This window comes from Megascapheus bottae, chromosome 30 (assembly GCF_031878675.1).
Source record: "Megascapheus bottae isolate mThoBot1 chromosome 30, mThoBot2.hap1, whole genome shotgun sequence".
Classification (NCBI taxonomy): Eukaryota; Metazoa; Chordata; class Mammalia; order Rodentia; family Geomyidae; genus Megascapheus; species Megascapheus bottae.
The window spans coordinates 3,097,596-3,201,804 of NC_143538.1; the positions used below are offsets into that span (position 1 = coordinate 3,097,596).

General features: G+C 42.9%; 3 protein-coding genes across 4 annotated transcripts in view; 1 reads left to right on the forward strand and 2 right to left on the reverse strand.

The window, feature by feature from the left end:
• Window positions 1-18,950: 18,950 nt before the first annotated feature.
• On the reverse strand, window positions 18,951-77,392 carry Arih1 (ariadne RBR E3 ubiquitin protein ligase 1). Its single transcript, XM_090321655.1, has 14 exons — window positions 76,483-77,392; window positions 60,115-60,182; window positions 51,158-51,302; window positions 42,347-42,439; window positions 41,891-41,946; window positions 35,473-35,539; window positions 34,659-34,765; window positions 32,442-32,484; window positions 31,750-31,821; window positions 30,078-30,208; window positions 26,344-26,401; window positions 21,900-22,160; window positions 20,709-20,821; window positions 18,951-19,797 (listed from the first exon to the last, which is right to left on the reverse strand). The coding sequence occupies exons 1-14, from the start codon at window positions 76,855-76,857 to the stop codon at window positions 19,713-19,715; spliced, it is 1,674 nt and encodes a 557-aa protein (XP_090177781.1). The 5' UTR covers window positions 76,858-77,392; the 3' UTR covers window positions 18,951-19,712.
• A 10,795-nt stretch (window positions 77,393-88,187) lies between these two features.
• Window positions 88,188-94,200, reverse strand: Tmem202 (transmembrane protein 202). Of its 2 annotated transcripts, none has more exons than XM_090321354.1 (5): window positions 94,094-94,200; window positions 93,478-93,733; window positions 92,126-92,278; window positions 90,132-90,263; window positions 88,188-88,514 (listed from the first exon to the last, which is right to left on the reverse strand). In XM_090321354.1, exons 1-5 carry the CDS (start codon window positions 94,169-94,171, stop codon window positions 88,327-88,329), a joined length of 807 nt encoding a protein of 268 aa, XP_090177480.1. In that variant the 5' UTR covers window positions 94,172-94,200; the 3' UTR covers window positions 88,188-88,326. The 2 variants fall into 2 exon arrangements, with proteins under 2 accessions (XP_090177480.1, XP_090177479.1); XM_090321353.1 differs by having other exon boundaries at window positions 88,441-88,514; window positions 90,132-90,222.
• A 4,546-nt stretch (window positions 94,201-98,746) lies between these two features.
• Window positions 98,747-104,209, forward strand: part of Hexa (hexosaminidase subunit alpha) — a 20,771-nt gene continuing 15,308 nt past the window's right edge. Inside the window, exon 1 of the mRNA XM_090321722.1 lies at window positions 98,747-99,042. Coding sequence (XP_090177848.1) covers window positions 98,790-99,042 — 253 coding nt within the window. The 5' untranslated portion in view covers window positions 98,747-98,789. The remainder of the gene's footprint in view (window positions 99,043-104,209) is intronic.

Below are 104,209 nucleotides of genomic sequence, written 5' to 3' on the forward strand. Positions count from 1 at the left end.
AGTTCAAGCCCCAAGACTAGCAAAACAACTACCACCACAACAAAAAACTGCAGATTAAAAAGAAACTAAAAAAAGAGAGCCCCTAGCTTGGGTAGGGTCATAGCCTTGAGCTGAAGAACTCAGAGTGCCCAGGCCAAGTTCAAGCCCCATGACCCACCAAAAAAAAAGGAAGAAAAAGAGAGCGCAAGTGTCCCTGTATGATCCAGCTGTTCACTAGTGCAATTTTTTCTTTTGTCTGTTGGTCACTGGGCTTGAACTCAGAGCCTGGGCCCTTTCCCTGAGCTCTTTTACCAAGATAGCAGTCTACGAGCCACATCGCCACTTCCAGTTTTTGAGTCGTTAATTGGAGGTAAGAGTCTCACAAGGATTGTTTTTGCCTGGACCGGCTTTGACTGCAATCCTCAGATCTCAGCCTCCTGAGTAGCTGAGGATGTCTGAGTACAGACATGAGCCACTGGCCCCCTACCACTAGTGTATTCTGATTAGAGAAAATGAAACCAGTTTACTTCTACTGTCACAGTATTCACAACAACCAAACTAGCAATCACTGGAAGTGTCCAACAATAAACAATAGATGGAGAAGGAAATTGTGATGTGTAGCCCAGTGCCAATGGCTCACACCTGTAATCCTCGCTACCCCAAAGACTGAGTGAGATGAGAGGATTGAGGCTAGCTGAGCAGAAGAGATTGGGCTAGCTGTGAGACTCTTACCTCTAATCAGCATAAAAAAAAAAAAAGCAGGACTGGAGTTGTAAGTTGAGTAGCTGCACCAGGTGAGAGTGAAATGACCTATGTTCAAGCTCCAGTACCAGCATAAAAAGACAAAAAAAAGGGGGGGGGGAAGGCAGGGAATAGAGGAGATAGAGAAAGGTACCTCTTTAGCAGTACCAAAGCAGGAGAAATAAATTCTAATGTCCAACAGGACAGTGGGGTGATTAAAGCTCACAATAATATGTATTTTTTCCATACACTCTAAAGTCCCCAACAACAAATGAAAACATTGATGGAATGCTATTTCTGAGGCGTAACTCACCGCACCTGCCCTATTGAGGCATCACGCTACACCCCCATAATGTATACAATTATGTCCATCCAAAAAGTTAACGGCAGGGCACTCGTGGTTGGTGCTTGTAATCCTAGGTAGGAGGCTGCGAGCTGGGAATCCAAGTTCAAGGCTAGCCTGCGCAGACCAACCTGGTTACCCACCAAAAAGCCACAAGTGGAGCTGCGGTTCCACGGAGAACAGATCACAGCAGACGTGGGCGCAAAGCCAAGCGGGCGGCCGCGGGTTCTCGCCCCCGCGCACACGTGTGCACACACGGGTTACCCCAGTGCGGGGGGACCATGGTTTTGATCCAGCAGCATCCACCCCCCCACCCCACACACACACGCCAAAAGGAAACTGGCAACCTTTAAAAACGTGACCAGGGAGCTCACCGGGGCTACAAGCTAAGCTAACCGGACGACCCTCGCCCAAATGAAAGCCCCACCCCGAGGCCGCGACCTCGCCCCCGGTGACCGCGGGTTTCCGGGCTGGGGCCACAAGCGAGCGCGGGCGCTTCCGTCCCGAGGAAGACGTCTCACCAGCCAGCACGCCCCGAGGGGGCCCCGCTGCCTGGAGCCCGGGGCCGGCCTCCCCGGCGGCCCGCGGCCCGTCCGCCTCCCCCGGCCCCGGCAGGCCGCGGCCCCTTCGCCGCGCCCCCTTCGCCGCGCCGTCCGCCCGGTCAGGATTAGGCCTGCCCGGGCTGGGCCCCGACACAGAACCCCGCGCTCACCGCCTCGAGTCTCTCTTCAGCCATGTTGGCTCCGCCCACCCCTGCGCGCCGGAAGCCGATGGTTTCCCCGACAACCAGGCCGACGGAAGTCCTGGGGTCTATAACCGGAAGGGGCGGGGCTTGAGCCGACCGGGCCGTAGGTTTCCGAGCGGAAGAGCTGACTGGGCTGCGGACCAGAAGGTTGCGGCCACTAGAGGGACACGGCCGTGTGTCCACGGTTCTACCGGCTCTGAGGAGGCTGTGAGGGGGCGCGGACCAGCCCTGCAGTTATCCGTGACCTCCTAACGCCTCTCGCCTAGGGCGCCCTTCCGTCCGTCGGGCGCAATTGGGCCAAAGTTCAGGGAAGGTCGGGGCTGTGAAGGACCGAGCGCCACCACCGAAGTCGTCCCCAGGCGAGGTCGGACGCCCCAGGCACGGCCCCGCACTGGACCCGGGGTCGAAGGGCTAGGCTCGCCGAGGCCAAGCTGCCCCCGGCTGAGGACATGCCCTTGGCCTTGTCGGAGGGCTCGGGCACGGTCCCGGGGCCCCGCCGAGGACACGCCGCCGAGGACGCGCCTGGGCCCGGGGCCCCGCCGAGGACACACACCGCCGAGGACGCGCCTGGGCCCGGGGCCCCGCCGAGGACACGCCCCCGGGCCAGGAGCGCCCACCCCAGGCCTGGCCAGACGCACAGCGCACGCCCCCGACCACGTCCCAGTGCCTGAGCCAGTCCTGGGGCTCGAACTCAGGGCCTGGGCACTGACTGTCCTTGTGCTTTCTCCAGGCTAGAGCTCTACCACTTGAGCCTCAGCACCACTTCCGGCTTTTTGCTACGTATGTGGTACCGAGGAATCGAACCCGGGTCTTTATGCATGCTAGGCAAGCACTCTACCACTAGGCCAAACTCCCGGCCCCTGCAGTATATTTTTAATCAGAAGATTCGGTGAGAAACCTGACCTCGGAATTGGGTCTACGGTGGGCATACATTCCTGCCGGAAGCGAAACAGATCTGACATGTAGGTCAACATTGGTTCACCTTTTCCCTTAGCCTTTAGGGTTGTATACTTTCAAGTGGTTTAGGAATTATTTGCTTCGTTTTGAGTGCTTGAACTCAGCACCGGAGCACTGACCTTTAGTTTTTTTCACTCAAGGCTGACACTCTACCTCTAGCTACACCTCCACTTCTGGATTTCTGTGATTAATTGGAGATCATAGTCTCATGGTCTTTCCTGTGTGGGCTGCTTCAGACTGCCATCCTCAGATCTCAACTTCCTGAGTAGCTAGGATTACAGATGTGAACCACTGGCACCCTACACGCTTTGACGTTACTCACCTGGTAGACCTGAAAAGTGAATTAAATGCTTAGTCTTTACATTTGAAAAACATGTGTTGGCTCTGTAGTCAAACTTCAGTTCTGGCTCTGACCCCAACTTTTCTTTCAAGCTTCACTTTAAACACCTGCAACTATAAACACAATAAATATACAATATAAAACAATACCTAATATAAAAATGTCTACACAAACACAGGAACTATCTTAGAGGGTAGGGATCAGTTAGATAAGTAACCAAAGTTTATTAATAAATGTAGCACAAAACAGAAATAGCTCTAACACAAAAAAATAAGACTAAGCCAAGTATTGGTGGCTCCACGCCTATAATCCTACTCAGGAAGCTCAGATCTAAGGGCCAAGGTTCAAAGCCAGCGCAAGTAGGAAAGTCCACAAAACTCATCTCCAGTAAACTACTTTTTTGCCAATCCTGGGGCTTGAACTCAGCGCCTGAGCACTGTCCTTGAGATTTCCTCAAGGCTAGCACCTGGAACCACAGCACTACTTCCGTCTTTTCTATAAATGTGGTACTGAAGAATTGAACTGGGTCTTCACGCATGTTAGACCAAACTCCCAGCCCCCAGTAAACTACTTTTTAAAAATTGTAAGTGGAATGATGGGTCAAGTGGTAGAGCACTAGACTTGAAAAAGCCCAAGGACAGTGCTCAGGCCCTAAGCTCAAGCTACAGGAATGGGAAAAAAAATTCTCATGTGAGGAAACATATCTTCATACATGTGGAGATGTGAATTGGGAACACCTGCATTAAGTTTAAGACCAGCTCATCAATAACTACCAAATTATAAATGCACAGAACCAAACCAGGTGCCATTGGTTCACTATTCAGTCTGGGATCTAAGGTTTGTGGTTTGAAGCCAGCCAGGAAAATGGAAGTCCATGAGACCTTTATCTGCAGTTAACCAGCAAAAAGCTTGAAATAGAGCTGTGGTTCAAGTGGTAGAGCACCAGCTCTGAATGTAAAACCAAGCAAGAATGCAAGACTACGAGTTCCAGCCCCAGTACTGGCACACACATACACAAAAAGTACATAACCTTTTAAAACTCAATTCTTTACATTGTCAACAATTTATTCTGTAGGTAACGATGTAGGAAATGACATTAAATACAAAAATATTCAAAGTAGGATTGTTTGTTATAAACTGAAGCCAGAAAATAACCTAAATACCAATAACAGAAGGTATGTTAAGTCCATTCTCTGTGAAAAAAAAATGGAGTAACTATTTAGATACTGATTAAAGAAAATATACAGAAAAATGCATATAGTATGTTACTAAAAACAAGGTATATTGAATAATTGGTTATATACTCAAGTTATTTCTGGAAGGAAATTCAAAATACTAAGAGTAGCAGGGCAAAAGAACAGAAGCAGACTATACACCTTTTGTACAATTGTAATTGTTTGTGTATGTGTGTGAGCGTGCGCCTCTTGCTTTCCATTGGCTTTTCAGCTCAAGGCTGGCACTCTTAACAACTGAACCACACCTCCACTTCTGGCTCTTTGTTGGTTCACTGCAGAAAGAATCTTAGAGCTGGGAGAGGTAGCTCATGCCTATAATCCTAGCTACTCAGGAAGCTGAGATCTGAGGATCAAGGTTCAAAGCCAGCCTGGGCACAAAAGGACCTAAGACTTTAAAATATCATATACATAATATTTTTATTGTAATTAAGAGGGGTTACAGTTATATTGGCCAGATAGGTACATTACTTCCCTCACATTGATACCCCTTCTCATGTTTTTGTCCCCATTTTCCCTCCTCCCACCCCCTCCCCTTGTTTTCTTCCCTTTCCTTGTATATACCTTTATTTGTTTATAAGGGGACCTGAGACTATTATCTCCAGTTAACCTCTAGAAAATGGGAAGTGGGCTTGGCTCAAGGGCAGGGCAGTTAGCCTTGAGCTGAAGAGCTTGGGGACAGTGCCCAGGCCAGTTCAAATCTCACGACCCACCAAAAAAAAAAAAATCTTAGAGAATCACCTGCCCTGTCTTGCCTTTGAACCCTAATTCTCAAATCTCAGTCTCTTGAGTAGCTAGGATTACAAGCATGAGCCACTGTTGCCCAGATTAAAGACATTTTTAATTCATTGGAAAGCCAAGGAGGCTAACTTATTAAAGTCAAGAATATGCCAAGTCCTTCATAGGAGATGAGAACTATGTCAGGGCGGGGGGGGGGGGGGGGCGAGGCAGGAGTTTGGCCTAATGGTAGAGTGTTTGCCTAGCATGAATGAAGATCTGGATTCAACTCCCAGTACCATATATGTAGAAAAAAAAGCCAGAAGTGGTGTTGTGGTTCAAGTGGTAGAGCTTTGAGAAAACCCAAGGACAGTGCTTAGGCCCTGAGCCCAAGTCCAGGGCTGTGAGGAGAAGAGAGAGAGGAGAGAAGAGGGGAGAGGGAGAGAGGGAGAGAGAGGGGGGGAGAGGGCGAGAGAGAGCATGCCATGGTTAGCTCATACTTCAAGTTGAACTATGGTAGGAGAAATTTATTAATCAAGAGAAACTTATGGAAATTTAAAAGTCTAACATCTCTCTGGAGGGAGGCATGACATTAATATCTATCTGGAGGATAAATATCTATCTGGAGGATGAATATTAATACAAAGAGGAAGCCTACCACCCCATCCACTTAACCACTACTATAGAAAATAGGGAAGCAAAAGTGCTGAGATACTCCACTGACCTCGAGGCAAGGGAAGCTTTTTCCAAGTTCAAAATACCTTTTACAAGTGAGAGGGCAAGGCAGGAGAGCCAAGAAGCCCGTCCGAGGTACTCTTGATATTTAAGGACTGGGCCAATCAGCAGGAGAGTGCTCATTCCCCCAGGCATTGTAGCCATTCCTCAAAAAAAAAAAAAAATTACTAAATGTCTGGAGAGCTGAGAGAACCATACTGGCCCCTGGTGATGAAATGAAATCTGGCAACCAGGTTGTAAAGCCAAAAGAGATGTACATTTCCAAAACCTACTGGCATGGTTATTGGGCAGTCAGACCTCTGTAATCTTACCAGAGCTGCAAACCAAGGCTCTTGTGAACATGAAAGTTCCCATTCTACTTAAACATATATGAGCCTAACAGTGAACTTAACCAATCTAAAGTTACAACTCAGCCCAGCTGCAGGTCACATCTGCATCAGATGATTTAAGCCACTGCTCAAGTTGCTGAAAACATAAAAATGAGCATATTCATTTTGGATGTAAGCAATATTTACTTCAGTCTGGTTTATAGTATACAAAATATTCATCGTACAATCAAATACAGTCATTTGTGGTTTAACATGGTATGTTCTGAGAAATGCATTAAGCCATTTCATTACTCTGCAAATACTTAAGTGTACTTACACAAATCTTGGCTACAAATCTGTAAAAAGCAGGATTACTATACAGAGTACTATATAGATTACTGCAGGTGACTATAACACGCAGGAATATATATATGTGGATCTAAACATATCTAGACATAGAAATTATACAGTAAAATTACAAGATGATAGGAATTTTTCAGTTCCATTTTACTCATATGGGACCATTGTATATGTGGTCTGTTTGTTGACTGAAATATCATACACAGCACACAACTATACACAGACAAGTGCCAAAGCAAGAAAATTAGATAAAAGTAAAAGAAAGGAAGATCCACATGCTGTTTGATCAATTAGTATTGTTAAACCAATTCAAATGAAAAGACTCAAAAAGTATTGGTGGACAAAATGAAATCAAAAGATAGAGCTTCTGAAATAAACACAATGTTAAAAAAAATCTAATTGGAACTGGAAAACATGTTTGAAGAACTGGAAGATTTGGACAGAAAATGGTGACTATACAGACCTAAAGCAAGACTAAAAATAAAAGTTACAGTATCAGAAATGGAAAAATTCATTGCATGATTTTTAACAAGTTAGCATTAGAAAGATTCAGGGAAGTCAAAATTATCAGTTCAGTAACTCAAAAGTGTGTTTAGGGAGGAGGGTAGAGTCACCTGAGATCTTTAAGATAGTATAAAATCATCTACATGGAATTGGATTTTTAGAGAAAAGAGAATGTAGAAACTATTGTTTGAATAGATAATAGCTAAGAATTGTCTTATGCTTCTGTAAGACAGCACAGATTTAAAAAGTTCAGTCATCTCCATAGAAAAACATACCCAGACACCACATGATCAACCTGCTATAAAACTACAGAGATAGGGCAAGATACAGTCAAGAGGGAAAGTACACCATGGACAGGAAACAAAAACTGAAATAAAAACTTCTTGTAAGGAACAAATGAGACCTGAGTACAAGCAACTTCCTTAAAGTACTGAAATACCTTCAGAACAAAAAGCTGGAGGAAACGGGTATTTAGAAAAACTGCTACAGGGCCCGGGAGTGTGGCGTAGTGGTAGAGTGCTTGCCTAGCATGAATGAAGCCCTGTTTTGATTCCCCAGCATCACATACACAGAAAAAGCTGCAAGTGGTGCTGTGGCTCAGGTGGTAAGAGTGCTAAGCCTTGAGCAAAAGCAGCTCAGGGACAGTGCCCAGACCCGATTTCAAACACCAGGCCTGGCAGGGAAAAAAAAAAGAGAGAGAATAACTAAGGTCATTTTAATTTATTAATCTATTAATTTTAAGACTTCACAGAAATCCAGGTGCTGAAGGTTCCACTGGTAACCCTCAACTAGTCAGGAGTCTGAGTAGTTTAATTCAGAGTAGCCCCAGCAGGAAAGAACCCATGGGACTTCTCACCACCGATAGCCAACGCTGGAATTGTGGCTGACAGAGCTCCAGCCTTGAAGCTAAGAGACTGGCCCCAGGCCCCAAGCTGAAGCTCAGTACCAGAACAAAAAAACAACAAAACAAAAGATGCCAGGCACATGTGGCTCATACCTGTCATCCTACCTATTCAAGAGGCTGAGATCTGAGGATCATGGTTTGAAGCCAGCCCAGGCAGAAAAAGTCTGTGAGATTCTTAATCTCCAATAGATTACTCAGGGCCAAGAGTTTGGCCCAGTGGTAGAGTGCTTGCCTTGCATGCAGGAAGGCTCAGGTTGGATTCCTCAGTACCACATACATCGGAAAAAGCCAGAAGTGGCACTGTGGTTTAAGTAGTACAGCGCTAGCCTTGAGAAAGCCCAAGGACAGTGCTTGGGCCCTGAGTTCAAGTCCTGGGACTGGCAAAAAAAAATCCAATAAATTACTCAGAAAAAGCCAGAAGTGGTACTGTAACTCAAGTGATGGCGTACCAACCCTAGGCACAAAGCAGCTTAGGGAAAGTGCCTGGGACCTGAATTCAAGTCCCATGACTTGCACAATATATATATACATATATACATATATGTATATATACATATATATTACACACACACACACACACACACACAAATGTCTTGAAAACCAGAGTGTGTGGTACTAAAGTGAAGACAGGCCAATAGATTAGCAGAATAGGGTACAAAGTTTAGAAATAGCAACATATATATATATGATCAACAAATCTCCAAAAAGTCAAGTAGAGCTTATGGACATTGGAAATTTTTACAAAAATGCTGCTGGAACTGAATACCAATGTTGAAAGAAACCTCATTCTGTTAAAAAAAAAAATGGGCCTGGTGCTAGGCACTCAAGCCTGCAAATCCTACCTACTGGAAGGCTGAGATTGGGGTGACAGGATCAAGACCAGCTGGTTGAGATCAGCCAAGGCAGAAAAGCCCTTGCAACTTGATCTATATGGAAGCAGCTGGTGGCAACAGCTCACACCTATTAATCCAAGACAGGAAACATAAGCAGACTACAGTTGAGACCCACATTTGGGCAATCAGTGAGTGTCTGATCTTAAAGAACCAGTGCAGCCAGGGGCAGATGGCTCATACCTGTAATTCTAGTTAAGAGGGTGAGATATGAGGATTGCCCTTTGAAGCCAGAGCAGGCAGAAAAGTCCACGAGACTCATCTCCAATATACTAAGAAAAAGGCGCTGTGGCTCAAATGATAGAGTGCTAGCCTTGAGCAAAAAGAAGTTATGGGACAGTGCCCAGGCCCAGAGTTCAAATCCAGGGACCCACAGAAAGACAAAAAGAAAAAGCCACACACAAAAATAGCCAGTGCAGGCTGGGAGTTTGGCCTTGTGGTAGAGTACTTGCCTAGCATACATGAAGACCTGGGTTTGATTCCTTGGTACCACATGCATAGAAAAAGCTGGAAGTGGTGCTGTGGCTCAAGTGGTAGAGCTCTATTCTTGAAAAAAAAAAAAACAAGGATAGTGCTCAGGCCCTGAGTTAAGCCCAAGGACTGGCAAAAAATAGCCAGTGCAGCCCAGCACCCATGGCTTACACATGTAATCCTAACTACTCAGGAGGCTGAGATTTGAGGATCATGGTTAGAAGCCAGTCTTGGAAAGAAAGTCTGTGAGACTCTTATCTCCAAAAAAATCTACTCAGAAAAAAGCAGAAGTGGAGCTGTAACTAAAGTGGTAGAACACCAGCCTTGAACACAAAGAGGCTCAAGAACGGCATCCAGGTCCTGATTTCAGCCAAAAACAAAACAAAACAAAACACTGCTAGAGAACGACTCAATAGTACAAAGCCTGTTAATTTTAGATGAACCAGAGACCCAAACTTCTAGAAGAAAATTTGCTAACTATGTCTCAGGTAAACAAAACTAAAAAAAAAAATGGAATTTGCCAGGCATGTGGCTCACACCTATAATCCTAGCTACTCAGGAGGCTGAGATCTGAGGATCAAAGTTCAAAGCCAGCCTGGGCACTATAAAGTCTGTGAGACTAGAAAACTGGAAGTAGTGCTGTGGTTCTAGGTTGCCTTGAGCTGAAGAGCTCAGGGGTAATGCCCAGGCCCAGAGTTCAAGTCCCAGGACGGACCAAAAAGAAAAAGAAAAAAATGGAATTTATCATAATGAAAGTTATGATACAGTGGTACATGCACGCCTGTAGTCTCACACACTAGGCAGGAGGACAATCTGCATACAAATATTTGAGCTGATGCAAAATAGGAGGAACCTATCTCAAAATAAATTAGATGAAAAGTAAATAAGGCTAATGTGTATGAGATCCAAGGGTCATTTTGAAGCACTGCAAAATGACAAACTTTCTACACATTGTAAGTTCCCAAAAAGGGGTGTGTGTGGCAGAATATACCTTTAATCCCAATGCTAGGGAAGCTGAGATGGTAGGCTATAAGGAGACTGTGCCTTTTATGTAAATGGATGCATATGAAAAGTGTTCAATATCCCTAATCAAGTAAAATATACATTGAGACTAGTTAACTCACATACATACATATATGTACACACACACACACACACACACACACACACATTTCTTACAGAGCAAGGTTCAGTAGTGCATGTGTGTGATCCCTGTACACTGGAAGGATGAGAATCTTGAGCTTGGGGACTGCCTGGGATAAGATCTTGAGACTTGTATCTCTAAAACTACATAAAGCAAACCACGGGCAACAGCAAATGTTGACATAATATGTGAGACTCTTATCTCCAATAAACCACCAAAAAGCAGCTGGAGCTGTGGCTCAAATGGTAGAGCAGAAGCCTTGAGCACAAAAGCTCAAGGCCAGTGTCCAGGCACTGAGTTTAAGTCCCAGGTCCAACACACACACACACACACACACACACACACACACACACACACACACACACTTCATGATAATATCCTCTATCTTCTTTGGGGTTAGTTATTATACAGGTGTACATAATTGCTGAAATGACCAACTAAACACTTATGTGTGCCACTCACATTTAAAACAAGATGCATATAGATTTGCTATTCCAGGAGCGTCCCACTCTATTGATTGGCTTCCTTAAATGATTTTGGACTCCAATTTGTTCAGACATTGGCTCTTGATTATGCAATTTACCTTAGAGGAGACACAATCAAAGAAATAGTAGCATTTGGAGTCTGTTAAGCCTATATTTTCTAGAACCAGAATAGTCTTGCTTCAATTAGTGTGTGAACATTTGATCACTGTAAGGCACTAACTTGTACTCATCTGAATTTTCCAAGTACCATGGGGTTCTTTCAAAGCACAATACTTTGCTTACTGTATTAGGAGCTAGTAAAAACAGGGTAAAGAAAATTTCTTCAAGGCATGGAGAACACCACTTCATGACACATATTCTCTAGCACTTACTGCCATGACCTTCAGAACCAGAATGTGTGTGTGTGTGGGGGGGTACCTTTACGAGAATTGGAATTCAAGACCTTACATTTGTTCCACTTGCTAGGCTGTGGTTCTACCACTCAAGCAGCAACACCTCCAGATAACAAAATGCTAGCCACCTTGGAGATCTGAGTTTTATGGACTGTGCTCCAAGCCAGCCTCTTGTGTAGCTAGAATCACAGGAGTGAACCACAGGTGTGGACACAAAATTATTTTGGGTGGCGATGCTATAATCTCAGCATTGGGATTCTGGGGCAGAAGGTTGGTGGGTAAGGTTTAAGGCCAGACCCTGTCTTTCAAAAAACAAAAACAAAGCAAGCCGGGGCAATGGCTCACACCTGTAACCCTAGCTACTTAGAAGACTGGAGAATGAAATCTAAGGATGATGGTTCAAAGCCAGCCTGGATAGGAAAGTCCCTGAGATTCTTATTTCCAATTAACCACCAAAAGGCCAATAGTGGAGAGAGGTGGTTCAAGTAGTAGAGCATTAGCCTTAAACAAAAAAGCTCAGGGACAGTGTCCAGGTCCTGAGTTCAAGCCCCAGAAGTGGCAAAAAAAAAAAAAGTGTGTGTATGTGGGAGGAATGGGGGGAGATGCGGGAGTTTGGCAGAGTGGTAGAATGCTCACTTAATCTAACATGCACAAAGACCCAGGTTCGATTCTTCAGTATCACATACATAGAAAAGGCCGGAAGTGGTGCTGTGGCTCAAGTGGTAGAGTTCTAGCCTTGAGAAAGCCTAAGAACAGTGCTCAAGCCCTGAGTTCAAGCCCCAGGACTGGCAAAAACAAACAAACAGACAACAAAAAAAGCACACAACCTTCCTCCCCCAATTTCTTGTTCAGGTCTTCTCTCTCCAAAGCAGTCTTACATTCAGATCCTTCCTCTCAAAAAATTATTTTGTACTGGTCCTGGCTAGATATAAATGAACCACAAGTCAGTCCAGATATGTGGTAGAAACTTATTAATAAGCATACAGCTTTGCTCATACCAGGAAGACCAATCAAATTATAAATGACCCAAGAGCAAAAGTACAAGAATTTGAACAACTTTAGAATAGCCTACTAAAATGTCCAGCTGCCCAAATAAGCCCACAAAGGCAGCCCACAAATGCTGGTTATCACTTTGTGCTTCATGCTAAGAAAATGGTGGCCTTCTGGGTACACACAGCAATGGATTTCCATGCAAAAGAAAGCTGGGGAGCTCTAGCAGTATATTGTATAGGATCTCTCAAGAATTTATAATAAAATTTTGTTGTGTTCACTGCTCAGGAATCCCAATTTGACCAGTTGTTACACAGAGCTAGCTTATTCTATAAACTCAGATTTCAATATGTGAAGAGCCATGACAAGTGCAGCCATGTGATCTCTGGAACCACATGAGAACAAACATGACCCACTGTGGGGGAAAATCTACAATTTACTGAAAACAGATTTTGGCTTTTAACCATTCTCTATACAGAACTGTCTTTATTTTCTTACACTTACCCTCTGAATTTTCACTCTGAAAAAAATGTCAATACTCAGGCAACAGGCAGTCTATGAGCTTTAAGAAGTAATTTTATGCCTGTAATCCTAGCTACTAAGGAGGCTGAGATCTGAAGTTAACTCTGTGACTCCTATCTCCAATCAACCAGCAAAAGGAAAAAGCTGTGGCTAGCCTTGAGGAGAAACACCAAAACCAAACAAACAAAAAGGAACAGGGTCTAGGCGCCAAGGTCAACACATACGCATGTGCACGCACACACACAAACTGTATAGATGTAGTGAAAATGAGTTTACAAGAGCCAAACAAGACATCAAATGTATCTCTGGAAATGTCACTTAATATAATGCCATTGTCATTAGATCAGAGTAAGAATGGGCATTCAATAAAGGATACTGGAATACAGAGCCCTGTATGGCTTAGTATGGCACAGTGGTTCCCAAATGTGAGGGAGAAAAGGTGTACTTAAAGAGTATTTCTTAGTAGTCTAAGGTTAGCAACAAACGCAGTGTGTTTTGAAGAGAAAGAAGTCAAAATTAAGATCTGGTTATTGAGCTTCCAGAGCAATGGAAGGCTGGAAGCACCCTGAGAAGTCAATGGATTTTAGGACATCCTAAGAAGTAACCACTGCATGCATGGAGTGTTAAGCAACCCAATGTGGTTTCTCCTCTAATTAGCTGCCTGGGTAGAATCACTATACAAGGGCATCAGAGAAGCACTTTCTGTATTTCTCACTCCTTTAACCTTGTTAAAAGAGCATCAGGCAAGCCAACAGACCCTTTATTCTCTTCTGCTTCCAGTGCCTGGCACTAAGGGAATCCAGGTTTAAATCTAAGTCATTCCACTGCTCCCTAGAATGACCAGAGTAATTATCTTCTTAGATTCTCCATTATACATAAAATGGTACCAGAAGTCACCTTTTAAGATCATGAGCTTACATGAAATGTGTATGAAGGATTTAGCAAACACTAACTGGCCAGAATCGTGTATACATTAGTAAGGGTAATTCCTTACATTTACTTTTTTTTTTGGGGGGGGGGAGGGCAGTTCTGGGGCTTGAACTCAGGACCTGGGTACTGTTCTTTCGCTTTCCCAAGGCTAGAACTCTTACCACTTGAGCCCCAGCACCACTTCTGGCTTTTTCTATGTATGTGGTACCAAGGAATTGAACCCTGGGCTTCGTGCATGCTAGGCAAGCACTCTACTACTATGCCATACTCCAAGCCCCTAACATTTACTTATAAAAACTCCTAACCCTCCCCCTCTTATCAAAGACAACTTCTGTGATGTACATACAGTTAACCAGGACCTCCAACAGCTAAACCCCGAGCCTTTGTACTTACAATCCCTGCCTCATGATCTAACTGGTTTGGATTACTTGTGTCTGGGACAGTTAATGCGTAACCCTCAGACCAACTGGGAAAGCAAAGATGGTTGCAAGAATGGCACTGATGAACTGATGGCAGATACCAATGAGAGAATGCTGAATGACTTCCTGGTACCCAAGTTCACTCTCATCCCATCTTTGGGAGTCTGGCCTGGTGTCTCTGTGTCTCACCTAAGTTAGCACTGGTAGGTTTATAGTTCAATAGCTGGGCTCTATCACCCCATCAGTATTTGAATGTTGGGTTTTTGTTTTGTTTTTCATCCTCACAAGTCCTATGAATGGTGAACAAAAAAACATAGCACACAGGTGAGACAAGTATGACCTGCTGCATTCGATGAGTAACTTGCTCTCACAGAAGCAGTCTGAGACAATTCCAACTTGTGATTATGTGTCTAGAGTAATACTACCTACATCTAGGCTCCCCTGAACATCAGCTCCTCACAAGAATCTCAAGCTTTTCGACTCTTAAATGCTACTGCTTAAGGATGGGCAGCTGCCTTAAAAAAAAAAAAAAAACCCACAAGGGAACTGGGCACCAGTGGCTCACACCTGTAATCACTAGCTACTCAGGGGACTGAGATCTGAGGATGTGGTTCAAAAGCCAGTTCTGGCAGAAAAGGTCATGGGACTCTTGTCTCCAATTAACCACTGAAGAAATGGAAGTGGGGCTGTGGATCAAAGTGGTAGAGTACTAGCCTTGAGCAAAAGAGCTTAGGAACAGTAACCAGGCCCTGAGTTCAAGACCCATGACAGACGAAAATAAAAAAAAATTTTCCATCAGGAAAAAAACTGCCTGTTTACCCCTATAGTAGGTACTACTGAGCATTTCAGAGCTGGCTATTTCACCCTAAACAACTGAGAATGGAAGCAAATCTCTCATATAACATACAACCTACCTACCCACAATAAAATATAAAAGAAAAAAATCTCCCCCACAAATCTTCCTGTTCCCAAAAGAGCTATGATTTTTTTTTTTTTTTTACCATGTCGCTCATTGTGTATTACCTTCTTAAAGCTCCAGAGGTCATCCAGTTCCAAGATAAATGCTGAGGACAAATGTGATCTCTTGATCTGTGCATTTTCAGTTATCAAATCCTATAGCAAATCTGTACACTGGAAACATTAAGATCAACCATTGCAAACTAGTCAACTGGACACTTTATCATCAACTATCATATGATCACCTTTAAGTGAAGAGATCTCTTTGTCCAGAGGGGAAATGCTACTCTATTTATGGTTGGTTTCTAACAATCAGTCAAAACAAGGATCCTACCACTTTCGGTTGCAAATTCTGCAACTAATTAAAATATATAGTATCAGGTATAGGATACAGTGTCAGGCACACTATATAATATCAGGAGTTAAAGGGAGCACTCAGCCAGGGGCCTGGGTGGTTCATGCCTGTAATCCTACTCAGAATGAGATCTGAGGATTGCACTCAAAGCCAACCAGGGCACTAAAGAACATGAGACTCTTACCTCCATTTAACCACTGGGAAGTGGGGCTGTGGCTCAAGGGGTAGGGCAGTTACCTTGAGCTGAAGAGCTCAGGGACAGCCCCCAAGATCAAGCCCCATGACCCACAAAAAAAGAAAAACCACAGAGCATTGATACAGGCTTTATGCAACCTAAGAAATACCATTCTGAGTTGTGAAAGCCAGGTCATTCTGAGACTAGAATCAGAAAACTATACAAAGAGGTAGTCCAATTTTTCAGTCCCTCATAGAAGAATATAAAATGGTGGGCAAGTTACTTGACCTCTTTGAACCTCCTCATCTCTTTAAAAACAAGGTGTAAATTGCTGTTTCATAATGTATAAAATAAGCTCAAGTGCTTTGCAGATGAAAGTGAAAAATTCTCTTAGAGGTCCAAAAATCTTCTCCAACTTGAAACTCTTCCTCTATCATGATGAGACAAGTCAACTTGCAAGAGTAAACTATATGGAAGTAATCTGTTTTGAGTAAGAGTAACTTTCAATTAAAAGAAAAAAATGAGGTTGATATTCAAAGGCCTGCTAAGTATCCAATACACATCAACAGTTAAAATACAGCCAATTAAATTCAAAGTTCAAGACATAGAAATTGTTGGAGATGGTCTCATTCACAGTTCCCTGCAAAGAAAATGAACCAAGCCCCCATGTTTCCCGTTAAGCAGGAACAGTGAATAAGGTACCAAAATACAGACTGTTAGCCATCTAAAAGCTGTTTTTCAAACTATAAAAATAAATGTAACTAATGGAATAACAAAATAAAAGTTTATTTTATTAGAATTAGGAATGTTCTTTCCCTGTGGGCAACCTGAACAGTCCAGTTACAATGAAAATCTAACAACAGTCATTTCCACAGCACAGGTGCTCTATGCACAACATTACAGGGCTAGGAGCATTTCATCAATTCACCAATCATCTGATTGTCTCACCAACCCACCCCATCCCGTCCCCCAAGTGCTCTGTACCAGAATGTGTAACTAAGGGATGTGATAAGTCCTTTTCTATCTTTGTACTAAATTTCAGTTCTGAAATCATAGGTGAACCACGTTACACTGCAGATTCAACCATTTCAAATCAAGTCAGTCTTTTGAATCTGTTATGTATATGTGTATATGTGTATGCATACACATGTATTTAATTTATTTAAACACACATAAAACACATATATCTGGGTCACAGAAAATTACACAGAATTGAGTCTGATGACATTATATGCTACGCCATTTTATCATTGCTGTATGTGTCCTGAGCTTTGGATCAAAGTTTTATTGTAAATAACTGAAAATGCATCTGCTCTTCAATTAATGGATCAAATGAAAAAGCCAATGTGACTGACCTCAATGGCAAGGAGACCCCAGTGTTTCCTGTGAACAGAGCCCTCAGATAGGCATATATAGGTGAAACAGGAAAGTTGCCATACAATATGGCTTGCCTATCCCAGATGGGAACACTGAAGCTATAAACAACAAAAGAAATTAACTCCCGGAACTCTTGTCAAATATGGAGAAAATCGGTAAAAGCTTAACCTTAGAAAAGCAGAAAAGTTGATCCACAAACTAGGGAGTGCATCTAGCAGTGCAATTCCCTTGGGTCACTGGCCAACATGGGAACTAGAACCCATCCCTGGAAAGCACGGTCCCTCTTGGGTGGCACTGATACATCAAGTGCACACAGCTGGACACTTGTTGCAATGCAAGGGAAGTTTGGAAGGGGGGCTGAGGATCCTCAAACCTAGATACTGCAAAGCTAACCGGTGCATGTTGAAACACCACATACACAAAGCATTTCAAGGGAACCACAAACATATGTATATAACAGCTCTGGCTGCTTTTCAAAGTTACCAGGGAAAGAAACTTAGTCACACTATCTTTAACAACAACAACAACAAAAAAAAACTCTTCAGTTTTCATAGATGTCATTTAGATTGGTGCAGCTATTTAAAGTCAAATGGAAATTGGGGAAAGAAAAGGAGAGGAAAATGTGGAAGAAGCAGACACTGACTTCAGGTCCACACTGATGTGGAAAAGGGAAAGAATGGGACAGAGTTGACCCTAAAGCAACAAGTGGTTCAGGAAGCAGCATAAACATACTCAGCAAACATTCACTGGTTTTGTTTTTGGGGGGACTTTTTTTTGTTTGGTTGGGTTTTTTGTTTTGTTTTGTTTTGTTTTGTGTGTGTGTGTGTGTGTGTGTGTGGTTTTTTTTGTTGTTGTTGTTGTTTTTGTTTTTTCTGGGAAAAGAACATTGCAAGTACATCTCATGTAACAACCTTTTCTAAAAGGAAAAGTAGGGTTTATTCAGCAAAGCCTAACTTAGGCAAAAGGCCAGAGGAAAGTGAACCTACTTCCCAATGGAGTAATAAGATGTACAAATGCAAGAGCAGACAAGGCTGCCTCACAAATGGTAAACACTCCCCAGGCACAAGACAGTGAAGGAAGACAAAGAGGTCCTCGGCCCAAACTGGCATCTAATAGTTACACCTCTTGATCTAGTTGCCTAGTTCACTCTGCGCTCTTGTAGGAAACCTGACCTGTTGAAAAATATCATAGCCAGAATGGCCTAAACTGGTAGAGAGTTACTAAAACCACCACCATCCTTTAACATAGCTTTTAGTAGAAATTTCATAAAAACGGACTTCACAGCTAAAATGTATTGTAGTTTTTCTATTTGCTAACAGTAGAAAAGAGGCAAAGTCAGAAACGCACTGGGCAGGAATTTCAGGTCTGGGGGGTGTTTGCCTTCACACACTGGGCCCACTGCAACACACAAGCAATTTCAGGATCCGCCACTTTAAATTCACAATCTGAGACTAAGTGAATGGCTATTTATTTATATTTAAAGCAAAAACGTTCTATTCAACACCCTAACATAAAAGGAGAGATGAGATGAGCCATAACTAAAATCTTAAAGGCTCAAAGCAGCAATGAAGGGAAAACAAAAGATATTAGGAACGAGTTCCTCTGGTCATGGGGAATGCCAGGAGCCGACAGCTGTGTTCATGATCTGAACAACAGGACTGGATGGAGTCAGGGAAGAGGTGCTAAGTCAGAGACAAATCACCCAGGATCTGGAGCACAAACCAGACCATGGCATCACCATGGCACCTAGTCAGAACTTCATCTCTCTCTTCCTGCCCAAGAGCTGGAAATTCAAGGCATCAGACCATGTCCAGGCCAAGACATACCAAAATCAGGAAGGGCGAGTGACCTCAGGAAGGGCAAACTGAAGCACTCCAGTCAGGTGTTGCAGAGGTGTTAATAAGCAAGCACGTCTTCATCCCAACCCCAACCCTGGGGAGATAAAGCCAACTGAAAGAAAATGCACAGCAAATAGACATAATCTTGAAGACTTTTAAAGAATAAATATTTTTTGTAATTAAACATTATGCAAACACGTGCCACGCTTGCTTTGTCCATGCATATGCGCTATATACAATTTTGAAAAATACTGTGTTGTCCTCTTGTTTTAAAAGTCATATACAAAGATTTTTTTGGTGTGTGTGTGTGTGTGTGTGTGTGTGTGTGTGTGTATGGGTGTGTGTGTGTTGTTATTTAATCCTCTTGCTGCTTGCCCCTCTCCCTCCCAAAGAAGTTTCCTTACAAGGAGCTAATTATCACTCACTCCTGATCTTCGGGTACTGTAAGAGTCACCCTGTGTGAGGGTGTATCTGAATGTACAGGAGATGGAGGGGAAGAGGTCCTTGACCAAAGTACAAGTGGTTTGGACGTGAAGAACAGTGTCAAGGAACTATTTGAAACTTTTAACTGTGCTACACTGAGGAAAAAGAAAAAGGAAAAGAAAAAAGGAGTCAGCTTTGCAAATGAAGCTACATTACAAGTTAAAGTTGGAGGGCTTTTAGTGTGTCTGTCACACTTTTGTTGGCGGCCTAGAATACTGTTGTACAATGGTTTATCTACCTTTTTTATTACAATATAATTTAAACTTTCCGTTAACAAAACAGAATTCTGGCACTGCACAGACCAGCGGTGTCAGAACAGGCTTAGTGCCTCCTTGTTTGTGTTTTTGTGTGTTTTGTTTTAATTGCATGAGCACTCTAGATGGTAAATTTTTCAGAGTTCATTTTATGCAGGGCCATTCTCAGTCCTCAATGTACTCCCACAGATCTTTTTCGTAGCCTTCATGCACATGCTGTAGTAAAACCCTTCGTCGACTCTCACAGTATCTGTAATCAAAGAAAAAAGAACTTGTTAGCCTCTGATTAAGAGTAAAAAGAAACAGAAGCATTTACTTAACTTTTAAAATTAGCTGATGGAAACTTGGAACCAACAGTGCCTTAAATAGGTACATTTTCAGAATGAGAGGTACAGACTATCACACTACTTTAAATGTTCCAAAAAGACCCCTGCCCGCTGCCTGCAGTGCTGAGGATCAAGTTATGACCTCAACCCTAAATATACATTTGAAACTATGAGTCCCAGTCCTGAAATTTAATTGTAGATAATCTGTGAGCCTCAGGAAGGCAGTTTCATGCCATATATTCATATTTGTAAAAATCTTTTGTCAACACTAAAAGCATAATATAGTAGCTACAATTGGCAAGAGGTAAAACTACTAGTTAGGCCTAAATATCTATACCTTCCAAATTCCCAGTTTCCTGCTAATATGCAAAATTTTGTTTAGAAAAAACTGGGGGATTTTATGTTATAAAACAAAGCATCTTTGGCTAAAGAGGTTTTCGTATCTTTAAAATCTTTAAAACAGAGTAAATCTCAACTGAATTCTTTTTTTAAAAGGAACATAAACTCTTTAAAACAGTAAGTTTGTATATCTCACTTAACAATACTCCTAACCCAGAGTTCCTATTCTCTTCCCCTAGTCTAACTCTAAACCTTTCCTCTGCCTTCTCCCAACAGGGAAGCAACTAGCTAGTTACAACTAAACTAAGCAGAATCAGCCAGTCCAGTAATGGCTGAATTCCTCTTCTAAAACTGCTGTCTCCAAGATTCTCCCCCATCATGAGAGACATGGTGGCTCACTGTACGATATTAAGTCCAGTTTTGCCATACTGACCTTCAGAATTAAAACGTTCTACACTATTGAAAGAAATCCTGCCACCAACCATGGAAATCTCACCTGTATTTATCTTGTACTTTCTGCTTTATATCCTGCAGAGAATCTTGGGAAATATCTCGCTCGAGGTAGCCGGAAAGCACCTCTGTGGCATTCTCTAGATCTGCTTGGTTATTCTGCAAGAAAAGGAATATATAATTCTGGCTTCAAGAAAAAAAAAATCAAAGGACATATAATCTTTCAGATGGTTATCAAGCTCAGCAGTAATACCTCAAAGTTTATCAGTGGTCTAACTATACCTAAAAGATCTTTATGGCCTTCACCTGTAAGAACTGGCTCTCACCAATAAAGAATATTTAAAACACTGCAAAACATTCATCTATTATGACTTAAAAAATACTGAAGGCAAAAATGAAACATACTCTTATTCATACCTGGCTGCAGGTACTTCCTGATTGCATGAATACACCTACTGCAGAGTGCACTAAAGACAAACTGACGGACATAGTATCCTTTATGGTAGCCAGGTCTGTATATTATCTTCTGTTGTCAGACCAGTTCCTTTTGCTACTCAGCTCTACTGTCTACTTCTCTACGGATGTCAGTATTTCAATGCTTCCTTTTGTTGTTGTTATTGATCATGGTACTTGAACTCTGGGTCTGGGCACTCCTGAGCTCTTCAGCTCAAGGCTATCCCTTGAGCCAAAGCCCCACTTCCGGTTTTCTGGTGGTTAACTGGAGTTAATAATCTCACGGCTTTTTAGTGCCTGGGCTAGCTCTGAACCATGATCCTCAGATCTCAGCCTCCTGAGTAGCTAGGATTACAAATGTGAGCCACTGGCACCCGGCTTCAATGAACATTTAATGTATTTTAATGAACTTTAAATAAACGTTTAAATGTATTTTACTAGAAAATCATTTGCAGTACCAAAAGCCTCTTTATAATCATCACTACTTTACCAAAGGTAGCCACCATATTAACTTCTAATACCATGGCTTAGTTTTGTCAAATAAAAGATTTTATTAAGAAATGACAAAATGCCCAATGAGGTGTAAGCAATGGATCCCTCAGATCCAGGGATCGTTTCAGAGCCTGGAGAAACACATCCATGTGAATGAAGTAGGAAACATAATTTTCCTATCTTAAGAAGACATGTTTGCAATTATCTAAACAGGTAAGGATTGTTTAAAACTCTATAAATCTCATGTACAGAAGACCAAAGTTGCTTTTTCCCCATGAAGGAACTATCCTACCTCAAAGATAATGGACTGGTTATTCTTTTTGAGGTAGAAAGCGAAGACATAAGTGTACATGAGTGTGGCACGACACTGGCAGAGGACATCGACGGCTTTCTTCAGGAACTGCACCTCAATCCAGGACATATTGTGTTGCTGCATCTCCTCCATTTTCTGCTTCACCTGAGCATACAGCTTGTGCTCAAAGCGTAGACTCTGCATGTGGTTCATGTAGCGATTACAGTAGAACAGGTACCTCTGTAGAGCAGCCCGGGACCTCTGAACCCAGTCAGAAAAATAAAGGTCACATAACTATAACATGTCCCATGTACAAAAGCTAATATCAAGTTAAGCCACAATGACACAGTGCCACCCATCTCTTAGAATTTCCTTTTATTAAAAAGAGGAACAGTAACAGATGTGGACGAGGAATGGAGAAGAGTAATTGGTGTACTTTACTGGTAGGAATAAAATCATTACAGAAAATGGGTGGAAGCCCTTCAAAATAAAATAAAACAAGGAAGTGGTGCTGTGGCTCCAGGGGTTGGGCAGTAGCCTTCAGCTGAAAAGCTCAGGGACAGCACCCAGGCTCAGAGTTCAAACCCCACAACCTACAAAAACAAAAATAAAAAACACAACAACAGATCTATTAATCTGGCAATTACACTAACCAAAAACAAATGAAATCATTATTTTGAATGATTTATTCATTGAGCACTGTTCACAATTCAAGATATAGAGCATCCTAAGACTCTATCAGTGAAAGATAAATGTAGAAAATGTGACATATATATTGCAATGCAATACTATTCAGCTTTAAAAGGGGGCAGGGGGATAAAGATGGAGCCAGAAAATTCTAAGTGTACAGTTCTAGTCAGATAAGAGGAACTAAGTTTTGAAATTAAACAACAATAATGTACTACAAATTAAGAGAATACATTTCAAATGTCTCATTATATTAAAAAAAAGATAGGTTAGGGCTGGGAGTTTGGCCTAGTGGTAAAGTGCCTGCCTACCATGCACGAAGACCCCTGTTCAAATTCTTCATATCACATACATAGAAAAAGCCAGAAATGGTGCTCTGGCTCAAGTGGTGGTGCTCCAGCCTGGGGAAAGCCCAAGGCCAGTACCCAAGCCCTGAATTCAGTCTCTAGGACTGGCGGGGGGGGGGGGAGGGGGGAGGGAGTTGATATACTAGCCCAGCGGCTCATATCTGTAATCCCAGTATCTAAGAGTCTGAGATCTGATGACCATGATTCAAAGCCAGCCCAGGCAGCAAAGTTCTACAAGCATCTTATCTCCAATTAACTATCAAAAGCTGGAGACGTACAGCTGTGGCTCAAGTGGTAAAGCACTAGCCTTGAACAAAAAAGCTAAGGAACATGTGCCTGGTCCCTAAGTTCAAGCACATGCATATGCACACACGCACTGCCCGCAGGTACACACACTGACATACATACTAATGAAGCAGCACAGAAATGAAGATAGTATTAAGAATAAACAGACATCCACAGCTACCTTTGTTGTATAACACTGCTCTGAATGTTCACTTTTTCAATTCATAACGTAACATTCAGTTCCTCACTGCTCAGCAGTCACAACTGGTAACAAAGAATAAGCAAGAAGCAGGGACAGACAGACTGTCCAAGTAAAGCCAGACAGAAAAGTTTGAGTCCATTTCAACGAAAGGAAGTGGAGTATGGTGGTGCATATGTCATATTGGGGTCCAGGCAAGTAAATGCCCAGGAAGGAAAATAAGCAGTGAAAAGAAGGGCTGGAGGAGTGGCTCACCAATAGAGTATACATGCCTGCCATAAGGTTCTGAGTTAAGACATCAGTACCATCTGGAGTCTGCCTGGACTGCAATTCTGCCATGCTTTCCTGAGTCAGAATAGGCATGTACGACCTCAGTCAGCCAAGGGTTGAGATGGAATTTCATTTTCGGGGGGAGGGACCCCAAGTTTGAACTCAAGAGTCTTACTAAGGCTGGGGGTTCTATCACTTAAACCAGGCCTCCAGTTCTGGATTTTTTGGTAATTGGCCATGTCTCACAAATTTGTTTGTCTGGTTGGCTTTGAACTATGATCCTCAGATCTCCTTTCACTCTTCTCAGTAGCTAGGATTATAGGCATCAGTCCCTCCCAGGTGCCTGACTCGATTTGGTGGTTATATTTTGAATCTAGTAAACAATTCTGCCAGAGCTGGCCTTGAACTGTATCTCCTGATATACACCTGCCAAACAGCTTGGAATTCTGGCTAGTAATCGGTTTATCCAAGCACTTTTTTGTACTGTTTATCTGAGGAGGGTGGAAGTGACTCACTTCCTTTCTAGATGCATGCCTAGACTATAATCCACCTATTCACAACTCCTAGGGAGCTAGAAAGACAAGTGGGCATGACTGAGTCCAGTTATCACTTGATGAGTCTGTAAGTTCCAGCTGGCTTCAATCTACAAATCTCAGCTTTCTAAATAGGATTATAGGTGTGACTCATGAGCACCCAGCTCAGAAATATTAACAAAGGCCTCCTTATGGAAAGCCTGACTCAGTCTGGACATAAACCTTCCATGCAGAATTTACTGTTGACTTTGATGTCTTCCTTCCTGTCTCAGTTTCACACATACTGGGATTATAGGCATGTCTTACCATATCTAGCCTATAAACCAATTTTTAAAAAATGTTAAAAATCAAAACAACAGGCCAGACATGATAGCTCAAATACTATAATTCAAGTTTTATCAAGGTGGGAAGTAGAGGTTCCATGGTTCTGGGACTGCCAAAAGAAATTCTCACCATACTATCAACCAGTTGCTGGGAACAGTGGTGAATACCTCTTTATCCTGGTTAGAGAGGTAGCAGATAGCTGGATGCAGCAGGAGGCACATGCCAGTGAATCACAACCTAGGCCAGTCTGGCCATAGAGCAAAACTTGATCGTGAAAATAACCAAGGTAAAAAAGGAGATGGAGATGTGGTTTAACTGGTAACGTGCCTGCCTAGGCAAATGGGAGTCTTTGAGTTCAATCCAGGAGTATATCCCCTCCAAAACCAACAACAGCTACAAAAAAAGGAAAAAATAGGAACAAACAGATGCAAGCCATGTTTTGGATTGGAGTCCAGCTGGGAATATCATTTGAAAAGAGTACTTGTTTCTCAAGGAAATTCTATAATATAGAAAATGAAGAACAGGGAGTTTGGCCTAGTGATAAGAGTGCTTGCCTAGCATGCACAAAGACCAGGTTCGATTCCTTGGTACCACATACATAGAAAAAGCCAAAAGTAGTGATGTAGTTCAAGTGGTAGAGCGCTTATCCTCCTTGAGAAAGCCCAAGGACAATGCTCAGGCCCTGAGTTCAAGCCCCAGGACTGGTAAAAGGGAGAGAGAGGAAGAGAAGGAGGGAGGGAGGGAAGGAGGGGGGGGAGAGAAAAAAACGAAAATGGAGAACTATTAAATCCCAGAGTTCTATAGTTTCCACAGAATTAATGAAGAAACTGAAAGTGTTAACTGAGTCTGAACCCATTTATAACAGAAAGTGATTTTTCCTTATTCCAGAACAGGAAAGAGTCCAGCTCCTCATACAACCTGATTAAAATCAGTTCACCTATAATCAAGAGAACTTTATTATAAAAAAAAAAAAACAAAATACTGAAAGTGACATATTGCCCAGACACAGCAGTAGGGGGGCATCCATGTACCAGTTGCTATTTTCTGCTCTTTTCTGAGTGATGGGAAATGGGGATAATGTTGATACCATGACACAACTGAATTCTGAAATGATTAATGTGAAGTAAATTTTTAAAAGCAAACAAATGAGTAAGAATTCTCTTATGATAGGCCATAGTAGCACAGCCTATAATGTGAACATTCATGAGGTAGAGGCAAAAAGATCAAGAGTTTAAGGCCAGCCTGAGCCATTAAGACACTGGCTCCAGCTGGGATCGTGGCCTGGTGATAAGAGTGTTCACTTAGCATGCACGAAGCCCCAGGTTGAATTTCTCAGTACCACATACTCAGCAAAAAGCCAGAAGTGGTGCAGTGGCTCAAGTGGCAGAGCACTAGCCTTGAGTAAAAAGTGTCCAAGGACAGTGCCCAGACCCTGAGTTCAAGCCCCAGGACTGGCAAACAAAACAAAACAAAAATAAACAGAATCATGGAGCTGGGAGTTTCGGACTAGTGGTAGAGTGCCTGCCTAGCATGCACAAAGACCCGGGTTTAATTCCTCAGTACCACATACACAAAAAAGGCTGGATATGATGCTGTGGCTCAAGTGGTAGAGCTCTAGCCTTGAGAAAGCCCAAAGACAGTGCTCACACCCTTGAGTTCAAGCCTTGGGACTAATTTAAAAAAAACAACACTAGAGCAAACTAAGTACAGTAATCTGGATAAGGAAAATGAATAAGATCCCCTCTTGAAATATAAAGGTACCCAGAATTCAACAATTACTCTACAATAAGTGTACTCACCTCCTGTGCATCTCTTGCTGCCTTTGCATCATCCTCATTATAACGGTTACAGTTGTACCTTACAGAAAAGAGATTCCATAAAACCATAAGTCAATGAAAACACAGTGAATCACATTTACTCTGAATTTGGACATTCACTTTGCCTACACTCAATAGAACACACTGTTCCCTGACCCCCCCCCCACAAAACAAAACAAAACAAAAAACACTGTTCATTCTAGAACTACCATTCAATGTCTTTAAACTACTCACTTTTTTGAGGAAAAGACATAATTTTATGTCATAGGCCATGTTATTATTCAGGCCAATTATTCCCAATTTTCCAGTTTACTCACCTTACATCTTGGTTTTCTATGCCAAAGAGAACTGTGGGCTAAGAATCTAGTCTATACTAGTTGCTGTGATGTGCTTTACATGCTATTAGTTTGCTGTCACTGAACGCTAAATGATACAAAACAGGAGGAAAAAGGGAACATGACTAACAAGCTCACACGAGGAGAAGAGTAAAGCCAGCCATTTCTTCGGTCCTCATTGCTACATTTCTATACACTACGGGTGATCATTCATTACTGAGTGCTTATTGACTGCTAAGCACTTCCAAAGGAATTTTTGTATGGCCACATAGTCTCCTCAAATATTTTCTTTCTTTTTTTTTTTTTTTTGGGGGGGGGGGGGGGGAACCAGCCTTGAATTCAGGGCCTGAGCACTGTCCTTGGGCTTTCTCAAGGCTAGAGCTCTACCACTTGAGCTTCAGCACCACTTCTGGCTTTTTTCCCCCTATGTATGTGGTACTGAGGAATTAAACCTGGGTCTTCGTGCATGCTAGGCAAGCACTCTACCACTAGGCCAAATTCCTGCCCCTCCTCATTTTTATTATTATGCTCATTTCACAAATAGGAGTTGTTTCAAAGCCCATGCTCTTAAAAAATAAGCACTTTGCCCATATGCTTGTAGTAGGTCTTCAAAATCTTTCCACAATGAGCTTTTAATTTTAGATCTAAAGAAATAATTTGGAATTTAAACTGTTAAACTGGAGTTGCTGTTACAACTTGCCAACAGGTGATCTACTACAGCAAGTGACAACTCCTACTCCTTTCAGGTTATCCAATATGGTTCTTCCCTTTGATTTTATCATAAAATATATGTACTATCCTTATGTTAATCTAAGCAAATCATCAATAAAAAAGACCAAGATAATATCTATATTAAAAGAACATCTTTTAACAAGCTCTTAATGTATCCCCTAAAGAAAGATGTATCCCTAAATCCACATGTTCCACAAGGAACAGTCAATCAATTCATCCCAAATACCCTGCTTATATTGAATGCCTAGCCCACAAATTGCCCCATCTCATTTAAAGTCTTGAGTTGTAATTTTATACAGACTCTTCTTCCTTCTCTCTACACATTAGGTTCTCATCTCATTTTTTGTCTGCAAGCTGGGATGCTTTGTTAAGCTTGTTTACAAAAGCATAAAGTGAACTTACTACTTTCTGCAGACAGTACAATTCTCCAGGTTGCCTTCTGAAAATATAGGCCAAAATTGGTATAGTTCTTTTCGTTTGTTTTTTTTGGGGGGGTCATGGGGCTTAAACTCTGAGCCTGGGTATTGTCGCTGAGCTCTTCAGCCCAAGGCTACTGCCCTATCCTAGAGCCAAGCCCCACTTTCGTTTTCTAGAGGTTAATTGGAGATAAGAGTCTCAGGTCCTTTTGTGCCTGGGCTGGCTTTGAACTTTGATCCTCAAATCTCAGCCTCATGAGTAGCTAGGATTATAGGCATGAGCCACTGCACCCACTTGGTATAGTTTTTTTAATGCTTACTTAAAGTTTTAATCTCAAAATTAACTTCAGAGAAGTCATCCCTACACTGTGCTAATTTGAATAGTGAAAGTACCATGAAACAGAAATGACACATTAAGTTCACAACTTCTTCATGCCATCAAATCTTGAATCTACCACCTCATTCCTCCTCTATTCACTCGCTACCAAACACCAGTGTTAAGAGACTGTAAAGCATAGAATACAGAAACTTCTCATCTAAATAACAAGTCTAACCATGCCACACTCATTGAAAATACATTTAAAAAAATCAACTGCTCCTTTTCCTGTCTTCCTATTCACCACATTTGCCAGGGGCTACACAGTTAAATGCCAATAGAAATAGGTAACACAAATTAGTAAAGTGGGCCATATTATAACACTCAGAAACAAACTTTTATCAGAAAAAAGCTTAAATGGGGCCAGGAGTTTGCCCTAGTGGCAGAGTGCTTGCTAGTATGCACGAAGGCCCGGGTACGATTCCTCAGTACCACATACATAGAAAAAAAGCTGGAAATGGTGCTATGGCTCAAGTGGTAGAGCTCTAGTCTTGAGAAAGCCTAAGGAGAGCACTCAGGCCCAGAGTTGAAGCTGCAGGACTGGCAAAAAAGAAAGAAAATGCTTGAATGGCTGGGAATGTGGCTTAGTGGTAGAGTTCTTGCCCAGCATGCATGAAATCCTGGATTTGGTTCCTCAGTGCCACATAAACAGAATGAACAGAAAAAGCCAGTGGCTCAGTGGCAGAGCACTAAGCTTGAGAAAAAGAAGTTTAGGGACAGTATTCATGCCTTGAGTTCAAGCCTCATGACTGGTTAAAAAAAAAAAAAAAAAAAAAAAAAAAAAAGCTAGTTCCCATTGTTCTTATCTATGATCTAAGTTGAATTTTCTCACATAAAATATATACATGCAACCAAAGTATACATGTTAATTTATCTCTAATTAACTATCAGAAAACTGTTCTAAGTGATAGAGCACTAACACTGAGCAAAAAGAGCTCAGAGATAGCACCCAGGCTTAAAAAAAATAAAAAATTATCTGCAGAGAAAAGTACCTGTGTTGAACACATATAGACATTTTCTTTGTCATCATACAGTATAATTAACTAGTGATGCATTAAGCTACATTAGAGTAATCTGAAAATGACTTAGAATAAAGCACATAGGAGGCTATATATAAATTCATGCCACTATATATGATAGACATAAGTCTCCTTGAATTCTGGCATCTGTGCTAATAGACCACTGCATATGCAACTAAACATTAACCTTCAGGGCTGAAGTACCTTACTCCCATGGAAAGTAAAGGCCCAGGTGAAGAAGAGGTTTGCAACAGAGTTCTAAGTAGTTGTTAGCAAATAGTATACAGCGCTCTTTCTATAAAAAGCTAAAACTATGTAATTTTGTTCAGTAATTTACCAATTTTTAAAAGTTTGGGAGAAATTATTTTTTTATTGTAATTAATAAAAAGGTTACATGATATTTGCCAGATAGAAGGTGCATTAGGGAGAAATTATTGAATGGTGTCCAGGGTAAGGAAAATAATATACCCCCAGGCTGAATTACACCAGCAACTTTAACAACTCTCACCTAGAGACATGGTAAACAATGTAAATGAACATGCCGGCACTTTCACAGCACGATATCTGTTCATGTACTCCTTTCGCTCTAAATCTTATCCACTACCTTTTCCGCAAATGGAATCTCAGGTGTTCTTAAAAATTCATGTCAATTGTTACCACCTCTATTAAATATATCTAACAAACCCACAATCTCTTGTATGCTTTTTTATGACACTGATCACAAACTAATTCATTATTCAGTTCTAAGTCAAAGGCTAATCCCATTGAAGTAGATCATTCATGTGGTACACATCAAACATCATACCATGTGTACATGTTCTTTCATCCCCCAACCTACCAGGCAGATCCATGTGGTTCCCAAGGGCCAAGACACACCCAGCAAAACTCTGCTTTACAGTTCTGGTTACGACAGACCATGTGGTTACAACCGCCATCCTTCTCAATTGTGACATGGCATTTGGGACATTCCTATGAAAAGAGACTATAAAGTTGGTGTCAATGCAACATGAGGTTGTAATACTATTACTGAGGAGAAGCCAGTTATATTGAGCATTATGGCTGGTGATTGAAAGAGAACACAAGATATGTGTTTACATTTCACAGGGCAGGATTCACTGTGAAAGCTGATACTTTCTAGGATGGACAGATCTATTCATGGGTAAGTATGTAAGAGGTTTATACTCAAACAGTGTACTGACCAAATTGTAAGTACAATGGAAATCTCTAGGCAATACTGGTCTAAGTACTAAGTATACTCTAAAGCACCATCATCACATGTGAAAATGACACAAGTGGCCGGGAGTTTGGCCTAATGGTAGAGTGCTTGCCTAGCATGCACAAAGACCTGGGTTCAATTCCTCGGTACCACATACATAGAAAAAAGCCAGAAGTGGTGCTGAGGCTCAAGTGGTAGAGCTCTAGCCTTGAGAAAGTCCAAGGACAGTGCTCAGGCCCTGAGCCCAAGCCCAGGACTGGCAAAAAAAAAAAATAAATAAATAAAATAAAATAAAATTAAAAAAAAAGAAAATGACACTCAAAAAAAAAAAAAACCACCCTAAGGGACACTACCCAGACACTGAGTTCAAGCCTCACAACCCAACTAAAACAAAACAACACTTAATTGCAAAGATATCTTTTTTTTTCTGCCAGTCCTGGGCTTGAGCTCAGGGCCTGAGCACTGTCCTTGGACTTTCTCAAGGTTAGAGCTCTACCACTTGAGCCATAGCACCACTTCCAGCGTTTTTGTATGTATGTGGTACCAAGGAATCGAATCCAGGTCTTCGCGAATGCTAGGCAAGCACTTTAACCACTAGGCCAAACTCCCGGCATGCAAAGATATCTTATTCAAATCCTGCCCCTAGAAAATGACCACTGAAAAGTAACTCTGGAATTAAGATAGATATGTATCAGAAACAACCCTATCAGAAACAACTCCAGTGGTTTAAAAAAAAAAACCTTACTAAGCCTTTTTCTATAGAAAACTAATGTTTTCAAAAGAAAAGAAAACTAAAGTGGAATGTTATGCATCCTATTCAGTACTCAATATTACAAAACAGGAAGGGGGGGACCTTAATGGAGAAAAAGGTGTCATAAGATCTACACATATGTGAACTTAGTGTTTTTTTTTTTTTTTTTGCCAGTCCTAGTGCTTGAACTCAGGGCCTGAACGCTGTCCTTGGGCTTCAGACAAGGCTAGTGCTCTACCATTTGAGCCACAGCACCACGTCTGGCTTTTTTCCCCCTATGTATATAGTACCGAGGAATTGAACCCAGGGCTTTGTGCATCCTAGGCAAACACTCTACCACTAGGCCAATCTCCAAGCCCAGAATTTAGTGCTTTTGATAATAGAATGCATCTAACCTTCTAAGTTTCGGGTTGGCATGTAACTAAGGGCAAAGTGCTTGCCCAGCAGGTGCAATGCTCCAGACTCTATTACCAGTACTACAAAATAACAATAACAAAAACATTCTAAGTTTCACTGCTTTCATTACTGAGGATGAACACCAACCTTGGTGTTGGCTGCAATCCAATTGGAGGTTTCGCTGTCATCATCACACTTCTTAATCCATTTCTTTAACCACTGTTTGAAAAAACAATTTGAATTTAACAAAAGACTAAAGAGTAAATTACTTCAGCATGTTAATATCAACTTCTAAATGTAAAACCCAAAGAACAAGATTTACCACTAAGCTTACTTCTTTCTAAATTTTGCAAGGTCCATATAAAACCAAGCAGAGGAGGATCTTCTCTGACTAGGCTGAGGAGGGAGCCCATAGTGTACTCCAACTTAACAAATCCTATCAAGAGAGTTGCCTTAGCCAGGCTGTCCCAATAATCATCAGGAGATTATTACAATTCATCCTGAACATCTGCCATCATCTCTAGGAAAAAGGACAAGCCAGCAGTGGTTCATGCCTGTAATCCTAGGGCGGTAGCCTTGAGCTGAAGAGCTCAGGGACAGTGTCCACACCCAGAATTCAAGCCCCATGACACCCCTCCCCCAACACAAAAAAGACAAAATGGTGCTGGGATTCAAGTGGTAGAGCAGTTGCGTTGAGAAAGCCCAAGGACAGTGCTCAGGCCCTGAGTCCAAGCCATGTGACTGGCAAAAAAAAAAAAAAAAGTTGTTGCCTACTATTTTTCAATCAAGTCTTAAAAATTTATCTTCATATTATTCAAAAATGAAAATGGCAAACTCACCTTACATTTAACAGGATCATGCCAATTTTCACCACAGTTAAAGCTGTCAAGTGACATAAAGAAACAGTTAAAACAACATTCTCCCTTACGTAACATGTCAAATAAAAAAGTACAACTGGCTGGGACTTGGCCTAGTGGTAGTGTGCTTGCCTAGCAGGGTTCAATTCCTCTGTACCACATACACAGAAAAGGCCAGAAGTATCTGGGGGTACTGGCTCCTGCCTGTAAATCCTAACTACTCAGGAGGCTGAGATCTGAGGATCAAGGTTCAAAGACAGCCCAGGCAGAAAAGGACCTGAGACTCTTATCTCCAATTAACCTCTAGAAAATGGGAAGTGGAGCTTGGCTCAAGGGTAGGGTGGTAACCTTGAGCTGAAGAGCTCAGGGACAATGCCCAGGCCCAGGGGTAGGGTTGTAGCCTTGAGCTAAAGAGCTCAGGGATAGCACTCAGACCCAGAGTTTAAGCCACATGACACATACAAAAAAAGGAAAAAAAAAAAAAAGAAAAAGAAAAAGTCAGGAATGGTGCTGTGGCTAAAGTGGCAGAGCTCTAGCCTTGAGAAAGCCCAAGGATAAGCCCAAGTGTTCAAGACCTGAGTTCTAGCCCCAGCACTGGCCAACTTAGTAAGTTAATTACATAATTTAGCACTAGTAACACAGTAAACAATGAGAGGCAAATAGGCTATCATAATTTAAATGATTAACCTTAGTCCTACAGAAATCAGTGGTTCTGGCCAAGGTTTTTTTGTTTTTGTTGTTGGGGGGAGGGGAGTGTCTGGGTGCAAACCCTGAGCTCTTCAACTCCAGGTTAGTGCTCTACCACTGAATCACACCACTTCCAGTGTTCTGGTAGTTAATTGATGCTGCTGTTCTGGTAGTTAATTAGTGTTGGTGCTAAGAGTCTTGTAGACTTTCATGCCCTGGCTGGCTTTGAACCATAATCCTCAAATCTCAGCCTCCTGAGTAGCTAGGATTACAGGCATGAGCCACCAGCACCCGGCCCATGGTTATTTAAAAAAAAAAAACTATTCTCTGGGCCGAGAGTTTGGCCTAGTGGTAGAGTGCTTGCCTAGCATGCACAGAGGCCCAGGTTCAATTCCTTGGTACTATATACATAGAAAAAAGCCGGAAGTAGTGCTAAAGCTCAAGTGGTAGAGCTCTAGCCTTGAGAAAGTCCAAGGACAGTGCTCAGACCCTGAGCTCAAGCCCAGGACTGGCAAAAAAAAAAAAAAAAAAAAAAAAAAAAAAAACTATTCTCTAAATACATATTTAAACATAATAAATTTTGATACCTTTATGGCATTAAAAAAAAAAAAAAAAAGGATGGGGGCCCTGGGTCCAATTCCTTGGTACCACATACACAGAAAAGGCCAGAAATGGTGCTGTGACTCAAGGGTATAATGCCAACCTTGAGTGCAAGCCTTGAGGAATGCCCAAGGACAGATACACACACACACACACACATGTCCTGTTTTCTAGTGGTTATGGTTAATTGGAGAGAAGAGTCTCAGGTTCTTTAGTGCCTGGGCTGGCTTTGAACCATGATCCTCAGATCTCAACTTCCTGAGTAGCTAGGATTACAGGCATGAGCCACCTGGCCCCAATTTATTCATATTCTCCCTCTCCCCCTCCAATTTTCCCTCTCTCTTTGTTGCCAGTCCTGGGGTTTGAACGCACGGCCTGAGCACTGTCCTTGGGCTTTGTGAAGGCCTGAGCTCTACCACTTGAGCCACAGTGCCACTTCCAGCTTTTTTTTATGTATGTGGTACCAAGGAAGCGAACCCAAGTCTTCATGCATGCTAGGCAAGCACTCTACCAGTAGGCCAAACTCCCTGACCTCAATTCTTGATTAAAAGAAATACACATAGGGGCCAGGAATTTGGCCTAGTGGTTAAAGTGCTTGCCTAGCATGCACGAAGATCCAGGTTCGATTCCTTGGTACCACATATATAGAAAAAGCCGGAAATGGTGCTGAGGCTCAAGTGGTAGAGTTCTAGCCTTGAGAAAGTCCAAGGACAGTGCTCAGGCCCTGAGCTCAAGCCCAGGACTGGCAAAAAAAAAAAAAAAAAAAAAAAAAAAAAAGAAAAGAAATACACATAATTTTAAATCAGACCGCTCATCTCCCATTTTGAACTCTATCATCCCCAATTTTACTACCAAGGTGAGCCAACAAGCACAATTAAAGCACTACTCCTAATTAGTAAATCACATCCTTACCAAAACTGGCGTCCACACTTGCAGCGAACAGGTTTAGCATCAGGATACTGGACCTTAACAACATGGTGGCAGTCTGGAGCAGGACACCACTTCAACAGTCGATTGCACTGAAACAGAGGTTAGAAAATGTAAAACATGACAGAAAATTACAAAAGTAGACTCATATAACATTTTTTGACATAATGCTTTTTTATTCCTAATTTTATGAAACATATAACCTACCTCTTGTATTGGCCATAAAATCCCACTGAGATAAACTGAATATTACCCATATGTGATTGTTAACCAATAATTTATGGTTCTATTTCAGACAATTTCTTTAGGTTGACTTCTAATGAGACAAGGTATTAGGTGCTACAATCTGAAATGAGCAAAATGACATATATACCATACTACAGAAAGAGCAAATCCAGATCTACTGCACAGGCAAGATTCACTTTAGTTCCTGAAATGTAACTTTGTTTTCCAACAGTCTGTATATTGACTACATCACTATTAATTTAGGCTTTTTAATTTTTTTTTTTGGCAGGGGGCCAGTCCCAGGGTTTGAACTCATAGCCTAGGCACTGTCATTGAGCTTTTTGCTCAAGGTTATCATTCTACCAGTTCAGCCATAGCCCAACTTCCAGCTTCCCCACTCCCCTTCCACCCAACTTCCAGCTTTTTGACAGTTTACTGGAGAAACGAGTCCCACCTTACTGCCTAGGTTGTCTTTGAACTGCAATCCTTGGATCTCAGCCTTCTGAGTAGCCAGGATTACAGATACAAGCCACTGGCTCCCAGCTTAAACACAAAGAAAGGTTAAATTACTTACCTCTACAAAGCTATTTGTTATTAAATGTTGATACTTTAATTTAACTTTTGAATCTGTGATCAGGCGCCTGAAACCAAGAATAAAGTTTATTAGAAGTTTAAAGCTGAGAGTATTTTTCAGACTTCTGAAATGTGACTTGAAAAACTCTTGATGGTACGATTATGAATAAAACTTCTGTAACTTGAAAATAGTAAAATATGACATATGTTTAGTTTTTTAACAAAGCTGTCTGCTAATCAGAGCCATAGTTTCCAAGTCACTCTATAGTTTTATCCTTTTAGACATTTTCTGGAGATAGCATTAACAGAATGATTTATCCTAATTTCACAGGGTCTAGATGACCCTTATGAAGAACATTTGCTTAGAAAAATATCCAGGGTTTGATATTTAGCCCTCAAAAAAAAGAAAGAAAAAGGAACAAAAAACCATCACCAGTTGACTTAGAGGTTTGATACTATACCGACATAAATTCCATTTATTTCTCTTTGGGCCCATAGAACTAACTTATTCTAAATTTGTACATATTAATGTTATAAATTTTCTAATTATAGATGTATTCGTTTGTAATTTTCTGATTAATCTGGTGGAAAAATATGCCATCAGTGGCAGAAAAAATTAAGCATAAAATTAATGTCATTATATAGCTGAGGGAAATTGGAAGGTCAGAAATAAAAAAGATGAAAGATAGTGTATATAGATATAGATACAGTTATCTATATATTTTAGCCATGTATGGTAGCACACAGAAGAGACAGAGGTAGGAGGATAACAAGTTTGATGCCAGTCCAAGCGAAGATAACAAGACTTATCCCCAAAACAAAAGAAAAACCAAAGGGGCTGAGGTACAATTAGCATTGTAGACCATTTTAGAAATCTGGGAATAGAGTGCCTGCCTAGGAAAAATGAGACATGGGTTCAATCATCAACATTGTGGGGTTAAAAAATAATTTAAGAGGGGGAGCCGGGAGTCTGGCCTAGTAGTAGAGTGCTTGCCTAGCATGTATGAAGACCCGGCTTCGATTCCTTGGTACCATGTAAGTAGAAAAAAGCTGGAAGTGGTGCTGTGGCTCAAGTAGTAGAGCTCTAGCCTTGAAAAATGTCCAAGGACAGTGCGCAGGCCCTGAGTTCAAGCCCCACGACTTCCCCCCCCCCCAAAGAGAGGGGCCAGGAGCATGGCCTAGAGGTACAGTGCTTGCCTAGCATGCATGAAGACCAGGGTTCGATTTCTCAGTATAATATACATAGAAATATGCAGACGTGGTGCCGTGAGACTCTAATATCCAATTAACCACAAGAAAAATAGAAGTGGCTCCAAAGTGGTAGAGTGCTATAGCCTTGAGTGAAAGAGCTCAGGGATAGCACCCAGAGTTCAAGCCCCATGGGGGAGGGGGGGTTAAGATAGTTAAAAATTGCCAGATCCATGAATACTTTCCAAATACACTGTTTCCAAGGCTAGAACCATGTATCCTGAATCAACATTATACCAGAAAGCTCAATCACAGATTAAGAAGGAAATATAGAAGAGTGAAAAGGGGATAAAAGTAAATGGTACATGAAATGGCATTAGGAACCTTATTGCACTTATTTAACCAAGTATGATAGTTCCTACTTATAGAATTTAGATTTCACCACGAAATGATCTTTTCCTGACAGAGGACTATTTTTTCCTATAGATTTATAAGAAATCTAGGAAATTAAATGGTAGATACATTTTGTCCATTTCCCTTCTAGTTCCCTCTCAAAGACAGCCTTATGTGGACAAGGTATGCACCTGTAATTCTACTACTTGGGAAGCTGAAGCAGGAATACTGCTGAACTCAAGGTCAGTTTGTGACATGCAGCCAAGATCTTGTCTCCAAAAACCAAAGTACCATACCCAGAAACCAGTTACATAAGACAGGTATGAAAATAAGCTTATCTGTTGTATGTATATGCGTGTGTGTATGGGTGTGCATGTGTGTGCGTACATGCTCAGGGCACTGTCCCTGAGCTTTTGTGCTCAAGGTTAGCGCTCTGCCACTTGAGTCACAGCTCCACTTGCAGCTTTGATAGTTAATCAGAGGTTAGTGTTTCGTAGGCTTTTCTGCCAGGGCTAGCTCCCAACCTTGATCATCACCAAACATCCTTCTGAGTAGCTAGGATCATGGGCATGTACCAGTAGCTACCAGCTTCATTTCTACCCTTACTAGAAGTAAAATCATTAGTGACTTCTCTTGTTGAAATTCTCTTATCACTGTTTATTTAATACGATTCTCTCAAAGTATCACCTGAGTGCTTTCATGGTTCCTCTTTCAAATTTCAGTCTCTAAGAGTACAAATTTTTTTTTTTGGGGGGGGGGAAATGGGAGGAGAAGAGGAGGCCAGTGATGGGACTTGAACCTCAGAGCCTGGGCAATTTCCTGACCTTTTTGCGATCAAGACCAGAATTTTATTGCTTTGAGCAACAGCTCTACTTCCAGTTTTCTGATGGTTGATTGGAAGTGGGCATCTTAGGGACTTTCTTGCCCAGCCTGGTTTCAAAACTGTGATCCTCAGATATCAGACTTCCTGAGTAGTTAGGATTACAGACATGAGCCACTAGTACCCAGTATTCTTTCTTTTTTTGCCAGTCCCAGTCTTGAGCTCAGGGCCTGAGCACTGTCCTTGGGGCTTTCTCAAGGCTAGAACTTTACCACTTGAGCCATAGCACCACTCTCTTTTCTTTCCTTTTTTTTTGGCTAGTCCTGGGGCTTGAATTCAAGGCATGAGCTCTGTCCTTGAACACTTTTTGCACAAGGCTAACACTCTACCACTTGAGCCATATACCACTTCTGGCTTTTTCTGAGTATGTGGTACCCAGGAATCGAACCCAGAGCTTTAAGCATGCTAGATAAGCACTCTCCCACTTGGCTACGCTTCCAGGCCCTGATCTTTTGTTGTAGGTGGTGATGGTCATGGGGCTTGAATTATGGCCCTAGGAGCAGTCCCTGAGCTCTTCAGCTCAAAGGGTACTGCCCTTATACCCTTGAGCAACAGTGTCACTTCCTGTTTTCTGGTGATTAATTGGAGATAAAGAGTCTTATGGACTTTTTAAGTGTCCAGTCTGGCTTTGAACTGCAATCCTCAGATCTCAGCCTCCTGAGTACCTAAAGATTATAGACTTGAGCCACCACATCCGGCCCGTGGCTATTTTCTTCCCCTATGTATGTGGTACCAAGGAATCAAACCCAGGTCTTCATGCATGCTAGGCAAGCACTCCATCAGTAGGCCAAACTCCCAGCCCTCAGCCCTCTTTCTTTTGTTTCTTTTCTTTTTCGTAGCTCATAGGGCTTGAACTCAGCTTTAGCGCTGTCCCTGAGTTCTTTAGCTCAAACCTACCACCCTACCCCTGGGCCTGGGTATTGTACCTGAGCTCTTCAGGGCAAAGCTACTGCTCTACCCTTGAGCCAAGCTCCACTTCCTTCCTTAGAGGTTAACTGGAGTTAAGAGTCTCAGGTCCTTTTGTGCCCCAGTTGGCTTAAAACCTTGATCCTCAGATCTCAGCCTCCAGAGTAGCTAGGATGGATTACAGGCGTGAGCTATAGTGCTTGGCCTTTCTTTTCTTATACTACATTCTTTACCTATTATTTCAGAGCTTGTACTTACCTAATTACTAAACTCCAAACATAAAAGGCGCTGGTTTCTACCAAACTGATCAAATTTAAAATCACAGATTCATACTAGATTTCTTTCCTAGCCAACAACCAATCCGTCAGTTGTTTCTGCTGGCTACCACTGAAATCACAACTCCTACACTACTATCATTAACCAGCACTTTTAAGCAAGTCGCTCAAGTACTTTACACGCTAAGGCATATTCTATTACAAAGTTATATTTTGAAAACTCAAATCTTATTATAATAGTCTTAACAATCATCCATGATAAAACTCATTACAAACTGTGAAATTATTTTTGCTTTCTAATAAGCTCCTACTACTCTATGCTCTACACATAGCAGACTAAATTAACAGAAAAGTACATGATCTATTTTTAAAATAATAACATTATTTTAACAAATATTATCTACCACTCCTCTCAATCCTAGCTTTATTTCTTTTCTTTTTTTTTGTTTTGCCAGTTCTGAGAACTCAGGAACTGGGCACTGTCCTTGGGGCTTTCTTAAAGCTAGAAATTTACCACTTGAGCCACAGCACCACTTCCAGCTTTTTCTGTGTATGTGATACTGAGGAATCAAACCTGGGTCTTCACGCATGCTGGGCAATTACTCTACCACCAAATTCCCAGCCCCTAAATTCTTAATAAGGGTGAATAACTTAAGGGAAAATAATGTATCTAATATAGTATCTTATTATATACCTTTTACTTAAGGTATTGCTTTATACTGTTATTTGGTATTGCTAATCTCTTGGGAGAACCTGTATTTTAACATTTCTGTTCCCCTGTGCATATGTGCTAGGAATGGGCTAGCAAACGTCTGTGGAATGAAAGGATGCAGTGATCTATAATGATAATGTACATGAAACTGATGTGTTCATCGGTTAAAAAAAACAACCTGATGTAAAAGCATAGAAACATGAGACAATGGAAGAATTGTGGTACTCCTAATGGAAATAAGGTTTACTGAAAGACAAATCCAGGAAAAACAGAGAGCTACCAACAACATTAGACATGTAGCAAATAAGCCAAACCAGACTAAAACTAAGAAGGCAGAATTGGTGAGCTTTATAAAGTGAGCTGACAAGTCAATTTGTAGCATTATTAAGAAACTGACTCATTAAAGCATATGGCTATACTTTCATTGCATTTCACTACAGATACAAGACTAATTACAAGAATTGTGAATTAAGGCTGGGATGTAGCTCAGTGGCAAAGCGCTTGCCTAGGAAGTGCAACGTCCTGGGTTCAATACCCAGTGCCAAAAAAAGAAAAGACAAAAAAAAAAACAGTTAAAAAATTTAAAATAAAAAATTTTTTTAAAAAATTGTGAATTACTCAAGCCCTCAATCTATCATTCTAGAAGATGTCAATTAGGTAACTTAAAGTTATGAAAATAAGCACCAGTCCAGAAATTAAACAAGCTGTGATTTCATCCCAGGCTTAGAAACTTACAAACTATACTACCCCCAGTGTCTTATCTTCTTTCTCTCTGAAAGGGAATGTTTCTTAAGATAAGCAGTTAGATGGCCAGGAGTTTGGCCTAGTGGTAGAGTGCTTGCCTAGCATGCACAAAGACCTGGGCTCAATTCCTCAGTACCACAAACACAGAAAAAAGCCAGAAGTGGTGCTGTGGCTCAAGTGGTAGAGCTCTAGACTTGAGAAAGTCCAGGCCCTGAGCTCAAGCCCAGGACTGGCAAAACAAAAAAATTTAATTTATTTTAAAAAAGATAAGCAGTTAGTAGATAGCCTCCAATAGCTACAATACCACTTTTCCCTGTGTAATCCCAGCCAACAATTGCACAAAGCATGGCTGCCTGAGCCCAGCAGTTTCTGCTTATTGTCTATAGGAAATATGTGCTCAATTCCTCTCATGGCTGCCAGAGACTCAAGAGTTGTATCTGAGTCTCTTTTCTAAATTACTTCATGCTCTGAGGTATATCTACTTTTTTTTTGGCCAGTCCTGGGCTTGAGCACAGGGCCTGAGCACTATCCTTGGACTTTCTCAAGGCTAGAGCTCTACCACTTGAGCCTCAGAACCACTTTTGGATTTTTTCTATGTATGTGGTACTGAGGAATTGAACCCGGGTCTTCGTGCAAGCACTCTACCACTAGGCCAAACTCCCAGCCCCAGTATATCTACTTTTATTCCTCTGCTTAATCCTGTACAAATACTCACCCAACCATCTTTCCTTTATTTTTCCATTTTAATTTCTTTTGTGGTAAGTGTATCAAACCCAGGGCCTCACTCATACCAGGCAAGCAGTCCACTACTGAGCTATGTACACCCCCAATCCTTCATGTATTTCCCCTATACCCTTCCCCTCCCCCATCCCCTGTGGTATCAGAGACACTACTACTTGAACTACTTGTCCAGTTCCTATTGCTTTTATCTTGTTTTTGAGATAGGGTCAGGATAACTTTGCCCAGGCTGACCTTAAACTTATGACCCTCCTGCCTTCTCCCTCCCAAGTAGCGGGGATTACAGGCATGCATTTACAACACCTGGTTTTCCTTGACTCAATGTTCATGTTTCCCAGAGGACATAAATGACACACTAACATACCCTATATTCCAAGTCCATAATTTAGCAAAATCCAGCTATCAAATTCACCAGAACAGTGATTGAGCACTTAATAACGTTACACTGTGCTTTTGTAGTAGGAAAGAATGCAGATTACAAACTCTTCAGATTTTTTAACTCACATTTTTTGAGATACTGAGCGATAGGCAATTTAACCAACTAGCCAATATTGAACATGCAGAATCTATCAAAAATACTTACATAACTGTGTTGTCATCCACTAAGATATCACAACCATGAGCAGGACACGATATAGTCTGAAAAAAATTGAAATTTAAACTGTGTCTTCATTCAACAATTACATACTGAATGCTTCCCACTACTAGGCACATCACTAGATTCTGGGATATTTTAACATTAGTATCATCATAATTCTTTACTTGCCACTATGGAAACATATTTCTGTGTGCACATGCAGCTATCCCATAAAGTGAAACCAGCAAAGTATCTGACAAAAATCGCTCACCATATTTAGCCAATACTTGCTAAGAAAACTTCACCTAGATTTTACTTTAACTGGAATGTCAAATTATCAAACAAAAATAAGCCTGCTATCCCTTATGAACTAATCCAGGAACTTTCACCCGTTGATATTTATGTCAGAGTCTAAGCAAGAAGGGTCTCAACAAGAACTGAAAATCAAATCGTCATCTTTACCTGTCCCATGCCTTCCTCCATTATTTTGGTAGTTAAATATTCACTCCAGCACTGCATACAAAACTTATGTCCACATTCAAGGCCAGTGAAATACTGCAACAACAACAACAAAAAACAAAAACCCATGACTTTAACAAGGACATTATATATTTAAAAAAAAAATTCACTGTACATAGTGACTCAAGGCTCTGGTATGGTCCCATATCTCATAGTGGTTAAATTGTCCAACTGGACATGAACAGATAAGCTAAAAAGTGTTGTAGCTGGGCATGGTGGCTCATGCTTATAATCCTAGCTAGTCAGGAGGCTGAGATCTGAGGATTGTGGTTCAAAGCCAGTCCCAGGTACTAAAGTCTCCAATTAACCACCAGAAAACCAGAAGTGGTACTAGGCTCAAGGGGTAGGGCAGTAGCCTTGAGCTGAAGCACTTAGGGACAACACCCAGGCCCAAAGTTCAAGCCCCACGACCAACCAAAAAAAAAAAAAAAAAAAAATAGAAAAGTGGTGTAATCTAGACATGTAAATACATTAACACAAAAAAATGAATAAGCAAAATACATATAGTAGATGTTTACCAATTTTAGAAAAAGCAGGCAACAGTTTATACTAAATGCAAGAATAAAATATAACCACGTCATTGAGCATAAAAGACACTCAATATCATTGGCCATCAAGGGAATGTTAATCAGAACCACAATGGAACACACAATAAAACAGCCATCTTTTTTAAAAGGCAAGTAATAAAAACATTGCTCATCCTGTGTTGATGAGAATGTAAAAATATTACAGCAACATTGGTAAACAAACAGGCAATGCCTCAAAATATTCAACAGTTACCATATAACCACTATCCTATATAAACTCAACGGGCACGGTGGCTCATGCCTGTAATGCTAGCTACAGAGAGGCTGGCATCTGAGGACCACGCTCAAAGCCAACCCAGGTACATGAGACTCATCTCCATTTAAACACTGGAAAACAGGAAGTGGTGCTGTGGCTCCAGGGGGTAGGGTAGTAGCTTTGAGCTGAAGAGCTCAGGGACAGTGTCCAGGCCCAGAGTTCAAGCCCCATGACCCACCAAAAAAGGAAAAAAGTAATGAAAATACACATCCAAAAACTTGTACATGAGTATTCTTGGTGGTATCATTAGTGGCCCCAAAATAGGAAAAAAAAAAAAAAAAAAACTAGGTAAATATTCAAACAGAATGTGAAATAATCACACAGAATGGAATTAAGTCACCCAATAAAATGAAGTTACTGCTGCATCACGCAGCATATACGAACCTTGAAATATTATGTTAAGTGAAAGAAATCCAATACAAGAGACCATATAATGTTCAATTCCATTTATTTACAAAAGCCCAGAGAGTCAAATCTCTAGAATAAGAAAATTTCAATAGGAGTGTGAAGGATTCAAAACTAAATATAAAAGGTGTAGCATTTCTTTAAGGACTACAAAAATGTTTTAAAATTTAAGGGTGAGCACACCTGTAATTATATCTAATTGGGAGATAATAAAGATTTCAATTCAATGCCAGTCTTATCTCCAATTAACTACACTGCCCTCCCCACCACCAAAAAAAAAAAAAAAAAAAAAGAAGCCAAAAATGGAGCTGCGGCTCAAATAGTAAGACATCAGTCTTGAATAAAAAAGCTATGCAAGAAAGAGTTCAAGGTCCTGTGTTCAAGGCTAGCGCTAACATTAAAAAAAAAAAATCAAGACTAAAATTGTTAGCAGGCACTGACTGAGCTTTTTTCTTTTTTAAGACTCAAATAACAGGGAAAGGGGTGGGAGAAGGGAAATGGGGACAAATGCATGGGAGTATCAATGTGTGAGAAATAATGCACCTTCTATCTGCGAATATAACTGTAATCCCTCAATACATTTAAAAAGAAAGATTCAAATAACAATTACCTAAGTTGACTTAAGAATACATGCGGGAAAACCAGGCACAGTGACTCACGCCTGTAATCCTAGCTACTCATGAGGTTGAGACCTGAGGATTGTGGTTCAAAGATAGCCCAGGGACTAAAGTCCCTGAGACTCATCTTCAGTGAACCCCCAGAAAACTACAAGTGCTGTTGTGCCTCCAGGGATAGGGTGGTAGCCTTGAGCAAGAGTTCAGGAACAGTGCTCAGGCTCAGAGTTCCACTCAGTCTACAGAGGGAGGGAGAGAAGAAGAATATAATACCACAGAGCCTGAAGGTAGCCTGGTAGTAGAGTGCCTGCCTAGCATGCATGAAGCCCTGGGTTTGATTCCTTTGTACCACAAACTCAGAGAAAGCAGAAAGTAGTGCTGTGGCTCAAGCCTTGAGCAAAAAGTCTCCAAGGACAGTGCTCAGGCCCCGAGTTCAAGCCCTAGGACTGGGTAAAAAATATACAATATCACAAATCAGTTTCAACTAATAAGTAACACAGGTTCACAAGTAGAATACTTTTTTTTTTTTTGCCAGTTTTGGGCTTAAGCTCAGGGCCTGAGCACTGTCCTTGGATTTTTCTCAAGGCTAGAGCTCTACCACTTGAGCCTCAGCACCACTTCCAGCTTTTTTCTATGTATGTGGTACCGAGGAATCAAACCCGGGTCTTAGTGCATGCTAGGCAAGCACTCTACCACTAGGCCAAAGTCCCAGCCCCTAGTAGTTCAATTTGTATTTCCTGTTTCTATTCCTGGTGGCTATGGAGCTGTACCACTAATTGAAATGCCTAATAATACATTACACCCTCCTGGTGCATATTCAAATCTTCCTCATGCCTATGTGTTTACTTACTCCCTTGCCCACTACACTCTGCCATTCTTGAATCTGTAAGGCTTAGCCTCTTACTCTATTTCAGTACTTTTAACTATTTTTCCTTCCAAAATATTCTCTTTTTATATGTTTTTGCTTGTTATTTTTTTTTGGGGGGGGGATTATTCGTTTTATTCTGTTTTGCTAGTCCTGGGTTTGAACTTAGGGCCTGGACACTGTTCCTGAACCTTTTTGTGCTCAAGGATAGCACTCTACTAGGTAATGAACCACAGTGCCACTTCCAGCTTTTTCTGAATTGAACCCAGGGCTTTATGCATGCTAGACAAGCACTCTACCCCTAAGCCACATTCCCAGCCCATGTTCTAATGTGAGTACATAAAATTTGTTTATACTTTGTTAGTTCACTTTCTGTTGTTTATTACTATTTCTTTTTTCCTCCTCATAGCTCTTACAAACAGTATTTTCTTAAAATGTTTTAAGTTATTTTTTGTCCATGCAGTACCAAGGAAGGGAACCTAGGGTCTCGTGCATATGAGTCACATTCCCAGCCCCACAGACCCACAATGAAAGACAAATACACACTAAAATATCTTATTTCCACAGCTACACATGTATAACTGATGTTTAGAAATATGTTAAGACACTGGGCCAGGAGTTTGGCCTAGTGGTAGAGTGCTTGCCTAACATGCAGAAAGACCCAGGTTTGATTCCTCAATACCACATACATAGCAAAAAGGCAGAAATGGTGCTGTCGCTCAAGTAGTAGAGCTCTAGCTTTGAGTAAACCCAAGGACAGTGCTTAGGCCCTGAACTCAAGCCCAGGACTGAAAAAAAAAAAAAGATGTTAGGACACTAATAAACAGTTCTACCCCACAAGAAATTGTCCATCTGAAAAACTAAAGCCAGTTTGCTTATTAAATTCAATAAATGATTAAAACAAGTTGACCTGGGGCACTGGTGGCTCAAGCCTGTGGTCCTAACTACTAAGGAGGCTAAGATCTAAGGACCAAGATACCAAGCCAGTCTGGCAAAAAAGTCCCTGAGACTCTTATCTCCAATTAATCACCGAAAGGCTGGAAGTGAAGCTGTGAATCCAGTGGTAGAGCTCTAGTCTTGAGCAAAAAAAAACTCCAGAATACAGTCCAGGCCCTGAGTTCAAGCTCCAGGACAAGAAAAACAACAATAAAAAAGGGGGTAGGGAGCAGGGGTAGAGTGCTAAGAGGACAAGTTGGCTCTAGATTAGAAGTTTTCAAACAATATTCTCAGATCACTAAGGTTCCACAGGGATACTGGGGACTCTATCATCTATTGAGTTCATCCTATTCTTTTTTTTTTTTTTTGGGGGGGGGGTCAGTCATGGGACTTAACTCTAGGCCTGGGCGCTGTCCCTGAACTCTTCAGCTCAAGGCTACCACCCTTATTAGTATACTAGTCTTATATATTATCTCCCTTATACTAACTACAGTTGCCATTTTCAATTTTCTGGTTATTAATTGGAGATAAGAGTCTCACAGGCTTTTTAGAGCTGGGGCTGGTTTTGAACTGCAGTCCTCAGATCTCAGCCTCCTGAGTAGCTAAGATTAGAGTTGAGCCATAGCTCCTGGCTAATTCATCCTATTCTTAGAAAATGCAATTCATGAAAGTGAGGTACCTTGGAGCGTTGCTTAGTAGTAGATTGCTGGCTTAGCATGCATGAAACCCTGGGTTCTACTCAGTACCACAGAAACAGAAAAAGCCAAAGGCAGTATATGGCTCAAGTGATAGAATGCTACCCTTCAGCAAAAGAAGCTCACTGACAGTGCTCCGGCCCTGAGTTCAAGTCCTAGGACTGGAAAAAAAAAAAGTAAGCTATTATAGCACACATTACATTCATTTTCATTTTCTAGTGGAATGCTAAGTACAGTTTTATGTTTCAAAATAAGTAACCATGATAGGCTCAAGAAACTCCTAGCTGGGCATGCTGATGGCTCATACCTATAATTTTAACTACTCAGAAGACTGAGATCATGGTTCAAAGACAGCCAAAACAGGAAAGGCCTTGAGACTTTTATCTGCAAGTAACCAACAGATAACTAGAAGTGGAGCTGTGGCTCAGAGTGGTAGAATGCTAGCCTTGAGCAACAAGAGCTCAGGTACAGTGCTCAGGCTGAGTTTAAGCCCTGGGACTGGCAAAAAGGAAGAAGAGGAGGGAGGAAGAGGAGGGAGGAGGAGGGGAGGGGGAGGAGGAGAAGGGAGGAGGGAGGGAGGTAGGAAGAAGTAGAAGCAGCAGCAGCACAGCTACTGCTGCTAAAGGATAGTGGCCAGGCTCCAAAGTTCAAGCCCATGATTACACACATACATGCACGCGCACGCATGCACATGTGCGCGCGCGCGCGCACACACACACACACATACACCCTCCTGAATTGGTTCTAATACAGGTGGTTGTACATCAATTGCTCTTCAATCCACTTCAAGTTAATGTCAAACTAAACTATTGAACATGACCAAGTGACTCTTGCCCATGCAGTCTGGATTCTTATTCTACAAAACTACATGAGGCCCTTCCAGGGCCAGGAGTGTGGCTTAGTGAGTGCTTGCCTAGCATGCAGGAAGAACAAGGTTCAATTCCTCAGTACCATATTCAAAGAAAAGGTCGAAAGCGATGCTATGGCTCAACTGCCAGCACGCTAGCCTGAGGAAAGCCCAAGGACAGTGCTCAGGCCCTAAGTTCAAGCCCCAGGACTGGCCAAAAAATAAATAATAACCTTCCAGAGATGTATTTCTTAACTTAAAATTCATGCTTCTGGGGCAGGGAGGAAAAAGCCCAAGGACAGTATTCAGGTCATGAGTTCAAGCCCCAGGACTGGCAAAAAAAAAAAAAACATGCTTCTATTCTCTTCTGGCTTCTACATACCTTTATTTTCCTATCACCTACCAGATCCTTGGAGGTTAGTTAATTACCAATTTGTGAAGGAAGACCTGCCACAACAAAAGCTAAATTAGGTGTCCATTCAGGTGTCCTTTCTGGTTTAGGTCTTCAAAATCCATGCACACCCTTGCCGCAACCCATGTATTCCAAAATTAAATTCCAGATGATGGTTAGAGAGGTTGTGGAAACTTTGGAGGTGGGGACTAGTTTAAAGAAGGTAGGTCATGGGGCTGTACCATTAAAAGGGATACAAAATCCTCCTCCCCCTCCCTCCCCAATTCATGTGCCTTACCCTCACCCCTGGCTAACATGAGTTGAGCAATCCTGCTTTACCTTGTATTCCCGGCAATGATGCAGGTCTAAAGACAAATCCAAAGCACTGAGTCCTAGCGAGCCAAAGTAAATCTTTCCAGCCAGGCACCAGAGACACACGCCAGTAATCCTAGCTACTCAGGCTGTTTTCTGAGGATTGAGGTTCAAGGTTTAAAGCCAGCCTGACATTCTTCTCTCCAATTAACCACCAGGAAATCAGAAGTGGCACTGTGGCTCAAGTGGTAGAGCAGTACAGAGACAGCACCCGGGCCCAGAGTTTAAGCCTCAAGACTGACAAGAAAGAAAGAAAGAAAGAAAGAAAGAAAGAAAGAAAGAAAGAAAGAAAGAAAGAAAAGAAAGCAAGCAAGCAAGCAAGCTGGTGCCAGTGGCTCACGCCTGTAATCCTAGATATGCAGGAGGCTGAGATCTGAGGATCATGTGGTTCAAAGCCAGCCCTGGCACTAAAGTCCCAGAGACTCTTACCTCCAATTAGCCACCAGAAAATAGGAAGTGGCATTGTGACTCAAGTGGTAGAGTGCTAGCCTTGAGCTGAAGCGTTCAGGACAGTGCCCAGGCCCAGAGTTCAAGCCCATGATGCACCACCAAAAAAAAAAAAAAAAAAAAACCCCACACATTATAAATCTATACTCCTGATTTTCAACTCTAGTTTGAAAACTTACTGAACAGTATATGAACAGTATATCAAGAGCACTTAAAAGTAACAGGGGCTATACTAGCAGACTGCTTCAGAACTGAATCAGAGTTAATGGTAAAATGAAGGAGAAACAAATACATTGAAGCAGGAGGAAAAAGAAATAAGGAACTCTGATAAAATCTAGGACAAGCCAGGTGCCACTAGTGGCTTGTGCCTCTCTAATCCTGCCTACTCAGGAAGCTGAGATCTGAGGATCTCAGTTCAGAGCCAGCTTGAGAAGTCCATGATACTTATCTCGACTTATCTCGAATCAAACACAAACACAAACACACACACACATGCGCACACGCACACGCGCGCGCTCAGAAGTAGAGCTGTGGCCCAAGTGATAGAGCACTAGCCTTGAGCATAAAAGCTCAGAAGACCGGCCAGGAGTTTACGCCTAGTGGTAGAGTGCTTGCCTAGCATGCAGGAAGACCGGGGTTCAATTCCTTGGTACAACATACACAGAAAAAAGCTGGAAGTAGGGCTGTGGCTCAAGTGGTAGCACAGTACTGGCCTTGAGAAAGCTCAAGGACAGTGCTCAGGCTCTGAGTTCAAGCCCCAGGACTGGCGCCAAAAAAAAAAAAAAAAAAAATTTAGGGCTGGGAAATCCTAGCTTAGTGATAGAATGCTTACCTAGCACACATGAAGCCCTGAGTTTGATTCCTCAGTAGCACATACTCAGTCAAAGCCAGATATGGTGCTATAGCTCATGTGGTAGAGTGATAGCCCTGATTTCAAGACCCAGGACTAACATTCCCCCCTCCAAAAAAAATTAATACATTTATACATCTCTAGGACAAATTATATAGATCTATATAGCTCATAGAAACAGCTATTAATTATAAGAACTATATATTAAGTATTAATTGGCAAAGATTCATGGTGTCAAAACCTAACTTTATGTATTTCAATTACAGTGCTCAAATTAGGGTAATCATTTGAGGAGAAAAAGGATGATACAGTTCGCAGGCTGGAAGAGATCTAAAAGAGAAATCTTAACTCATTTGAAAGAAACAGGAACACCAGGTTAAGAGTGAATGATTTACCTACCTCAAGGTACATGATGTAACTCGTAAAGAGCTACAATCAGATCTTCAGAATTCAGAAATTCAGTTCTTGACTTCTACTAAACTAATTCTAATTCATTTATCATTCTAATTTTCTAAGACTGCATTGGTTTGTCAACTGCTTTTATAATAGATTATACATGTGAATGAATTAGTTTTGACCAGTAGAGACTTTAGGCATATTCACTGAAAACCCTTTGATAGGTTAAACTATATAAATATAATACTGGTTAAAAAAAAAAGTCTGCTCATATATTAAGGCAGAGAATTAAAAAAGTAGTTAGAATTATTGAATATAGAATTTGCTATATACTAAGAATAGTTTTATTAAATATATTAAGAATATAGTATAAGACATGCTAAGTAGTAACTTGTTAAGATACCCAAGCATCCTAGAAACTGAATTACAAATAATACTCTTTTTCACTCTATGTCACAATATAATTTTCCTATAGTTACTAATAAAGTTATGCATTCCTTGGAAGATTATATAAACGTAAAACTTCCTCACTAAATTTTCCAAGGTAAACCATCTTAAAATCTGAAGACTACAGAATTTAAAGAAATATGTGTCATTGGCCTATGGTCTTCTGTCACCACTTGGATCTCATCAGTGTCTACAAGCTAAAATCTCATGAAGAATTCGATTCCCTGGTACCACATATATAGAAAAAGCCAGAAGTGGTACTGTGGCTCAAGTGGTAGAGCTTGAGAAAGCCCAAGGACAGTGCTCAGGCCCTGAGTTCAAGTCCCAGAACTAGTTAAGAAAAATAAAATAGGGACTGTAAGGGTTTTGGAATTTTTAATGAAAAATGGTTTACACAATTCTTCCCATGGTGGTAAAGCAAATTCCATAAAACCCAAGGTATGGAATGTCAACTTAACAAATCACCACGGATGGAAAAGATAAGGGGAAACAAGGTATTATTCTTTTCTTGTCCCTAATAAATTGATAGGTTATTGGTAGTATCGAACTACTCCTATACTCCCAGATTTCCTCTGTTTAAATAATGAAAGGTGATTTACCCTTTGAAAATCCAGTCAGTGCTAGCCTTAAACTACCAGATACTCACCGAGTTAGGGTAGTTCAGGTAGCAGATCTGACAAGGCATATCCTGTGCTGATGACCTTGTATTCATCTGGCGTGTTCGAGACTTTTTACTTGGATTAATTACATGACACTCAGCAAAGAGCTTCTCCAGGTTTCCATCAAAGTACCTGCATTATTTAAACAGAAAGGATGAGAGCCCAGTAATAGCAAGGCAGAGCTCTCCAAACTGATTTTCTATAAGGAAAAGCACATTACTGAATTTAAAATTACCAAACTAATACCCTTTTGTTCAAAGGACAGGAGAGAGGTATGGCTATAAATGGTAGCAAATAAGAGGGTGAGACAGTATGTGTATATGTGTGAAAGATTGTTTTTGCTGCTTCTGATTTTTGGTATTTATCTCTGTTATTGAGTAAGGTCTGGAAAATTAAGTGATTAGCATTTTACCAGTCCCATACTAAAACATCAGAGGAAAACTAAGCTATTGCTTGAGTCATTTATGAAGAGTAGTTAAATCTGTAATGTCTACAAGTAAATTCATTTTATTAGTAACTTTAGTTAAATCAGGCTGGGTTTTTTGGTGGGAAGGGTGATTTTGTGCTGGTATTGGATTCAGAGCCTGAGTATTACCCCTTCACTTTTTCTTAAGACTAGCTCATTACCAAATGAACCACAGCTACACTTCCAGTTCTTCTTTGTTTTGGAAGAAAGGAGTTAAATGGACAGAAAAAGTATAATAGACTTTCCTGCCCAAGCAGCCTGCAAACTCAATCCTTAAATCTCAGCCTCCTTGGTATATAGGATTACAGGCATGAACTACCACACCCGACAAGTTAAATCAGTTTAACTATATTAACTCTAGTCTGGCACTGGTGGCTCCCACCTGCAATCCTAGCTACTCACAAGGCTGAGATCTGAGGATCCCAGTTCAAAGGCAGCCTAGGCAGGAAATGCCATGAAGTGCTTATCTCAAATTAACCACCAGAAAACCCGAGGTGGCACTGTGGCTCAATAGAGCGCTAGCCTTGAGCAAGAGCTCAGGGACAGCGCACAAGCTGAGTTGCAGGCCCACAACTGATAAACTGACATACATACATACAGACAGACAGACGGACAAACATACAAGCTCTTAAAAAAATCACTCACAAAGCATACCTCGCCACAAAATCATTTTTAAAATGAAATAATTACATATATCACTCTATGTAAGACTTGCTTACTTCATTTTTAAAATATTTCCATTTTGTATCAAATACCCATACACATAAATATGTACTGAAATATACAGACGTTATCAAGCCTTTTAAATTTCAAACATCTTAACAGAAAGCAGTAATACTCAGCACAATATTTCCTATTGACCAGAGGAAATGTGGCCTTTTAAAACAGCCTAGTATTCTAAAGAGAACCTTCAATCTCTAAATCAGTGCAAAAGCTAAAATATCAGTGTATGATCTACCAAGTTACTCTTTGGCTACAATGTTTTTCTAGTACATGTAGGCGATTCACAACTAAAAAACAATCAGTACTTAAAAAGACTTTTTTTTTTTTTGGTGCCTGTCTTAGGACTTGAACATGGGGCCTGGGCATTGTCCCTGAGCATTTTTGCTAACGATGGTGCTCTAACAGTTGAACCACAGCTTTATTTCCAGTTTTTTTGCTGGTTAACTTGGAACTAAGACAGCAATGGACGTTAGCCTCCTGAGTAGCTAAGATTACAGGCATAAGCCACCAGGATGCAGCTGTTTTTCAGTATTTTAAATGAAGGTCTGCTGAAAGCAGTTACAATTATTCATTTTAATCGTGATGAAAAAAGATTGTAGACACCAGAATCATCTCTAAAAATTATTACTTGTATAATCCCTTGGCTACTTTAACCTAATTGTTGAATCCTGCGAACAAATAAGAAATGGATCAAATTTATAAAAAGGGAAACCACATAAAGATAAAAGTAAGATCTAAACCGAACAACACAGCAGGAGATGAGTTTCATGGACTTTCATGCCAGGGCTGCCATGAAAGATCCGCAGATCTCAGCCTCCTGAGTAGCTAGGATTACAGGCATAAGCCACCAATGCCCAGCTCCAAGGGACTCTTTATCTTCAATTAACCACCAGAAAATCGGAAGTGGCGCTATGGCTCAAAGTGGCAGGGCACTAGCCTTGAGCCGAAGAGCTCAGGGATAGCACCCAGGCCCAGAGTTCAAGCTTCATGACCGACCAAAAAGGATTCTTTTAAAGACAAGTGCCTGGTAGCTCATACCTATAATCCTAGCTACTCAAGGCATTGAGACCTAAGGACTGTGTTTCAAAGCCAGCCCTGCAAGGAAGTCCATGAGACTCTTATATTCAATTAACCACAAAAAGTGAGGTGCTGGCTAAAAAGTATCCTTTCTTTTTTCCCTCCGGCCAGTCCTAGGGCTTGAATTCAGGCCTTGAGTACTATCCTTGAGCTTTCGCAAGGCTAGCACTCTACCACTTGAGTCACTGCACCATTTCTGTCTTTTTCTGTGTATGTGGTAATCAAGGAATTGAACCAAGGGCTTTATGCATGCTAGGCATAAACTCCTGACCACTCTTTTTTTTTTTTCCATGATCCTCTAGTGCTTTTAGAAGAAAGGAGTATTTTACTTCATTTTACTGGGGTTATTAATTTTCAACTTTTCTATTTGTTCTTGGTGGCAAATAATTTAGGTATTTTCTATTTTGAACCTCTTTAGTATACACTGCATTCCTTTAGCATTTTGAAGTGTTTTCTGACCAGAGAGAATAGATGTTCAAAGCCAGTCAAGGAATAAAAGCTAATAGTATGATTCCCATGGAAAAAAGAGAAGCACAAATAGGACTGCTGTCCATGGTGGCCTGGCATAAAGTGAGACCCTATCTAAAAAAATAACGATCACAAAAAGGATATAGGGCTCAAAGAGTAAAGTGACTACTTACAAGCAGGCACTGGAAATATCCCAAGTTCAAACCCTAATACCACCAAAAAAAATAGTAAGTGCATAGAACCTGTTTTTAAAGAGCAGTTGGCGGTTAGAGCAAACCTGAGCGGAGGTACCGTGTTCCCACATACCACCATCTCCCACCAAGTGCATGATCTCCCACTACGAATAGCCACCTATGCTCAACACACATACACTGGTATGTCATTTGTACTCAGAGGCCAGTTTACATCTGTTTCACACCTGTGTATACTCCAGGCCTTGGTGAAATGGATATATTCATCACTCATGTTGTTTCATCACTCATGATGTACCATCACAGAGAGTAGTTGTAAAAACAAACAACAACAAACAAAAAAACACACTATACTTTCACTATTCTCCCTCCAGTACCCATCAGACCCCAGCAATGGCCCACTGACCCTCCCACTGTCCCCAGTTTCACTTGTGAAGAATGTCCTGCCGTTGGAATCACACACTATGCACTCATTTCAAACTGGCTTCTTTTACTTAGTAAGAGATGTATTTCAAGGTTCCTCATCACCTAATAGCTCATGTATTTTTAGCATTGAATTATACTACAGTTCTGGATCACTACAGTATCGCCTATGTAAGGATACTTTGGCTGGTTCCAAACTTTGGCCAAGTATGACTGAAGTACCTATGAACAGCAATGTACAGGAGTTCGTGTAGATATGTTTTCAGTTCATTTGGATAAACACCAAGGACTTCCAAGTCATAGGGTAGAGAAATTCATCCACCATCTTCCAAAGTAGCCACACCACTATGCATTCCCACCTACAGGGAATCATGTGTCCTCTTCTGTTCATGATGCTGTACTGTTTGCCATTCTATTAAGAGTACAATCATATCTTACTATTTTAATTTTCATTGCTCTAGTGACATTAGACATGGGGACATCTTTTCATATGCTTATTTGCCATCTGGATATTTTCTTTGATGAGGTATCTGTGTTAAAGGCTTTTGCTCTTCTTTAATTTTTTTTTTCAAAGCTCACTATGTAAAAGCCCAGGATGACATCCAACTCACTATACTTCTGCCTCAATCTCCCAAGCGCTGATTGATTAACATCAGTTGTACCGGGTTTTAACTGGTTGGCTATTGTTTTTTGAGTTTCAAGCCATCTTTTTATATTTTAATTAGAGTCCTTTAATAGAGATATTTGCAAATAGTTTCTCCCACTCTGGGTTTACCTTATCATTTTCTTTGTTCTTTTTAAATTTAATTTCAAAGATGTTCCATATTTAGCTGTGTGTGTGTATATGTGTATGTGTGCGCGCGCACGTGTGAACTCAGGGAGCAGGGACTGTCTTTGAGCTTTTGTTCTCAAGGCTAGTACTCTACCACTTGAGCCAAAACTCCACTTCCAGCCATTCTTTTTTTTTTTTTTTTTTTTGCCAGTCCTGGGCTTGAGCCTCAGCACCACTTCTGGCTTTTTTCTATGTATGTGGTACCAAGGAATCGAACCCGGGTCTCCATGCATGCTAGGCAAGCACTTTAACCACTAGGCCAAACTCCCGGCCACTTCCAGCCATTCTTATAGCTAAGTAGAGATGAGTAAGTCTCATTGACTTTCCTGCGATCCTCTGATCTCAGGCTTCTGAAAAGCTAAAATTACAGGTGCCCACACATACTTAGCTTCTGTTGTTGGTATTCTCTATTTCAAGAGTGTCTCTTCATATTTTTACCCAAGCTTCTAAGGTTGATTTTATTTTAACTCATTATGGTGATAACCCCTCCCCCCCCAGCTCTCCTCCCCACCCTGGACTTAAACTCCAGGACGTAGACACAGGAGTGCCTCTCTGCGCTCAAGGTTAGCATTCTACCTCTTGGGCCACAGCACCATTTCAGCTTTTTCTGTGTGTGTGTGGTACTAAGGAATTGAACCCAGGGCTTCATGCATGCTAGGCAAGCACTTTACCACTAGGCCATATTCCCATTCTAATAAAAACAATTAAAGAAGGGGTACCAATGTTCAAGACATAACTGACAAATGTAACTGTAACCCCTCTATTCATTACCCTGACAATAAAATACAATTAACACACTTAAAACTAATATTCCCTATATTGTCTCTTCAGCCACACCTCATATTTTATGTGTATCCTTATTGTTTAGTTCTACTGTAGAATAAGAATACCTAATGTATCAAGAGGAATAAGAGAACAAACACTAACTTACAAGAATATTATCAGGACTAGGAGTTTGGCCTAGTGGTAGAGTGCTTGCCTAGCATACATGAAGGCCCTCGTTTGATTCTTCGGCACCACATACATAGGAAACGCTGGAAATGCTATTGTGGCTCAAGTGGCAGAGCGCTAGCTCTAAGAAAACCCAAGAACAGTGTTCAAAGCCCCAGGACAAAAAAAAAAAAAAAAAAAAAAAAAGCTCAAGGACACTGCCCAGGCCCTGAGTTCAAGCTTCCTGACTACCGCCATCACCAACAACAAAAGATAAAGCCCAGAGATCATACCAAAAAAAAAAAAAAAAAAAGAGAGAAGAAAAAGAAAAAACAAAACAAAAAACAGGTAGATTTTAGCTGGCGCAGTGGCTCACACATGTAATCCTAGCTACTTAGGAGGCTGAGATCTGAGGATTGCGGTTCAAAGCCAGCCCAGGCACAAAAGGACCTCAGACTCCTATGTCCAATTAACCTCTAGGGGCTTGGCTCAAGGGTAGGGCGGTAGCCTTTACCTGAAGAGCTCAGGGACAGTGCCCAGGGCCAGTTCAAGCCCTGTACCCACACAATAATAATAATAATAATAATAATATTAAAAAGAATAACCTGGGCTGGGAGTTTGGCCAAGCATGCACAAAGAACCGGGTTCAAATCCTTAGTACCACATACACAGAAAAGCAGGAAGTGGTGCTGTGACTCCAGTGGTAGAGTGCTAGCCTTGAGGAAAGCCCAAGGAGAGTACTCAGGCCCTGAGTCCAAGACCCAGGACTGGCAAAAGAAAAAAAAAGGAAGGAAGGGAGGGAGGGAGGGAGGGAGGGTCGGTTGCCACCCTAGTTAAGAAGTATTAATTCTTTACAAACCCTGAGAAGACTATATATGGCATGTATTTAAGACCTAAGACCATAAAACGTATGCTACAACATTTATGCTACAAAACTAAAGATTCCAGGGGCCAGGAGCATGGCCTAGAGGTAGTATGCTCACCTAGCATGGATGAAGCCCCAAGTATGATTCCCCAGAACCACATACACAGAAAAAGCTGAAAGTGGTGCTGTGGTTCAAGTGGTAGAATGCTAACCTTAAGCAAAAAGTGTCCAAGGACAGTGCCCAAGCCTTGAGTTCAAGCGTCAGGACTGGCCAAAAAAAAAGATTCCACAACAATTAAGTAAAGATACTAGTAGCTTCTAGCCCTGTAAGACTATCAAGAGGATAAAATCCAGTAGCATCTAACAGAGTGCTCAGTAATGAACAGTATTACCATATTAAGTTATGACTGGGATGGAAGATGTGTTAAATGATTTAATGGTCCTGGTAGAAATGTTTTACAGAGCACTCTGATTCTACAAACCAAATGGAGGAAAAAAACTAAAATGAGAAATATTTTCTATTTACTTGTTAAAATACTTCCGTTGTCAATTCCAACATCTACATATAAACTTTTTTTTTTTTACTATTGTAACTAAAATTGCAAATGGAATAAAGCTGGCAAGAGAAAATACAAATTTTTATCCTATCACCATAACAAGCATCCTGATTTTCTAATCCAAATGATGAAAAAATTAAGGGCATTCTTATTAGTCACTCTTCAGTTTCAGTAAAACTTTCTCTTTTAAATCTAGAAAGATTTGCTGGGCATGGTAGCTCATACCTGAAATCATAACTACTAAGGAGGCTGAATCTGAGGATCAAGATTCAAAGCCAGCTGCAGCACTAAAGAACCTGAGACTCTTATCTCCAATTAATCACTAAAAAATGGGAAGTAGGGCTGTGGCTCAAGGGGTAGAACAGTAGCCTTGAGCTGAAGAGCTCAGGGACAGCAACCAGGCCCAGAGTTCAAGCCCCAAGATCCACCAAAATAAATTAATTAATTAAATCTAGAATGATTTTCAGAGACAAAATATCTGAAATGTCCAACATAATAATCTCTGCCAACAAACCAAAGGACTGGCAGGTTTGACAGCAAAGAAATTCTAAGTAACTTTGAACTTTTGTTGAAATATGGGCTTAAAGAGTTAAGAATTGGGGGGCCAGGAGTTTGGCCTAGTGTTAGAGTGCTTGCCTAGAATCCAGGAAGAATGAGATTAGATTTCTCAGTACTACATACATAGAAAACATCTGAAGTGGTGCTATGGTTCAAGTGGTAGGGCTTTAGCCTTGAGAAAATCCAAGGACAGTGTTCAAGCCCAGAACTGGCAAAATAAAAAAGAATTATGGGGGCCGGGAGTTTGGCCTAGTGGTTAAAGTGCTTGCTAGCATGCATGAAGACCCGGGTTCGATTCCTCGGTACCACATACATAGAAAAAAGCCGGAAGTGGTGCTGAGGCTCAAGTGGTAGAGCTCTAGCCTTGAGAAAGTCCAAGGACAGTGCTCAGGCCCTGAGCTAAAGCCCAGGACTGGCAAAAAAAAAAAAAAAAAAAGAATTATGAATTGGAACTTGAACAGTGTCATATGCTTGCCAACCAGCTGCTCTACAATTGTGCCATGCTGCCATCCTTGAACAAGAAAACGTTTTTTTAATTACAAAATGAGGAAGCTCTTATTTGTGCCTCCAAAATGTATCTAGTGATTTTTTTCATACCTTTTATTTTATATATATATATATATATATATATATATATATATATATATATATATGGGGGGGTCAGTCAAGGGGCTTGAACTCTTGGCCTGGACGCTGTCCCTGAGCTCTTTAGCCCAAGGCTACCACCCTACCTACCCCTTGAGCCACAGGGCCACCTCCAGTAAAACTGAAGACTGGCATATATGCTAGACCATCTCTTTGTGAGTGGTCTAGTGAAAAAGCTTATTACAAAGGTGACAGGCAAACTGGAAGAAAAGCCTGAGGAAGCTGAGTTCCCATGGCTCATGTGGGTAATCCTAGCTACTCAGGAGGCTGAGATTTAAACATTGGGGTTCAAAGCCATCCTGGGCAGGTAAGTCTCCAATTAACCACCAGAAAACTGGAAGTGGAGCTGTGGCTCAAAGTGGTAGAGCAACTAGCCTTGAGCAGAAAAGCTCATGGACAGTGAGTAGCCACAGTGAGTAGTCCAGTCCCTAAGTTCAAGTTCCATGACAGACCAAAAACAAAACAAAACAAAACTATGAGGAGGCATGAACGAATTGAAAGGTAAGACAAGTTTTGTCTTGGATAGCTATACTTTTTTGCTATTTTTTAATTAATTAATTCATTTGGTGGATCATGGGCTTGAACTCAGGCCTGGACACTGTCCCTGAGCTCTTCACTCAAGGCTACCGCCCTTCCCCTGGGCCTGGGTATTGTCCCTGAGCTCTTAAGCTCCAGGTTACTGCTCTACCCCTGAGCCACAGCCCCACTTCCCATTTTCTAGTGGTTAACTGAAGATAGGAGTCTCATGGTCCTTAGCGTCCCGGCTGGCTTTGAGCCTTGGATCCTCAGATCTCAGCCTTCTGAGTAGCTAGGATTACAGGCATGAGCCACTGCGCCTGGCTTATTTTTATTTTTACTATTCTTGTTTTGCTCAGTACTTTCTTTGGCAGAACTAAGGGCCTATTGCATCCTAGGCAAGCACTCAGCTCTATACCACTAATCCCCATTTCCAGTTCTTGATGATATATGTAGAAATCCTACATATATCATCTACCTCATTCTACCTCTAAAATAAGACAAAGCCTGAATTCTCTAATACAAACTTTATTATAAAATTCTTAGATGAGGATTACAAGAAAGTAAGTTACTACTTCATATTAGTTTGTTCAAATAGTAATATATAATCAATCATTTACTTGTTTCTTATAAATTCAGTTCAAAAGATTTCCTGTTACTTCTAGATACAAAGCTGACAATACAGTTCCTTACCTTTCCATTAGCTTCTCTTTATCCCAATTGAAGTGGCTAAGGAGTATTCTTGTGATAGTTGCTGGATTCTAAAGGAGGGGGAAAAAAGTCATTTTTAGGTACTTGTATTTCACTAACCTTTCCCCCCCATGAGACAATGTCTAGTTGTTAAACCCAGGCTGGTATCAAATGCACTTCTCTTAGAATTGCAGGTGTGTGCCACTCAGTTTTTTACTGTCTTTTAAGGAATCTAAAGCAGGGCAGCAATGGCTCACACCTGTAATCCTAACTATTCAGAAGGCTGAGATCTGAGGCTCAAAGTTCAAAGCCAGCCCAGGCAGTAAAGTCCATGAGACTCTCATCTCTCCAATTAATCACCAAAAAAAAAGCTGGAAGTGAAGCTGTGGTTCAACTGTAATAGAGGGCTAGCCTTGAACACAAAAGCTCAGTGACAGTGCCCAAGCCCCTCAAGGACTAGCACACACACACAAAACAAATTCTACATTGAATTTTCCACAACAACAGACTACACCCAAATGTCCTTTGCTATTGTGCGTATGTGTACATGATGTAGAAAAGCATGCAGAGACGAGGGGAGATTTATGCTGAGGACCGAACCCAGAGCCTTGCATGTGCTAGGCATGTGATACTGTACTACTGAGTCCACACAGAGCTCTTTATCCCAGGACATGTTTTATCCCTTAAAGTTTTAATTTTAAGATCAAGACTATTTTAAAACAGCACGTCTGTTATTAGTATGACATACTACACAAGATTTTTACAGACTTCAAAATCAGCCAACAAGAAATTAAACAATGCCTGGCACAGTGGCTCATGCCTGCAATCCTAGCTACTCCGGAGGCTGAGATCTGAGGATCACAGTTCAAAGCCAAGTTTAGGCACTAAAGTCCATGAGAATCTTATCTCCAGTTAACCACCAGAAAATCGAAGTGGGGCTGTAGCTCAAGGGGTACAGCACTAACCTTGAGCAAAAAGAGCTCAGGGACAGTTCCCAGGCCCAGAATTCAAGCCCGATGCCAAAAAAAAAAAAAAAAGATTTATAGTTAGCAGGGCCATTCAGGCAGTGATGGCTCAAGCCTACAATCCTAGCTACTCAGAAGGCTGATATCTGAGGATGGTTCACAGTCAGGCCAGGCAGGAAAGTCTGCTTAGCCACAAGAAAACAAAGTTGTGCTGTGGCTAAAGCGGTACAGCACTGATCTTGAACAAAAAGAGCTCAGAGACAGTGCCCAGGCCCTAAGTTCAAGCCCCATGACTAACAACAACAACAACAAAAATTTAACAGGCTGCCATATCAATGCACTAATCAATACTATTTTTAAGATCTTACTGTATGAGTAGTTTAAACAAATTGAAAGCATTTTAAAATCATAGAATACTTTTGATATATTATCTAAAATGAGAAAAGATCCATGCCATGTAATAATATGCATGCAGCCTATGTACTCTTAGGGCATTCTTTCTTATGAGGGTGGTGATCATTTATAGAAGGAAAAGCTAAAAACACTATAATAGGGTGGGGGAGGGGGGAAGGGAAATGGGGACCATGACATGTGAAAGGGTATCAATGTGTGGGAATTAAGGCACCATTTATCTGGCAAATATCATGTAACCCTTCTATTAATTACAATAAAAAATATATTTTAAAAAAACACTATAATAAAACCAAGTTTTTGCTCATCAGTCAGTGCTGTCCAAAATATCTCCATTTGGGTATAAAGTCACTATGTTATCTATTTCCAGCGCCAGCTTTATCCAAAATTAGAGAACTAAATACAATCAAACTATAAAACTTACAGGAGAATGTGTTGTGGCCTTAAGTTGGTTTAATAGCTCACATAAATATAAATCAACGGCTCAGCTGAGGTTCCAACACTAAAAGATCCTAACTACAACAATAGCTACTGGGTTCAAAGTGAGCAGTTGTGGACAACCTAAAGCACAGAGCTGCTGTCACCTATAGGGTGTTACTCAGTCTTACAATTCCCATCGCAACAGAACAAAATATCCTCAGCTGGATGGTGACATGTGTTCAGATCCACTGGTTGCCAGAGACTAAGAAGAGAAAGGGAGGTTGCTAAGAACCACACAAGAGGCAAATGGGGCTAGAGATCAGGAACCACTTTGGTTATCTGATTGTGGTAATAACTATTTCAGGCATTTATCAACTTAAAATTGTATCCAAAATAACAGACTCTACTATATGTAACATGAAATATAAATTTTAAATTTTAAGTTATAAAAATATCCTGGGCTGGGAACTGGTGACTCATGCCTGTAATCCTACTATTAAAGAGGCTGACATCTGAGGATCACAGTTCCACACCCACCCAGGCAGGAAAGCCTGTGAAACTCTTATCTCCAATGAATCACTAGAAAATGAGAAGAGGCACCATGGCTCAAAGTGATAGAGTGCTACCCTTGTGTGAAAGAACTCAGGGACGGCACCCAGGCCCTGAGGTTCAAGCCCCACAACCCACAAAATAAAAGCATCCTGGAGCAACAATAGAATTACTTTAAAAAGAACAATGAGGGCCAGGAATGTAGCCCAGTGGTAGAGTGCTCCCTTAGCATGCATGAAGCCCTGGGTTCCATTCCTCAGTACATAGAAAAAGCTGGAAGTGGCGCTGTGGCTCAAGTGGCAGAGCACCAGCCTTGACAAAAAATGTCCAAGGACAGTACCCAGGCCCTGAGTTCAAGCCCTAGGACTGGCAACAACAACAAAAAGAACAATAACTACTACTACTGAAGAAGAGGAAGAGGAGGGGGAACGAACAAGGTGCAGGCTCATTGTAATACTAGCTACTCAGGAGGGCTGAGATCTGAGGATACTTACTCAGAACCAGCTGGTCCTGAGACTCTTATTTCCAATTAAACATCAAGAAAGGCAGAAGTAGATCTGTGGCTCATGTGGTAGAACACTAGTCTGAGAGCAAATAACCTCAGAGATAGCACCTGAGTTCAAGCCCTAAGACCAACACAAACAAAAAGAGAATGTTTTCTGTAATCCTAGCTACTCAGGAGGCTGAGATCTGAGGATCACTGTTCACAGCCAGCCTGGGCACTAAAGAACATGAGACTCTTTTCCCCAATTAATCACTAGAAAATGGGAAGTGGAGCTATGGGTCAAAGGGTAAGATGGTAGCCTTGGGCTGTAGAGCTCAAGGACAGCACCCAGAGTTCAAGCCCCATAACCCACGGAGGGGGGGGGGAGAGAGGAGAGGAGGAGAGGAGGAGAGGAGGAGAAGGGGAGAAGGGGAGAAGGGGAGAGAGGTGGAGAGAGCGGGGGGGGGGGGGAGGGAGAGAGGGAGAGGGAGAGGGAGAGGGAGAGGGAGAGGGAGAGGGAGAGGGAGAGGGAGAGGGAGAGAGAGAGAGAGAGAGAGAGAGAGAGAGAGAGAGAGAGAGAGAGGGGGGGGGGGAGAAAGAGTTGTGTGTGTTAGTTTTATATCTATCAAATCTCACACTCCAGGGGTCGACAGTTTGGCCTAGTGGTAGAGGGCTTGCCTAGCATGCACGAAGACCTGTGTTGGAGTTCTTGGTACCACATACAAACAAAAAAGCAAGAAATGGGGCCGGGAGTTTAGCCTAGTGGTAGAGTGCTTGCTTAGCATGCATGAAGACCCGGGTTCAATTTCTTGGTACCACATACTTAGAAAAAGCCAGAAGTGGTGCTGAGGCTCAAGTGGTAGAGCTCTAGCCTTGAGAAAGTCCAAGGACAGTCCTCAGGCCCTGAGCTTAAGCCCAGGACTGGCAAAAAAAAAAAAAAAAAAAAAAAAAAGCAAGAAATGGTGCTGCAGCTCAAATGTAAAACTCCAGCCTTGAAAAAGCCCAAGGACACTGCTCAGGCCCTGAGTTCAAGTCCCAGGACTGGCAAAAAAAAAAAAATCTCACACTCAAATATGAACCAAAATTAGGAGCAGGCATGATAGAAGCAGAAGTATTAGGATCTGAGGCTGATCCAGTCAAAGCTGAAGACCCTACTTGATAAAACCAAAAAGATTGGCAGCTTGGACCAAATAGTACAGTGTTTGCCTATAAAGCACAGTGCTCTGACTTCAAATCCAACACTACAAAAACAATATAAAACAAACAAACCACAACAACAGCTTAAGATTTCCAGTTTTGCACTGCTTGCTTTTGCAGCATCAGGGACAGACTCATGAATGATGGGGATGCATGCTACTACTAAGCTAAACTCCCTAGCTTAAGTTCTTAAAACTTACCTGCAATTTAGACTTTGCAATTCAATATAGCAATGCTTTCCTATTCTATCTTTTTTTTTTTAAGCTGCAGCAGTAGGAACAAAAAACATACTGTAATTGCTATCAGGTAAACATTACAAATATTTAAATAGAAACCCTAGGGCTCAAGTTATACCTTCTGGGAAAGTGCTTGCCTAGCATGCACAAGACCTTGGGTTTGTTTCCCCAGGACAGTAAGGAACAAACCCATAATTGAACAATTAAAAAGAAAAATATCAGGCTGGGCACGGTGGCTCACGCCTGTAATTTTAGCTAATCAAGAGGCTAAGATCTCAGGATCCTGGTTCAAAGCCAATGAGGGAACTAATGTCTGTGAGACTTACCTCCAATTTACCACCAGAAAATCAGAAGTGGTGCTATGGCTCAATGGGTAGGAAAGTAGCCTTGAGCTGAAAAGCTCAGGGACAACAGCACCCAAGCCTAGAAAAAAGCCCATGACCACCACCCCCCAAAAAAGGAGAAAGAAATAAAGAAAAATATCTTTATATTGGCTGTTAGCTAAAAGGCTTACTTTCAGGAAAATGTTCCAGCATCAGTAATATATTAACATGTGAGTACACACACATGGATAGATCTGTCCTTCCTACTTCTTCTCACTGGGTTTATGGTATAGGATATTTGTTGCCATAACTTCCTAAAATCCAATAGAGCACAAATCAAGCTAATGTTATTAATAACCATTATTTATGTAATCATCTTCTATTAGCATTTCAGAGATAATGGTAAATGCCATTTTACTTAGTAAGCATCCATCTCTTAAACAATAGGACTGGAGGTATAAGCTAGGTGGTAGTTTTACTACTTATACTAACTATATAGATTTGATCCCCAAAAAAATGAAAAATAAAATTGTATCCCTTACAAATATTTCAAATCTGTCATGTCAGAACAGGCTTTCCCATAATAAACAGTATACTTCAATTAATGAAGTACTTGCTTCCAGTAGTGCACGTGCACACGAGTATGTATGTTTAGTAATCCTGTAATGACTTGTCTTTGGAATGATTCTGTCCTACCTTTGCTGCTGCAGCCCGCCTGTCCTTTGCATCACTGAATTCATACTTCTGGAAGTACCCAATATGCACTGTAACAGACAGATGGACAGATCAATGGGCCACAGCGGCAAAGGCCAGAGAGACAGACTTGATAAAAATTAAAATCAAGATATATAAAGGGGAGGGGATAAAACTGAAGAAAACATATCTATGTTCTATAGTAAAATACTTGAACTTGATTATCTGCAGCACTTCTATGACCATACCCAAATAAAACTACTCTTTTTTTTTGGGGGGGGGGGGTGGGTGGGTGGGTGGTCCTGGGTCATGAACTCAGGGCCTGAGCACTGTCCTTAGGTTTTCCTCAAGGCTAGTGCTCTACCACTTGAACCAGAGCACCACTTCTGGCTTTTTCTATGTATGTGGTACCAAAGAAACCCAGAGCTTTGTGCATGCTGGGCAAGCATTTTACCACTAGCCCAAACTCCCAGCCCCAAAAATACTAAAATATAATAGTAGCACAAAAATGTAATAGTACCACTACAACAGGCAAAATAATTTCATTAGTGTTTACAATACCACTGATGGGTAACAGACACTGTGGGCACTTTTATAACCCTGCCATGCAGGGCTCCCCACCTCCCTAACTAGATGCTGCTCTTCCATGCACAATTAATTTTAGACATTCTTCCACCCTGAAAGAAAACCCTGTACTTAATTAGGCTCCCAATCTGACAATAAATGATCTATTTTCTCTCTCTAAGGATTATTGATCTATTCTGTGCATTTGTAAGTCATGTAAGGTAGAGGTAGTTGGACTGGTTAACTATACCATTTAGTTGCAATTATCTGGAAGAACAAGCAAGTGGGAACTTGTCACAAACAACAAGCAGGTCTGTTTTAAATGTTTCACTAAGTGAATAGAGTTAGCTAAACACTGCTTACAGCTTCAGCTACACTACTATGGTGTTTACTTTTACAAATGAAGCAAACATCAGTAAAACAAAATATAAAGCCTCAAGATGATAAAAGCAAAACTAATATGGGGGGAGGCACTACATGACACCAAAAGCTAAAACATAAAGATATTAGACACTAATATAACTCCTACTATGACAACTGCCTTCCTTCATTCCATACTCAGTTCCAGCCTAATTTCAGTTTCTTTTCTTCAAATCACTCTAAAAGACCACACAAAGCTCTCCCAGATTCTTAATCTCAGGGCTCTTTTTTATTCCCTGAATTGCCAGCCCAGTGGTGTTTGTAAACACTAACTCTACATTAATCTCCAAGTGTAAAGTTGTGGGGGCCAGGAGTTTGGCCTAGTGGTAGAGTGCTTAGCTAGCATGCAGGAAGACTTGGGTTCCATTCCACAGTACCACATACATAGAAAAAAAGCCAGAAGTGGCGCTGTGACTCAAGTGGTAGAGCACTAGCCTTGAGAATGCCCAAGAACAGTGCTCAAGCCCAAGCCCAGGACTGGCAAAAGAAAAGTATAGAGTTGAGGGCTAGGAATATGGCTTGCCTAGCAAGGAATGTGCTCTTGCCTAGCATGCATGAAGTCCTGGGTTCCATTCTTCAGTACCATATACCCAGAAAAGACCAGTGGCATTGTGGCTACGAGCTAGCCACGAGTTTCTTCTCAAGGACAGTGCCTAAGTACTGAGTGCAATCCCCAGGACTGGCAAAAAAAAAAAAAAAAAAAAAAAAGTTATTTCACATATCAGGAGAGGATAAGTACATCTCAATAGCAATAACCTAAAAGTCATCAAAAACTGATCACATGATCAGCCACTACACCACTCTACTTCCAATCACCAGTATTTAGTTCACTAGTATTCATTTAACAAACCAGACTAGATGCTAATAGCTTCTACTTTCATACATTTTATTTCTCTTCCTCCTTCTCAGGCTGTCTAGTAAACTACTTATTTTCTAAAACCTAGCTTCCAACTCTAATTTTCTTTAATCTTTTAAATTTTCTTTCTTTTTTTTTTTTTCATTTTTGAGATCTTAGTATGTAGCTCACTCAGACTGGTTTGAAACTCATTACTCTCCCTTGCCTCTACTTCCTAAATAAAGGCTGAGATTACAGGAATGCATTACCACAGCCATCTATTTCCTCAATTTTGAGACAATAATGCATATGCATAGTATTACACATGTAGAAAAAAGCCAGAAGTGGTACTGTGGCTCAAATGGTAGAGCTCTAGCCTTTAAAAAGCCCAAGGGCAGTGTTCAAGCCCGGAATTCAAGACCCAAAACAAAAACAGCCACATCGACAAGGGCATAAACAGACAAATCTTCCTTAGATTATGTCTGGCATTTATTTTTTTGAAAAGGGTGGACATGTGGTGCTTGTAGTGTTCTTCCTAGCTTATATAACTAATGCCTGAGCAGACACACATAGGGCCTCAATCTAAAATACCAGTAGACTATTCTTTCTAATCAACAATCCGTAGGAAACAAAAAGGAAACTTTATTCTGAATTCTGCATCACACACACACACACACACACAGACATTAATTGGACACAAGAAATGCACTGGTAAGCTATTGGTGGTAGTCATCAGGATGTTAAATAAATCTTCAAAAGTACAGAAATGTTTATCATGAGGAAGGATACAACCTCAAAGATAGGTAATATTTTATGGAAGAACTCTAAATTAGAGCTGTTCCAGTAGGAACCACTTAATAGGAAAGTGGTATACCGGTTGGCATTCTTTCATCTGATTATATGTAAACCAAAGATTGCAGCATGAACCCAATATTGGACAAACTTACTATCATCCTTAAATCTTCAGTAATTTCTGTAAAGCTATACTTTACTCCTTCCTAACATTGACTAGAATATTTGTGAGATGGAAAGTGCTATTTATGACAATATACAAATTATGGTATATTATATGTATATTTTATGTGTATTATGTTGTGTATCATGTAATATGTCTTTCTTTTGAGGGGGGGAGTCCTGGGGCTTGAACTCAGGGCATGGGCACTGTCCTTTGACTTTTTCAAGGCTAGTGCTCTACCAATTGAGCCACACCACCACTTCTGGCTTTTTTCTATGTATGTGGTACCGAGGAATCAAACCCAGGTCTTCATGCATGCAAGGCAAGCACTCTACCATAGGCCAAACTCCCAGCCCTGAAGCTGGTATCTTTTACTCTCAGTGTGTATGGTGAAGAAGACAGCAGGGACGAGTGTTGGTGGCTCATACCTATAACCCTAGCTCCTCAGGAGGCTGAGATCTGAAGACTGTGGTTCAAAGCCAGACTGGGCTATTAAAGTCCGTGAGACTTTCATCTCCAATTAACCACCTGAAAACCCAAAGTGGCGCTGTTGCTCAAAGTGTAGAGCACTAGCCTTGAGCTGAAGAGCTTGGAGACAATACCCAGGCCAGAGTTCAAGCTCCATGACCAATCAAAAGACTAGTATAGTAAGGTGTCACTAAACTGGATGAGTGGAAGGTGCCATCCACATCTAGCACACACCCTTTACTTCTACACTGCAAACACAACTGTTACCACAACTGAAAAAGAAAAAAATGTCTTAGTATCATCAAATAGTTTTGCTCTTGTGGACCATCCTTTGAAAATCATGCAGTTAATAAAATACATTATTCAAGAATATCTCTATGTCAGTTCATATCAAGTACTGACGAACTACATGCAAAAATATAGTTTTCATTTAAATAGACTTCCTTAAGAAACTTCAAGTTTGTCCTCTCAGTTTTTTGTTTGTTTTTTGTTTTTGTCAGTCCTGGGGCTTGAACTCAGGGCCTGGGAATTGTCCTTGTGCTTTCTTAAGGTTAGTGCTCTATCACTTGAGCAACAGTGCCACTTCCAGCTTTTTGTGGTACCAAGGAATTAAACCCAAGACTTCTACCACTACTAAATATTCTGAATCTGTGCTGGACATTGGTGGCTCACCTTTGTAAGCCTACCTATTCAGAAGGCTGAGATTCAGAGTGTCAAGGTACACAACCAGCCTGAACAGTTTCCAGTCTATAGACTCCATCTTCAAAATAACCAAAAAGTTGGACTGGTGGCACTGCTCAAGTGGTAGAGCCCTAAACAACCAAGTTCAAGGCCTGAATTCAAACCCCCTACTTCTGGGAACTGCACATGAATTATCTCGAAATTTAAGTAGAAGGCCACTATCTCCAGGTAATTCCACTATGGAGCTATGGGTTTTGTTGGATTTTGTTTTTGTTTTTTGTGTGTATGTGTGCCAGTCCTGGGGCTTGAACTCAGGGCCTGGGTATTGCACCTGAGCTTTCTTGCTCAAGGCTAGTGCTTTACCACCTGTGCTACATTTTTAAGCAGTTAATTGGCGATGAGTCTGATGGACTTTCCTCCCTGGGCTGCCTTTAAAAAACTGCAATCCTCAGATCTCAGTCTCTTAAGTCGCTATGATTACATGCATGAGCTACCTACCAGTGCCCAGTTGGGAGTTAAAGCTGAGAATGTGATTTAGTGGTAGAATGCTTGCCTAGCATACATGAAGACCTGGATTTGAATCCTCAGTACCACAAAAACAGTGGCTCAAGTGGCAGAGTGCTAGCCTTCAGCAAAAAGAAGCCCAGGGACAGTTAGCAGGCACTGAGTTCAAGCCCAGGACAGGAAGGAAAGAAGGAAGGAGAGGGAGGGAAGAAAGGAAGGGAAGGAAGGGGAGGGGATGGAGGGGAAGAAGGGTAAACGAATGAAGAAAATAATGTGTACAAAGCAGAAAAAAAAAAAAAGAAGACTTCCAGACAAACTTGTGCCACAAAGAAAGTTCCAAGCCAGCATGGGCAACATGGCAAGACAATCTGAAAAACAAAATTCAAAACTGACAACTGGAGAATCTCAAATTCCTGCCAACTCTTATGAAACTGCTGTGCTATTATTTTAATCATAGTATTTATAAGGTAATTAGGAATAGTTATCATTTACAGGTACGACATTTATGGTTAACCTAAAATAATCCAAACTACTATGCTTCTCTTTAATGTGTAAATTGACTGGAAAACACACAATAGTTGTAATTTACCTCTTGAAAGAAGGATGGGTAGTAGAGTGGATAGATGAACTAAATACTCTAAAATGGCCTCCAATGATCTCTATTCTATCCCTTTACATTTTCCTATAATCTTTTCCTGAGGGTGGATTCAGTTACTTACAATAAATCTATCAATTGACAGTACTTTTAAGATTAAGTTATTAAACAACTGGCCATGGTTTCTCTCTTGGAAACAGGTACTGTGCTATAAGCCACCATTTAATGAAGAGGTCCACAAGAAAAGCCTCTGGTTAACAACCACCCACTGAAAAAATCCTAGGCCAGCAACAATCACATGAGTAAACTTGGAAGGGGATCCTCTCCCAGGCAAGCCTTGAGAATTTCAACACCTTTGAACAGTCTGGTAAATGACCTGGTTTTACTTCACCCAGAATGATGAATTATATAAATTATAATAAAACCAAGCACCAGTGAGTGGCTCACGTCTATAATCTTAGCTACTCAGGAGGCGGAGATCTGAGCCCACAGATCAAAAGCAAAGAAAGGCATCTATTCAATTACTTCTCTGCCTGCCTTTCTCCATACTATCAGATCTCCCAGGTTCTACTTTAGATGCTATCCTTACACAGCCACCCTTATTTTTGCTTTTAGTAATTTACAATGGTTTCCCATCCCTTTTTTCTATCCATCCTAAATCTACTCATCTTCCAGGCCATCTCATCTTTATCTATGAATGCTGGTTACTATTTACTTGACACAATTAAACTTACCAAATAGCTTTTTTTTTTTTTGGTGGGTCATGGGGCTTGAACTCTGGTGAGCACTGTTCCTGAACTCTTCAGCGCAAGGCTGCTGCCCTACCACTTCTGGGTTTTTTTGGTGGTTAACTGGAGATAATAGTCTCACAAACTTTAGTACCCAGGCTGGCTTTGAACCTCGATCCTCAGATCTCAGCCTCCTGAATAGCTAGGATTACAGACACAAGCCACCATTCCCTGCTCAAATAGCTTTCTTTAAAGTGTTTTAGGTCAAAGATTATAAACTGATGGAGAATAAGTCTTCAACATTGAATGCCTTACTAAATAAGCATGTGCATTTACAGTATTCAAAACATTCAAGTTTAATAATAAAGTCTTGTATTCAAAAATAAAGATCTGAGGGGTGAAGAAAGAGTAGAAGAAAAACCAAATGCCCTCATCCTGAATGTCAGAGAATAAGAGTGTACTTTGCATATTTGGATTAACTGAGTAAAAGCCTCAGTATAAAAATAGCAGCAAAAATAGCAAATTCCTTTCTTTCCTTTCTTCTTCCAGGTAGTATTGGTGTTTGAATTCAGGGGCTTGTGCTTGGTAGACAAATGATCTACTAAGTTATATTTCCTTTTTCTCCAAAGACAGGGTCTCACTTTCTGCCAAAGACTTCTTTGGCTCCTCATTGTAGGTGAAATGAAAGATGCCCACCATAAAGCCCAGCTTCTTTGGTCAAGACGGAATGTTTCAGGCTTTTCTGCTAGGTATGGCCTTGAGACTTGATCCTCCTGTGCCTAGCCTCCCATATAGTAAAGAAAACCCTAGGACCAGAACCACCTCCCAGTCAGTGTATCAAACTACACTGGTTGTAATCTTGCTTCTAAAAAGATGAGATATGGTTAAATGTTTCTACTTCATTTAAAAAACAAAAAAAATAGGGCCAGGAGTTTGGCCTAATGGTAGAGAGTGCTTGCCTAGCATGCATAAGACCCAGGTTCAATTCCTCCATACCCCATACATAGAAAAAGCCAGAAGTGGTAATGTGGTTCAAGCAGTAGAGCACCACCCTTGAAAAAGCCCAAGGACTGGCCGGAATGCTTGCCTAGCATGAACAAAGCCATGAGGAGTTCAATTCCTCAGTACCACATACACAGAAAAAGCTGGAAGTGATGCTGTGGTTCAAGTGGTAGAATGCTAGTCTTGAGAAGGCTCAAGGACAGTGCCCAGGCCCCGAGTTTAAGCCCCAGGACTGGCAAAACCAAATGAACAAAACAAAAAACAAAAACAAAACAGGTCTTAAGAAGTGGCGCTATGGCTCAAGTGATAGTGTTAGCCCTGAGTAAAAGACAGGACAGTGCTAGGCCTGAATTCACATACACACACATGCACACACGCATCTGCAGGAGAGTGCTTGCCTAGCATGCAAGAAGCCCTGGGTTCTATTCCTCAATACCACATAAACAGCAAAAGTCAGAGGTGGCACTATGGATCTAGAGGTAGAGCTCTAGCCATGAGCAAAAAACTCTAGGACAGCTGGCACAATGGCTACTCAGGAGGCTGAGATCTGAGGATCACGGCCCAAAACCATGAGACTCATCTCCAATTAACTACCAGAAAACTGGAAGTGGTATTGTGGCCCAAGCAGTAGTGTGGTAGCCCTTGAGCTGAAGTGCTCAGGGACAACAGCCAGGTGCAGTGTTCAAGTCCCACGACTGACAAAAATAAAAAAAAAAAAACATGCCAGGTGTGGTGGTTCACGTCTGTAATCCTAGTTACTCAGAAGGCTGAGATCTGAGGATCCAAGTTCCAAAGCCAGCTCGGGCAATAAAGATCAAGAGACTCTTATCTCCAATTAACCACTAGAAATCGGCTCAGGGGCAGGGCAGCAGCCTTGAGCTGAAGAGGTCAGGGACAATGAGCAGGCTGACTTTAAGCCCCACAACCGACAAAAAAAAAAAAAAGCAAAGAAAAATAAAAAGTTGGAAGGGGAGCTGTGGCTCAACTGGTAGAGTGCTGGCCTTGAGCAAAAGAAGCTCAGGGACAGTGCCCAGGCCAAGTTCCAGCTCCAGAACTGGCATAGGCAGTCAGGAAGGAAAATAAATCAGGGCCAAGAGTTTGACCTAGTGAAGAGCGCTTGCCTAGCATGCACGAAGACCCAGGTTCCATTCCTTAGTACCACAAACAGAAGTGATGCTGTGGCTCAAGTGGTAGAGCTCCATCCTTGAGAAAGCCCAAGGATAGTGCTCAAGCCCTGAGTTCATGCCCCAGGACTGGCCAAGAAAAAAAAAAAAAAAATCAGGCAAAGAAACATCTAGGGTCAGTGAATGTGGCTTAACGGTAGAGTGCTTGCCTGTGTTCAATTCCTCAGTACAATATAAGCAGAAAAAGTAAGAAGTAGCACTATGGCTCAAGTAAAGTGGTACAGTGGTAACCTTCAGCAAAAGAATGAAGTTCAGGGATAGTACCCAGGCCCTGAGTTGAAGCCCCAGGACTACCAAAAAAAAAAAAATAGGTCATCTAAAAAAAAAAAAAATCTCTGGGTTTTGTAGGTCTTGTTAATTCATTTCATCAGTATTTATTCTCTCACCTAAACTAACAAATGATGTCATTCACATTAGTCCCATTTCTGTTCTAAAACTGACATAGAACTCATTTTAGGTCAGGAACGTAGCTTAGTGGTACAACGTTTGCCTAAGCATGCATGAGGCCCTGGGTTTGATTCCTCAGTACCACATAAACAGAAAAAGCTGGAAGTGAAGCTGCAGCTCAAGTGGTAGAATGCTAGCCTTGAGCACAGAGTCTTAGGAACAATGCGCAGGCCCTGAGTTCAAGCCCCAGGACTGGCAAAAAAAAAAAAAAACAAAAAAAACTCTTTTTGGACCTTGGTAATTATGACAAAGATCATGACAAGATGAAAACATTGGGTAAGTTTTTTTTGTTTTGTTTTGTTTCTTGTAGGTTTTGAGACTTGAACTCTGGCCCTACCCAGCTGTCCCTGAGCTGTCTTCAGCTCAAGGCTACCACCCTGGGCCTGGGCCTGGGTGTTGTCCCTGAGCTCTTCTGCTAAAGGCTACCTACCACTTTATCCCTAGAGCTACAGCACCATTTCCCATTTTTCTGGTGATTAATTGGAGATAAGAGTCTGACAGACATAGTGCCCAGGCTGGCTTTGAACTGGGAATCTAAGATCTCAGCCTCCTGAGCAGCTAGGATTACAGGTATGAGCCAACTATGCCTAGCAAAGTTGGGTAAGTTTTTTGTTTTTTGGGTTTTTTTTGGCCAGTCATGGGGCTTGAACTCAGGGCCTGAACCTGTCCTTGGACTTTTTTTTTTCTTCTCAAGGCTAGAGCTCTATCACTTGAGCTACAGCATCACATCCAGCTTTTTTTCTATGTATGTGTACTGAGGAATTGAACTCGGGTCTTTATGCATGCTCGGCAAGCACTCTACCACTAGGCCAAACTCCTGGCCCCAAGTTGGATAAGTTTTAACTGCAGGCAAATATAGGCAATAGGCAGGGAGTGTAGCCTAGTGGTAGAGTGCTCACCCTGCATGCACAAAGCCCTGTGAGTTTGATTCCTGCATACCACATACACAGAAAAAGCTGGAAATGGTGCTGTGGCTCAAGTGGCAGAGCCCTGGCCTTGAGCCAAAAGTGTCCAAGGACAGTGCTCAGGTTCAAGTCTCATTGGCAAAAAAAAAAGTCAGTTACTTGTACTAAATCTCCAAGAGTACTTTAAAAACCTAATAAAATGTCAATACAGTGATGAAGACAAAGTTTTACTACAAATTCTTTAAGGTATCCTTCCCCCCCCCAATTTTTTTTTAATTGTTTTGTAGATCAAGCTACAAACTGTTGCCTTTTGTTGCTGCTGTTGTTTATGTGGTACTGAGGAATGGAACCCCGGGCTTTCATGTATGCTAGACACTCACCATTAAGGCACATTCCAAGCCTCCATGTGTTGTATTTCTAAAAGCTGTAAAACTTATCCTACCTCTACAACCCTTCCACTTGAGATTTCTACTGTTTAGTCCAGCACAGAGATTTTTTTGTTATATTTCAAAACATGGTATTCAAATAGTTTCTCAACAGTAGCTCCATTTTCAAAACTGGTGCTTAACGATATTATAAAAATGTGTTTAATAACCAAAAGTCAACAAGGACATAGATACTACTAATCTGTCAGTATTTAGCTAACCAATTTTGCTTTTCATCCTTCTTGGTGATAAATGGAGTTCCAAACTCCGGCTCTAGTGCTTACAAGTAAAGGCAACCAATTAGAAAGCAAAGGGAAGAAAAAAAGGAAGAAAGGGAGGGAAGGTTAAAAAAAAAACAAACCTAGTTACTTAATGCGTATATAGTTTCTGTCCATGTTAGTGTTTCCTAAGTTTGACTGAATTAAGACTTCGTTTTTACGTATTATCTCTGTGGCTGTGGATTTTTCTGAAAACTACTTTTCCAAACAAATGTAAAATCTACTTCCTAAAGCTCAGAGAAACAAAATCTGAGGTTCGGGTTTAAAGGAAATGTGGTGGTTATCAACTTAAACCCAGTCTGACTGAGCAGAGAATAGAAATTTTCAGAGAAAGGAGCTCAAACACTGAAAGCCTGGGCTTTCTCACTCACAATAGAGTCTTGTCCAATTAGACAACACTGCGTTTTGTTGCTGGAGCTACAAGGACCAGTAGAGAAATCTGCAGTAACTATTTCCATCAGCTTCAAGCAACTTCTATGCCACCACTAGAAAAGAGCAGCATTTGGGTCCCAAACAGAAAAGACATAAAAACAAGCAGAAGCCTCACTCACCATGGGTGGGGGGGGGTAGAAGAAGGCCCTTAGGTACCACTTCCGAGAAACCGTTCCCTTCCCCCACCTTTAAGTAGGCACTTAAGACTGCCAAGGAGATCCATTTCTTTATTAACTGGTGCCCACTTGGGGCAATCGTACACCACGCTGCTCTTAGGCCTAGCTAATCCCTTTCCAAAACCGAGACCGGGTCCGATTCTTCCAAACTCCCAGTTCCAGCGACCCCTCTCCCCCGCCCCGGACCAAAGGACGACCAGGCCCCGGGCGGGGGAGGGGAGGGGGGGGAGTTGTGCCCTGGTCTGGAAACGCTAGCAACGGCCAGCCCAGGCGGCTCCAGGCCTCCGCCATAGCCAGCAGGACCGAAGAAGCACCGCCCCTCCCGTTCCCGACGAGCCGGCGAACCTGTGTATTCCACCGGGCTCCGTCCTCGGCCCAGAGGCAGCTGAGGCGCCAGGACCCGGGGCGTCGGGGAATCGGACTGCGCACCAGGCCGCCGGGCCCCGTCCCGCGGGGACGCTCTGTTCCCCCCCCACACACACACACACACTCACCTGGATGACCTCGTTGACCTCCCGGATACACTCCACCATGTGTTGGAGAATCTGTTCGGCCGTGAGCACTTCGTAGCGGTAATCCTCCTCCTGCTCGTGCCCGGGGCCGCTGCCGCCCCCGCCGCCCCCGCCGCCGCCGCCGCCGCCGGGCCCCAGAGCGCTGCCGCCGCCGCCGCCCGTCTCCCCGCACAGCAGTCCGTCCCGCTCGCCGCCGACGCCCAGCCCGGGCTCCACCAGCTCCACCTCGCCCAGGTCCAGGTTATCATCGTCCGGCTCGTCCTCGTCCTCGTCCTCCTCCTCCTCGGCGCCGCTGTCCTCCTCGCTGCACTCCTCGTCCTCGTCGAACTCGTAGTTGTAGCCCTCGTCCGAGTCCATGGCGCGACGCGCGGGCGGGCGGGCTGGAGACCCGGGCGGGCGAGGCGGGCGGCCGGGGTGGGGAGAGGGCGGGGACGCCGAGGCCGCGGCGCGAGCGCCGGCTCCGGCTCCGGCTGCGAATCCGGCTCGGGCTCCGGCTGAGGGCCGGACGCAGGCCTGGCTCCGGGCCCCCCGCGGGCCGCGGCTCCTCCCCGGGCGCGGCGGTTGACGGTTGGCGGCTGGCGGCTGGCGGCGGCGGCGGGGAGGGCGCGGTGGAGGGAGGGAAGGAGGGAGGGAGCGAGGGGGCCGCTTCGCTGCCCGCCTCAGTCAGACGCCGCTCCGCTCCGACCTCCGAGCGAAAACAGTCCCCGGCGCCACCTCCACGGCCGCAGCTACCGCTACTGAGCCAACAAAGGGGCGTGCGTCACCGCGTCGCGCTACGTCGTCGCGTCACTCCTCCGTGCGTCACCGCGCCCCGCCCCTCCGCCCCTGCGTGGAGTGTGGGGAGACCCCACGGCTCGGCCGCCGGGGCCCTCAGAGCACGGCGGCGGCAAAGGCGGCGGCAAAGGCGGCGCGCGGGAATCGCTTTCCTCCTCTCTGGAGTCCGTGGCGGCTCTGGCAGTAGACGGACACCCGGAGACCTTTATCGCGGAGAGGCCCTGGCCGGCGAGGTGCGCTTTGAGGAGCCCTCGGGCTGCCCCGGTGGTGGCTCCCACGGAGGACCATAAGGACCCAGCCCCCGCTCGCCGTCGGGTGGGGAGGGCGGCCCGCCTCCCGGGCGGTGCCGGCGCTTCCCGCCCGCCCCGCCGTCGTTCCCGGAAGCCGCCCGGAGGCCGAGCTGAAATTCCTGTTGCCCGAGCTGGCTGACTCGGGGAGGCGGCGGTTTGTCCGCGGAACCCGTAGGCCGGGTGACAGGTGAAGCGCGTGCGAGCTGCCCACTGGGGTCGAACGCGCGAGGGGTTCAAGTGGATAGTGACGTCGTGGCCCAGAGGCGGTTCCTGAGCTCAGCTCCAAACCATGTCAGCAGTCGGCGTCTTCCTGCACTGAGCGTAGCCTTGGGGGGGGGGGGCCTCACCCGAATTGTCGTGTGTCTGCCTGCCCCCCACTCCCGATCCGTGTCTATAGTGTGTGTGTGTGGTGTGTGGGCTCTGGGGCGTGAGCTCTGGGCCTGAGTCCTACTTGAGCTAAGCCCTCGACCACTTGAGCCACAGCTCCACCTACAGCTTCTTTTGCTGGCTAATTGGAAATCATCTCATTAACTTTTTCTGCTGTGGATTAGCGTCAAGCTGCCATCACTTCTCAGATCTCAACCTCCTGAGTAGCTAGGGTTCACAGGCATGAGCCACCAACACCCAACTACATCGTGTTCTATTTTCACAGAGGAACCTGAGGCTCAGAAAGAGGAGTGGGCTAGGAATGTGGCTTCGTGGTTAGAATGCTTGCCGAGCATTCATGAAGTCCTGGGTTCCATTCCTCAGTAAATATGCCCAGAAAAGGCTGGAAAAGGCGCTGTGGCTCAAGTGGTAGAGTGGTATCCTTGAGCAAAAGAAGCTCAGGGACAATGTCCAGGCCCTGAGTTCAAGCCCCAGGACTGGCAAAAAAAAAAAAAGACCTATGGGCCTTGTAGGGTGTCTTAAGAAGCCATTCCCGGGACAGGGAGTTTGGTCTAGTTGAAAGCCTGAATTTATTGGAAAGTTCAAGAAACTTCTCTCCAAATAAGCTGGAAGTGGAGATGTGGCTCAAGTGGTAATATGATAGCTTTGAGCAAAAAAAAAAAAAAAAAAAAACAAGAGACAGCTCGCTGAGCTCAGGGCTCTAGGCCAGCAACAAAGATAAGAATTAGAACTTTTTTTAAAAAAAAACTGTGGAGGTAGGGGGGCTGGAGTTTGGCCTAGTGGTAAAGTGCTTGCCTGGCATGCCCAAAGACCGAGTCCGATTCCTTGTACCACATACATAGAAAAAATAGGGAATGGTGTTGTGGCTCAAGTGGTAGAGCTCTGGCTTTGAGAAAGCTCAAGGACAGTGTTCAGGCCACAGGACTGTAGGGGTGGGGGAGGTGGGGCTCCAGAAAGCTCTAGGACTGGAGGGGGGGCGGGGAAACTGGGCTGGAGTTTGGTCTAATGGTAGAGTGCTTGCCTACCATGCACAAAGACCCAGGCTCAATTCCTCAGTACCACATACATAGAAAAAGCTGGAAGTGGTGCTGATGCTTAAGCTGTAGAGCTCTAGCCTTGCGAAAGTCCAAGGACAGTGCTCGGGCACTGAGCTAAAGCCCAGGACTGGCACCAAAAAAAAAAACTATGAGGGGGCCTGGAGTGTGGCCTAGTGGTAGAGTGCTTGCTAGCATGGACCCCTGTGTTCAATTCTTCAGTACCACATACACAGAACTAGCAATCACAAGGCCTTGAGTTCAAATTCCAATACCACCATAAACAAAAATTCCTATCAATCACCTTATGTGGAAAAGCCAATTGTATTTTTAACTTTTTCCATAGACTTATTTATGTTTCCATGTTCAGAGCCTATATCCTCTTCATTTTCAAAGGAAAGTAATTATTCAGGTTCTTTCTCAGAAATCTCCCTGATCTCATGGATCCAGGTCGATGTCATAGGCAGGATCTGAGTACTTCTTACACTCTGCTCGTAGATAAACCACGACCTGATTCTCAACAATCATAATTCCATTCATATTTTAGATTAGCTTCTAGTTCTATTTGAGGAAAACCTGTAGAACAACTTCTGTCTGACCCCAAATTGGCCAAGTGATGTCCCACATACATTGTTGTCCTCTTAAAGGGATTACCTGTGTTGTTATTTTTTAATCAGGTGGTAATTGCTTGGTAGAAGAAATACAGCAGTCTAAACAACAGAACAGCATGAAGCATCGTTGGCACATCTCTTGTCTCCATATCCCTATAATATTAAAAAAAATTAGCTAGCATGGTGTCATACTTCCATACTTTCAGATACTCAGGGATCTTAGACAAGATGATCACCATAGACCAAGACTTTGAGGCTAGCCTAGGCAACATAGCTAGACCTATCAATAAAAAGGTGGGCATTGAGAAGTAAAAGCAAGATTATCACCAGTTTGACACCAGCCTGGTCCTGAATTCAAGGCCCAGGACTGGTAAAAAAATAAAATGCAATTTCCATATAGCTTTGCTTTTTTGTTTTTATTAATTTTGCCAGTCCTGGGACTTGGACACTGGGGTCTGGACACTGTCACTGAGCTTCTTTTGCTCAAGGCTAGTTCTCCTCCACTTGAACCACAACACTACCAGCTTTTTCTGTTTATGTGGTACTGAGTAGTTGAACCTCCAGCTTCATCCATGCTAGGCAAGCACTGTACTACTAAGCCACATTCCCAGCCCTGGCCCCTCCCCCCCATGTGCACATGTATGTATGTATACATACTTGCATGCCAGTCCTACGGAGAGGATTTTTGTTTGTTTTGCCTGCCCAGGGCTTGAACCCAAGGCATGAGCATTGTCCCAGAGCTTGTTACTGCTCAAGACTAGTGCTCTACTTTTTTTTTTTTCTCCAGTCCTGGGGCTTGAACTCAGCGCCTGGCACTGTCACACATCTTCTTTTACTCAAGGTTAGTGCTCTACCACTTGAGCCACAGTACCACCTCCAGCCTTTTCTCTGCTTTTGTGGTACTGAGGAATTGAACCCAGCTCTTCATGCATGCTAGGCAAGCACTCTACCACTAAGCCAAATTCCCAGCCAATTTAATAACCTTTTATGATCAACCAATCAATAATTAACTGTTTGCTCAGAGCTAAGTACCTTTTTACATATTCTTGAAAAAGTAAAAAAGGAGAATTATGTTATCTTTTTTCTTTTTAGCCTGTCCTCAGGTCATGGGCATTGTCCTTGAGCTTTCTCAAGGCTAGCACTCTACCACTGGAGCCATAGCACCACTTCGGGCTTTTTTGTGCACGTGGTAACAAGGAATCAAACCCAGGGCTTTGTTCATGCTAGGCAAGCACTCTACCACTAGGTCACACGCTCGGCCCTCTTGAAGCTTTTGATAATGTTGAGGAGAACCAGTTACAAACCTAAAGCTATATACCAATAGACATTTATTGCCCAAAGAATGCTGTGTCTTGACCATGTTAAATCAAACTTTGCTTCCTACCTGTTAATTCTTCGAGGTCTCCATGAAAGTTTGAAGGAAAAGGAGGAGGATCTGAATGTCCATATCCTCCATACCACTTCCTATCTAGGGCTTCTCAAAGACAAATGACCATCTCACCACCCACAGACCCAACAATGTTTTTAATACTTCATAGCAAGCAAGGTAGGATTGATGTTGAGATCCAAGTTGATTGGATAGAGAATACAGACAGCTTGGTTATAAACCAATGAAGGAGAGCAGCAGGACCTCACCTAAACACTGAAGTCATCTAACAAACTCAGAACCGGAAGTGCTGGATCATCCATACCATCCCCAAAGCTTTCAGAAATGAAAAGGGTTTTATTTTGTTTTTTTCTTTTGTTTTCTCTCTCGTTTTTTTTTTGGGGGGGGACTCTTTTGGTTGGTTTTCTTGGATACCATACCATGTTTTAAAAGGTGTCTAAGGGCTAGAGATGTAGCTCAGTTGTGGCCTTACATGTGCAGAGCCCTGAGTTTGTTTCCTAGCATGAGGTCACCATGACCAAAATCAACAACAAGCATAGTCATTCTTCCAGCTCCAGGAAATAAATACCACTCCTTACAGTTATTTTGCAATGTGGCAGAGAACAGGTTTGTCACTTCCATGTTTCCACCTATAGCCTCCCAGTGGTAATCAGAAAATAATCATGGGAGTCTGTGACTATGAACTGTTTGACATTTTGTTTTTATGAAAAGATAATCTAACATAGGGAGTATGTATTTGATACACTAAAATGTTAAAGCACTGAACAGAATGCCTTTAAAAAAAATCAGGGCTTGAGAGGGCAGTGGAATTCTAAAATCATTACAGGTATCTAAATGTTATTAAAATGGAATATACCCAAAGAATTATGTCATAGTCATTGGTTGATATGTTTGTTTACATAAAGTGTGTGTGGACACTTGAACTCTGGGCCTGGGCGTTGTCCCTGAGCTCTTCAGCTCAAGGCTACCACCCTACCTTGACCCACAGAGCCACTTCTGGTTTTCTGGTGATTAATTGGAGATAAGAGTCTCATGGATTTTTAGTGCTGGGGCTGTCTTTGAACTGTGATCCTCAGATCTCAGCCCCCTGAATAGCTAGGATTACAGACATGAGCCACCATTCCTGGCTAACACATTCTTTTATAAACCATACCAAGCTGCATGTGTAAACCATGAGCCTTGGTTGTTTCCTAGGGGAGTGTATGTGGAAGTTACATGTGGACTCAATCAGGCAGAAGGATGGTATACAAAAGTAAATATTGGGCCAGGAGTTTGGCCTAGTGGTGGCGTGCTTGAGCCCAGGACTGGCAAAAATAAAAAAAGTATTCTCTGGATGGGATGTAGCTCAGTAGCAAACAACTTGCCTAGCAAGTGCAACATCCTGAGTTCCACCCCCAGAATTAAAAAAGAAAAAAAAAACAGCCTTATAATTGCATTTGTAGCTACTCAGGAGGCAGAATCCTAGTTTGAAGCCAGCTCAGGCAGGAAAGTCCTTGAGTGAGACTCTGATCACCAGTTAACTACCAAAAAGCCCAAAGTGGAATGTTGGCTCCAGTGGTAGAAAACTAGCCTGGAGCAAAAAAGCTCAAGGACAATGCTGAGGCCCTGAGTTCAAGCCCCAGGACTGGAACCAAAAACAAATATTCTCAGTAAATATGTGTAGTTGCTCTTCCTTCCACCTCTTTTTTTTTTGTTCCCTGCCTTCCTCCCTCCCTCCCCTCCCTCCCTGCCTCCCTCCCTTCTTCCCTTCCTCCCTTCCTCCCTCCCTCCCTCCCTTCCTTCCCTCCTTCCTTCCTTTCTTGTGTGAGGAGTCAAAACCAAGGCCTTGCATATGAAAAGCAAGCACTCTGTAACTGAACTTCATCTCTAGATCCTTATTCATCTAACACTTTTCTGGAGGAGGGAAGTTGAAACAGGGTCTCAGTATAGCCCAGGCTAGCCTCCAATGCACAAGAGGTCCTTCTTCCTCCACCTCTCAAGTCATACATGCCTAGCTCTATTCAAAAGGAACTACAGTGTGGTCATTAGCCTCATATGCCTTTGATCTAGAAACCCTACTTATGATAAGCTTGTTTTCTCATCTGAATTGAAAAAATAAGAATAGCCAAGCACTGGTGGCTCATGCCTATAGTACTAGCTACTCAGGAGGCTGAGATCTGAGAATCATAATTCGAAGCCAGCCACAGCAGAAAAGTCTATGAGACTTACATCCAATTAAAACTCAAAGTCAGAGCCAGGAGTTTGACCTAGTGGTAGAGTGCTTGCCTAGCATGCAAAAAGGCCCGGGTTCGATTCCTTGGTACCACGTACATAGAAAAAAGCCAGAAGTGGTGCTGAGGCTCAAGTGGTAGAGTGCAAGCCTTGAGCAGAAAAATCTCAGGCTGGGCACAGTAGCTCACACCTGCAATCCTAACTACATAAGAGCCGCTTAAAGCCAGCCCGGCCACTAGAGACCATGAAACACTTATCTCCAATTAATCACTAGAAAACTAGAAGTGGCACTTGGGCTCAAGGGGTAAGGTGGTAACCATGAGCTGAAGAGCTCAGGGATAGCGCCCAGCCCAGAGTTCAAGCCCACAACCAACCAAAAAGAAAAAGCTCAGGGACAATGCCCAGGCCTCAGCTGAGTTGAAGTCCCATAACCAATCAAATAATAATAATAAATATATATATATAAAACCATGATTGTCTTCATTGGGTTGTACTGATTAGCAGAATTAATACAAAGGACTCACATTATTATTTTATTATTATTGGATTCATAAAATGCACAGTGTTTTTTGGTCAGTCGTGGGACTTGAACTCTGGGCCTGGGCACTGTCCCTGAGCCCTTCAGCTCAAGGCTACTGCCCTACCCCTTGAGCCACAGCACCACCTCTGGTTTTCTGGTGGTTAATTGGAGATGAAAATTTCACAAAATTAAGTACCCGGGCTGGCTTTGAATCGTAATCCTCAGGTCTCAGCTTCCTGAGTAGCTAGGGTTACAGGTGTGAGCTATCGCACCCGGCCTGGGTTTTTTCTTTGGTTTTTTTTTTTGTTTGTTTGGTCAGTCCTGAGGCTCGAACTCAGGGCCTGGGCATTGTCCCTGAGCCTCTTTGTGCTAAGCCACCTTTCCAGCCTAGTACTTTCTTTTTGTTGGTGGTAGTGGTCCTGGCACATGAACTGTGAATTTGGAAGCTGTCCCTGAGCTCTTCAGCTCAAGGCTAGCATTCTATCACTTGAGCCACAGCACCACTTCCAGTTTTCTGATGGTTAATTGGAGGTAAGAATCTCACTGACCTTTCCTGCCTGGGCTGGGTTTGAACTGTGATCCTCCAGTCTCAGCCTCTGAATAGCAGGGATTACAGGCATGAGCCACCAGAGCTGGGTCACAATGCTTTTATATCTGAATATATACAGAGATAGCTAATGAGTCTATTTTGTGTGTATATATATATGTGTGTGTGTGTGTGTGTGTGTAGGCTTGAACTCAGAGCCTGGGCACTATCTCTGAACTCTTTTTTTTCAAGGCTGGCCCTCTTCTACGAGACACAGTTCTATTTCCAGCTATTGGTGGTTAATTGGAAATAAGAGTCTCAAAGAGGGCTGGGAATGAGGCTCAGTGGTGGAGTGCTTGCCTCCCATGCATGAAGCCCTGGATTTGATTTCTTAGTACACAGAAAAGGCTAGAAATGGCACTGTGATTCAAGTGGTACAGTGCTAGCCATGAGTACAGAGAGGTTCAGGGACAGTACCCATCCCTGAGTTCAAGCCCCAAAACTGGGGGGTGGGGGGAAGTCACTAAGACTTTCCTGGCTGGGCTGGCTTCAGGCCACCAAGCTCTTCAGATCTCAGCCTATTGAGTAGCTAAGATTAGAAGTATGAGACACTACTCATACATTCATTTTATTCACTATAGAACTAAGAATATGAATATTGTGTTAATTTTAATTCCATAAAGACATTCCTGGAGAGTGTGACTTAGTAGTAGAGTGCTTTCCTAGCATGGATGAAACCCCAGTTTCGATTCCTTGGTTCCATACAAACAGAAGGGGAAAACCACATTCCTTATCATCAGTTTATTAAAGTCTAAAGACTTACCCAAGGACAAAATGAATTCTGTTCTTATAAATGCCAAGGCTTTGAAAAAGGTGTGGAGCGAATAAACAAACTGAAAAGCTGGGTAAGAATCAAGGGTAACCAAGCACGGTAGCTCATGCCTGCAACCCTAGCTACTCAGGAGGCTGAGATCTGAGGATCACGGTTCAAAGGAAGCCCAGGCACTAAAGTCCTTGAGACTCTTATGTCCAGTTAACCACTAGAAAACCAGAAGTGGTACTGTGGCTCCATGGATAGGGTGGTAGCCTTGAGCTGAGTAGCCAGGCTCCCCCTGGGCCTGGGCACTGTCTCTGAGCTTTTCTGCTCCTGGCTAGCACTCCACCACTTAAGTAGAGCTGAAGATGAGTTCAACAGCCTGAGAGGAACAAAATCCTACCAGAAACCAGGTGAGGGAGGCTTAGAAGTTAGTCTTCCCATATGTAGGCATTCAGATGACATGCCAGCCTTGGGTGCACTCTTTTGAGAACAGGCTTAGTTAGCTCTGGAGAGCTGAGCCACACCTAGATTTGACCCACCAATACTTCCATGATTACATGTTTATTAGTGTTGCTTAATTGAATTCTTCAACACAGTATCTTTTATATCAACTACCAGAATAATTGGATAGATTCTATATGCCAGTCCCCAGATCTGGAATTTTGATGGTTCACTAGAGATAAGAGTTCACGGGCCAAGAGTCTGGCCTACTGGTAGAGTTCGTGCATATGAAGACCCAGTAGCACATACATAGAAAAATCCAGAAGTGGTGGTATGGTTCAAGTGGTAGAGCTCTCTTCCTTAAGAAAGCCCAAGAACAGTGCTCAGGCCCTGAGTTCAAGCCATGGTACCGGCAAAAAAAACAAAGTTCACAGACTTTTCTACCCAGGCTGGCTTCAAATTGCAAGCCTTAGATCTCATCCTCCTGAGGCATGAACCATTGGTACCCAATAAAATTACTTGTTAAGATAAAATCAGGGACGGGAGCATGGCCTAGCATGCATGAAGCCATAGGTTTGATTCCTCAGTACAACATACACAGAAAAAGCCAGAAGTGGCTCGGTAGCTCAAGTGATTAGCGCACTACTCTTGTACAAAAAAAAAGCTCAAGGACAGTGCCCAGGCCTGAGTTCAAGCCCCAAGACTGGCAAAAAATACAATAAATATAATACAGTAACATAAAGTCAATGGCCAGAGAATTTTACTGACCAGTAAGAGGTATAGGCAAATAGCAGTCATAGAGACCATTTAACAAGTTAAGAGAAATTCACAGAGAACTAGTATTTCCAACCCCCAATCTCACTTCCAGTCCCAAAGGCCACAGTCTCTTTTGTGAGACTTAAGAGATACCTAAATGAAACAATGTGCCAATCTTGGAAGTAGACAACTGAATTTAATTACTCTGATGAGATTAACTTGCTTCTAAAATAAGGTGGGATTGTATGGGCCAATTTCTATTTGGAAATTTTTTTGGGCCAGTCCTAGGGCTTGAACTCAGGGTCTGAGCACTGTCCTTGGGCTTTCTCGAGGCTAGAACTCTACCACTTGAGCCACAGAATCACTTTTGGCTTTTTTTTTTCTGTTTGTGGTACTGAGGAATCAAACCCTGGTCTTTGGTGCATGCTAGGCAAGCACTCTACCACTAGACCAAACGCCCAGCCCCGTAATAACTCTTGAATCATCTGAGGCATAAAAGATTAGTAATAAACATCAAGCATAGTGGGATATGTCCATAATGCCAGCAACTTCAAGTGGAGTTACAGATCCATTCTGGTAGCTCACACTTGTTGTCCTAACTACTCAGGAGACTGAAATCAGAGGATAATAGAGTTCAAATCCAGCCTCTGCAGAAAAACTCATGAGACCCTCATTTCCAATTAATCACAAAAAAGCTACAACTGGAGCTTTGGCTCAACTGATAGAGCTCTAGCCTTGAGCAAAAAGGCACAGAGACAGTGCCAGGGCCCTGAGTTCAAGCTCAAGTACTAGTATACAGACAAAAAAATCCAAATTGAGCTAATTGATATTTTTCATCATAAACCAGTTTTACTCATGAAATCTTGACATCCAAAAAGATCTCTGATTCTATTTCTACTTTCTTCCATTCATGATCTTACATCTTAGATTTTTTTTCTTTTAGAACTTTGTTCTTGGGGGCTAGGAAGATAATTTAGTTGGGGATTGCTTACATATCATGCATAAAGCCCTAGGTTCAATTCCTCACTACCACATAAACAGAAAAAGCCAGAAGTGGTTCTATGGCTCAAGTGGTAGACTGCTAGCCTTGAGCAAAAGAAGCTCAGCGACAGTGCCAAGGCCCAGAGTTCAAGCCCCAGGACTGGCAAAAAGAAAAAAGGAAAAAGAGAATTTTGTTAAGTTCCTTTTTTTTTGGCCAGTTCTGGGCCTTGAACTCAGGACCTGGGCACTGTCCTTGGGTTTTTCTCAAGGCTAGAGCTCTACCACATGAGCCACAGTGCCATTTCTGCCTTTTTTCTTATGTATGTGGCACTGAACCCAGGTCTTTGTGCATGCTAGGCAAGCACTCTACTACTAAGCTAAACTCCCTGCCCTTTAAGTTGTTACTTTTGTGTGTGTGTGTGTGTGTATACGTGTGCACATGCCAGTCCTGGGGCTTGAACTAAGGGCCTGGACATTCTCTCCCTAAGATTTTTTGCTCTATTACTGAGCCACAACTCCACTTCCAGATTTTTTTTTGTTTTTTTTGGTGGTTGATTGGAGATAAGAGTCTCACAGGCTGAGCACTAGTGGCTCATCCTAGCTAGTCAGGAGGCTGAGGTCTGAGGATCACAGCTCAAAGCAAGCCTGGGAGAAAGTCCTTGACATTCTTATCTCCAATTAACCACCAGAAGACCAGAAGTGATGCTGTGGTTCACGTGGTAGAGCAGTAGGTAGCCTTGAGCTGAAGAGCTCAAAGACAACACTTAGGGCCAGAGTTCAAGCCCCACAACAACAACAACAACAACAAAAGTCTCCCCAAACTGGCTTTAAACCATGCTTACCTAGATCTCAGCTTCTTTAGTAGCTATTATAAGCATGAGCCACTGGTGCCCAGCCTCTCATTACTGTCTTTATAAATACCATATACAGTTTGGACTCATTGTACACAAAAGACATTTCATTAGTTTTAATGCTGCCGCCCCCTCCAGTAATGCAGACTTTAGGCTAGGAAGGTTTCCTTCAATTTCCACAAATGTTTAACTTAACCTCTCTCCTATTTTAAAGTTGGGCTTCCTATCACAATCTCAATTTTATACTTTTGTTTCTTCCTGTACTTCATTTGAAAGTTCCAGTTTAGATGTTTGTGCTTTGTCTTCCGCCAATGATACTGCAGTCACTGGGCCAAAGCCTAGCCTTGACTTCTCTGTTGGAATCACAATGATATCTTCATCAGAAGGGAGATATTGGGAAATTATAAAGTTGAAAAAAGAGATGATCCCTACAGGTGGACAAAACGTTGAGATGAGGTTAGATAGTAGATCTTTTTGTCTTTTAAAAGTTCTTACTGAAGCCGGGAACGTAACCTAGTGGTAGAGTGCTTGCCTAACATGTACAAAGCCATGGGTTCAATTCCTTGCTACCACATATACAGAAAAGGCCAGAAGTGGCACTGTGGCTCAAGTGGCAGAGCACTAGCTTTAAGGAAAAAGTGTCCAAGGACAGTGCCCAGACCCTGAGTCAAACCCCAAGAAAGTTCTCACTGCCAGGCACTGGTGGCTCACACCTGTAATCCTAGCTATTCAGGAGGCTGAGATCTGAGGATTTCAGTTTGAAGCCAGCCCAGGCAGAAAAGTCTAGGTGTGACTTTATCTCCAATGGGCCAGCAGAAAATCAGAAGTGGCTCTGTGGTTCAAGTGGTAGAGTGATAGTCTTGAGCTGAAGAGCTCAGGGACAGTGCCCATGCCCTGAGTTTCCACAACTGACCAAAAGAGAAAAAAAAAAGAAAGAAAACTAGAAGTGGCCCTGTGGCTCCAAGTGGTAAAGTGCTAGCCTTGGATAAAACAGCTCTGGAGGGCTGAGAATGTGTCTTAGTGGTAGAGTGCTTGTCTAGCATACATGAAGCCCTGGGTTCAATTCCTCAGTACCACATAAACACAAAAAGTCAGAAGTGGTACCATGTGAAGTAGTAGAGTACTAGCCTTGAAGCAAAAGAAGCTCAGGAGCTGGCACAGTGGCTCACACCTGTAATAGTAGCTACTCAGGAGGCTGAGATCTGAGGATTCATAGCCAGCTGAAGCACTAAAGTCCATGAGACTCATCTCCAATTAACCACCAGAAAACCAGAAGTAGCGTTGTGGCTCGAGGAGTAGGGCAGTAGCCTTGAGCTGTGGCTCAAGTGGTAGAGTGATAGGCTTGAGCCGAAGAGCACAGACAGGGACAGTGCTCAGGCCCAGAGTTCAAGTCCCATGACTGACAAAAAAAAAGAAAAGGTGGGGAGTTTGGCCTAGTGGTAGAGTGCTTGCCTAGCATGCATGAACACCCAGGTTCGATTCCTCGGTACCACATACGTAGGAAAAAAAGCCAGAAGTGGTGCTGAGGCTCAAGTGGTAGAGCTCTAGCCTTGAGAAAGTCCAAGAACAGTGCTCAGACCCTGAGCTCAAGCCCAGGACTGGCAAAAAAAAAAAAAACTCAGGGACAGTGCCGAGGCCCTGAATCCAATCAACCGAAAAAAAAGAAAAAAGAAAAACCAGTCCAAGAAAAGTTCTTACTCCAGTTCTCAGTTCTAAAGGCCTCTTGTTTCTGCCTAAACTCCAATGCTTGTATTTGCTTTTACAGTAGTATTTCAGTTTGGTCAGGGTAAAGCTTGAATCTTTGGGATTTAATTAATGGTTCAATTGTTCTCTTGTGGTCTTGAACAAATTACACAACCTGTCATATCCCACTTGGTGAGAAAACATCTTACTAATTCTAGGTTTTCAGACTTCTAACTCCATACCACACTGCCTCTCCATGTACAAATAAATGGCTTAGCAGATGAAACCGTTTCCAAGATTCTACTTCCCTTTCCAGAAACAAGTTCCCTTTTCATGCAGCACAGGGTAAGGGCCTGACTTACCTGCACACACATATAAGATGACACTCCACCAATTAAGATAATAGGGCCATAGGAAACCAGACTCCATGACATCCATTCGATGCCTGCGAACCTGTGCCAGAAACAGGTAGAGGCAGAGGAACAAACAGATGGCTGGGACCAGAAGGAAAGATTTCACAACCAATCAGCATCTTCAGTCTGCCTTGACTGTCACCCCTAGTCCTCTGCCTCTAGGATCATACTTCTAACAAGTATCAAAAGATAAATACTCAAGCCGGGTGCAGGTGGCTCATGTCTGTAATCCTAGCTACTCAGGAAGCTGGGATCTAAAGATCCTGGTTAGAAGCCAGCCCAGGTAGGACTGTGACAATCTCCAATAACCACCAGAAAGCAAAGTGGAGCTGTGGCTCAAAGAATTTGACAGCACACTAGCCTGAAGCAGAAAAGGTCAGGAACAGTCCCCTGTCCCTGAGTTCAAGACCCATGGGCCAGAAATAAAACTTGCTAGGCACTGGTGGCTCTTGCAAGTAATCTAGCTATTCACGAAGCTGAGATCTGAGGAGTCTAATTCAAAGTCAGCCTAGGGGCTGAGAGAATGGTCTAGTCATAAGAGTGCTTGCCTAACATGCACAAAGGCCTGGATTTGATTCCTCAGTACCACATATACAGAAAAAACCAGAAGCGGCACTGTGGCTCAAGTAGTAGAATGCTAGCCTTGAGAAAACCCAACAACAGTGCCAAGGCCCTGAATTCAAGCCCCAGGAATGGCAAAAAAAAAAAGTGTAGAAAAGGAAGTCTATGGACTCTCACTTTTTTTTTAAATTGCTAGTCCTGGAGCTTGAACTCAGGGCTTGAGCACTGTCCTTGGACTTTTTCTTCAAGGCTAGCACTCTACCCCTTGCGCCACAGTATTACTTCTGGCTTTTTTCTTGCATGTGGTACTGAGGAATTGAATCTGGGACTTTGTGCATGCTAGGCAAGCACTCTACCACTAGGCCAAATTCCTGGCCAGTCCGTGGAACTCTCATCACCAGTTAACCAGCATACAGAAGTAGAGGTAGGGCTCAAGTGGTAGAGTCCCAGCTTTGAGTGAAAAAGCCAAGCAGGACCTCAAGGCTCTGAGTTTAAACCAGTACACATAGACATACTCAAAAGATAAAAACCAGGGGACTGACTGACATGCGCAAGGGGCTTCTACCTTTGCTTAAAGCATGTTCTTTCTAATAAGACAGATGGCCGGGAGTTTGCCCTAGTGGTAGAGTGCTTGCCTAGCATGCACGAATACCCGGGTTCGATTCCTGGGTACCACATACATAGAAAAAAGACGGAAGTGGTGCTGAGGCTCAAGTGGTAGAGTGCTAGCCTTGAGAAAGTCCAAGGACAGTGCTCAGGCCCTGAGCCCAAGCCCAAGACTGGCAAAAAAAAAAATAAAAATAAAAATAAAGATTGTTTAAAAAAAAAGACAGAATAGGATCAGACACCAGTGGCGCTCACACCTATAATTCTTGCTACTCAGGAGGCTGAAATCTGATAATCATAGTTCAAAGCCAGCCAGATCAAGAAAGCTCATTAGTCTCTCATCACCAATTAACCACTAGAAAACCAGAAGTGTAACTGTGACTCAAAGTGGTAGACCACTCAGGAGTTTAAGCCCCAAACTGACAAAAAAAAATAGGTAGCTGGCCATAAATGTGATATTAGAGGATTAAAAGTATAAGAAAAGAGTTGAAGCCCGGGCACAGTGGCTCACACCTGTAATCCTAGCTATTCAAGAGGCTGAGATCTGAGGATCCCGGTTCAAAGCCACCCTGGGCACTGTAAGTCTGTGAGAATCTTCAGTTAACCACTAGAAAACCAGAAGTGGCAGTGGCACCATGGCTGGGAAAGGTAGGGCAGTAGCCTTGAGCTGAAGAGCAGAGGGACAGTGCCCAGGCCCAGAGTTCAAGCACCACAACCAACAAAAAACGTTGAGAAGCCCCAGACATTGTAGTACCTTACTAGTTTTAGGCAAGTACCTGAGAAGAAGCTGAGCTTAGATTCCCTCAGATCCAAGTCAGTGGTGGTCATGCTTTCTCTTCCACGCAGACAAGAGGTAAAGAGCCAGCCAAGGGCAAAAAGTATAGCAGAGACAGAGATGAGGCAGAAGACCCTGGAGCTCTGGAGATAATCTGTGGGAACAAGAAAGGAAGGACCTGGTGAGACTAAAGGATTCATTGCTTAAGGGAGCCATAAAGGGTTTTTTGTTTTGTTTTGCCAGGCCTGGAGCTTGAACTAGAGGCCTGGGGCCTGGGCTCTGTCCCTGAGCCTCTCTATGCTTCAGGCTAGCACTCTTACCACTTGAATCACAGTGACACTTCCAGCTTTTTCTGTTTAGGTTGTACTGAGGAATCGAACTCAGGACTACATTCCCAGCCCCAGTTTGTAAGATTATTATCACCAATTAATCACTAAAAAAAAAACCCAAAAAACAAAAAACAAATGGAGCTGTGGCTCAAGTGGTGAAGCCTAGCCGTTAGCAAAAAAAAAAAAAAACAACTCAAGGACAGCACCCAAGCCCCAAGTGTAAGCCCTAGGACTGGCAAAAGGTTAAATTTTTTTTTGCCAGACCTGGGGCTTGAACTCAGGGTCTGGGCACTGTCCCTGAGCTTCCTTTGCTCAAAAGGTTAGCATCCTACCACTTGAGTCACAGTGCCACTTCCAGCTTTTTCTGTTTATGTCGTACTGAGGAATAGAACCCAGGGCTTTCATGCATGCTAGTCAAGCACTCTACCACTAAGCCATAGTCCCAGCTTGAGCATATTTATTTATTTCTTTCTTATGGCCTGTGGGGCTTGTACTCTGGGCCTGGGTGCTGTCCCTGAGCTCTTCAGCTCTGGGCCAGTTATTACCACTTTGAGTCACAGCGACACTGTTGAGCATCTTTTTCTTTTTTCTTTTTTTTTTAAAAGCCATTCCTGGGGCTTGAAGTCAGGGCCTGAGCACTGTCCTTGGGCTTTTCTCAAAGCTAGCCCTCTACCACTTGAGCCACAGCACCACTTCTGGCTTTTTCTGTGTATGTAGTATTAAGGAATCAAACCCAGATCTTTGTGCATGTCTGGCAAGCACTCTACCACTAGACCCAAGTCCTAGCCCTTGAGCATCTTTCTTAAAGAAGTACCAATTGATGACTTGTCACTAGAAATCCTGTGGTAAACAGTGCAGAAAAGGTGACCACATTCATAACTTCAGCAGAGATCCATGCTGGGCTTAGAGAGGTGACAGAGATCTTGAAAGAAGAAAGATAAAAAGACAATAGGGCAGAAAGCTCTGGAATTAGAGGAAGAGGGAGGGAGGGAGGGCCTATGACATCTACTTTCATGGCACTCACAGGGTGGCTTGGGTTTGTGGCTCCAGCACATCTCATGACTGCATATGGTCCAGAGTCCTGCATGGAGCTCCAGACCAGTTTCAGTTACCAGGAACTCCACCCAGTTCAGCGGGCAGGTACAGAGCATTATCAGGAGGCTCAAGCCACACAGACTGCCACAGAATGTTCGGATGTAGATGGATGTCTGATCCATATAGTATCGCTGCTTCTCATGTGGCATGGAGGCATTAGGTTCTTCTTTGGTGGGGAGGGTAGGCTACAAGGATGAGGGAAGTATTGCCTACCTAAAAAAGATAACCTCTGGTTCCCAAGGCCCTCCCATCCTCCTCTATCTTAGATCTATCTCTATGGTTTGGTTTTGTTTTGATAATTTGTCTGGTTCTGGGGCTTGAAACTCAGGGGTCCTTGGCTTTGAACCTTGATCCTCAGCTCTCAGCCTCCTGAGTAGCTAGGATTACACGCATGAGTGTGCCCAGCTAGAAAATGTTTCCCAAACCCTTGGATCCAAAGAATTTTTAGAGTGATCTTTTTCTCTGACCTTAGGCCATTCTCTTTGAGTCCTACCTTTAAATAAGGCCTCTTTCTCCCCTCTTATCTACAATTAGGTACACCTCACCCTTTGGTATTTGCGGTTCCCCTTCAGTTTGGGGGCCTGAGGATTGTGGAAGGTCAAGATTTGTTCCTTCCTCTCCATCTTGGCAGCCAGTTCACATCTTAACTGTCACGGAATTTGTCTGAACAGGTCCTCATACATGCTGGCAGAAGCAAAAGGCAAGGACAGATTCCATGGCACAGATGCCACTCCCCCCATCAGATAAGGAACAAACCACACTGTAAATATGCATGTATGTGTTCCTGTTCCTATACACAAGTCCTTTATTAAAAGAAATCTACAGATTTGTCTGCAGTTTCAAAGGTCAGGCTTTGTGTTAAATCCTGGGCATAAAGATAAGACACAGCTCCACCTAAGCAAGTTAGAAAGTACAGCTCAACACTTACCCAGTAAGCACAAGACCCTGAGTTCAAATCCTGGGAATGTGGCTTAGTGATAAGAGTACTTGCCTAGCCTGCATGGACCCCTAAGTTTGATTCCTCAGTACTACATACACTGAAATAGCTGGAAACGACGCTGTGATTCAAGTGATAGAATGCTAGCCTTGAGCAAAAGAAGCTCAGGGACAGTGTCCAGATCCAGAGTTCAAACCCCAACACTGTCAAAAAAAAGTGGGGGCAGGAGTGTGCCCTAGTGGTAGAGTGTGTGCCTAGCATACATGAAGCCCTGGGTTCGATTCATTAGTACCACATAACACAGAATAAGCTGGAAATGGTGCTATGGCTCAAGTGGTAGAGCAGTAGCCTTGAGAATCCTTAAGCACAGTGCCCAAGCCCTGAGTTCAAGCCCCAGGACTGGTAAAAAAAAAGACTCCAATCCTGAACTAACCAATTAACCAGCAAAATAACAACAAAAAAGCCCCTTACAGCTGAGCAAGCAAGGTGAGTGAGCATAAAGTACTAAGTACTAAGTTCACCCTGGTACTACCAAAACAAAACAATCTCTAGAATGAAATCTCCAAATGAAAAGCAACATTAATTAATGGGGACTACTTCTTAGTCTGTTGGCTAAGATCAGGTGTAGTATGTGTTATCCGTGTAATTAATGGTTAGATGGGAAGAAAATAGCTGCTGGTGAGACTATTCTCTTTAATGGGCATTGTAGCATTGTTTAGAACTGGAAACATGTGGGTGGAATTTAAAGGTTCATTAATTAATAAGGGAATTGGGTAAATGAAGTATAGATGTGTGTGTGTGTGTGTGTGTGTGTGTGTGTGTGTGTGTGTGTGTGTCTTGAAGTTAGGGTCTGGGTGCTATCCTCTTAGCTTTTTCATTCAAGCCTAGCTCTCTATCACTTGAGCCACAGATTCACTTCCAGATTTTTGGTGGTGAATTGGAGATAAGAACCTCATGGACTGTCCTGTCTGGGCTTCAAGCCTCCATCCTCAGATCTCAGCCTCCTGAGCAACTAGGATTGTATGTGTGAGCCACTGATGCCCAGCAGGGGTCTGCTCTTTTAACTGGCTTTATTTCTACCATTGGACCTTGTGAAATTCACAATCTGTTATTTTGCTTAATAGTTTAATTTCTTCTTCAGGGCCTGAGCACTGTCCTTGGGCTTTCTCAAGGCTAGAGCACTACCATTTGAGTCACGGCACCACTTCTGCCTTTTTCTATGTATGTGTTACCAAGGAATCAAACCTGGATCTTCATGCATGCCAGGCAAGCACTCTACCACTAGGCCAAACTCCTGGTCCCTTAATCCAAAGATTTAAGTACTAGGCTAGTGCCTTCAGGCTCAAGGTTGAGAAGTTGACAAGTAGATATGTCTGGCCACATGACATTTACAGGAACTTTTAAGCTAGGCAGTAGCTTTGAGCAATTCCATTGGCAACTATTGCCAGTAAGATATCATGCCTGAGTTGTGATACAAATTACCTACTTGCTACCAGAGAATAGCAGAGTAATAAAGGTTTAGCCAAACAGTTCAGGAGATGGTTACTAATTCTACTTATATTGTTTAAACAGTCTTCAGGAATCCAGCACTGATGGCTCACACCCACAATCATAGCTATTTAGGAGGCTGAGATCTGAAGATTTTGGTTCAAGAAAGTCCAAGAGACTTTTCTTTTGGTTGCTTTGAGCCATAACTTCACTTCCAATTTTTGAGTGGTTAACTGGAGACGAGTCTCAAGGTGATTTTTTTGCCAGGTCTGGCTTCGAACTTCAAGCCTCAGATTTCAGTTTCCTGAGCAGCTAGGGTTATTGGCGTGAGCCACTGGCATCCAGCTCCTTGAGACTTTTATCTCCAATTAATCACCAAAATACTGAACTGGAGTTGTGGTTCAAGTGGTAGAGCACTAATCTTGAGCACAAAGGCTTAGGAACAACACCCAGGCCCCAGGATCAGTACACACACACACACACACACACACACACACACACACACTAAATCTGATGTACATTTTCCTGTATTAAAAAGTTAAGATCAGCTGCTGGACACCAGTGCATACTTATAATTCCAGTTTGGGAGACAGAGATCTGAAGATCAGGATTTAATGACCAGAAAGGTCAGGAGAGTCCAGTGACTCATTTTCCCTTAGCCATAAAGAAAAGAGGAAGGTGGATCTGGAGCTCTGACTAGAATGCCAGCTTTGAGCAAAAAAAACGAAAACAGAGTATCTAGATCCTGAAGTCAAGCCCAAGAATCCATTTAAAAAAAATAAATGGAGCAGGAGGAAGAGGAGGGAGAAGAAAAAGAAGTGAAGAAGATGAAAAGGAGGAGGAGAATGAAAAGAAGGAAGGAGAAGAGAATGAAGAAAGAAAGGAAAGGTGAGGTGTAAAGAAGGAAGAAGAGATGGGGAGGAAAAAAAGCAAGATGAAAGGAAGATGAAAGAAAATTAACAAAAAAGAGGAGGAAGAGGAAAGGAAGAAAGAGAAGATGAAGAAAGCCCAGCATCAGTGGCCCATGCCCGTAATCCTAGCTATTTAGGAGGCTGTGGTCTGATGATTGTGGTTCAAAGCTATCCCAGCCACAAAAGTCCCTGAGATTGTGAACCACCAGAAAAATCAGAAGTGATGCTGAGGTTCAAAGTGATAGAGCACTAGCCTTGAGCTGAAAAGCTCAGGGACAGCACTCAGGCCCAGAGTTCAAGCCCCATGACAAAAGGAAAAAAAAAAAAAAAAGAGATGAAGAGAAGGAAGAAATCTAATCATGGTTGTTCCCCTCACCCTCTGACCCAGATTCACTTGACTTCCTAAGCCTGGAATTGCTGGCGTTTTCAGAGCTCTCTGCTCCTAGGTTTGCTCTTCATGCAGAACATATTCATCAAATGTCTGCTAAGTGGTTGGGTTTTTTTCCAGGGTAGGGAGATCCTAAAGTGAACCAGCCACTCAGCTTTTCCTTCTGGGTCTTAGCCTTGTCTGGGGACTGTTTCCTTTACATGAGGAAATTCTCCATACCCTTCCTTGCCTCCATTCACAAATACAGGCCTCACACTTCCTGCACACAGAGCCCTGGTTCAGGAAGCAAAGGTTCAAAGGTCACATGCAGCATGAAGTCTCAGAGGCAGGGACTAGGAAAAAGAAAACAAGTGTTGCTCACTGAAGGTAACTGGTCAGCATGCCTAACTACCCCGAAGTCCTCTACTTTTAGAATTGAAGGAATGTATTCTCACAGCCTGAACTAATTCCTTCCACAGCTCTGATCCAGGCTAAGCTGTAAATGATAAGTGGATGTTAATACAGAAAGGAGAATGCCCCTTCTGGCATTCATTCAACAAGCTCCTGACTGAACTCAGGGCCTGGGTACTGTCCCTGAGCTTCTTTTGCGCAAGGCTAGTGCCTGTCTTCCAGCTTTTTGCTTATGTGGCACTGACTTTTTTTTTTTTTCTTGCCAGTCCTGTGCTTGAATTCAGAGCCTGTGCATTGTCTTTGAGCATTATTTTTTTGTTTTGTTTTTGCTTATCACTTAGTCACAGTACCACTTATGGCTTTTTCTGTGTATGTGGTACCAAGGAATCAAACTCAGGACTCTCTGCATGGTAGGCAGGAACTCTGATCATTGGGCCCACACACTTGGACCCCAACAATTATGTTTAAATTAATTGATTAACTTCGGTGGTGCTTGGGATTGGAACTTGTATACACCACGCAATTAAAACATTTAAAAAATCATTACTATTCTGTCTATGCACACTCATGTGGGTTATGATTTTGTTAAACCTGTAGTAGTTATTATGGTTTTGGTTGACATACAGGTCAGAGACAGAATGCTTCAAGTAAAATCTTTGAAATACGGCCCCCCAAATGTAGTGTATCTGTGTGCGCCGAGACTGGGGCTTGAACCCAAAGTTTCTTCCTCTGGCGGGGGGACCCTGTCACTCACCGCTACCCGCCCCCAACACACACCAGAGAGCCCACCGCCCCCTCAGACACTCACGGCCTATCCCCCACAAGCAACCTCCTGTCAATCACGCCCCGCCCCGCCCTCCACCGTGGCCACGCCCCTGCCACTCACGCCCAGACAGCTCCACCGGAGGCCACGCCCCGTGTCACTCACACCCCTCCAGCCCGCCCCTCCCCCTAAGCGCGTGACGCCGCGCGCGCCGCGCACCTCCAGGCCTTGCGAGAGAGCGAGAGCTCCGGCGCGTCGGGAGCAGGGAGGGCTTGCCGCGGGTCACGTGGCCGCCCGTTGTCACGTGGGCTCCTCCCACCTGACCAGGGCCTCACGTGACTCGAGGGGCGCTGGGAGAGAGGCCATGGCAGCCTCCGGCCTTTGGTTTTCGCTGCTGCTGGCGGCAGCGGTCGCGGGTTGCGGGGCGGCCCTGTGGCCCTGGCCCCAATACATCCAGACCTACTACCGGCGCTACACCCTGTACCCCAACAACTTCCAGTTCCGGTACCATGGCAGTTCGGCCGCGCAGCCCGGCTGCATTGTCCTCGACGAGGCCTTCCAGCGCTACCGCAACCTGCTCTTTGGTTCTGGCTCGTGGCCTCGACCCAACCTCTCAGGTGGGCCCCACCTCCCGCCTCTGTCTCTGGTCCTGGGAGAGCCGCCTGGCGACAGCCCCCCCCAGCTCCCCCCCTCTCCCTCCCTCCGGAGGCTTCTGCCGACCCCGCTGACCACCACGCCTCCTCCCCTTCCCCTCTGTGCAGCCCCCCAGCTCCGGCCTCCCCCCCCCAGTCCGAGGCCGCCGCCTCTTCTCTGGGCCTTCTTGTCAGCGGCCTGACTGGAATCCCTTTCCTTAGGCTGCATAGATTGTCCTCTGAAGGTCAAGCTGTTGAAAGGAACTGTGCCCATCGAAGGGGCAGTGGGTGCCGCTGAGAGGTTGTGGCCAGTACTGGGTGGACGAGATTAAATCCTCAAAAGTGGTGAGACAGAGAAGGAAATACTGCAAAAAAAAAAAAATACCGTGAACGCCTGGCGTGGTGGCTCAGGCCTGTAATCCTGGCTACTCGGGAGGCTGAGATCTGAGGATTGAGGTTCAGAGCCAGCCGGGGCAATAAAATCCGTGAGACTCTTAGGAAACCGGAAGTGGGGCTGTGGCTGAAGAGCTCTGGGACAGTGGCGAGGCCCCACGATGTCGAGGTGTGTGTGGCGGGGGGAAGTAGAGTGAGCTGTCCATGTTTAAAACAATGAGATCCCAGAAGGGTGTCGTCGGCAGGGAAAATGACGCCTGAGGATACAGTTAACTGAACTAGGTGACTCATGTAGGAAGTTGGGCAGGAGAACAGGTGCCGAGGTTCTGGAACTGAGCTTACATCCAGGCCTGCTGTGTGGGCTATGGGGGAAAGGGAGGAGGAACAAGGCTGGAAGAAATGCTTATCCCTAGGTTATTTCGGGGTGCTGTTGTTCCTGAACAGAGTAATCCTACCGCTTCCTTGGGTCCTTTGATTCAGGGATGGAATCGAGATTATTACTAGGGTCTGGATCCTTCTAGAAGACCCATCATTACTGTTTGATACTGGTCATCTTTGACATGCGATTGAGTTCCTAAGGAGGCCCAGTTGATTGTAATTTGAATCTCAATCTCTTCCCCCCTCCCCCTCTGCCAGTCCTGGGGCTTGAACTCAGGGCCTGAGCACTGTCCTTGGGCTTTTTCAAGTCTAGTGCTTTATCACTTGAGCCACAGCACCACTTCCTGCCTTTTCTATGTATATGGTACTGAGGAATCAAACCCAGGTCTTTGTGCATGCTAGGCAGACACTCTACCACTAGGCCAAACTCTTGGCCCTGAATCTCTTAAAGTACTCCTCAGGCCCATTTCTTCTATGCCTGCCTGCAGTGTAGGTAATGGTTATAATTATACAGATAAATGTGAGTGGGTTGCTTTGAGGCTTTGTTTAGGATTATATGTCCAGTCTCTGTCTGAGGCTAAGTCCTTGGAAAAGGAGGAGGGTCACTTATGACTCCCACTTATGACTCCTCTAAGACTTCACTAGACCATGAGTTGATGCTTTCAAATTGCCTCTGGGGAATGCAGAAGAACAGATAAGCCCATAGGTGAAGAACTTTCCCCTCTTAACTGATCCTGCATCCAAGTGCTCTTTAATTTCCCTCCATCCCCCCAGTAAGAGAAGGTATATTCCTGCTGAAGACTAGATTGTCTGTAAATTGATTTTTTTTTTTTTTTTTTTTTTTTTGGTTTGGTGGTGGGGCTTGGACTCTGGGCCTGGGTGTTGTCCCTGAGCTCTTCAGCTCAAGGCTACTGCCCTACCACTTGAGTAAGCCACAAGGCTACTTCCAGTTTTCTAGTGGTTAATTGAAGATAAGATTCCCATGGTCTTTAGTGCCTGAGCTGGCTTTGAACTATGATTCTCAGATCTCAGCTTCATGTGTAGCTAGGATTACAGGCATCTGTGTGTAGTTTTGTGTGATCGCAACATTTGTAGATCTGGAATCTCAGAGATTGCATTGGATTTTCTTTTCCAGTTAGGTATAGTAAGACATTATTGGCTCCTTTGCTTCTGTGGTAAGCTGTGGGGTGGCCCATGCTTTCTAGCCTCCAGGTGGGGAGCTGGAAGGAGGCTGGGCTCAGGCCATGGTTAGATGTCCTTCTTGTGCAAGTCCAAGCTCAAGTGCAGGAAGTGGGAGGGCTGTCAACTGCCTGTCACTAATCGGTCTCTTTCTTTTGCAACACTTTCAGGGGAAGGAGTGGAGGGAGGGCTGCTTACTTGGCACACTGTGCCACTGTCCTGTTCAGCTTAGGCCTCAGGGTAACAGGCTAGGATCTCATGGGAATGGCTTTGTTCTTTTGATTGGGGCTGCAGTTTTGGACCTGTCCTGTCTATATGCTGGAATTTATCATGCAGGTCACATGACAGAATAATGGAGTTTTCGATCTTTTGTAAGAAAGCCTGAAGAAAACCTTTCAGGAGCCAGGTACCAGTGGTTCATGTCAGTCATTCTAGCTACTGTAGAGGCTGAGACCTGAGGATCAAAGTCCAAAGCCAGCCCAGACAAGAAAGTCGTACCACTTGACTAAAATGGTAGAACAATAGCCTTGAGCAAAAGAAGCTCAGAGACTGGACCCAGGCACTGAGTTCAAGCCCCAGGACAGGTGCATGCACACACACACACACACACACACACACACACACACACAAACACACTCTCTGCCTTAACTGTTTGTCATTTATGCTTAATTACCACGTTGTAGTTGTGATGCATAAGTAGCATGAAATGTGCATTTTTGTTTTTGGTCATAGGGCCACTTCTGTTCTGGTTTTCTGATGAGATAAGAGTCTCACAGACTTTAGTACTTGGGCTGGCTTTGAACCATGATTCTCAGATCTCAACCTCCTGAGTAGCAAGGGAGAAAAAAAAATTAAAAAGAGGTATAGCAAGTACAGAGAGCTAAGTTCAAATCCCAATACTGGAAAAAACAAATCCCATTGTATAACTAATGTAAGCTAATTTTTAAAATTAGATAAATAATTTGCAGGTGTAATTTATACAAGAAGAGCCTGAGGAGAGCCCAGTGCAGACAGAGGGAAGGTAAAGACCAGGTGTGCATACAGATGTTTTAGGAGAAGGAGGAGGAAGAGAAGGAAAAGGTGACATTCTCTACTGATTATCTGGTAAGAATAAGAGATGGGAAAACAGGCTTATAGATCTGAGAAAGTGATAGAAGCTGTTTGCTGACAGCAGAAAACAGGAGTGGTGGAGACAGATTTCCAGAGCAGACTCAGGAGCCCAGCTAGAAAAAGAGACAATGATTTCACTGTGACCCAGGGTTTTCTCCCTTCCCCACATAGTACAAGTAGCCAGGATTGGATCACAGATGGAAGATACAGATTAATCCACGGTTAAGCATTTGTGCTCTAACTATGGTAGAGAAGACAGGATGTTGTGAATGTTGGCTAGATTGTGTCTGAGGTGCTTGATCAGAATCTCTAGTCCAGCAGAGAAGGAAGGGAAGATAGGAGGGAATGGGACAGAAAGGAAATGGGGACTCGAAAGCTGTGCCCAGAGGAAGTTCAACTGTGGGACTTCAGTAGTTCTCAGAATTCCAGGTTCAGAGTTGACCTATCTGTAATGAAAAGTGATACTAAAAAGGTAATGCAGAGCTGGGAACCTGTGCTTCACACCTGTAATCCCAGCTACTTAGGAGCCTGAGATCTGAGGATGGCAGTTCAAAACTAGCCCAGGCAGGAAAGTCTGTGGGACGTTTTTTTTTGTTTTTTTTGGTTTTTTTTTGCCATTCTTGGAGCTTAAACTCAGGACCCGGGCACTGCCCCTGAGTCTCTCTGTGCTCAAGGCTGGGTCTCTACCACTTGAGCCATAGCACCACTTCCAGCTTTTCCTGATTACGTGGTACCGAGGAATTGAACCCAGGGCTTCATGCATGCTAGGTGAGCACTCTACCACTAGGCTGTGCTCCTGGTCCCCGAGACTTTTTTTTTTTTTTTTTTGCTGACTTGAACTCAGGCCTGGGCACACTGCCCCTGAGTCTCTACCACTTGAGCCACAGCACTACTTCTGGCTTTTTCTGTTTATGTGGTACTGAGGACCCAAACCCAGAGAGCTTCATGTGTGCTACACAAGCACTCTACCACTGAGCCACATTCCCAGCCCCTGTGAGATTCATATCTTCGAATTAACTGCCAAAAAGTTGGCAATGGGGCTGCTGCGCAAGTGGTAGAACACTTGCCTTGAGCAAAAGAGGCTCAGGGACAGTACTTAGGCCTTGAGTTCAAACTCTCAGACTGACACCCCCCCAAAAAAAAATAATAATAAGTGCAAGGTAGAAATGGTTGGAAAATGCTTATAGTTTAAGTTGTAAATGCTTTTGTATGGTTGGGGGTTCTTCAACTAGAGAATATGACATTTTTAGTCATAGTAGAAGAAAGCCAAGCAGTAGGTGCTTCTATCTGTCATCCTAGCTACTCAGAAGGATGAGCTATGAGGATCAAGCCAACCCAGGCAGGAGAGTTCCTGAAACTTTTATCTCCAGTGAACCAAGAAAAAGCTTGAAGTGGAGTTGTGGCTCAAGGGGTAGAGCGCCAGCCTTGATTTAAAAAGCCACATAAAAGTATAAAACTTGGGGCCAGGAATTTGGCCTAGTGGTAGAGTGCTTGCCTGGCATGCACAAAGACCTGGGTTCGATTCCTCAGTACCATATACATAGAAAAAGCCAGAAGTGGTGCTGAGGCTCAAGTGGTAGAGCTCTAGCCTTGAGAAAAATCTAAGGACAGTGCTCAGGCCCTAAGCTTAAGCCCAGGACTGGCAAAAAAAAAAAAAAAGTCTAAAACTCTGGGGCCAGGAGTTTAGCCTAGTGGTAGAGTGCTTGCCTAGCATGAATGAAGACCTGGGTTTGATTCTTCGATATCACATACATAAAAAAAAGAGATGGTGCTGTGGCTCAAGTGATAGAGTTCTATCCTTGAGAAAGTCCAAGGACAGTGCCCAGGCCCTGAGTTCAAGGCCCAAGGCTAGCAAAAAAAGTATAAAACTCTGAGTTCAAGCCCCACTGCCAGCGTGCATACACACACACATCCACACTTTCCAGTGAACCCAAAGAGAAGAGAACTTTTAGAAAAAAGCAGGCAGCTGCAGAGATTGGACAGTGGAATACCTTTGTCTGTCTGTCTTACCTGTCTTTCTCTCCTATGTTTCTGATAGTCCTACCCCACAGGAAGGAAATGGAGGCCTCAGGACCCAAGACCAGCAGCAGAG

Excerpts from the sequence above, each read along its gene's own strand:
- Arih1 (XM_090321655.1), bottom strand. The coding sequence starts at position 76,857 with ATGGACTCGGACGAGGGCTACAACTACGAGTTCGACGAGGACGAGGAG. Across the intron at positions 51,303-60,114 it reads AAAGAGAAGCTAATGGAAAG|GTACTTTGATGGAAACCTGG; the intron begins GTAAGGAACTGT and ends TAAATAATGCAG. Across the intron at positions 19,798-20,708 it reads AAAGTACAAGATAAATACAG|ATACTGTGAGAGTCGACGAA; the intron begins GTGAGATTTCCA and ends CTTTGATTACAG.
- Tmem202 (XM_090321354.1), bottom strand. The coding sequence starts at position 94,171 with ATGGAGAGGAAGGAACAAATCTTGACCTTCCACAATCCTCAGGCCCCC. Across the intron at positions 93,734-94,093 it reads GGAACCGCAAATACCAAAGG|CCTACCCTCCCCACCAAAGA; the intron begins GTGAGGTGTACC and ends TCATCCTTGTAG. Across the intron at positions 92,279-93,477 it reads CCACAAACCCAAGCCACCCT|ATTATCTCCAGAGCTCCAGG; the intron begins GTGAGTGCCATG and ends TTGTTCCCACAG.